This window comes from Cavia porcellus, unplaced genomic scaffold, assembly GCF_034190915.1.
Source record: "Cavia porcellus strain 051 isolate PalLab524CR breed Dunkin Hartley unplaced genomic scaffold, mCavPor4.1 scaffold_27, whole genome shotgun sequence".
Taxonomy (NCBI): Eukaryota; Metazoa; Chordata; class Mammalia; order Rodentia; family Caviidae; genus Cavia; species Cavia porcellus.
Window position 1 is genome coordinate 32747801 of NW_026947510.1, and position 144179 is coordinate 32891979.

The 144179-nt window shown below is 41.3% G+C and overlaps 3 protein-coding genes and 1 long non-coding RNA gene across 18 annotated transcripts; 1 reads left to right on the top strand and 3 right to left on the bottom strand.

Annotated features, from left to right (window-relative positions):
• Positions 1-5152: 5152 nt before the first annotated feature.
• LOC134473539 (uncharacterized) lies at positions 5153-10229 on the bottom strand. 2 transcript variants are annotated; one of them, XR_010043836.1, is made up of 3 exons: positions 10041-10229; positions 9717-9909; positions 5153-8928 (listed from the first exon to the last, which is right to left on the bottom strand). It is a non-coding gene; the product is annotated as an uncharacterized LOC134473539 (long non-coding RNA). The 2 variants fall into 2 exon arrangements; XR_010043835.1 differs by having other exon boundaries at positions 9717-9912.
• A 23140-nt stretch (positions 10230-33369) lies between these two features.
• Klrg1 (killer cell lectin like receptor G1) lies at positions 33370-74335 on the bottom strand. 9 transcript variants are annotated; one of them, XM_063238144.1, is made up of 7 exons: positions 74202-74335; positions 73977-74060; positions 43021-43051; positions 41643-41747; positions 39874-40043; positions 34674-34774; positions 33370-34347 (listed from the first exon to the last, which is right to left on the bottom strand). In XM_063238144.1, exons 5-7 carry the CDS (start codon positions 39991-39993, stop codon positions 34236-34238), a joined length of 333 nt encoding a protein of 110 aa, XP_063094214.1. In that variant the 5' UTR covers positions 39994-40043; positions 41643-41747; positions 43021-43051; positions 73977-74060; positions 74202-74335; the 3' UTR covers positions 33370-34235. The 9 variants fall into 9 exon arrangements, with proteins under 9 accessions (XP_063094214.1, XP_023421046.1, XP_023421047.1 ...); XM_023565278.2 differs by having other exon boundaries at positions 42988-43051; XM_023565279.2 differs by having other exon boundaries at positions 42978-43051.
• Positions 74336-74464: 129 nt separating this feature from the next.
• On the top strand, positions 74465-87843 carry M6pr (mannose-6-phosphate receptor, cation dependent). 2 transcript variants are annotated; one of them, XM_005003803.4, is made up of 7 exons: positions 74465-74893; positions 79070-79252; positions 82132-82298; positions 83438-83547; positions 83791-83921; positions 85499-85625; positions 86335-87843. In XM_005003803.4, exons 2-7 carry the CDS (start codon positions 79074-79076, stop codon positions 86455-86457), a joined length of 837 nt encoding a protein of 278 aa, XP_005003860.1. In that variant the 5' UTR covers positions 74465-74893; positions 79070-79073; the 3' UTR covers positions 86458-87843. The 2 variants fall into 2 exon arrangements, with proteins under 2 accessions (XP_005003860.1, XP_003470534.1); XM_003470486.5 differs by having other exon boundaries at positions 79073-79252.
• Positions 87844-87907: 64 nt separating this feature from the next.
• Phc1 (polyhomeotic homolog 1) lies at positions 87908-110065 on the bottom strand. 5 transcript variants are annotated; one of them, XM_063238140.1, is made up of 15 exons: positions 109948-110065; positions 107024-107187; positions 105618-105728; positions 104765-104845; positions 104122-104271; positions 103248-103403; positions 96134-96623; positions 94066-94874; positions 93454-93601; positions 93009-93220; positions 92357-92471; positions 91282-91390; positions 90930-91080; positions 90313-90544; positions 87908-88944 (listed from the first exon to the last, which is right to left on the bottom strand). In XM_063238140.1, exons 2-15 carry the CDS (start codon positions 107135-107137, stop codon positions 88790-88792), a joined length of 3033 nt encoding a protein of 1010 aa, XP_063094210.1. In that variant the 5' UTR covers positions 107138-107187; positions 109948-110065; the 3' UTR covers positions 87908-88789. The 5 variants fall into 5 exon arrangements, with proteins under 5 accessions (XP_063094210.1, XP_063094208.1, XP_063094211.1 ...); XM_063238138.1 differs by having other exon boundaries at positions 103248-103379; positions 109899-110031; XM_063238141.1 differs by having other exon boundaries at positions 109899-110031.
• Positions 110066-144179: the final 34114 nt, after the last annotated feature.

Below are 144179 nucleotides of genomic sequence, written 5' to 3' on the forward strand. Positions count from 1 at the left end.
ACTCAAGAATTATTCCCTTAACAATAAGTGTGAAATATAATGTCATGTATTTTGTAGAAGTGGTTCTAATATTCTTGGGTGAAACATGTTGAAAACCTTGAGAGAGACACCTTGATGATACTGCGCCATCCAAAGGAAGACACATTACTTGCCGGGGGGGGGGGACATCCTTTGTATGTTTCCCATTGGTGGTCTTTGTAATTCTTTGAAAAGTATTGCATGGAGGGGGATGGGCCACAGGGTACACACTATTGTATGTATTGTAGCTTTTATCACTCATGGTTGTGTGTTATGGATTAAGACCTGGTGGTCAATTTAACACTAGCTGGATTACATTAGCATGGTACTGAGCATAGATGCTCCACCTGAGGAAAGTTACCAGCATAAATAGGTGGAGAAGGAGAAGGAGGTTGTTGAGGCATTGAGGTTATTGCATGGAGCCATTGTGGGTTCTCCTATGAGTTGCTATTTGAGCTGTTGTTTCTCCTGGAGAAGCTCTAGTCCTCACCTCAAGCATTGCTTCCTGGCTCTGGAGGGGAAGATTGTGCTGCTTGGACTCCAGGATGAACTCATCACACTGGGTTCCTGGCATGTACTTGACTGTGCTTGTCGTTGAAGGCACTCAGGGCTCTGTGTCGCTGAGGATGGCTGTGGTGCCTTTCAGGACAGCCTTGGTCTTTATTTTGAGTGTGACTTCTCAGCTCCATTGTAGAACCATCATCCCACTAGCCCAGCTCCTTCATCCTGCTGGCATGGACTTTCTGGCTTCTACCCCTAACCTTTAGGTCTTCCCAGCATGGATCCATAAAGGAGACTGGCATGAATCCTTCTTGTGGGCTCTGGACCTCCAGTTGGACTCGTGGGAGGCATTGTCGTGAGCTCTGGGTTTTCATCTGAACTCATATGGGACATTGCTATGGGATTTAGGCCCTTGACTAAATATTCTATGTCTTTGGTGTTGTGAATAGGTTTCCTGCATTTTCTTGTGTTAATTCCCAGTGACCATTATGAAAATAATATTATAAACTCCATGTCCTGATTCTAATTGTTCTCTGCACAACCCTGACTACAACACTGTGTCAAAATGATTTGGAGGCAACCAAATCACAGAAGCATTGGGCGTACAGTTCACTAATGTGCAGTCACCCTCAGAGGATGAACAATGTAAATTCTTATACCAATAGGTAAACAGATAAGTGTCTTCTGGTTATTTGAAAGGAGTAGCTTCCTGGACAAAATTTCAAAAACCTGAAATCTCTTCATGGTTGTGTGAAAAAACAAGAACACCATGGAATGGGTCAAGATGAAATTTCTTCCATCCAGGTCACCATGCCACTTTGAGTTTGTCATCCAGACTTTCCATATTTGTACTATGTTGTAGTTCATATCATTTATACTATCAGTATCATAATAAATAACCACCACATTGACTGATGATGTATCTGTGGTCAGGATATCATATTTATGCATAGCTGAGAGATATGACACAGCTGCAGTTGACACCATTTTCATAAAGGCTACACAGACTCTGTTCCTGTCCATTTCAGCTCTCATATCTGAGAGAAACTGAAGGCCTTTATGGTATTCTGTGATGAACAGGCCCACCCAGGTCAGGTGGAAATGAAGCATCAAGGATACCATGTCAAGGGTATGGCCTTGCTCCTTCTCTGATGGTGGAGTCACCTTCACCTAGGTGGGAAGCCATGGGTAATTCCACCACCCTGCATTGCAGGACACCATGCTTTTGATGCTGATCTGCATGATGCTGGAGCTCTGCCTGGCTGTGCTCATGGCTGCTCTATGGTGGAAACAGACTCAGGCTGACTTCTGTGGGGTGAGTTTGTGAGTGGAACCACCCTGATCCTCCCTGGTCACCAGGCATGGCAGGTGGAGCCCTTGCCATGGGTCTTGAGAAGGCAGGGTGTGGTGGTTTGGGTGGGGATGGAAGACAGGTGGATGAGGGTGGCAGAAGATGACAGAGGCGCTGAGCACCTGAGCCTCACTGCGGTGGAGAGAGGTCAGCCTGAGTGCAGCTGTTCCCGTCCTCCTGTTCTGGGAAAAAGGGACTTGAGAAGCAAGTAGGCTCACTGGGTGTCTTTGGCTCTGCTGCTCTTCCTTTAATCTTAAAGTTCCTATATTTCTCCAGAAGATACTAAGCAAATGTTAAGTCAAAAAAGCATGGAACGTTATCCTACTCCCCTATGAACTCATTGCTTCACTTATGGAATTATAAAGCTTTGATTTACCTGAAGGTTTAATCATAGGGTGTAGAATGAGTACCAGACTGATGAACAGCAGTTAGTGGGCGAATGTGATAATGCCCTGTTCTTGTCTTGGGAGAGCGAAGGATTCTTTCTCTAGAGGGTGGAAAAGGGCGGGCATCCAGGCACAGGTTCATGGCAGCCTGAGCCAAATCTGAAACCCAATGTATTTTCTTTCTTTTTCAAGTTGTTCTCCCTGAATCAGAGAAAAATAATCCCAGCAGGCCCTCCAAAGCACACTCTAACCTTGTAGGTAGGGAGATACTGAGTTTTTAATAATGAAATTGGAAAATATTCAATATAAAGTCAATTTTGATTTTACAGACAACCTAGCCTTCAAAAGGTAGCAAACTTTCAGTTCCTTTCTCATCAAGGGTTTTGTTGAATGTGTGCTCAGGGCTGCAGTCTTGGTGTTCCTCTTGCCCTTCAGAGAAGTGGTATTATGGAAACATGTTAGCTGCACTGATGGAGGAGCTCAGACCCTCCCAGGAAGAAGCAGAGGGTATTTCAGTGGACCTCAGGGGTGCAAGGATGCAGCTTTGTCCTGTCTCCCGTCGCTGAGCGGGTGTGGACTCAGCTTTCCTGGTGCTCTGACCCCATGGGTGGCTCTAGCTCTCATGCATGCACTGTGTCACTAGTGCGGGGATCCAAGTCCTCACAGCATGGCATCAGGACCTTTCAGAAAAGGAATTAGCTTCATAATAAAGTCTGAAAGTGCATGCAGATTTTATTTGAGAAGTTAGTTTGATTATTTTGATAATTTTCCTTCAAGACAGAGCAAATCAATAATGTTAACTGAAATGTATATTTGATGTCTCATCCAAATTTGGTCTCAACCTCTCAACCAAAATCAGCACACAAAAACTAATCAGGAATATTTACTCTAACACTAACCCTACCACTAAGCTTAGCTACAGCCCCAGCACTAACACATTTTCCATTTTGGAATTAATTTTCCTGTGAACATAGGACTTGCTTGAATCCATTATGTAGGGAAAGCTGGTGCTGTCACATTTTTTGACTTTTATATACCAGAAACGTGAACTTCATTTTGATTTTGGAAGACATTGCTCAGTACTAATGGTAAGCTGATGAATGAACTTAGTTCTATAAACATTTGTCATTTCATCTGTGTCCTAAGTTGTGTTGTTTCTAATAAGAACCCCACTGGAACTTTACTGTGGCACTAAAGATGGATTGCATTAACTTTAAAACTGACAGGCAGCTTAGGAAAGCACACCTCTTGATGTGTCCTTGAAGTATAACACGGAGTGCTATATCAGACACATGGCCCCATCTTCTCAGGAAAAATTAATCTGCTCCACCTCCCAGCTGCCATGAAGTAAGCAGCTTTGCCCTTCTGCCATGATGTATCTGCTTTAGAGCCAGCCAAACATAGACTGAGTTTCCTGAAACTTGTAGGTGCCAGATATGGGTCCAGTGAACAAATACAAAGAACTGGGACTAAAGAAGTGGAGTCCAGTCAGTGACTGCATGAGTCCATGCTGTTCGGCGCATTTGGAACAGTCTTGAGGAAGGGATTTGGGGATGTTAACAGCTGTGTGCTAGAGAAGCCCTGCAATGCCATAAGCTAAGTCTAATAGGTGTTTCTGATGGGAACTCAGATGGCCAGATTGCTGACAAACTGCAGAGAGTGAAGCCAACTCTCAGGATGGGAGACTTCCTGTGCATGCTACATTCTGGTCAGAAAGAACTTGTCTGCATTTGGCAGGTGTCCTGAAACCTTCATGTCTCTCTTACTTTCCATCTCTGAGACAAAATACTTGACACCTGCAGTTTAGAGGAGGAGGGCTTTCTTTGGGCTCACAGTTCTAGTTTCTGGTGGACTGGCTGCAAGGCAGAAACAGGAGGGAAGAGGGACATAGCCAAGGGAAAGGTGCTCAGGCCACGGTGGCCAGCAACACCCTTCCCAGCAGCCTCATACCCTAAGAGCACATCTATTCCCTGAACTCATCAGTGGACAAGTCCTCTGCAGAGTATGCTTCCTTTCCCATCCAACAAACTTCCACACACAAACCTTTCAGGAACATTTCGGGATAAAAGGTACTACACCCCACACCTTGTTCCCAGAGTCTCATGTTTATCTCATGAGAGTAAACTGAGCTCCTCACTTAGAGTCAAATTGACATGGCATAGGAGTTCCAGGGTTACTGAAGTCCCATAGAGCATTCTTATCAAAAAACAAAAACAACCATTCTTACCACCAAGGAGCAGGGCCACAAATTGAACCTCAAGGAAGAGAGGCAGCAGCCAGCAATAGGCCAAGCTAAATAGAAGGAACAGGCCCCATGTGCAGACAGGGCCACAACCAGGGCATGAATTGGAAATGCTGCACTGCAGGGTAGGGCAGGCCCCTGAACCTGTCCCTCCCCAATGTCAGATCAGGCTCCGGTCTGAGGCTCATTAGAACAGGCTGCCCTGAGAGCCTCCACAGCAATCCCCTCACCACACTCTAGCAGGATCCAGGTGACAAGGCAGGTAGATGTCATCGAGCCCTGCTGGACCAGCTCAAACATGGGCTCTGCCACAACCCAACGCGTGCCCTCTGCGGGCAGCATCTGCTCCCTGCCCCTCATCTGATCCTTGCCCTTCCTTGCCAGGAAACTGATAGAATCCAATTATTTCCAGTCAAATGAAAATCAGCATAAATGGGACCATGAGGACCAGGTCACCAGGAACCCATCCTGTCTCTGTCCTTCAGAACCATAAATAAGTTTTAAAATTCAAACTGTGATAGGGAAAAGAAGAAAGAGGAGAAGAAAAATTATACTGAAGATAATTGCACAGCTAGCTTCTATTTGTTCCTTGAAAACAATGTCTTATGCTAATTTTTTTAAATTTTATTTAAGGAGAAAAAAGAAAAAAAACAGAAAAAGGGTACAAGTTATACAGAATTTCAGAAAAAATAAACAGGAAATCACTAGTTAATTACATATTGTCATCTTAGAAATAGTTGTTGAAGTTACAAAATTAAAGCATACAGAGGGGACCTTCAAACAGTGAGACTGCAAACAGTTTTGTTCAATGATCCAACAAAACTCAGCAATATGGTTATCCATCCTACACACCCAAACATACATGCAGTTATATCTCCCAGAGAACTCTTCCCTCCCTTCTTCCGTACAATGACAATTACACATATTGGGTTTCACTGCTCCCACAGTTCTTATTACTTTTTTTTTTGAAGAAAGTAAAACCAAATGTGACATACCAGGACAGAGTCAGTCAAATCAAAAGGATGGACATAATACATAATGTAAAAACAAAATACAAGGTGATCAACAATGGTTACCATAATGCCTCTTGTTATCTCACAAAGAATTGCCTATATCATCAGTTATAATAAAATTGAACAAAACAGTAAAGAATAAGACCAATAAAACCAAAACATTGGAGACATTAGAGGACTTCAAAAGAAGATAATAGTCAACCAGAATGGGCATCACAATGAATCTTATTGTCTTCATAGTTGTTGCCTAGACTTTCAAACTTGGTACTATCAAGCATAACAGAATAGAGGCATATCAGTCAAAACAAGATGGTGAGAGCAATACAGAGTTTCAAATCAAGTTAATAGGAAATCAAAGTGGGTTACTATAATATATCCTGCTATTTTTTATTTATTTTTCCCTTAATTAAAAGGATAAAAATGAAAAAGTACATAATAAAAAGGAGATTGAGATAAAAAAAAAAGAGGGCATAACAACAAAACAGCACATAGCCATTTAAGCAAAATAGTGTTTCACCACAAGATAATCTCGACATAATAGTAGTTGCCATAGTGTCTCTTTCCTTAAAATCTTTGGGTATAACTTCGTATACTGTAGCATCAAACATATCAAGACAATGTAAAACCGTTCAAGAGAATGACAGTATTACAGGGTATTTAGAATCAACTAACAGAAACTAAACAGTGGTTTCTGTGTAATCTCCCTGTCTACAAAAGTTGTTTATATTATCACATATAATAAAATCCGACAAGATACAACACGTTAAAACTGATGGAGACAGAAGAACAAAAGTTTGATGAGACTTCAAAACAAGAGGATATTAAATCAGCACTACCTATTGTGATGTCTTGTTTTCTCCAAAATGGCTGTTCCTACCATCCAACCTTCTCTGCCTCATTTCTGTTGAGCTCTTTTTCTGTCATTAGTTGTCAGTTTGTCCTCTTCATTTTGCTTTCTGCTCCATTCATTGTGGCCTCTCTGTCACTGTTCCTGGAATCTTGGTATTTTTCATTTCTAGAATATCCTGCAATAATCTCTGTAGAGTTGAATTGGTGGTTGCAAATTCCCCTAGTTCCTCTTTATCCTGGAAGCACCTTGTTTTTCCATCAATTTCTAGGGACAGTCGTGCAGGATATATCAATCTTGGCTGGAGGTTATTGTCTTTCAAAGCTTGAATTATTTCCCCCCACGCTCTTCATGATTTCATGGTTTGTGCCAAGAAGTCTGCTGTAATTCTGATGGGTGTTCCCTTGTAAGTGATCTGTTTCTTGTCTCTGATGGCTTTTAATATTCTGTTCTTATATTGGATTTCTGGAATTTTGATTATTATATGCCTGAGTGTAGCTCGGTTTGGGTTGTAGGTGGCTGGGATCCTGTATGCCTCATACATCTGAGTATCTTTACCTTTTGCTAAATTAGGGATATTCTCCTGGATTATTTCTGTGAATAGCTTTTGTAGTTCATTTGTTTGAGTCCCTGCTTCTTCTTTTATGTTCTTAATTCATAAGTTATAGATCCTCTTATCATCTTCTAGTCTTTGTATTATCGCTGTTTGTTTTCTTGTTATTTTGAAGAAGTTTTTCATTTCATGCTCCCACCTTACAAATCTGTCCTCCAGTTCTGATAATCTATCCTTAGTTTCTTTCAAGCTGTTATGCCAGCATTCAATAGAGTTTTTAGTTTCCTGGTAATCTCTTTGAACCTGCTTCACGTATTCTATGTTTTCTCTATTTTCTCCATCAAACAATTCTCCCCTTTTTTTCTGTTCTTCCATTCCACCATCTGTGTTTTCTTGGGCGGTGCTTAGCATTTCTCTAACTATTCTACTTATTTCTTGCTTTATTTCATTAAATACTTCATTTGAACTCATCTATGAGGCTCCGGAGATACCACTTTATGTCTTTAGGTGCCATATCTGATACTGCATGTTTGCTATCTTCATTCTCTTTTGCATTTACCTTTCCTGGATCAGTGTTCTCAGGATTGGGGACTGAGGACCCTTTCTTGTTGCTCCCTTTTCCCATACTTTTTGTTCTTTCCATACAAGTATCTGTAGGAGGCCCAGTTTTGTTTTGTTTTGTTTTCTCTCTCTTTGTCTGTTACAGTTTGTTTGAATCTGCTGGCTAGGTGTTCCCTCCCACTGCAGTGTACTAGGGATACACAGACCTGGGCAGCCTCTTCTGGGCCCACCCCTCCAGGTCAACCTACTGAATGCTTCACTGCTAGGGTGCACCACCAGGTGCAGGGACCTGATTTGGGCTAACCTACTGGATCTTAGTCTGCGGTGTCACCAGGCCAAGTGCTCCCCACCACTCCCACTTGAGAGGGGAATATGCGACTAAAGTCACTACAGGGCCCTGTTCCGGCTAGTCTGCTCATTCCCAGAATGTCCTCTTTTGGAGCCTCCTAGTCTATGAAAGGGTCCCCATTTCTCTCACTCACCACAGGTCAATGCAGGGCTCCCTGCCAGTCCCGCTTTCAATGCCATTTGGTTTGCCGATTCCAGCTCCCAGAGCTTTTGCACGTCTCTCTCCCTGCCATATGGATTGGGATGCAGTATCGGCAGCAGGAAATTCAAATCGCGGCTTCCAATGGTGCGGGATCCAGCTTCCGCACTGAGATTTTATCTGTTCCTGTTATACCATCAGGATTGCATTTCCAGTTGGTTTCTCTCAGCTTAGTTCGTTCCTGGGTCAGCAGGGTACATCTCCCCTCGCGTAGGACTCCTCACACGGCACTGCTCCTGGATTCTAAACTGGTAATCTCAGAGAGCCTCTGTGGCTGCTGTTATTTGTCTGCCATGTTCTCCCAGAAGTCAAGGGGCTACGTCTTGTGCTAATATTGTTTAGATGCAATAACATGCCTACATCCTGCATTCCAAATAATTACCACAAAGACAACAGCATGCAGTATTTCAAGTATTGTCACACTCCTACTAACCTGTTTTGAAACTGTTTCATTATTTATCTTGTTTTACTCTATAAAAAAGATTTTTTAAAATTTAAAACATTAAAAATTTTTATTGAAATATTTTTCTCATTTTTTTCATTTATATTCAAATAAATGCACATTTTTTGATATTTTAAAGAACTGTTGGAGTTCAAATATCTCTAGGAAGAGATAAATTGGTGGGGTTTTTCTTGCTCCTCTAGACATGGCAGGAAAAGAATCAGGAGAGGACGGGTAGGGAAGCAGGGACTGAATGGGGGAAAAGAGGGCACAGAGCATTGGGTTCTATGGTTTCCTACTCCTCAGCGTTGTTCCAAAGCAGAAATCACTGTACTCAGGGATGAAGGCCCAAGCCAGGGCCCTGTGCAGATTCTCATTCTCATGCAGCTGGGGTTCTGGGGGCCACTTGACCACAGCCTCTTCAACTGGAGGCTGTTCGGTGTGTGTGGGGCTCTGCTCTGCAGGATCTTTGGGGAGAGAGCAACAGCCACTGAGTGTGTACCCCTTGCCATGCCTGCCCCTGCCCACCCCTACCAGGCCTGCACTCATCACACTGCTCATCTGAGGCTGCAACATTCTTGGTGTGTGGGGATCCCACAGTGGGCTCCTCACCATGGCTCTGTGCAGTGCCCTGAAACTCGCCCTGATAGGACCTGCAGTCTTCTTGCGGGTGGAGAACCACCTCCTACAACACAAGCAGCTTTACCCTCAGGGAGAGGGGCTTCTTAGGGATGAAGACATCCAGACCTACCTGCTCCTCTCCCTTCACTGAGAATAGCTGTGTGATATGTTCATCCTCCTCCTGTTGTTCTTCCTCCTCCTGCTGCTCCTTATTCTCCTCCTCTTCCACCTCTTGCTCCTCCTCCTCCATTTCCACTTCCTCCTCCCCTTCTAGCTCCTCCTCCTTCTCCTTTTCCTCTCCTTCTTCCTTCTCCTCCACTCCCACTTGTTCAAGCTCCTCCTCCTCCTGGTTCCAGTACTCCTCATCTCCACTCCTTTGTCTTCCTCCTCCACTCATTCATCATCCTCCTTCTCCTGCTTCTTCTGCTCCTCCTCCTCCTCTACTTGTTTGTCCACCCCCTCCTTCTCCTCCTTGTGCTTCTCCTGCTCTTCATCACCCTCCACCTGTTCATCCTCCTCCCTCAGTTGTTTTTTGTCCTCCTCCTCTTCCTTCTCCTGCTCCTTCTCATCCTCCACTCATTTGTGCTCCTCCTTCTCCACTTGTTCATTCCCCTCCTCCTCCACTTCTTCATACCCCTCTTCCTTCTCATGCACATGTTTTTCTTCCTCCTCCACTCCTTCCACGTCCTCCTCCTTCTCTTCCTTCTGCTCCTCCTCCTTTTGCTGCTCCTCCTCCTTCACTTGTTGTTCCTCCTCCTCCTGTTTTGTGTTCTCCTCCACACAATTGTTGAGGTTTGTCCCCTGTTTGGGGCACACAGCATTGTGCTCTGCTGTGCAAAGGAGAACAATAGACAGAGGTCACTTGCAGGCCTCCCCAAATCCCACACCTTACAGCCTCTGCTGCAGGAACCCTGGCCCAGCTCATCAGTGGTACTGGAATCACCAGAGAGCAACATACGTTGACATTCCAGCTCCTCCTCTTGCTCCACTGCCTTCTCCTGTGACACCTGTACAAAAAAGGAAGCAGAGCACCAGAGTCAGGGCTCTGTGGCCACCTGACCTGCCTGCCCTTCCCAGCCTGGTTGGAACAGCCTCCCCTGAGGCTGCACCATGGCCACATGGTCACCACTGCTCGTAGGTGTTGAAGCCACATCCTCAGCTTTGACCTGGGTCAGGAGTGCCACATAGGCCAAACTCTGGCATGGCTGCCTCTGAAGCTTCAGGCAGCTGAGCCCACTGTTTCTGCACAGAGGTTGGGCCCTTGTTGACAAATGCCATCTGTGGAGGCAGGGTGTGATTCTGTGGGGGGAGCTTTCCAGATCACAGGATGCATGGAGCCTCCTTCTGCCACTGACACCTGTTACTCCTAGGGATGGGGCATGACCACTGCTTTCAGAGAAGGTCCAGGGAAATGAAGGCATGGGGAACCCAAAGTATTGGGGTGTCCAAAGGGACCTCAGTGGAAGAGGCAGGGAAGGAGACCCACGGAAGGATCAAAGCAGAGCCCAGCTCACCACAGCCTTTGAGCCTCTCACGTCTTCAGGACTGGTGCTGTTGGGCTGAGGGCTCTCCATTTTTCTTTCCTCCACCTCCCGTTCATTTCATATTGGGAGCAGTCAGGAGGGAGGGAGGCAGAGCAGTCCCACGCTCCCCTCTACCAACTTCACCAGGTCTCCCTGGGCCACCACGCTCTGGGAGAGAATGAGCAGCCCTCTGCCATCTCGTCCTCCTCCACTCATTCTCAGAGTGCTCCTCAGCCCATGCAACACTGACACCTCCATTCACCTTTCCCGGGGAAGTGCCACAACTTCAGGCTAGGATGTCTGCTTCTTCTGCAGCTTGGAAGCTGACAGGACCTCCTGTAGGTAAGGATGGAAAGTGAGACATCAGAGGCAGCCAGATCCTCCCAGACAGGGGCCCAGCCTCAGCACCTCCATCACCTGGGTGGTCTTCAGGTCTTCGTAAAAGCTAACCAGGGCCTTGTTAGGTCTTCCAGGTCTTTCTGATATACATTCATCACTTGTTTAAATGACTGTAGAAGCTGATATTGCAGAACATGTTTTTCAGAGGCCAGGTGTAAACAGGCCTCAGCTCTCTGGCATAGGATGCCCAGCAGCTGGTCTCTCTGCTGCTGCAGCACCTGGGCCTCCTGGCTCTTCAGCACCAGCTGCAGGAGACCGAGAAGTAAGGTCAGGCATACAGAGGGGCTTCAGCAGCCTGAGGTCAGTAGGGGCTCCTCTGAACCACTAGCCTCCTGTTCCCAGTCTCCAGTACTACAGCCTCTGTTCTTGAATGTGGACCTCACCACATCTATGGAGAATCAGATGCAGCCATGCCACATGTGTTAAGTGATCTCTAGGCTTCGGTTTGCACATATTGACTCACTGAATCCAACAACTCTAAGAGGAAAATGCTAACATTCATTGGAGGTGATGGGAACTGAGGCCACGTGATGGGATGTTTGAAACTGTAACCAGTGCAGCTGAGACTCAGGGTGGAACCAAGGAGCCTCCCCCTCCTACCCTGTTTCCTCCTAGCAGTAGGATGACTCAGGCTTCCAGCAGGGAAATGACATCAGGACCTGGGAGGACCCCAGAGCCACACACCTCTAACAGTCAGAGACCAAAAGCAAAAGACACACAACTGCTCTGCCAGACACTGCAGGACTCTGGGGTCACTTGGGGTCCAGCTGTGGGAGATTAGTTCTGGCCCCAGCACCTCCCACCCCCATCGGGAGCACCTCTGTCCTAGCCCAGTCCCATGGGGCAGGAGTTACCTACCACTGCCTTAAGCTGCGTGATCTCCTCTTGCAGCTGGCCCAGCTTCCAAGTCAGCTCCTTGTGTCTGAGCTGCTCTGAGCTCAGGGTGGTCACTATATTGGTGTTCTCTTCTCTCTACAGAGAATGGAAATCAGTGCCACCAGCACAGGCTGACCCGAGACCCCACCTAGGTGTCTTCAGTGCAAGGCAGGATGGATAATCATCCCCTCTCTGCAGGAGAAGCCCCACAGGGTTCTGACTCACAGGACACTTTCACGATTGAGGAGGACTGTGGCCCAATGTGTTGCAGGGGGGAAGGAGCCAGAGGGTTAGTGTGCTGCTCTGCCTGGAAGGTCTTGGTGGTGAGGAGCCTGGTGAGCAGTGAACACGCACCAGCCTCTGGAAGCTGTCCTGCATCTGGGCCGGCTGCTCCTTAAGCACATGGTTCTGTAATCCTAAAGCATCAGTCATCTTCTGCTGCTCCTCCATGTTGTGCATGATGTTCTTGTGCTCTTCCACCTGCACAGAGCACAGCTCTTCCCTGGTGCCAACCTGCAGATGGTGCTCCTCCTGCTCCCTCATTTTGTTCCACAGAGCCAGGTGTTCTTCCTTTAGCTGCCCCAAGGTGCCCTCCAGCTCCTTCTTCACCTTCTGCAGCTCCAACAGGAGCTGCTGATGTTCCAGGCATGACCCTGCTTGGGGCTGCAGGGCTGGGGCACAAGTGACAAAGGAGGTAGTGGTAACGGCCAAGGTCTCTGAGCCCTGAACAAGCTCTCAGTGCTCAGTCCCCACTCCAGGCTCCTTGCTTGGGCCTTGGCTTCCTCATGACTGATTCCTCATACCCACATCATGGCCAGGCCTGAAGCCATGTTCTTGTATGGATCCTGGGTGGGGGTTGGCAGGGGTACAATACCCTCTCTGCAAATGGGGACACTGAGGCTCAGAGATAGGCCTAAATTGCCAGCTCCTGGCACAGATGCCCTTCCCTTTACCACTGTGCCCTTGAGTCCACCCTTGTCTCCTAGGGCACTGTAAGCCCCACCCACAGCCTGGTTACCCCGCTCTCCCCAGATCACCCTTGTCCCCACTCACCCCCATGTTTTTCCAGTTCACTCAGCTGGACAGGAGGCTTCTCCTCCCTCCTATCCCGCTCCTCCTTTACCTCATGCACCTGCCCAAGGCACAGGGGACAGTAGATGAAGGGAGGGACTAGTGACCTCAGACCCTTCTATCACCCTAGTATCTGTCCCTCTTTCCCTTCTCTGGCCCCAAGCTGCAGTGCTCTCTTTGAAACTCTTCCACTAAGCTATAACAGGCCCAGCCCTAAATGCAGAATTCTTAGCACCTGACATTAGTCTCCTCTGCACTCTGACCCTCTACTGCCATTGCAGCCCCATCCTTAGTTGCCTGGCAGCCATGACACAGCTTCATGTGGGTGACACCCTCCACCACTGGCTGTCTTAGGTTTTATGCACTTTAAAAACTTACTCTTTTATCCACCGGAAAGCAATCATGCTTCTTCTGTTTTTTGAATTCTCTTAATTGTGGAAAGAAGAGCAATGACACTCATGAAAACAATAAGCCACTTTGTTCACATCCTCCTATAGAACACTCTTATGCACACCATCTGCTTAATGCTGCCAACAGCCCTACAACACACTGTGATGGTCAGTCAGTCAGTAAACACACAAGTTAACATGGCTGAACAGCAGGAAGAAAGAAATGAAAGAAAAGAGAAAGAGAAACTTGTCACTGTGGTGTAGGCCTGTAATCCCAAATACTGGTGACATTGCAATAGCAGGATGAGAATGAGGGAAACCTGAGGGGATAAAAGTAGTAAAACACTTCTTCAAATAGAAATAATAAACACTAAAAAGGGCTGAGCATGGAACCCTGTGCTCCCTGGACTTAATCCCTAGATGTAATGGGGGAAAACAGTAACAGGCTGGAGTGCCGCAAGTATTAGAGAGCTTTCTGTACTTTTGAAGGCGGTGGGTCTAATCATCATTACCACACACAGGAGAGTCAAAGATAAAGGGGACAATTAGAAAACATTTTGAGTCCCTCTATAGAATGAACTCCTGGGGAAAAAGCTCACACAAATCTGATCTACTCTGGTCACCCAGAGACTGTCAAACTTTTGAGGTCCCTGATGAAAATTTTATGTTGTCAGTGTCTAAGTTAAGGAGCCCAGTGGCCAAAACCTCTATATCCATTCCCATATTCACATGCCCTTCCAGGGAGAAATCTGTGTCTTCACCACAGAAACCAGAAGGGGGCTAAGCTGCTTTAGGGATCCAAGTGGGAAGATTAAGGGCCAGGTGAGGGTTAGTGATGAGGGCATCCAATGGAAAGGGTCTTAAGTGCACTCTACTCCTCCCTCTCTGCCCCAGAATCTGTCTGTGCCCCCACCCTCCTCTGTGTTCAGACAGCAGAAGGGGAAGAGGTTCTCCAATGTACGGCTCAGGGAGGCAAAATGTGTGAGGGTGGGTAGGAGGCAAGAGCCAAGCCCCAGGTGAGGCCTAAAGGAGTGTCCCCCTAGAGGTGGACGCATTTGGGCTGTGAGGAGAGGATCTGTAACAGGCCTTGAAGGGGGCACTGGAGTGCTGAGGGTCCCTCCACATTTGCTCCCAAGGGGGTACAGACTCTGCCAAGAAGTTGCTAGCTGGGGGCTTGCTCTGGGTCCAGAAACTGAGACCCTGTTCAGTTTACTTTTTTTTTTTTTTGGCCACAGCCAATTTCTTTTTGTTTGTTTGTTTGTTGTTGTTGTTTTGTTTTTGTTTTTGTTTTTGGTATTTTTTCTTTTTATCAGTACCGGGGGATTGAACTCACGACTGCCTGCTTGCAAGGCAGGTGCTTATGCTGCTGACCTAAACCCCCAGCCCCCACAGCCAATTTCTGCCTTCGAATTTCTTCCGGAATAGGAAGACCGGGACAGGGAAAGGGGTGGGGCCACTTCATGACAGTCGCTTCCTTCACAGGGACTCTCAAGAGGCCTCCTCCAGTGGGTCGGGGATGGGTGGAGTGGCATTAAAGCTGCAGACTACTGCTGTTCCAGGCCACCCCAGGGAGCTATGACAGGAGGACCTGGGAGGAAGGGAAACTAAGCTAACAGAAATAAAATAGTAAAAGCACAGAGAAAGATGTGAGGGCATCTACTAAGGAAAATCTCACAACACAGCTCCTTTGAAATCACCTAAGTGCCAAGCATGATGGTGTACACATGTAACCCCCAATACTCCAGAGACTGAGGCAGGAGGATCGCCCTGAGTTTGAGGGCAGCCTGGAATCCATAGTAAGTTCAAGAGCCTGAACTGCCTATCAAGACCTTATTGCAAAAATTAAAATAGTCACACAAAACAGACTTTGAGGGAAACAATATTTACTCTCAAAAGGGGCCACACACTTGGTTAAAATATGAACTTCATCAGGCACTTAGGATAAATCTGCATTTCCGACCTGTGTCACTTGATGGATTCTTCTCACCTGCCAAATCTAGAGTGTGCTAGGACTTGGATCCTAGATATTCCCTATGATGATCTCTTACCTCTTAGTTATCACTTTCAGTTCTGTGGCATCAAATGCCAGCTACACAGCAACTCCGAAAGTTGTGTCTTAACCAACAGCCTATTGCAAAATCGAGCTCAGGAAAGCAACAGTCCCTGTGACATTTCCTTTTGCATAGATAATATTATCTCCAGCATTCTAGATCCTGAATTAAGCCTTTAGTGTCACTCCTAGAACATATTCTCCTCACAGGCTTTAGCATCTCAGGTGAAGGTTTCACCTTTCCAGTTCTTAGCCATAAAACCATGGAGGCATCTTGGATGGCCACTTCCTCTCTTAGCACATATCCTAGCAGCCAGTCTAGTAACCTTTCTCTTTCTTTATCATGATGTTGAGGATTAAACATGGGGCTTTTGCACTGAGCTGCCAAGTGCCTGGATCTTTCTTTCTGTGGGTTTGTATCTTGCTTCTTGATATTCTATCTTTGACAGAAAGGCAAAATTTGATTGTCTCCAGCTCTATTGTCCCCACTCTGCTCCACGCTACTCTTACCTGTCCCCTGGGTTGTAGTATTTTCCCTCTCTCCCTGATACCCCTGCTTCTGCCTTGGAGCTCTGTGTTTGCTCAGATTCATATCCTCCAAAAAGCTGATGCTAAATGTGAACAAAAGTACATGTAATTGATTGTAGATACTTTGTTAGAGACAGTGACAAGAGAATTGGAGAGATGGGCATAGCCACCAGACTGTGACGCACGGTCGGATTTCACATGAAGGGGAGAAGGCAGGTTAGGTGAAATGATTATAGGCCTTTATATGCTAAAATGTTGAGCAAGGCTCATGGAGGGAAGTTTTTATGGGATTACAAAGAGGGAGCACAGAGTAGAGTCCTTGGCTGTCTTTGATTGGTTCTTACCATATATATCACAGTGGTCAGCCATTTCTAGGAGACAGGAGCAACCAGAAATGCAACAGTCTCCCTTGTCTTTCAGTTACCTCGTGTCTCTAACACAGCAAGGCCTGGCATTATCCCTATGAGCCTCCCTCATAGCCTACGCCATTTAGCACCAGGAAGAATGTTCCCTTTTCAGTCAGCCCTGCTGTATGCTGAGAATCCTTGCAGACCATGAAGTTCCTGAATCTACTGCTTTGCCTGTTCCCCTTCAGCATGACATTAACATCATGAAGTGAGCACTGCTGGGAGAACATAAATTCTTGCAGAGTTTTCTACTAAAAAAAAAAAGTCTCAACAGGGCAGGCAGCATGAAAGGGGTTTGGAAAATTTAACCCTCGGCTCTGTGCTCATAGTTAGGTACAAAGTACCCTAACCTGTAATCTCTAAAGATCTTCAGCATGCCTGGGCCAAAGGCTCCTAATCAAGTTCTAGGTGCAAATTCACAATCACCATCAGAGATACTAAAATGATTTGCAAATTGCTATGGAAGAAGAAATACTCACGGTACAAATAATGCATCCAGAGCAGTGATCAGTACATGATGTAGACTTATATGGAGTCATTAATATGCTGCCAAAAAAGTAGTTCACAAACTCCAAATCCTGATACAGTAAAAACAAATGCCTTTGTTCCCAGTCTTCCTAGGATCTGAAAAACAGATCAAAAAAATTTTTAAAAAACTCACTCTTTTCCTGTCTTTGAACGAACAGAAAAACACATTCATCTCAGCTGAGCTGAATCTGAAATTTCCAAGAGGAAACTCCCTGCTCTGAAGATGAAGGAGAACACAGGAGGTGGTAGAAAATACGTTTGACCCTCCCAGGCAGGATCACATTTCACATGGAATATCACAGAGCACAAAAAAAGACAGGTATTCCTTCTTAATTGTCAACATAGCACTAAAGTTTTGCCCTGAGTAACCAGAGAAGGTTCCTATATTTTACCCAAGTGACCATACAAACCCTCTTTCACTACAGTCCTTGAAGTATCCACAGTGAGACACTTGCCATTGGTGGTTGTCATTCCAGCAACAATAAATAGATGGTGCTCCAGAGATGAAGAACTGATCAAAGAAAGAATCCACTCAGAGCTGACTTTTGCCTCTGATCCTTATACAATTTGCAAGTCCCTTCACTGTCTTGTCAATACCATCCAACTAAATAGTCCACACTCAGGACCAGAAAAGGACTGACTAGGTGTCATCTCTGGGTGCAGATCCAGATGTTCCCAGACTAAGGGTGGGAAAATAAAGAAAAGAGATGAAAGCAGAGGTCAAGTGGAGCCCTCTCTCCTAATGGGAGGAAAGGAACTCCTCTACCACCATAGTGGCATTTATTGATACATTTAGCAAGATAAAGTCACATGGCACATCCTTGCCTATAAATGCATTGTTTGGATAGCCTTGCACTTTGATGTACTCTGAGCTGGGGCAGCTTGTTTGTCAGGGGCACACATTGACCTCTTACTGCCCCACACAAGTGGTCGGTCTCCAGCTTCAGCTGCTTCCTCCACACAGGTATCCCAAAGAGAGGGATAAAGGTAATTGACAACACCTGACATTTGAGATAGGGGACTCATTACTGATACAAGGAAAGGTGCCCATAGTTAGCAATCAATTCCAATCACAGGGGGAAACCTCACTGTAATGGAAATAAAAGGGACTATCTATTACCATCCCAAGGCACAGTACTGTCAATCCAATGAGAATCAGGGCCACCCAGAAGATAAGAGCTTCCTGTGAGTCCTTTTTTTTTTTTTTTTAAATCGGTACCAGGGATCGAACTCATGACTGCCTGCTTGCTAGGCAGGTGCTCATGCTGCCGAGCTAAATCCCTAGCCCCAATAGAATTGTCTTTTTTTTTTTTAATTGGTACCATGGATTGAACTCATGACCGCCTGCTTGCAAGGCAGGCGTTTATGCCACTGAGCTGAATCCCCAGCTCCTTTCCTGTGAGTTCTTATTGTTTCTCTGAGGAAACAAATTTCCCAACCTCATAATGCATTTTTAACACACTTTCAAAACTTCAAATAGGTCTTCCGGGAGAACATGGCAGACAGATAGCAGCAGCTATGGAGGCTCTCTGAAAGACCCAGCTTAGAATTCAGGAATGGTGCGGAGTAAGGAATCATAAGCAAGTGGAGATATGCCCTGCTGACCCAAGAACGAACTAGGCTGAAAGAAACCAACTGGGAATGCAATCCTGGTGCTATAACAGGAACAGAAAAGCCACAGTGTGGAAGCTGGAGCCCGCGCCATTGGAAGCCACAATTTGGGTTTCCCACCGCCGCCGCTGAGTCTACATCGGCTGGCAGGGAGAGAGATGCACAGATGCTCTGAGAACGGGAATCGGTGAATGGAGTTGAAAGCAGGACGGCGGGGAGCTGTGAATTGACTTGTGGTGAGTGAGAGAAACTGGGACTCTTCCACGGTTTAGGAGACTCCAACAGAGGACATTCTGGGACCGGGCAGACTTGTGGGAACAGGGCGCTGCAGTGACTTCAGCCATGTATCACCCTCTCAAGCGGGATTGGTGAGCAGTGCCTAGCCTATGTGAGCTGCTGGCTGAGACCCAGTAGGCTAGCACAACCCAGATGCCAGCACCTGAAGGTGACCTGGAGGGGCGGGCCCCTGCATAGGCTGCCTGGTCTGCAACTTCCTGGTGCGCTGCAGTGGGTGGGAACACCTAGCCGGTGCTATTCAATCAGACTGTGGCTAAAAGGGAAGGAAGCTGGGCCTCCTATATAGGCTTGCATATATAAGGAACAAAGAATATGGGAAGAGGCAGCAAAAAGAAAGGCTTCTCGGCCCCCAATCCTGAGAAAGAGGCAACAGCAGACACAGGACCAATAGATATCAAGCGCTATCTCCAGAGCCTCATAGACAAGTTCAGGAATGAAGTTATTAATGACCTGAAGCTAGACATAAGCCGAATAGTTAGAGAAATGCTAAGCACCACCCAAGAAAAAACAGATGGTGGAATGGAAGAACAGAAAAAAAAGGGGAGAATTGTTTGATGGAGAAAATAGAGAAAGCATAGAATACATGAAGCAGGTTCGAAGAGATTACCAGGAAACTAAAAACTCTATCAAAAACTGGCATAACAGCTTGAAAGAAACTAAGGACAGATTATCTGAACTGAAGGGCAGATTTGTAATATGGGAGAATGAAATGAAAAACTTCTTAAGAATAACAAAGAAATAAACAGCTATAATAAAAAGACTAGAAGATGATAAGAGGATCCATAACTTAAGAATTAAGAATATAAAAGAAGAAGTAGGGACACAAACAAATGAAATACAAAAGCTACTCACAGAAATAATCCAGGAGAATTTTCCTAATTTAGCAAAAAGTAAAGATACTCAGTTGTATGAAGCATACAGGACCCCAGCCACCTACAACCCAAACAGAACAACACCCAGGCATATAATAATTAAAATTCCAGAAATCCAATATAAGAACAGCATATTAAAAGCCGTCAGAGACAAGAAACAGATCACTTACAAGGGAACACCCATCAGAATTACAGCAGATTTCTCAGCACAAACTATCAAATCACAAAGAGCGTGGGGGGAAAGAATTCAAGCTTTGAAAGATAATAATCTCCAGCCAAGATTGACATATCCTGCACAACTATCTCTGGAAGTTGATGGAAAAACAAGGTGCTTCCAGGATAAAGAGGAACTAGGGGAATATGAACCACCAATTCAACTCTGCAGAGAATACTGCAAGACATTCTAAAAAAGAAAAATACGAAGAATCCAAAAATAGTGGCAGAGAGGCCACAATGAATGGAGCAGAAAACAAAATGAAGAAGACAAACTGACAACTAATGACAGAAAAAGAGCTCAACAGAAATGAGGCAGAGAAGATTGGATGATAGGAACAGCTATTTTGGAGAAAATGATGTCTTAATAGGTAATACTGATTTAGTATCGTCTTGTTTTGAAGTCTCATCAAGCTTTTGTTCTTCTGTCTCCATTGGTCTAAACAGGTTGTATCTTATTGGATTTTATTATGTATGATAGTATAAGCAAAACCTTTTATAGACAAGGAGATTATACAGAAACCATTGTTCATTTTCTGTTAGTTGATTCTAAATACCCTGTAATACTGTCATTCTCTTAAATGGTTTTACATTGTTTTGATATATTTGATGCTACAGTATACGAAGTTATACTCAAAGATTTCAAGGAAAGAGACAATATGGTAACTACTTTTATGTTTGGATTATCTTGTGGTGAAACACTATTTTGCTTAAATGGTTATGTTTTGATCTGCACTGTTTTGCTGTTATGCCCTCTTTTATCTCAATCTCCACTTTATTATTTACTTTTTTATTTTTATCCTTTTAATTAAGGGAAAAATAAATTAAAAATAGCAGGATATATTATAGTAACCCACTTTGACTTTCCATTATCTTGATTTAAAGCCCTGTATTGCTCTCACCATCTTGTTTTGACTGATGTTCCTCTATTCTGTTTTGCTTGATAGTACCAGGTTCGAAAGTTTAGGCAACAGCTGTGAAGATAGTGGGATTCATTATGATGCCCATTCTGGTTGACTATTATCTACTTTTGAAGACCTATAATGTCTCCAATGTTTTGGTTTTGTCGGTTTTGTTCTTTACTGTTTTGTTCAATTTTATTATAACTGATGATATAGGCAATTCTATTAGAGATAGAGGGAGGCATTATGGTAACCATTGTTAATCACCTTGTATTATGCTTTTACATTATCTATTATGTCCACCCTTTTGATTTGACTGACTCTGTTCTGTTATGTCACATTTGGTTCTACTCTCTTCCAAAAAAGTAATAAGAACTGTGGGAGCAACAAAACCCAAAATGTGTAATTGTCATTGTACAAAAGAGAGGAAAAGAAAGTGCTCTAAATGATATAACTGCATGTATATTTAAGTGTATAAGATAGATAATGATATCACTGAGTTTTGTTGGATTATTGAACAGAAGTGTTTGCAGTCTCACTGTTGGAATGTCCACTTTATAAGCTTTAATTTTGTAACTTGAACAATTATTTCTAAGATGACAATATGTAATCCATTAACTAGTGATTTCCTACTGTTTATTTTTTTCTGTAAATCTGTATAACTTGTACCCTTTCTCTGCTTTTTTTCTTTTTCTCCTTAAATAAAATTTAAAAAAAGAAAACTTCAAATAGGGCAGATTCCAAGAATAAGTCTACACATCTAAATGTTCCTTAATCAAAATTCTCTTAACCTAAAACATAAGTCTGTTTCTAGTTTTTAAGGCATGTGTTCTTCTATGCTTTGCTAAATAAAGACAATGCAGCTTCTGCTGATTGTTGATAGCTCCATTCCACTCATCCATTTACTGATGTCCTAAGTTTAATTCAGAACAGAATTGGGAAAATTGGTGACCTGGAGACCCCAGTATACTGGTCACTCTAGTCCTGTGCCCCAAGCCTATGCTAGCACCTTGGCCTCTTCACCCACAGGGCCTGGGGCTGCCCTTTCAAGAAGGGCAACAGAGTCTTCTGCAGCTGTCCTGGGTGCAAGATGTCCTCATTCTCCAGAGAGCTGAAGATGAGTCCTCAGGCTGTGCTGTCCAGTCATTGCTGGAAAGAAGAAGAAAGAGAGCCTTGCTCAGTGTTGGTCCATGTTCAAATGTCCTCCATATTCGGGGTCATCACTTCAACCTAGGGGAGTTGTGGACTATAGGATTGGATCACATTTAACTTCTCCTGGTTTTCTTAGAGCAGGGTGAATTCTTCATTTATTTTCATCCCCACATCTCCCTCAGTGTCACTGCAAATGAAACTCAGATGGTTTCACATTGCCTCACTAAAGTGCATGCATTGTTCCTGATCTTGAAGCAAACAGTCTCCCCTGCATAAGACTGGGCGTGCTCCCCCTAGGGTCCAGAAGAAGAGCACAAGGCTCACATACAGCAAGGTGCCACAAAAGATGTTCTCTATTTTGTGGTTTCCTCCAGCTCATTTTACTTGACCCTCCCCGTAGACCAGGCCCCCACACCCTCCAACTAGTTACCATCCTGGAGACAAAGCAAGGGCTGAGAAGCAGAAGGTTTTTTCCTACCTTTGCATCTTTCCAGGGAGCACGTAGGAGTTAGCATCCTCTTTGATCCATGGACTCTGTTTCCCAGTCTTCTATGTGAGTCACCTTCTCAAATGTCAGTTCTATGACACACACTTTGCCAGAGTCCTTGTTTCCTCTTATTTGTCTCATTCCATTTGCTCAATGAGTATCAGCAAGGCTTAAGCCATGTGCTGTGTCTCTAACATACTAATCTCTCTTCTCTATCATAAGTGGTGGCATAAATTCAGCCTAGGTGTCCACTCAAAAGATCTGTGTAGAGTTATGTAGCCTTGCAGGAGAAATATTTCATTAAATGGAAATCAGATATTTCTTCAGATAGGACTATTTGGTGACAAAGAACTTGAGATGGTCCATGAATGAGAAGAGGATGTGCTGAGCTGTCACAATCACCACTGCAACCATGTGAAGTGCAGAGATAAAGGATTATCTGCGTCGGCACGTTATATACTATGAGCCCATCACACTAACCCATCTGCAAGAAATGCAGGCAGGACAGTGCCATATAGAGTGATACATCCTTCTCTCCTGGAGAAGCACAGTGTCCTGTCATGTGGAGCAAAATGTATGAGCAAGGAGCATGCACTTCCCACTCTCTGGTGTCCCCTTGAGAAGGAGATCCCATGCTGTGCTGGAGGAACTTCTTGGGAAAGGTTCCTGAATGCATTGCAGAGCAGTGATCATTGCTGGAATGAATGTGTATGCAGGTAACTTTGAATGAGGTTTGGGGACAGAGCTGTGTAATGTCTTCTCTAATTTTTTTTTTTTTGTCTTTTTCCTTTTTATTGGTACCGGGGATTGAACTCACGACTGCCTGCTTACAAGGCAGGCACTTATGCAGCTGAGCTAAATCCCCAGCCCCTGTCTTCTCTAATTTTACATTCATGAATTTTCCTCAAATTCTAGGAGGCCACGAGTGGACCATGCCAAAAGCTGAGGCTCATACAATTTGTTCTTGAGTTGTTCCAGTAGAAGAAATTCTATGAGCAGAGTAATCAGCAAGCTGTTGTTTATAGCACTACCTGGATGAGAAGGTAATTACTCTATATGGCATAATGTTTCTCAAAAATTTATCTGGCCTTCTAGTTGTGGGAGCAAGGTTACAAATTCTTGGTGTGATAGAAATCTTACCTGTTCTAGTTGAAAATGATATAAGGCAGCCAGCCCCTGCACAAGCGTATAAAAATTTTCTAACAATCATATTTTGTTTCAAATCTGAAAAAAGAAAAAACTTTTGGAGTGGTCCCAAGGTTAAGAAAGCCAATTCCCTTAGTGTTACTCTATCCAAATTTATTTACATACATTTAGAATATATATTTTATTAAACTTTCTTTGAAATAAATACATATTCACATGTAGTTTTAATAAAAAAATAAAAATTCATTTTCTGTACATTTCTCTAATTTCCTCAATGGCAGCATTTTGCCAAATTATAGCCCAACAATTGCCGAGTTTGGGTTCAAATATGCAATCTTTCCTGCTGAACAACTTTACTTTTGAAAGCCAAAATTAGAAACAATGTAAATGCCCATAAACAAAAATACCCAACACCCTAACTGAAAAAAGAGGTTTATTTTCATTCATGGTATTAGAGGGTTCAACCAACATTTCACTGGTTCTGAGGCAAAAAACACAATGGAAGGGTATGATGGTGAAAACTGTTCAGCTCATGACATCCAGAAAGCAGCAAGACAGAGAAGAAAGGCACAGAGACAAGAGTATAGCATCTTAATGTTTCATTAAGATGTGTTATGGATATGTACCAATTCCTGATGAAAAATGTTATCATTATGTGCTACAAAGATGTACCAATAAAAGTTAAAATTTAACAAATATACCCTTCCAGGTCAGGTCATGACCTTAGTGACCCATCTTTTTTTTTATTTTTTGTCTTTTTCGTTTTTATTGGTACCAGGGATTGAACTCACAACTGCCTGCTTGCAAGGCAGGCGCTTATGCCACTGAGCTAAATCCCCAGCCCCCTAACCAGGTCACACTCCTAACAGCACATTCAGCTATGACTTCACCCATGGATTAATCTACTGATGAATATCACACCCCAATTATAAAATCATCTTTCCAAAACCCCATCTCTAAGCATATGAGATTGTTTGGGGACATTTTAAATCTAAAGCAAAATAGTTCACCCTCAACCCCTAAAAGTCTTATGTCCATCTCATTTTGCAAAACATACTGAGCCCATTTCTAGAAGTCACCAAAGTCTTAACAGTTACATCATTGCTGAAAAGCCCAAGTCCAAAGTTTCCTCTAAGACTCAAGGCAAACTCTTAGCTGAACCTAGGTTCAATCAAAAAGAAAACTAAATACTTTCAGTATGCAATGGTGGGTAAATATCCCCATCACAAAAGAGAAGAATGGGGGCAATCAGCCCAAAAGCAAGAAATCAACCCAAAAGCAAACATTAAATCCTGTAGCTCCATGTCTAACACCTGGGGCAGGTTGAGCTTCAAAGGGCTTGGGCAGGCCTGTATCCATGACCTTGCCTCTTGTGGTCCACACAGCCTCCTCTTAGGCTAATTCCACTCACTGCTTGCAGCTTTTCTCAGCAGAAAACCCATGTTCCTGGCATCTCGGCCCTACTGAGGTCTCCACAGCACTTTCAGTTTCACCCTCACAGATTTACACATCGCTCTCATAGAGGCACACTGCGTGATCTCCTAGATCTTCCTTTGAAATCTGGATCAAAGCCTTCCAGATATTGCAAATCTTGTACTCTGCATACCTATAAAACAAAAGCCATGTAAATGATGCCAAGTTTTACCACAAGCAAAAGCAACAGCCAGGTATCCTAGAACTATGGCTACAGAGGCCTCTGAATGCCTGGTCAGATGAACTTGGGGAAACACTTCTCTACGCATCCCTGAGTGCATGGGCAACCCTGGGGCTACCTTCTCAAAGCAAGGAATTCCTAAGGAATCTATCCTTTTATATACACAATCCTCCTGGAGAGTTCTGGGATTATAAACTTGCACCACCATGCCCAGAGCCTCTTTGGAATGGTGCTAATGTTTTTATCAACCACACTGTCTTTGGCCCAACCTTACATGTCAAACTGCAAAATGTTTAAATCATTATCTCTGCTCTTTGGTCCTTATTCTCACTGTAGATTTAGCCAATAGCAACCAATTATATTTATGCCATACTCCAAACAACCTGTTTCCTTGATATTTCCTATGCCAAATTAATTATCCTCCTACCTTTTAAATTCAGCCTCATTTAATACCTTAGAAAATGGGAAAAATTAAGACAAGTTCTTTGCTGGGATGAAACACATATAGCCTCTCTCTATTTTCCAATAGAGTTCTCATTTCCATCTCAAACCTCATGAGCTTGCCCTTTACTTCTACATTCCTGTCAATATTGTGTTGTTGTTTTGCTTTGTTTTGTTTTGTTTGAGGCTGGATCTCACTATGTAGTTCAGGCTAGTCTTTTGGTTTGTTTTGGTGTAGTTTGGTTTGGTTTGGTTCAGGTTGGTCTTGAACTCACTATTCAGTCCAAGATAGTTTCAAACTCATGATTATCCTCCAGCCTCAGCCTCCTGAGTACTGTGATTACAGGCATGCACCACCATGCCCAGCACATTCTGGTCTTCTGATCACTAAATAAAATTGTCCATCAAGCTCTAGCTACAGTATTTTTGGGATTCTCTAACCCATATCTCCAAAACTTTATACACTTCTCCCATAAACAAGTTCCAAAAGCTTCAGAACCATACAGTCAGGTATAATCTCAATAATGACACTTCTTTTGGCACCAATTTTCCATATTAGTCACATTTCTTTCACTGAGACAAAAGCACTCAACACTCACAATTTAAAGAAGGAGAAGTTTGTTTTGGCTCATAGTTTAAAAGTGTTCAGTCCTTGATTGGCTGGCTCTAAAGCAGAAATAGCAGGCAGAGGAAAACTGCTCAACCTTTGGCAACCATGAACCAGTGATGGGGGGAGAAGGAGCAGCCACAGGCAAAAACACAACCTTCTAGGTCACACCCCACTGATCCTTCTCTTCCAACAAGACACCACCTCCTAATAATGCATTTAGTTGTTAACTTAGTGGATTAACCCATGATGAGTATAGCACCCCCATGACCAGTCATCTTCCAAACCCCACTTCTGAACATATTGGCATTCTTTGGGGATACTTTTTTTTTGTCTTTTTGAGACAGGGTTTCACTATGCAGTTCAAGCTGGACTTGAAGCCACTTTGTAGTCCAGGCTGGCCTAGAACTTGCAGCATTCCTCCTGCCTCACCCTCCTCAGTGCTGAGACTACATTTATACACCACTATATCCAGATGAGGGTGCATTTTAAATCTATACCACTGGGCTAGGGATATAGCTCAGCAGAACAAGCACCTGCCTGGCAGATGTGAGGTTATGAGTACCAATAAATAAGTAAGTAAATAAATAAATAAATCTACACCATAAAAATATTTAAATCTTAAATGTCCCCCAAACCTCAGGCGTTGAAACCTTGGTCCCCATTGATTGAGTGTTGAGAGTAGAGCTTTTAGAAGGTAATTAGATCATAACATTACTAACTTCATCAGTGGACTAATTTGTAATTTGGTGGCATTATTTGGAAGTGATAGAAACTTAGGTGGTAGAACATAGTTGATAGGAGTGGATCATGGTGATGTGTCCACTTTTCCTTCCCAATCTGTCTCTCCATTTCCAATTTTTTTGTTAGAGGGTTACCTAGAACTGAACCCAGGGCCTTGCACTTGCAGGCAGGTGCTGTGTCACTGAGCTACATCCTCAGACCCTGCCTCTCCCCTTTTCTCTCACTTCTGGCCACTATGAGGTGAGGAACTTCACTCCCCCATTCCATCACCATGATGTATGGTCTCATCACAGGCCCAGGAATAATGGAGCCAGCAGAACATGGGCTGAAACCTCTGAAACATGAGCCAAGCTTTTTTTTTCCTTTCAGTTGTTTTTCTTAGGTATTTTTTCAAGAGAAAAAGAAAACTGACACAAGTATGTACTGTACAACCCTGTAAAACTTTATATATTATAACATTTTAGATGGTGGGATCCAATCTATAGTGACAGAAAGTAGATGAGGAATTTCCTATCTTAAAGGAAGTACTTGGAGAGAGAGAAGAAGAAATTACAAAAAGTCATGAGAAACCTTTTGCAGGTAATTGATATATTCACTATCTTGATTATGATGATAGTTTCATAGACATATACACATATCAAAACTTATCAAATTTTACTCTTTAAAGCTGGACATGGCACCACTGAAAGGTCCTTTCCTCTGCGCGCCCAGCATAAGCAGAGAGAGCCAAAAGACCCACCTCTGCCTGATGGGCACCTGCACCAGAAGGCCTTTTCTTCCATTCACCCAGTATGGGCTGAAGGAGACAGATAGATTCACTTCTGCCTGCTGTGCACTGCCACCAAAAGGGCATGTCCTGCAGGTGGCCAGCACGGGCAGAGAGAACCAGCAGATCTCCCTTCACCTTCAGAAAGCTGCCACCAGAAGGCTCCTTCCTGCAGGCAGCAAGCAGGAGTAGGGACACACAGCCAGGTAAGCCCTGTGCATCCATAGGCCACCACTGGAGACCCTTGGTTCCCTCAGGTAGCCATCACCCACTAGCAGAATCAGACAACACACCCCTCTGTGTCTGCCAGCATTGTAGGAGTCCCAGTGTAGACACACAGGCTGAGAGAAGAAGCCCCACCCCCTGATCTTCAGCAAAGCCCCAGTGTAGCTACATAAGCCTGGAGAAGCCCACTCCATGCCCTGCTATCTCCTTGTAACTCTGGAATTAGAGGAACCCAGGTGCTATTCCATCCCCCTAAACTGCCTAGAGGCATCCAATGTGGGAAGTGCTGGGGCCCCACAACCAGCTTGTTGGGAGGAACTCAGGAGAATGTGAAAATGAAGGAGCAAAAGGCAAACTCAGACCTCTAGCCCACACACAATAAATCTGGAGATACAATCATGGAAAAAAAATGAAAGTCACACACCTGAAATCTCTGAGAGGATAGCAACTGAAGTAAGGAAACAACTTCATGAGATTGTAAAAGCAGTCAAATCAGAAATAATGTCTCAGGTAAAAGAAGAAATCACAAACATACTGAAAGAATTGTTCAACAGGTCTAAAGAAGACACTGACCAAAAAAGAGAAGCATAGGAAAATGATGGAAAGCTTGAATGAATGTAGAAAGGAATTACAATGCATGAAACAGATTCAAAGAAAGATCCAGGACATTAAAAATTCAATTGAAAGCTGGTTAAACAATTTGAAAGAGATTGAAGATAGACTCAAACCTTGAAGATAGGCTTGCAGCTAGTGACTGTGAAAGGAAAGATCTCTTTAAAATAACATGGAATCAGGAAATAACTCAATGGCTGAAAGATGGTGCAAAGAAGCATAAATTAAGAGTGACAGGCGTAGGTGAAGAAGCAGGAGTCAACACAAATGAAATTAAATGGATATTCACAGAAGTAATAAAAGAAAATTTCCCAAACATGGGAAATGGATCTGGCATGTAGATAAGTGAGGCATATAGGATTCCAACTAGCCATAACCAAAGTAAATCTACACCCAGACATATAATAAGATCCCAGAAATTCAGAACAAGAACAGACTATAAAAGCTGTTAGAGAAAAGAGACAGGTCACCTAGAGGGAAACCAATCAAAATCACTGCAGACTTATCAACACAAACTATCAAGTCAGGAAGAGTTTGGAGTGAAGTGTTTCAGACCCTGAAAGAAAACAACTTCCAACCCAGATTGATCTACCCAAAAAAACTATCTTTTGAAATTGATGGAAAAATAAGATACTTTCATGATAAAGAACAACTGAAGGAATTTATGAGTACCAAACCAACCCTGCATAGTGCTAAACAATATTCTAGAGAGAGATAAAGATGACCATGATTTCAGGAATAGCAGCAGAGGAGGATCGCCAAACAAGACAGGCAATTGAATGAAGGGAGAAAGGGGAGGAACAACAACAGGAGGACAGCAGGGCAGAGACAAACCAATGTGTACTGGTTGTAACCATTAATGTAGATGGCCTCAGGTCAGCAATAAAAAGAAACACAAGGAGAGTGGATCCATTTAACTGGAAAGAAAACCCATAGACTGAAAATCAAAGGAGAGAAACCAATTGTTCCATGGACAGGAGACCAAAAAAGCAAGAGTAATTTGCCCATCAATCGCAGAATGGATAAGAAAGGTATGGTATTTTCATGCAGTGGAAAGCTACCCAGCTATAAAGTACAGTAATTTCAAGGCTTCTATAGGTCAATGGATGCAACTAGAAATCATTTTTATGGCCAAAAAAAATTCGAACTCATATGTATGAACCCTAGCATAAGAAACAGAAGGAGTTGATGGGATCCAAAAAGCAAAATAGTTAAGAGCAAAGGGGAGGAAACACCTGGAAGGGAAAGGTGGAAACTACTGCCAATTTCTTATTGTCTTATCTTGAACTCTTGCATCGTTTACACAATTTTGTTAGGTTTGGCTTTGTTCTTGGTTTTGTTAGATTTTATGCTGTCAGATGGTGGGGGCAGCTATTTTGAATATAATGGGATATTTTATGGTAATCATGGTTTCATATTATATTGCTTTGAAGTCTTATAATGCTTTCATTCATTGATTTGACTGATTTTATTCTGTTTTGTTTGATTTTATTGTGTGATGGTATGAATAGCTATTTTGAAGAAAACAAGACATTACGGCAGCATTGCTGACTTCCTATCATCTTGTTTTGAGGTCCTACCATGCATTTGTTCTTCAGTTTTGATTGGTTCTATCCTGTTGTTTTTATTTGATTTTATTATGTGATGGTATAGACAAATATTTTGAGGAAAATGAGATATTATAGTAGCCATTGTTCATTTCCTGTTATTTGGTTTTGAAGTCCTGTAATGCTTTCAATCTCTTGAGTGGTTTTATACTATTTTGTTATGTTTGATATTATTGTGTGTGAAGGTATGCTCAACTATTTCAAAGAAAAGAGACATTATGGTAGCTACTGTTGATGTCTGATTGTCTTGTTGTGAAGTGCTATGTTGCCTGCATTGCTCTGATTTGTTTTGTTCTGTTCTCTTTTGTTTTATTCTTTTTAAAATTTAAAAAAAAAAGCTGGAAATGTAGCTCAGTACAGTATATAACTTGTATAAGGCCCTGTGTTCAATACCCAGCACCACAAAACAAGTTACTGTTTAAATATGTTTTATTCATTGTATATCAATTGTACCTCAATAAAACTATTGTCAAAAGTGGGAGTGGTTAAGAAATTGTCACTATAATCCAGGTGAATGATGGTGATTTAAACTAAAGTTAAAAGATGGGCAAAAGTCATGAGAATTAAAATATACTTTGGTAGTACAGACAAAATATTTGCTTATGTATTGAGGAAAAAAACAATCAATAAACTCTTTGGTTTGGAACTTAAACAATAGAATAGATGCTGCAGACATTTCCTGAGGTGGGAAAGACTTAGGAATAGGAACAGGTGGGTAATATTTATCCCAGCATTGTTTGGGACAGACAGGAATTGAGGGCAACCCAGGTGCCCATTATAAGGAGTTTGGATAGATCAAATGAGTATGCAGCAGGTAAAAGGCTGAAACCATGCACGGAGAGCAGCATAGCTAGATCTCAAAAGCATAATGGTAGTGAAAAAAGTAAAACACTAAAATATAATTAAATATGACATAAATAAGAAAACGACATATTTCACAATAATGTAAGAATGCTCAAGGATTCTGGAAGGCTTCAAAGGATATTTCCTTGGAGGACAGGAGACTGGAAGTGAGCATATAAGAAAAAGGTAAGTAGCACCTGAGAGACCCATATATGAGCTAATAAAGATACAGACTACAAACTGAGGAGTTTGATTAATCACTGTACTTAATGCCCAAAGAATTATTTTTTTAAAGTGCATTAAAATAAAAAGTAAAATGTACAATAGCCTTGTATCATTTTTACAGCAATACAAGGATTGTATTATCTTAGTTCCTTTTCCTATTGAGCCCTCAGATGTGTTTTAGTTGTAGCCTCTACAGAGCTTGCCCCCCCCCTTTCTCTCTCTCTCTGTCTCTCTCTGTCTCTCTCTGTCCCTGTCCCTGTCCCTGTCTCTCTGGATTTCCTTCATTTGTTACTGTGTAGTAACTTCAATATATGTATTTTACACTGGTTTTCCTGGTAAGTTTATTGTATAATATTCAGCAAAGGGATCAGTTGTGGAATTTAAGCACTAATAGAAAATGTTTAATTTCCAGCTTTAACAAACTTTATTTCACTAGACAAGGTAAAAGCATTGCATCCTAATCAACCTTAGCCCCTAACCCTAATGAATACATCTAAGGAATCAATGAATGCTTAGGAAATGAATTGCAGTTTCCACTGCAGCATCCTTAAGCAAGACAAAGCTGTGAAGAACCACTCCCAGTACTGGTAATAGGTAAGAAATCCTTCAAGAGGACTCAACTGCACAAAGGAGAGCTGCACACATCCTGCCGGTTCAGATGACAATTCAAAGGCCTTTTGCACGCCTTTGCTTTTCTTAATAATAATGAATTCATGCATCCTAATAAGCAGACAAACCATGATCTAAGTGGAAACACTGATACTATATCCCTAACACAGTGGGTCTCACTACCTTCACATCCAGCTTTGTTGTGTTTTTTTGTCTTTTTTATCGGTAGCGGGGATCGAACTCACAACCACACTTGTAAGGCAGGCGCTTATGCCACTGAGCTAAATCCCCAGCCCCCACATGCAGTTTTTAGGGTTACCTCTGCCCAGAACCAGCCTTTCTAGATTACAGAGGATGTAAGCCTATTTCCACTGCTTCCTGCTATCATGTTGATAGCAGTTAACTGGCCACTGGAGGCCTATGGAGTCCACAATCAATGCTTATACAGGTGACTTAGAATTAGGACACAGGGGCTGGAGATTTAGCTCACTGGCATAAGCACCTGCCTTGCAAAGCAGGCGGTCATGAGTTCGATCCCCAGTACCGATAAAAAAGTTTAAAAAAAAAAAAAAAAAGAATTAGGACACAGTGTTGTTCTTGCCTTTAGCCTCTCTAATTTATGGGCTACAATAAATAATTAGAATAAGTATTTTTAAATCTTTATTTTTTTATTAATCTATATATTTATTTGATATTCACTGAATGTAAGCACTATCTCAAATGTTTAAGATGCAGTGTTAGAAAATACAGTGCACGTTCTTTAAAAAATGTGAAGGATGAAGGCAAACTTGGACAATTCAATGTCACCAACAAGGCAGAATCAGGGCGTACTTCATTATCGTTTCTTGTATCTTTAAATAGCACCTTCTCTAATAGTGTCATACTCTACAAGGTGAAATAATAAATTTTCTCATTTTGAGGCCTCAACCACATAAACTGCTCCTGTAAAATTTCCTCTATGAAAATGCCTCATCAGATTAACTATCATGAAATTAATATGCCAATAACACATTGACTGCATAAAAAAAGATACATTCACACATTGGTTTATTCAACCACATGTATGCATATTCAGAAAAACCAGATTCAGTCAAGTGTAATCTTTCGGTAAGTGTGAAGAGCCAAAAAGCAGAAAGTACCCTGTCCTCACCTACTTTTCACAATGTGTATTCTCCCAGTATATTGTTAAGAGTGAAACTTTGGGGCTAGGGATTTAGCTCAGCGGCATAAGTACCTTCCTTGTAAGTGTGCGGTCGAGAGTTCAATCCCTGGTACCGGAAAAAAAAAAATTTTTTTTTTTAAAAAAAGAGTGAAACTTCATCTACAAAGGGCTACTGTAGATAAATGTGTATGAGTAGGAACACTTAGCCTGTTAATCCATTAACACATAAAATCTCCCTGCATGCATTATATTCATATATGTGTTATACACAATAGTATACCAGCAATAGTACATATTTACATATTTCTTCAGATTAACTCATAATATAACATAGAAAGACATATTTTTACATTTTTATTTGTCTTATTGGTTTTTATTTTTAATTAGTACATAGTAATTGCAGACATTTATGAGGTTCAGTGTGGTATTCAACACTTGCACAAAGTTGTAATGATCAAATAAGGTGATTAGCACTTCCATTTCTTCAAACATAAGGGAGCACTCAAAGTCCTCCTTCCAGCAGTTTTGAAGTCCATAATAAATTATTGTTAACTACAGTCACCCTATTGTGATACAAAATACTAGAAATTACTCCTCAAATCTGTTAAGTAACTTGTATTACCCTCTCCATTTCCTAGCCTCTGGTAACCACTATTCTATTCTCTGCTTATATGAGATCAACTGGTTTTTAGCTTACATACCGGAGTAAGAACATAAAGGGTTTGTCTTGCTATGTCTGGATTAACAGAATGTCCTCTAGCTCATCAATGTTACTACAAATAACAAGATTTCATTCATTTTTATAGCTCAGTAATTTTCTTCTGTGTATATAGACCACATTTTCTTTATCCATTAATCTGCTGATGAAGGAAAAAGTGTAAGTTTGACAGAGACGAAAGTAGCGATAAGGCAGCCAGCACAAGTTGCTAGAGTAAACACCTAAAAGCAAACTTTTATGTATTTCATAAATTTATCTAAATCTGGGATGTAAACTATTCACGTAATGCTGAAATAATCTCAAAGATAATCCATCAGTGAAGCCTCAGTTCCTAGGAAACAGCATTAGTCTTCTATACAATGCCCTATCTTAGTCAGTTTTGCATTCACTAAATACATACTTATGCCTGGCCCAACATATCCCAGTGGCCACTTCCTTCTTTTTAAAGATATATGATAGATCTGAGACTCAGGGCAGAGCGGCATTCCATCAAAGTCTGGCCTTCTTACAGATCCACTGTAAGAGAACTTCGCAGCTAGAGCCGTGGAGACCCTCTTTGCTGATAGCACCACACCTCTGTACGAGGCTGTTAGAAGAAATCCTATAAGAAATCAGAAAAGTCAGTCGCTTCTGGCAATATGAAAGGAAAGGAATTGAAAAGTACAAAGGGATAAAAATTGAACAAATTCTCTCTTTTTATGCAGTCCCTCAGCTCCCAAAACAGAAAAATAAAAATTGTTTCTTAGCCTCTCTTGAAAATATCATTTAATTTTTGCCCTTTCCTTCCTTGCGGCCTTTTCTCCTCTCCTTTTCAACCTTTCATTTCCAGTCTGTCTGCTACCTTTCATCTATTTCCCAAACTCCCCAACTTTTTCTTTCTTTTTTCTTCTTCTTTCTTTTTCTCCCCACTCCTCTGAAGCCCTTTACCTTGAAAAGTTTAGAGGTGATCCATCTTCCCACCTCCAACTAGAATTTTTCCTCAAACCAATCCAGTGAAAGTCCTGATTGATTAAATTTTGGAGCAGGCTCTAAAGGAGAGATTAAAAAGGTTAAAGGGGAGAAATATGCAGGAAACCACAGACTTTTGGTTGCACAATTATTCCTTACACTTTCCCTTATGACCACAGTTGAGGACTGAATATTTTTGATGCCTTAAAATTCATATGTTAAGCCAGGTGTCATGGTGCATGCCTGTAATCCTAGCACTTGGGAGGCTGAGACAGGAGTATTGTTCCAAGTTCGAGGTCAGCCTGGACTACAAAATGAGCTCAAGGCCAGCTTAAATGACATAGCAAGACCCTGTCTCAAAAAGACAAAAACAAAAACATTCGTACGTTAAGCCATACTCTCCAATGTAATTGTGTCTGAAGGTAGCACCTTCGGGAATAATTAAGTTTGCGTGAGGCACTGAGGTGCCAACCCTCACGATGGAATTTGTGTCCCCAAAATAGGAACAGCCCCGAGCTCTCTCCCCAAGTGAGAAAAGAATGAAAGGGTAGCCTTTTGAGCTGGAAAACAACCTTGTTTAGGAACCAAATCTGCTAGTACCTTCAACTTGGATCTCACAGCCTCCAGATCTATGAGAAACATGGCTCTTGACTAGGCCACCCACTGTGTGGTATTTTATTATAGCAGCCTGACCTAGATCAGGCACCCAGTCCAAATAACTAATTCCTCCTTTAATTTCTAATTCTATAGATCTACTGATTGCAAAGAGCAGCTTCCTAGAATTGACCTTTATGTCCATAATTACATTCTTGTAATGTGACAGATAAGATAATGTTACATCTCTGTCTTCCATTGCAGCTTCCTTCTTACTTAGACTGAACATGTGATAGATATTCAAAGAAAAAAGACAAACATTATTCCAAAAGCAGCCATCTTTCTTATCATTACTGAATACACAAATTATGATTATGCCTATAGCAATATACTTCTAGGCTCCCTATGAAACTCTCACTTTTCAAGTTCTCATCAACCTTGCATATGAAAGAAAAAAACAGTTGTTAAGGGAACCAGCCTAAGAAAAAGTTACACTAACAACATCACCTATATGTGCCATGGTACCCAGTAGAACAGAGTTAAAAAGTGCCTTATTTACAATCAAAGGCAGATGCTTATACCCTAAGGGAATTGCTTCTGTAAGAGAAATAAGATAAAATAAATCCAAGAAGATTAATTTTGCTTAAGATCTGGGGTTAGTATAATGAATAATTGCACTTTCAATATTTTCTAATGACAGCTCAATAAACTGAATTTGAATTTAAACAGTTGAGTGACTTATTTAGGCGAAAAATAGTCATTTTTATCCAGAAACCAATAAAGCAATAAAATTTCAACTCTTTATATGCATTTTGATACCATCAGATGTCCCGCCTTGTTGTCATTTTTATTGTATTCCTAAAAGATGATTGTTGAAGAACTAGAATTCATGGGTTCGGCTCTTAACTATCCCCCTTTACCTAACTGAACCTTTTATCAGCAAGAGAGGCCTAAAATATTCTTGCACTCACGGTAAAGATGCTGCAGGAGGTAAACAAGTCTTCTGTGTGATTTTCTATTTTCTCTTTACTGCTTTTCAATTCTAAAACTATAAAATCCACTCTATGCATACAGTGTACTGCATGACCTAGACTTGACAACTATTTGCACCCTAAGTTCCAGCCCCTTGAACCTTCCTCCTGTTCCTTTACTGTGCCAAGTATATTGTTGTTTTAGGGTCCTTGCACAGCTTTCCCCTAATTCCTATCTCCTAGAGTTTCACATGACTGTCATTCAGGCTCATCTCAAATATTTCCTCCCACGTAGGAGCTTCCAGGCTGGGGATTTAGCTCAGTGGTATAAGCGCCAGGCTGGCAAGTGTGAGGTCATGAGTTTGATCCCCGGTACTAAAAAAAAAAAAAAAAAAAAAAAAAGACTAAGGCTATAGATTATCAAGTAGGGCCTTCCTTAGTTGACCCATCTAAAGCAATACCCACATTCACTATCAGTGTGTGGTTTCATTTCCTTTAAAGCATACACCACCATACTTATTTCTTAACTTTTTTGTTATCTGCCTCTTCTGACTAATCAATGTAAGCACTATAATGCTTACAATAATCCAACACCTGAAGTTATGAAACTATGCTCAGTAAATATTCAAAGAACAAAAGGCTACAGAGTCAGGTATTATGTTGCAGGAGACTAAAGCATTCTTTAACACAAATTCTGCCCGTTTTCCCCCCTATGGAGTACTAAATTGTTCATGCTGGGAGCAGGGGGTAGTCTGAAGACAATAAAAGGGCAAGAGAAATGAAACCAACTTGCTTTAAAAATTATTTAAATTGGGGTGAGGTGAATGTTTACTAATTTTTCCATCTGGTTTTTCAGAAGTCCATTTCTTTGTCTTGTCATTTCAAATGAGGAGTGGCAAATTATAAAGCATAGAAGTGAATAAAGATGTGCTCAAAAACTTCAATTAGTATCTGAAGAGCTGGGTTTAAATTACAACCACTTATAAAACTTAATCCCTGTGCTCACCAACTCTTCTGAGACCCACAGAATTCTAAACTACGTCCTCAAATAGAGCATGCATATGGGTGTGGGGCTATGTGTCAGTGAGTGTGAGTGTCTGAAGAAATACAACATAAAAGTATAAAAAAAAGGTGTTAACCCAGATTCTTGTCCCCCAAAGTGGGTGTAAAACACAGCAATTACGTGTTGTGTCACTTTGGGTTTGTAATGTTTGCTTGTGTTTCTAAAAGAAAAATCACAAAAACTAAAAATGACAAATGAGGTAAAAACAGAATCCAAAAAATTAAAACATACACATTTTTCTTTCCTTTTCCTTTTTTTAGTTTTTATAATCCTACACACAATTTTGTACATAGTGTTTTCAAATTGAAATTAAAATATTATTGATATGCAAATATACTCCCTAAACTTTCAAAGCTAACATGCTTTATGAAGTATATTTTTTCAACATGTATCAAGGAAAAGCAATACTACACAAAAATACTACACAAACTAGTTGTTTCTTTGATTAGCCAGCTCAATTTTGGTGAATATATAACACAAATGATCCCAAGAAAAGTAATTCATATGAATAAGCTCATGGCTCATTTTGTTTAAGAATATGAAAACATTTAAGCAGCAATAGGATGATACAAACTATATAAATAATTTCTAAAAGTAAAATAGTTGGAAAATTTTAAATTACCTGGAATAATTTCGTACTAGGGGAAAAAAAGGAATGAAATAATGTTACATGCTAAAAGAAGAACATAAAATACAGAGTGCTGAAAACCCCAGAAAGGCAGAATAAGTATTTTTTTAAGTTTGCCCCATATTTTTAAGTAATATCACTAACGTGTAAGTTAAGCAGCTGCTATATCACGGCTTTCTGTGGCGATGTGCTGCCTGACATCCTGCTTCTCCCTGTTGGTATCTGCAATGCTGAGCCAGTGTCTCTAATCCGTTACTCACTTCTGCTATTGACTTCAGTCAGCTCAGGTCCTTGGTAGCAGTTATATTGGAATGAAACTAGCAGTTGATGCAACAAGGTCCAGAAAGCCAGGCTATTATCAGAGGCTATAAAACACAGGTTTCACATCTACTGCACAGAGCCCAGTGCATTCTGCCACAGAGCAAGGGTGTGCAGAAAGGGTAAGTCACAGAAAGGGACTCACTTGGAGCTTAGATTCTACCTAGAATTTCAGAGGAATAAGTGTTATTTTGACAAAAACAAGAATCTAGATGCTTGAATCTTATCTTAATATAGGAAGTTATGAAATATAAGGTCTTGGGGCTGGGGATTTAGCTCAGCAGCATAAGCACCTGCCTTGCAAGCAGGCGGTCGTGAGTTCGATCCCTGGTACCGATAAAAAAAAGAAAGAAAGAAATATAAGGTCTATATGTTCTTAACTGCTTTAGGGTAACTGCCTCTCTGGATTTCCCCCAAGAGTTAATAGTTAAATTCTTAATAAATAGATCTGTAATCTGCTTTTTCTCAAAAAAAAAAAAAAAGAAAGAAAACCACAAAATCAAGTGTAAAAGTCAGCATGAAATTAGCACTAAAAATCAAACTGAGATTTCTTATTTTCACTGTATATGTCCATTCTAATTGAATCTGATTGATTCTTGTACCAGAATGTCAGTTTCTCGTATTTCCTTGAGATGTGCAAGACCGGGACTGGGGATTTAACTCAGCGGCATAAATGCCTGCCTTGCAAGCACGGGGTCGTGAGTTCAACCCCCAGTACCGATTAAAAAAAAAAAAAAAAAAGACCAACAGAGATGTTCAAGACTAACAGCGACTTCTCAGAAAGAGACTTCTGGGTACACAAGAAGGTTTTGAGAAATCGGTAGGAAGAGAAGACCTACTATCTCTGCCACCTGAGCTCTGCATGTGTTTAAGCACACAATCTCTCCTACCTCTTCTCTCCCCTCCTTCTTTACTTTCCTCCTTTTATCTCAAATTTCTGAACATTGTTCCCAGTCTAGAACTTACTAAATTCCAATGAATGAAAGGCAAACATTAAAAAGAAAGCATTTAATTAGGCAGGCATGGTGACACAAGCCTGTAATCCCAGCAGTCTGGTAGGCGGAGGCAGGAGGATCACCAGTTAGAACCCAGCCTGGACAACTTCACAATTTAGAAAGACTCTAATGTAATATAATATATCTAATAATATAATATAATAATACATAAAAAGATCTAGGGATATAGCTCACTGTGAAGGTCCTGGGTTAAATCCCAGTGCCAAAAAAATGTACATTGCTCTGTGTGTGTGTGTGTGTGTGTGTGTGTGTGTGTGTGTGTGTGTTGTTTGCCTTTAATGTTTGGTACCTGGATTTAACCCAGGGCCTTTACACTGATCTATATCTCCAACCCTTTTTTAAAAATTGTAGGTGCCAGGAGTTTAGCTTAGTGGCACAAGCATCTGCCTGTCAAGTGTGAGGTCACTGAGTTTAATCCCCAGTACCAAAAATAAAGTTACATAACATAAAATTGGAGACAGTGTCTTGTGACTCCAGACTGGGTTCAATCTACTAGTTCTCTGGCCTCAGCCTCCCAGAATCCTGGAATTACTGGTGGGTACCACCATGGCTGGCTAAAAGCCTACATTTTCTAAATGCTTTTATTTACCATTTCCTGATTGTCCATAAGCATAAGGAGTTGTGCGTCACTGGCTGTGCAGAATTCCAAACTAGAATTCCAGTCCTTTTTCTCCACTGAGAAATAATAACAATGGTTCTTATATCTCATCCAGAAGTCTGGGCAGCTAGAACAGCTGGCACAAGCAGAGTCACCGGGGCCTAGAATGGAAGAGGAAGATGATTCAGATCTCCACCTTTCACCTTAAGGTTTGAAGAAATGCATAACAATTCATGGCCTCCAACTCCATAAGCACTAAAGCATACTCCATGAAGCAAAGAGCAAAGACACAGGGGGAAAATGCTGTACAATTTGCCTGAGAGCAGTGAGAAAAGAACATTGTTCATGCTAAAAATTCTTCACGTACATTGCTACATACACACCTCATAGAATAGTGTGCACCTGCCTGACACACCTCCACATGCTGTCTGCACATCTCAGCACAGCCACTGTGGCTGCACGGTGCACACTGCTTTAGTCAGGCAGGGTCATTCCACACACCTCATGTCCATATGACACACCACAATGGTGAGAAAAGGAAAGAAAGCAGAAAGGACAAATGACCAGACTAAAAGGTTTATTATCCCAGATGTAATTACCTGGAGCACTGGAAATTGGACAGCATACTTATACCTCAGCAAAGATTATTTACTTTAGTATTTATTTACAAAATTCTGACAGAAGAATATCAGATGTTAAAGTGAAAAGTGCCAGAATTCTCTTCACTCCAGCCATTTAAACACGTACGATCCCCAGTCTGCTAAAATGATTGCATGGTAGCTCTATCAAAAGGAAAGGGGATGAGATTCTGAGAAAATTCCTAACCAGATTTTCTGAAACACATAATCTCCCCATAAGGCCAATTCTCCAACTGAGCACATGTGTAGAGAGACTGCATGTCTAGTCTCAGTTTGGGGATTTGAAAGTGGGAAGCAGTCCTTTCTCTTATAATGATTAGGTAACTTCTGTGGAAAGACCTGACTAGCTACTTAAGTCAGCACTTTACAAATTTATGTTTTTCTTCCATACAATCGTGACGCTTTCCATCTCCTGCATCAGAAACCCCTAACATCCTTAAGAGTTTCTTTCTGTCAAACGTAGGACTTGAGTATGAGGTAGAGATCCTTAGAATCCTAGGAATTAATTCTATACAAGCTGTACCAGCAATTTCTGTATAAGCAATCACCCCCCATAACATGAGCTAAGTGAGGACTCTAGATTATGAAACAATAATCTGAGAGCTCCTGATCACTACATTTAAGTACCTGGAAGAACTAAACCTAGAAAAGTTAATTTTAGAAGATATGAAAGCTCTTACGTGGCAAAAAAAAAAAAATTCAGAATGCTAAATTAATTATGCAACATCTATTATGTGGAAGGACAGACACCATTAATGTTATAATTTAATTACCTTGATAAATGTCATAGTAGGAAAAGGTTTATGGCACCATATAAAATTTACAAGCAATATACAAAACTATAGGTATATTATGATCAGAATTTTTCTGTCTTGTTTTAAAAAGCAAAATTATGGGAGTGATTTTTAAGAGGACTGATTGTAATTATGTTAAAAAATAAATATGTTAAATAAATATGTTAGTCAAATGGGGAGGTCATGTTAAGAAAATAGTTGTGTACAGGCAGTAACTTATTTTGCTGAAATTATTTTTTCATCTTTCAAATTTTCTGTGGTGTGGTATTGTTTTATAATTTAAAAAGGGTAAAATGAAAGATTAATTTTGGTTTAAATCAGAACTCACCTTTGCACAGAATCCACTGGTACAGCAGCAAACTTATAAGAAGTACATTCAAAAGTCCCAGAACTATTGCCACAATATAGAAAAGAGAACACCTAGAAAAAAATGCTGTAAAAACAGAATCCAAAGTAAAATCTTAAGTCTGAGGAAAGGCCAAAAGAAAAGATAAGAATAGAAGGGTATCTGGGATCCTTCAAGTACCTTGACCTAGAAGGAACTTGAGACAAGAGGTCATAAAGATTCCTCTCCTTGTTGTCAGGGACTTGACCTAAAGACCTAGGTACCCGCCAGCAATATCTCAAGGAAAATGTTATATTCATCATGTTAAAGAAAACTTTTTCCACCGGGTATGGTGGCCCACGTGTGTAATCCCAGCTCTCAAGAGGCTGAGGCTGGAGGATCATTGCAAATTCACAACCAGCTACAAAGTGAGCACATGGCCAGCCTGAACTGCATAACAAGACCCTGTATCAAAAAGACAAAAAAAGAAAGCAGAAAGAAAGAAGGAAAACTCTTTCCACTTAAATTGTGGTGTATATGTTTTCATACTTTTGTGGTAAGAATATAAACTGATGCAACTTCTTCAGAATTCAGGCAACAATTTGACACTATTTACCAAAACTACAAAGGCATTCACACTTTAGCCCAGCAATTTCTCTTTGAGACATTTTCCCTGTTGATACTTACCAATGTGCAAAATGTCTTTACAGCTATTCACCATCAACCAAAGAACAAATTCACTTTGATACAACCATGAAGTAAATATGCTACTTCTAACAAAGAAATGCACTTTTTTTTTTCTTATATGGACTGATTTTCAAAATATATAAGTAAGGATAAGACATGTTCCTCAGAACAGGGTGTAGCAATATCTCTACAAGTATACCTAAGAATCTGTTAATGTTGTTTATCTCTGGGGACAGGAAATGATCAGGGTTTTTTCCTGACAAAGTTTTACTGTTACCTATTAGAAAAATCATTGATGTTTTTCTCATTTCATAGTCAGAAAAATAAAGATGTCTACAATTTAAGTAACTGGTCTGAGTCACTTCTAAACATGGAGATAAAAACCCTCACAACAAAGTTCTTGCTTTATTTCAAGAGCAGTAAAGGATAATGGTACTGCCCTTACCTGGCATTAGATGAGCTTCTAGAAGTTAATGACTGACACAGATTTACCCAAGATCTGAGACCTGAGATCATATCCCATTCCATAACCAAATTTCTATAGTCCAGCGCAGGACTTCAAACTGAACCCAAAGTAATTCTCCCAGTAATCTTCAATTTTTCTGTACCCACTTCCCCAAACTTACTCCATGCTCTTCATTCATCACTGACCTGTACTCACCTGCAGTTCTCACGTTCACTCACGTTAACTCACCATTTTGCTGTGGTCTGTAGTTATCCTGGGCCTGGAATGCAGTGGGGAAATTTAAGGTGAAATAAATGTCACTGGCACTTCGCTCCATCTATTTGTATTCTTTTACACTCTGCGGTAAGAGTTAGGGTACAGACATGTGGCAGTGAGGAGACAACCCAGTCTCTCAACTGGTAGCAGGAAACTTGACAAAAGCAGAAGTAATTTTTCAGGAAATGAATCAAGTTCTGGGGCTGCCTATAGAAACTGATATTCAAATTTGTTTAAAAATTGGTTTGCTCAGCCACAGTTCCTAGATACTCATGAAATATATCTTAAATTGATTGTCAATCTTACTTAATCCTATTAAGCAAGAAGAAACGATGGTTCTCAAATCCCACAATTATGTTGATTAGGATTAAAATGAAAGAGTCTCTAGCATTTATCTCAGATTTTTTTCTCTGCTTTTTTTCCTTCTAAGAAAATAGATGTACAGAAAATGGAACTGATTTCACCATTCTTTTGAGCAGTGATAAATGACAGAGAAATAAACCATTGGCCATGTGTACCTATACTCATAAGAGAGATGGACCACTGTTCAGTTGTATTTTGTAAAAATGACATACTCTCGTCCCTCTCCAAAACATTTTTCCAACTGTACATTAATGTTTACTCTTTTTTTTTTTTTTAATTTTTATTTAAGGAGAAAAGAAAAGAAAGAAAAAAAAAACAGTGAAGGGGTACAAGTTATACAGGTTTACAGAATAAAAAAATGCGCAGTAGGAAATCACTAGTTAATGGATTACATATTGCCATCTTAGAAATAATTGTTCAAGTCACAAAATTAAAGCTTGTAGAGTGGACATTCCAACAATGATACTGCAAACAGTTCTGTTCAATGATCCAATAAAACTCTGTGATATCATTTTCTATCTTATACTTTTAAATATACATGCAGTTATATAGTTTAGAGCACTTTCTTTTCCTCTCTTTTGTACAGTGACTATTACACATTTTGGGTTTCATTGCTCCCACAGTTCTTGTTGCTTTTTTGGAAGAGAGTAAAACCAAATGTGACATAACAGAACAGAATCGGTCAAGTCAAAAGGGTGGACATAATAGATAATATAAAAAACATAATACAAGGTGATCAACAATGGTTACCATAATGCCTCCTGCTATTTCTAATAGAATTGCCTATATCATTAGTTGTAATACAATTGAACAAAACCGTAAAGAATAAAACCGACAAAACCAAAACATTGGAGATATTGTAGGTCTTCGAAAGTAGATAAAAGTCAACGAGAATGGGCGTTATAATGAATCTCATTATCTTCTCAGCTGATGCCTAAACTTTCAAACCTGATACTATCCAGCAAAACAGAATATAGGAACCTCAGTCAAAAACAAGATGGTGAGAGTAATACAGGGCTTCAAATCGAGATAATAGAAAGTCAAAGTGGGTTACTATATTATATCCTGCTATATTTTTCCCTGTAATTAAATGGATAAAAATAAAAAAGTAAATAATGGAGTGGAGATTGAGAAAAAAAGAGGGCATAACAGCGAAACAGGGCAGATCAAAACATAACCATTTAAGCAGAATAGTGTTTCACCACCAGCTAATCCTGACCCAAAAATGGTTACCATATTGACTCCCTCCCTGAAGTCCTTGAGTACAACTTCATATACTGTAGCATTAAGTATATCAAAACAATGTAAATCCATTTAAGAGAATGACAGCATTATAGAGTATTTAGAATCGACTAACAGAAAATGAACAATGGTCTCTGTATAATCTCCTTGTCTTTAAAAGGTTTTTTCTTATACTATCGTACATAACAAAATCCAATAAGATACAACCTGTTTAGACCATTGGAGACAGAAGAACAAAAGCTAGATGAGACTTCAAAACAAGATGGTACTAAATCAGCATTACCTATTAAGATGTCATTTTCTCCAAAAAAAGCTGTTCCTATCATCCAATCTTCTCTGTCTCATTTCTGTTGAGCTCTTTTTCTGTCAGTAGCTGTCAGTTTGTCTTCTTCGTTTTGTTCTCTGCTCTATTCGTTGTGGCCTCCCCGCCCCTATTTCTGGGTTCTTTGTATTTTTCTTTTTTTAGAATATCCTGCAATACTTTCTGTAGGGTTGAATTGGTGGTTGCAAATTCCCCCAGTTCCTCTTTATCTTGGAAGCACCTCGTTTTTCCATCAATTTCCAGGGACAGTTGTGCAGGATATCTCAATCTTGGCTGTAGATTACTATCTTTCAAAGCTTGAATTATTTCTCCCCATGCTCTTCGTGATTTGATGGTTTGTGAAGAGAAATCTGCTGTAATTTTGATGGGTCTTCCCTTGTAAGTGATCTGTTTCTTGTCTCTTACAGCTTTTAATATTCTGTTCTTGTATTGAATTTCTGGAATTTTTATTATTATATGTCTGGGTGTTTCTCTGTTAGGGTTGTAGGTAGCTGGGGTCCTGTATGCCTCATACATTTGAGTATCTTTACCTTTTGCTAAATTAGGAAAATTCTCCTGGATTATTTCTGTGAGTAGCTTTTGTAGTTCACTTGTTTGTGTCCCTACTTCTTCTTTTATGTTCTTAATCCTTAAGTTATGGCTCCTCTTATCATCTTCTTGTCTTTGTATTATTGCTGTGTGTTTCTTTGTTATTTTTAAGAAGTTTTTCATTTCATTCTCCCATGTTTCAAGTCTGCCCTCCAATTCAGATAGTCTGTCCTTAGTTTCTTTCAAGCTGTTATGCCAGTCTTGGGTAGACTTCTTGATTTCTTGATAGTCCCTTTGCACCTGCTTCACATACTCCATGCTTTCTCTGTTTTCTCCATCAAGCAATTCTCCCCTCTTTTTCTGTTCTTCCACTCCACCATCTGCTTTTTCCTGGGTGGTGCTTAGCATTTCTCTAACTATTCTGCATACTTCTAGCTTCAGGTCATTGATAACTTCATTCCTGAATTGGTCTATGAGGCTCTCTAAATGGCGCTTAATGTATATTGGTACAGTGTCCACTATTGCCTGATTCTCAGGATTGGGGGTCGAGGAGCCTTTTTTGTTGCTTCCCTTCCCCATATTTTCTGTTCCTTATGAAATGTAATCTTACACAGGAGGCCCGGCTTCCCTGCCTGTCAGCTACAGCTTGATCGAATTGCGCTGGCTAGTTGTTCCAGCTCACTGCTGCGCCCCAGGGAGTTGCGGAGGAGGCAGCCTACGCGGAAGTCGGTCGCTCCTCCGGGCCACCGTCAGGCTCTGGGATCTGGGCTAGGCCAGCCTAGGGGGTCCGCGAGCAGCGTCCCTCCAGCCAGGCACCTTTCACCAATCCCGTCCGAGAGGGAACCGTGCGGCTGCAGTTGCCGCCGCGCCCTGCTCTTACAGGACTGCCCGCGCCCAGAAAATCCTCCGCTGGAGTCAGACTGCGGTAGGGAGTCAGTTCCTCGCTCACCTCGCCTCCAGTCAGCCTTCCTTCCTGTCCGTCGCGTTTCCGACTCCGTTCCCGAGCTCGGCGGTCGCGTCTCTCCTTGCTGAGCCGCTGTGGAGGTAGCCGGCCGCCGCGCGGCAGGAAATCCAAACCGCGGTTTCCAATGGCGCGGAGTCGAGCCTCCACACCGAGATTTTTCTGTTCCTATTTTAGCGCCAGGACTGTATTCCAAGTTGGATTCTCTCAGCCCAGTTTGTTCCTGAGTCAGCAGAGCATATCTCTACTGGTTCGTATCTCCTTAGTCCGCATCATTCCTGGCCTCTGAGCCGAGCCTTTAGAGAGCGTTCAGTAGTTGCTGTTGTCTGTCCGCCATGTTCTCCAGAGTCTAATGTTTACTCTTAACACTGCCTGAAATTCCATTAATTTTGCTTCATTCTTTCTGCTACTTGCCACAATTATTATTCAAAGAACCAAGAATATATTGCATGAAAATGTTAAGACCTTTTCCTCTTAGTTCAAATAAATACCATGGTAATGGGGGAAATTTTCACTTTACATTTAAAGACATACATACACAGACTGAAGGGAGATGAAGAGATATTCCATGATATACACTATGCTTACATCCAAAGAATGCATTTTAAGTCAAAAACTATCTCTGGGGGGAAAAAAGTCATCTATCATGACAAAAGGGTCAATTCAACAGAAAAACATAACAATTATAAGTACATATGCGCCCAACATATCAGCATATGAACAAATATTAAAAGGTTGGGGATATATTGTTAGAGTCCTTGCCTAGACTTTCCTGGACTCAAACACCAATACTGCAAAATAAAATTAAATAAATGTGGACACAGCAGGAGAGAAACTGACAGCAGTACTATAGTGATAGAAGACTTTAATATTTTTCAGTAATAAAAAGTTCATCCAGACAGAAAATTATTAAGTCAACAACTGACTTGAATACAACACTCCAAATAAACCTAACAGATACATAAAGAGCTTTCCACTCTTTCTCCAGCACAGATCATATTTAGGTCACCAAAAAACCCTTCTTAGAACATTCTAAATTACCAAATGAATCCATGTAACTTTTCTAGCCATGGTGAAATGAAACTAAAAATTAAGAACAGTAACTAAATGAAAGATCCACTTTTTTTTTTTTTTTTTTTTTTTGGTCATTTTGAGACAGGGTCTCGCTATGCAGTTCAGGCTGGCCTTGAGCTCACTTTGTAGTCCAGGCTGGTCTTGAACTCTCAAGGATTCTCCTGCCTCAACCTCCTGAGTTCTGGGATTACAGGCATGAGCCATCACACCCGGCCTGAAAAATCCACATTTAGACAGCACTTTTTTTTCTTTTAGGCAATGTCAGAATATTCTTGAAAACCTCTGGGTCAAAAAAGGAAATCAAAAGGGAATTTCAACAATATTTCCAGGCAAAGGTGGATGTGGTGGTACGTGCCTTCAATCCTAAAAATTACGAGGCTGAGACAGGAAGATGATCAGTTCAGCCCAACCTGACTGCATAGAAAGACTTCATTTTTGATTTGTTTGTTTTGTTTTGTTTGGTGCCAGGGATCAAACTCAAAACCTCGAGTTTGCCAGCAGGCATTCATACTCCTGAGCTAAACCTAGCCTAGTAAGACTCTGTTTCAAAAACAAAATCAAACCAAAAAACTTTGAACAAATGAGAACAATAAAAAAAACTTATGTGATATATCAAAAGCAGTACTGAGAAGGAAATTTGTAGCAGTAAACATGTTTATTTTTAAAAACAAAAGATTTGAAATTGTTATACTAAGATGCTGAAAAATTAAAATAATTGATTAAAAGGTAATTAGCAAGATAGTTAAAAGGATAGTTATTAGCAGTATTGTCATTCTGTACTGAGCTCATTACCCTAGTAACCAAGCACCAACCACATAGTTATAAATAAATTAACTGACCATGTCATTAATGCTGTTCTATACGTGTCATCTCCCCCACCAAGTAATCTGTGTGCTATGTCAACCTTTGTTCCCCCTTGTAAGAGACAAATGATCTTGTGTCAACCATTGTTCCCTTTATGAGAGACAAATGTTCGTGGAATTGGCAGACCAAGGGCTATGAATTGGCTAAGCACCCACTGTGAAATGCCTCTTACCTCAAGAAAAGGGGAAAAAAGTCCCACCTTATTTCTGTTTCTCATTACTATGTACTTAATGATCAGTGAGCTAATCATAAATGAACTATAAAAATCAGTCAAAACTCTAACTCAGTTGCACAGCTTTGCAAATTCCATCTGCAGTGTATCACTGGGGCCAGGTAAAATAAAAGTGCTTCTTTTAAAAAAGATGTCTTGCCCCATTTATCATCGCGGGGATCTTGCCCTGTTTTTCATCATGGGGCCTTGTTTTTGGGGGTGGGTTACAACATTTGGGGGCTCTCCAGGATTACACGGGGATGCCTCTCCACATTTTTTTTCACCAATCGATCGCCTTGAACCATCTGTAAGTATTTGGGTCTTTTGTTCTTTGTAATTTGAGTGCACACATTTGAAGTTGCAGAGGAGCTTAGCTGGCTCCTTCTGCACCAGAGCAGGACACCCTCTGGGAAAGGGCTTGTAACCCATTTGTGATTTGGGATTTTTTATCCATTTGGTTTTGTGTTTGGTATATTTTTACTGTGGAGCCATTTGTTCATTTGAATCTGTTACCTCAGTACTAACATTCAGATTTCTTTTTTTCTCTTAAGCTACTGTTGCAGGTTCCATGTGGCTTACTGGACTTAAGGGTCATAATAAAAATTTATTTCCCTGAAATAAATTATTTTATTTATTTCCCTGAAATAAATAAAATTTATTTCCCTGAACCACAGACAGAAAAACCTTTGTTTGTGTCTTTGATGTTGGTCTTGTCTTTTGTGGCACCTTGTTTAATGTTTTAGTCCTCAACTGATTATGTACAACCTTGGCATGCCTTTAAAAGTATTTTTCTTTCTGGTTAAAATGCATATATATATATATATATGCATATATATATTTACATATATATATGTTTATGGTTTTTAAAATCATATTGACTTTACCAAGTAAAGCCAAGTCATACTGTTATTGAGCCAATTTGAAAAGTTACAGTTTTTAAAGTGTAACATTTTAAGGTGGTAAAAAGACATAAAATGATTTAATATATTTCAGACTACTAAGAAAGTCATTTCAAGGATTTTGTTAAAAGTTTTAATGTAGTCTAAAAAGCTAAAGAAAAGGTAACTGACTGGTAATAAGTAAAAAATAGAAAAACAAGTGTGTTCAGAATTTGACAGAATTGGATCAGTAAACCTTTACTGCAAAATGTTTCCATTAAAATAAGATTGTATTCTAAAAAGGGGGAGAATCAGTCTTCTCCATTCATCACCCCACTTGAGACGACTGCCAGCGGATTTTGCAGGTTTTGTTTACAGTAGAAGGGAAAGAAAACATTCATGCTGCGGGATAAAAAGCAGTGTGCATTCCAAATGGCAAATAAATACATGAAAAAATGCTCATCATCATTGGTCATTAGAGAAATGCAAATTAAAACCACACTGAGATACCATCTCACTCCTGAAAGAATGGCCAGGATCAAGAAAACCGACAACAAATGCTGGAGAGGCTGTGGGGAAAAAGGAACTCTCCTGCACTGCTGGTGGGAGTGTAGACTGGTACAGCCTTTGTGGAGATCTGTCTGGAGATTTCTCAAAAAGTTGGGACTGGAAATCCCATTTATTCCAGCTATTCCACTTCTAGGCATATTCCCAGAAGAACTGAAAGCATCATACCACAGTGATATATGTGCACCTATGTTTATAGCAGCACAATTTGTAATCGCCAGATCTTGGAAACAACCCAAGTGCCCATCAACTGAGGAATGGATAAAAAAGTTGTGGTATTTCTATACAATGGAGTATTATTCAGCTATAAAGAAGGATCACATTGAGATATTTATCAATAAATGGGCACAGCTTGAGACCATACTCATAAGTGAAATAAATCAATCTCGCATGTGTGAATACCGAATAGTTTCCCTAATGTAAGTAATGATTCAAATATATAAAAATATGTGGTAATCATGATTCCCCATTAGGTGGCCTTGAAGCCTTATAAAGTTTTCACTCATTAATTAGAAAGGCTTTATTCTGGGCTTCTTGATATGAAAATATTTGAAGCTAGAGTATATGAAGTTTTATCCAAATATTTCAAGGAAAAAGACACTATGGTAACTACTATTAAGTCGGGTTATATGGTGGTGAAGTACTAGGTTGTTGAAACAGTCATGCTGTGATCTCTATTGTTATATTGTTATGTCCTGTTTTATCTCAATCTCCCCCTTATTGTTTTAAAAAAATTATTTAGTCATTTCTTATGTTTGTCTTAAAGAAAAAATTCAAAAAATTAGGATATATAAAGAGTAACTCTTTTTGATTTCCTATTAACTTGTTTTGAAGTCCTGTAGTACTCCCACGATCTTGTTTTGACTGATTAGACTCTGTTCCATTCTATATGATAGTATCAAGTTTGAAGACATAGGCAACTACTTTGAAGACAATAAGATTCACTAAGATACCCATTCTGGTTTGACTATTGTCTTCTTTGGAAGTCCTGTAATGTTTACAATGCCTAAGTTTTATTGGTCTTGTTCTCTACTGTTTTGTCCAACTTTATAATATCTAATGAGAGAGACAATTCTTTTTAAGGAAACAAGGGACAACGTTGATAACCATTGTTGATAAACTTGTACTCTGTTCTACACCATGTGCTATGTCTATCCTTGGTATTGACTGACAGCTTTGTTTTGCCATATTTGACTGTATTCTCCCCCCCCCCCAAAAAAAGTAATAAGCACTAAGGAGTAATAAAATCCAAAATGTGTAAATTTTGTTGTAAAAAAGAGAGGGAAAAAAAAAAGAAAAAGAGCTCTAACGGATATAACAGCAAGTGTGTTTAGGGGTGTTAAATAGCTGACTATATCAATGTTTTTGGATCATTGAACACAGCTGTTTGCAGTCTCCCTGTTTGAATGTCCACCTTGTATTCTTTGATACTGTGATTTGAGGAACTATTTTCAAGATGATAATATGTAATCTACTAACAGGTGATTTCTTACTGTTATGTGTTTTTTTGTTTTGTTTTTGTTTTGTTTTGTTTTGTTTTGTTTTGTTTTTGTAGTTCTGTATTACGTGTACCCTTACACTGCTTTGGTTTGTTTTGTGTTTTTCTCTTTTTCCTCTTAAATAAAAAAAAAAAGCAGTGTGCATTCCAAATAAAAACCTGTCCTCTGATCCTGAATGCCAGAACCCTGTTTTCCCTTTGTCCTGCCCCAGTTGAACAACCAGGGGTAAGAAGGCTCTCTCTCATTCAGTATCACCAGTTGCTCTCAGAAGCCTTTAAGGGCTGCCAGAAAACCCACCAATTTGTCCAAGGTAGCAGAGCTGAGACAATTGGATGATGTGTCTCCCTCAGGATTTCTGGAGAGATTGTTAGAGGCCTATTACATTTGTACACCTATAGATCTGGTGGCACCTGAAAATGCAAAGGTCATTAATAATACCTTTATAACTGTCGGCCCCTGATATTAAGCGAAAATTGCAAAGGCTTGAAAGATTTGAGGAAATGCCCCTCAGTTAGTTATTAGAGTTTGCTTAGAACTGACTCTTTCCTCCCAGCTGGTGCAAGCCATTCAACAGATTCCAGTTCCTGTGACTAGAAAGCAAATGTGAAAATTTCTAGGAACCACAGGATATTGCCTGCTTTAGATTATAGACTCACAAGGCCAGGCTTTTAAGCAACTAAAATCAGCTTTAACAGAAGCTCCATTTCTGGCTCTGCCAAAGTTGCAAAAAACCTTTTTCCTTCTACGTTGATAAAAAGCAAGGGATAGCAAAAGGAGTACTGACCCAGAGTTTAGGACCATGGCAAAGGCCTGTTGCCTATCTTTCCAAGAGACTTGATAATGTGGCAGCCCGATGGCTGCCTTGCCTGCAGATGATTGCCTCGGTGACCCTCCTGCTGAAAATGGCCCAAAAGGTGACATTTGGACAAAAACTTTTAATTATCTCCTCTCATTCACTGGAGACTCTCATCAAAGCTCCCCCAGACCGATGGCTGCCAAACTCCCGAGTCATGCACTATCAGGCATTACTTCTGGATCCAACTACCATCAGTTTCAAGGAGACAGTGGCTTTAAACCCAGCTACTCTGCTGCCTGATGATGATCCCCTCCTTGCCCTTCTGATCATCTCATGGGGCTTTGACCAGACTTGACAGATGAGCCACTGTCCGGAGTTCCATCATATTTCTCTGATGGAAGCAGTCACATCTATCAAGGTAAGCAGGACATTGGTAAGCAGGTCACCATCAAGGACTCTCAGATTCTATGGGAACAAACCTTGGAGCCAGGAACATCAGCCCAATGGGCTGAACTCATTGCCCTCACTGAGGCCCTCAAGTTGTCACACTGATAGCAGATATGCATTTGCTACTGCCCATGTGCATGGAGCCATTGTCAGGAATGAGGTTTATTGACTTAAGGGGGCCAAAAGATCAAAATGCTCCCCAAGTTTTGGATTTGTTAGCTGCCATTTGGATGCCAAGAAAGATGGCCATTAAATAATCTAACAGATGCTGTTGCCCAAAAAGCAGCCACAAAATCAATGGGGATTGAGACAGCCCTGGCATGCTGCTGATTCTACCTACTCTGTCAGAGCCCTTTTGCACTCAAAAAGACTTGCATTTGGTAGCTCAACTCCAAGCAAAGTCTGATATCACTGGGGGCTGGTACCAACTGCCTGATAATCGAGTCCTCCTCCCCGAGGCCTTGAGATGAAAACTCATCCAACAAGCTCATCAATCCACTCACATGGGAGGATCAATACTCGCTGCTCTTTTTGAGATCGTTTCTTTATCCTTTGGTTATTGAAGCTTACTCAGTCTGTGAGCCTTAGAATGCCCTCAGTGCCAGTTGGTAAACCCTAAGCAACCACAACAAATGGAAACCACTTGTTATCGTGGGACTATTCCTGGAAAACATTGGGAAATGGAGTTAACAAAAATGGGAAAGCCTGGACTTTAAGGGAATGAGTACTTAATAGTAATAGTAGATAGCTTTTCCTACTAAGTCTTGATTCAGCCCTGATAGCAGTTTCCCCAATTTGGCCTCCCTTTATCCATGGGGTCTGACAATGGCCTGGCTTTTATAGCCCAGATAACTTAAAAACTAACGTAAGTTTTGCAGATTGATTGGAAACTTCATTGTGCTTACCGGCTTTAAAGTTCAGGACAAATGAAAAGGATAAACCAAACTTTAGGGGCTGGGGATTTAGCTCAGTGGCACAAGCACTTGCCTTGCAAGCAGGCAGTCATGAGTTCGATCCCCGGTACCGATAAAAAAGAAAAAGACCAAAAAAATGGTAATAACTAAGATGGCATTGGAAACTGGTGAGAACTGGGTGAGTCTCCTTCCTTTTACCCTCTTGGGTGCGCGATGTACCCCCTATGTTACAATTGTTTCCCCTTTAAAGTTCTATATGGGAGACCTCCTCCTCTTATTCCTAAGATTTCTGAGGAAAAATTAGCTGATCTGGTTAATCAAGATCTTGTTAAGTTCCTCCAGGCCCTTCAGCTAGCTCTGACTTACCCACCAGTTATTCCAAGAACAATAACCTCTGCCTGCAGCCCATCCCGAGGACAAATACCCTGCAGTGAAACCTAGGACACTAGTCATCAAGAGACATCACCGTGAGTCTCTCAAACCATAGTAAAAGACCTCTATACTGTGGTCCTCAGCACTCCGACTGCTGTCAAAGTCCCTGAAAAGCCTGCCTGCATTCATCATTGCCATTTCAAGCCAGTTCCAGCCTCTGAGAGCGACCAACCTACAGATAAGTGGACTGTTGTTCCCTCCAAGGATTCTTTAAAACTTAAAATTGCCAAATATATCCAATAATCTTGTTCTTATGTATTCTTCCTTGTGGAGACCCCAAGGAGATGCCTCATAACCCACTGTTTGGAACTTGGAAAATTACTATTTCACTGGTGAATTACTGGTAGCCAATCCTACTGTATATGGGATAATTAAGATAGAGTTATGTGCCCTATTAGATAACATCCCAGCAAAAATTAGACAAAAAAAATGTTGTTGGGTTTGCATGCCATGCTCCCTGATTGGTTGCTAATACAGACGTGCAGGAACCTATGTAGTCAAAAGAAATTACAGTGCACTGGCTGGTATCTTTGCCCCCAAAAGCAACAGCCAGCCTCTGATCACAGGTGTTCACAGTCCATAGAGACAAAATATTTTTGTAGACATTGGGGTTGTGAATCTGTATCTCCTTGACAGGGAATAAAGGGGGTCATTACCTTTTCCTATCAGAACCTTGTTGCTCCCAATGGAGCCTAGTTTGCCTGTACTTCTGGTATAACTCCTTGTTCTATGCATCACCTGTTCATCAAGTGCCCTGAGCTTTGCATATTGGTCCATATCTTTCCCCAAGTGTATTGGTACTCTGGAGATAATGGTAGGAGTCATTTGTTCCCTAACTTTGACTTAAAGAGTCCGGTCTGAATGAAGAGAAATCCTGTACTCTTACCCATATTATTGGGAGTTGGGTTGGCAGGGTCAATAGGTTTAGGAGCGTCCAGCTTAATAATTGGAGACCAAAATTATAGACACTTAAGTACACTCATTAACCAGGATCTAGTAGCCCTCAGTTACTCTGTCTCCAAATTAGATGATTCTTTAAGTTCACTGGCTGAAATGGTTTTACAAAACCAGTGGGGTCTATATCTCCTGTTCCTAAAGGAAGGAAGCCTCTGTCTGGCATTAGGAGAAAATTGTTGTTTGTATGCCAATCATTCTGGGGTTATTAGACAAAGTATGGCCAGCCTCAAAAGGTGACTATGGGAACGAGAACAAGCCAGACAAGTCGAACAGAATTGGTTTGAATGATGGTTTTCTCTGTCTCCCTGGTTGACAACGTTAATCACAGCAGCCTCCAAACCTCTGTTAATCTTACTTACTTGTTTAACAATTAGGCCTTGCATTATAAACAGATTAGTAAATTATGTCAAAGACTGGGTTCAAACAATAAAACTCATGGTTTTAAGGACACAAGCTTATGAACAAATACCACTGCTTGAAAATTCCATGAGTCAATGATTTGGCTCATTGACAAAAATCAGTGGGGAATGTTATACTAAGATGCTGAAAAATTAAAATAATTGATTAAAAGATAATTAGCAAAATAGTTAGTTAAAAGGATAGTTATTAGCAGTATTGTCATTCTGTACTGAGCTCATTACCCTAGTAACCAAGCACCAACCACATAGTTATAAATAAATTAACTGACCACATCATTATGCTGTTCTGTACGCGTCATCCCCCCCACCAAGTAACCTGTGTGCTATGTCAACCTTTGTTCCCCCTTGTAAGAGACAAATGATCTTGTGTCAACCATTGTTCCCTTTATGAGAGACAAATGTTCCTAGAATTGCCAGACCAAGGGCTATGAGTTGGCTAACCACCCACTGTGAAATGCCTCTTACCTCAAGAAAAGGGGAACAAAGGCCCACCTTATTTCTGTTTCTCATCACTATGTACTTAATGATCAGTGAGCTAATCATAAATGAACTATAAAAATCAGTCAAAACTCTAACTCGGTTGTACAGCTTTGCAAATTCCATCTGACTGTGTCACTGGGCCAGGTAAAATAAAAGTGCTTCTTTTAAAAAAGATGTCTTGCCCCATTTATCATCTCGGGGGTCTTGCCCCATTTTTCATCATGGGGCCTTGTTTTTTTTGGGGTGGGTTACAACAGAAATAATCTAATTTCTCACCTCAACAAACCAGAAATGAAAAATTTAAGTTCAATGTCAGCAGAAGGAAGAAAATAAAAGAGCAGAAATAAATCAAATACAAAATAGAGAAAATAAAAAAGAATAAAATACTTAAGAATAAATGTATCCAGAGTGATAAATTTAAATGCTGAAAATTAGAACACATTAACAAAAACACTGTGGAAAATAAATAAAAAGATACCTGTTTTGTGAATTAGAAAAATTACTACTGTTAACATATCCATACTAACTGTAACACCATTTTTACTGCTACAACAAAATAGCTGGGACTAGGAACTCTACAAGAATTAAATGTAAACTTTGTGAGGTGGCACACATCTGTAATCCCAGGACTCAGGAGGCTGAGACAGGAGGATCACTGAGAGTTCAATGATAGCCTGGGCTACAAAGTGAGTTCAAAGCCAGTCTGAACCGTACAGTGAAACCTTGCCTCAAAAAGACCAAAAACAAAAATTTGAAATTTATTTCTCACAGTTTTAAAGCTAAAAGTAAAAAGTCAAAGTACCCACATGCTTGGTTTCTAATGAAATCATCTTGCTGTCAAGATGGGCAATAAGGGGAAGCTGGAAAGATGGCAGATCAATAATTAGCAAAGTAAAAAGCCTCTCTGAGGGGAACAGCTCAGATGCTGGAATATGGTATCCTGGAGAAGACCAGATGGAAGCAGATAGATCTTCTTGACCCAGGAAGACACTAAAGTGGACCAAAAAAAGAAAGGAAGAAAGAAAAACAGGGATGGAAGGCTGTAGCCAGATGCGCTTTCACTGGAGCCAGTCTCACTGTCTACAAAATGCCACTGGAATCCAAAGATGCACAGAGACAGTGAAGTTGGGTGGTGGCAAACCCAAGGGCCCTGGCAGGAGGATGCTGTCATGGAGGTGAGCAGCAGACCAGAGAACTGCACTGGCTGGCAGTGAGTGTGGAGAACTCAGTCCTCCCGCAGGAGTGGGCAATTGCCCAGGCCACATTTTAGAGTTAGACAGGATAAACCCAGAACCAGAACTGCAGCCTGCTTCACTCAGCCACTCCTAGACAGAGATTGGTGAGAATTGCTTGGATTGAGTCCCTCTCCTGTATGCGATCTGAGAGCCAAAACCAAGATTTCCCTGAAGCTAACTCTAACCAGCCCCACCATGCAGTACACACTAACATGGTGAAGACTCCCACTTGATTGACCAGCTCACAAGAGAGGGGCCAGCCTGCCCCAGCCCTGCTTGTACTCCAGCAGTCACCAGCAGACTGGGGAGGGCAGAAATCCCTAGCCAGCACACTTCAGAGACAATATAAACAATACAGGAAGTGCCAGGGACATCCCACTATCCACTTGTCTGGAAGAAACCAGAAATATGACAAGAAAAAGAAACAAGAAAAAGTTTCCAGCCTCCAATCCAAGCAGTACTAGCCAGGAGAGGTAAACACAGAAGAGATCAGAGGTTGCACACCTGCAGTTTCTGAAGAAACATCATTTGTCATAAAGAAATATCTTTATTTCTTCAGTTTAGCTCAGTGGTGTAAGTGCCTGCTTGGCAAAAGCGAGGTCATGAATTCAAATCCCAGGATCAAAAACAAAAGAAATATCTTCATGAAATTATAAAAGAACTTAAAATAGAAATACTAATACAAGTAAAAGAAGATATAAGAAAAATAATAAAAGAAATGCTAAGTACCTCTCAAGAAGACACAGATGGAAGAGTGGAAGAGCATAGAAAAAAGAGAGAAACCTTCGATGAAGAATATTTTAAAAATTTAGAATACATAAAACAGATTCAAAGACATTACCAATCTAGAATACATAAAACAGATTCAAAGAGATTACCACGCCAGGCATGGTGTCGCACTCCTGTAATCCCAGCACTTGGGAGGCTGAGGCAAGTGGATCATTGCAAGTTCCAGACCGGCTTGGACTACAAAGTAAGCCCAGGTGGTTTGCAAACTTGTGATCACAAAAGGAAAGATCTCCTAAAAATAACAAGAAACCAGGAAGTAACAATACAAAGGCTAGAAGATGACAAGAGATCTAGAACTTAAGAATAAAAAATGTGAGTGAAGAAGCAGGGGTAAACACAAATGATATACACAAAGGCTATTTACAGAAGTAATTTTTAAAAAACTTTCCAAGCATAGGAAAAGGAAATTATACTCAGATATATGAGGCATAAACTTTCCAAGCATAGGAAAAGGAAATGATATTCAGATATATGAGGCATCAGATGTATGAGGCATACAGAACTCCAGCCATCTACAACCAAAACAAACATATAGTAATCAAGATTCCAGAAATAGGGGCTGGGGATTTAGCTCAGCAGCATAAGCACCTGCCTTGCAAGCAGGTGGTCATGAGTTCAATCCCCGGTACCGATAAAAATGAAAAAGACCAAAAAAAAAAAAAAAAAAAAGATTCCAGAAATTCAACCCAAGAACAGAATATTAAAAGCTGTCAGAGAAAAGAAACAAATCACCTATAAAGAAAAACCCATCAGAATCATGACAGACTTCTCGACACAAACCATCAAATCAAGAAGAGCTTGGAGTGAAGTATTCCAAGTCCTGAAAGAAAATAACCTCCAACCCAGATTGATGTACCCTGGAAAACTATCTCTCAAAATTAATGGAGAAAAAATAATAAAAATAAAATAAAAAATTAATGGAGAAACAAGATGCTTCCATTACAAAGAGGAAATGGGGGAGTTCATGACTACCAATTCAACCCTACAAAAAGAACTGAAGGACATTCTAAAGAGAGAAAAAAAAAGACCATGGCTTCAGGAACAGTAAGCAGAGGGGGCTCACTGAATGGGGCAGACGTTGGAATGAAAAGAAAAAGTAGACAACCAATAGCAGAAAAATAGCGTGGCAGAGATGAGGCAGAAAAGGCTGGCCATAATCGCTAACATGGATGGCCTCAACACAGTAATAAAAAGAAACACAGGCAGAGTGGATCAGGAGACAGGGTCCATCAAGATACTCTATATAAGAAATATAATTAATATGACTGAAAATTCAAAGATGAGAAAACAATGCTCTATGTGACAGGGAACCAGAAAAATGTGGGGGTAGCTTGCCCTTCAGCTGCAGATTGGTTGGAAAGACATAACACTTTTACACAATGGAGAACTACTCTGCTATAAGGAAGGAAAACCTTGAGGCTCTTATAGGTAAGTGGATACAACTTGAGACCAAGTTCAGGGGTAAAAAGGTTCAGAACCACTTAGGTAAATATTGGGTTGCCTCCCTAATCTAAAAACTAAAGGAGTTAGTGGAATACAAAATGTACAATACGCTCTGTGAAAGTGAAAGGGGAGGAATGGTCTAAAAATGGAAGGCAGAGGTCATTGTTAATTTTGTATCATGATTTGAGACCCATATTGTTTTCATCACTCTGTTTAGTTTGGTTATATTTTGTTCCAGTTTGTCTACTTGTACTAGATCTGATGGCATGGACAGCTATCCCAAAGATAGCAAGATATACTATGGTAACCATTTTTAATTTCCAGTTAACTTAATCTGAAGCCCTATATTGTTTTCACTGATTTTATTTGAATCTGTTTGTTTGATAGTTTCAAGTCTAAGAGTATAGGCAACTACTCTGAAGACAGTAAGATTCACTATGATACCCATTCTGGTTTGACTATTATCTTCTTTTGAAGTCCTATAATGTCTCCAATGTTTTGTTTTTATTGATTCTGTTCTGTTCTGCTATGTTCAATTTTATTGGGCCTGATGATATGGGCAATTCTATTGAAAGTAACAAGAGACATTATGGTAACCATTGTAGATCATCTTGCATTTTGGGTTTAAGTCATGTACTATGTCCATCCCTTGTGTTGACTGACCCCATTTTGTTATTTCTCATTTTGTTTTATTCTCTTCAAAATAAAAATAAAAACAAAAAGATGGGCAATAACACTAGGAACAGTGTTTTCTAGAGCAAACAAATGCTATGTCCTCACATAGCAGAATTCAGAAAGGCAAAGGAGACTAATGAGTTTCTCCACAGCCTTTATAAGGCCACCAATCCCTTTCAAGATGATAAGCTCTCAGGAATCAATCATTTCCTAAAGGCCCTCCTCTTAATACTGTCTCACTGGCAATTAGGTTTCAACACATGCATTCTATGGAACACATTCAGACTATAGCACTACCCAAAGAGATCTACAGATTCAACAGTCTTTACCAAAATCTCAATGACATTTATATAACAATAGGAAAAATAATCTTAGGATTTACGTGGAACAGAATTTTCAGATCTGCTGGCCATGTGTATATCTTTATGAGGTCCTTTCAGGTCCTTTGCCCATTTCCCAAATATGTAATTTCTTTTCTTGCAATGAGCTGAGTTTCTTATCAGATATACGATTTGAAAGTATTTTCTCTTCTTATATAGGTTGTCTCTTTATTTTGTTGTTTGGCTGTGGAGAAATTTGTTTTTGTGGTGGAATTCTATTTGTCTACTTTTGCTTTTATCATAAAGGTATATCCAAAACATCATTGTCTGAACCAGTATCATGAAACTTTTCCTCTATATTTTCTTCTAGTAGTTTCACATTTTAGGGTCTTATACTTAAGCCTTTAATGTATTTTGAGTTTTTCTTTGCTGTGATTTAAAGTAAGAGCTTAGGTGCTCAGTGGCACAAGCACCTGCTTGGTAAGCATGAGACTGTGAGTTTGATCCCTGATACCTAAATAAATAAAGTAAGTAATTAAGGTCTTAATTTCATTATACTACATGTGAATACCCTGTTTTCTTAACACCATTCATGGGAAAAACTCTCCTTTCCCCATTTTGTGACTTGGCACCCTTTTCAGAAATCAAGACCATAAATGTATAGATTTATTTTAGAGTTTTCTATTCTGTTCCACTTGTTACTGTGTTGCTTTTTAGATTACTATTACTTCACAATGTGTTTTTTAAATCAGGGACTATGATGCCTCCAGTTGTGTTTTTTGTTATTTTGTTTTTGTTGTTTCATATTTGCTTTGTTTTGTCCTGCTCAATTGTTTCAGTTGAGGTTTTGTAATTCTGAATTATGGATTGGTTTTTGCCATTTCTGTGAAAAACAGTACTGGCATTTTGACATGAGTTGCATTGAATCTGTAGACCAATTCAGGTAGTATGTATATTTTCACAGTATTAATTTTCCCAATCCATGAAATATGTTTCTATTTATTTGTGTTCCCTTGAATGTCATCAGATTGTTCAGTTTTAATATACAGAGTTTTCAGTTTGTTTTTATAGTATTGGGGATTGAATGTAGGGCCTCATACTTGCCAATAAACTACATTTTCAGCTTTTTTGCTTGCTTGCTTGCTTGCTTGCTTGCTTGCTTGCTTGCTTGCTTGGTTTTTGAGACAAGGCCTTGGTAAATTATCCAAGCCAGCCCCAAACTTGCAATCCTACTGCCTCAGCCTCCCATGTGACTGGGACTGCAAATGTATGCCATCACATCAAGCTAGTATATGTGTCTTTTATCTCCTTGATTTGATTTGTACCTAAGCATTTGATTTTTTATTATTATTGTAAATAAGACTGCTTTCTCAAATTTTGTTCTGGACAGTTGATTATTGGTAAATAGAAACACTATAGTTTTGTAAGAGATTTGTATCTTGAAACTTGAATTTATCAGTTTTAACAGTTCTTTAAAGGTTTTCTATCTATAAAATGATGTCATCAACAAACAATGCTTATTTTACTTCCTCTTTTCCTACCGTGATGCCTTTTATTTCTTTATTTTGCCTCACTGCTCTGGCTAGGACTTCCAGTATTAGGTTGAAAATAAGTGATAAAAATTAACATCTTTATTTTGTCACCTGACCTGAAGAAAAGCTTTCAACTTTCACAACTGAGAATGTTACCAAGAGATTTGTCATATACGGCCTTTTTCTATAACTTCTTGAGTATTTTTATCACAAAACGGTATTAAACTTTGTCCAGTTCTTTTTGTGTATCTCTTTTCTTGGTCACATGATCTTTGTCCTCAGTTTTGTCAAAGCGGTGAATCATATTTACTGATTTGCACATGTTCCACCACCCTACCATCTCAGGGGTAAATCCCACTTGATCATGACGAATGATTCAGTTAGGTGTTCTTAAATTCAATTTGCTAAAATTTTGAACATTTTTGCATCTGTGAATATCAGGGATATCAATCAGCAATTTTCTTTTCTTGTACTATCTTCATCTTGATATATTATCAGGCTAATAATAACCTCATAAAATAAGTATGGAAATGCTTGCTCTACTTCAGTTTTCTGCAGAGTTGGTATTGGTTCTTTAAATGTTTGGTAGAACTCTGCAGTAAGGCCATCCAGACCCAGGCTGGGTGGCATGCTGGCTTCTCGATATCTCTCTCTCTCTCTCTCTCTCTCTCTCTCTCTCTCTCTCTATCTCTCATGTTACTGACTTAATCACCTTACTTATTGTTGTTTTGCTTGCTTTTTTTGTTCATTTTTGCCTTTTTGAGACACAGTCTCCCTATGCAGTTTAGGCTGGCCTTGAACCTACTTTGTAATGTAGGCTTGGATAACAGGCCTGTACCACCACACTGGATGCTGTTCTGTTTTGTTCTGGTTTTTTTATTTGTCCATTTGTTTTTTATTTTGGGGGTTGTTTTTTTTTTTTCTTTGAAGTGCTCATTAAAGTCAGTTTGCACTGAGCTATCTCTGCCCCCTTTCTTCATGACTTTGTGTTGATTGTATGTGTCTAGGAATTTGTATATTTAAATTTGTTGGCTGATACTACAATTTTGTAACTGCTTGTATAAAGGGCCAAGGATTTATCTCAGAGACTCAAGTGCTTGCCTGGTAAACGTGAGGTCATGAGTTCAAACTCCGGCACCAAAAAAGTTAAAAATATAAAAATTTTTTAAAAACTCAACAGTTTATAATTGTATGTATGTTGATGATGTCAGTTCCAATGTCTCCTCGTTCATTGCTTATATATTTAAGTACTTTCTCTTTTGCCAGTTTAGCAAAGGGTTTAGTGATCTTATCTTTTCAAAAACTCTTAGGGATTTTTCCTACTGTTTTTCTAGTCTCTAGTTTTTTACTTTTTTAAAGAGAAAAAAATAAAATTTCAAAACAAAATAACACCAGGACAACAATGGTTAATACATTGCATACTGCTATCTTTTATGCTCTTTATTTTTTTTCTGCTGCTAACATTGCCTTAATCTGATCTCCTTCTAATTCTTTGACATACGAGTTTGAATTGCTTTGTTTTGCGTTGTGTGTTTGTGTGCACACTGGGGATTAAACTCAGGGTTCTATGCACTCTCAGTACATAACTGTCAGTGAGCTACAACCCCAACCCTTCTTTTTTTGATACAAACACGTATCATAATACTACTTTTGACCTTAGCCAAAAGGCCGAGATGTGATCATGTATCACTATAATTCCCCCGTCTTACGTCTTACGACTGCTTTTGCTGCATCCATAGGTTTTGATATATTGTATTTCTTTTCATTTTTTTTTCCTTTGGTACTGGAAATTGAACTCAGGACTTTGCACTTTCAAGTATGTGTGGTGTTGCTGATCTATACCTTTGTCTATATTATGTTTCTCTTTTCATTTGCCTCAAAATAGTTTTATATTTCCTTCTATGACCCACTGGTTCTTTAGGTACACATTGTTTGATTTTTCACAATTTGCATATTTTCTGGGATTTCTTGTTACTGATTTCTAGTTTCACGCCATTCTGATCGAAAAAATATATTTCATATTATTTCAATCTTTCTAAATATGTGAAGATTTGTCTGTAGCCTAATGGAGTCTGTCCTAGAGAATGTTTCATGTGCATTTGAAAAGGTGTATTCTGTTGCAGTTAAGTGGAATGGTCAGTACATGGCTCTAGGTTCAACATTTTGATCTAAAATGTTGTTTTTCTTTCATTTAGCCATTAATCTTTTAGAGATATATTTCAAAACAGAATAAATGTCATAATATATTTATCTTTTCTAATGTCCTTCATTCTCTTATATAAGCTTCAACTTCTACTTGGTATACTTTTCATTCTGGCAGGACTTCGTTTAATATGTCTGTTTTGTTGTTGTTTTGGTTTTATGATGATATTGCAGATTGAATCCTGGGCATCTCAGATGCTAGGCAAGCATTCAACCACTGTGGTATGGTCTCTTATTTATCTTTTAGTGATCTGCTTGCAATAAATTCTCTCAGCTTTTATGAAAAAAAAAAAAACATGCCTTCATCTTTCAAAGATTCTTTTGTGTGCACAGAACTCTTGGTTAACAGGGTTTCCAATATACCTTCCAGGACTTTAAAAATGCCTCATTTCTTCTGGCTTACATAGTTCCTCCTTTGAAATATGCCACTGTAATTTTGCTGGCTATTTTTGTTTGGTTGCTTGCTTGTTGGCTTGTTTTTTGAGACAGAGTCTCACTACATATTTCTGGCTGACCTCAAATTTGCTTTGTTTGCAGATATCCTGCCTCAGCCTCCTGAGTGCTAGGAGTACAGGTATGCACTACCACACCCAGATGTTGCTGTTTTAAAATGTTCTGTTCAGCAGCTTAATAATAATATAGTTTGTGGGCCTTTTCTCACATTTCTTCTGCTTGATATAGATTGACCATCTTTGATCTCTGAATTTATAGTTTATGATTTTTAACGTATGTGGGAAAACTCTAGCCAACATATTTTTTCTTTCTTGAAACCCTAAATATGTATGTGTTAGACTGATTGATTGATCAACGTTGTATCACAAATCACTGAAGCTCTAGTCTTTGTAGGGAGGAAGAATCTTTTTTTCTTTATGCATTTCTTATTGGCGGGGGCAACTGAGACAGGGTCTTGCTATATAGTTTAGACTGGCCTTGAACTCACTACATAGCCCAGACCAGCCTTGAACACACAGATCCCCCTGCCTCAGCCACTTGAGTGGAAAGATTACAGGCATGTACTACTACTCCCAGCTTCTCCACACATTATTTTGGATATTTTTAATCAGATATGGTACATGCTTTTGAGTTAATCTGGATTTTTTATACTGTACATGCTTTTGAGTTAATTAATCTTTCCTTATGTGGCTCTAATCTATTGTTGATCCCCTTCAGTATACTGATTTTATCCCATTGATTTTATCATTGCAGATACTGATTTATTATTTCTCAAAGTGTGCTTGAGTTATGTTTATAGTTCATCCTTTATGTATAGCTAAAACATACCAATAAAAATCATTTTCTTTGAAAAATATATATTCCATTTCTCTCTTCACTGTGTCCAACTTTCCTTTATCTTCTGAAAGTATGAAGCATATGTACATTAGCTGTTTTAATATCCTTTCTAGCAATTCTATCATCATTGTCATTCCAGGGTCCATTTCTATTGACTTTGGTTTTCTTTTTTTTTTTTTACCGGTACTGGGGATCGAACTCACGACCGCCTGCTTGCAAGGCAGGTGCTTATGCCGCTGAGCTAAATCCCCAGCCCCACTGACTTTCGTTTTCTTGTAACTATGGATCATATTTACCTCCTCTGTTGTACACCTGCCAATTTTTTATTGGAAACTAGCATTGTGAATTATATGCTTTTAGATGACAAATTTTGTTGGTTTAAAATTGTTGGCTTTTGTTATGAAACACAAGTTATTCAGTATTGGTTTAATCCTTTTGAGACTTGCTTTTTATCTAGAATTATGAAAACTCAGAGCTTTTACAGTACTTCCATTAACCTGTCAAGCTTTGTGGATATTATCCCAAGACACAAAACTCCTGGGCAAAGGCAAAGAACATTATTATTAGCAAAGTGACAAGTAACATGAGATTCATGTTTGCACCAAGTTTTCCTATCTCCCAAGTCTCACAAGAGCATCATAGACAAGGTCAAATTGATGCCATGCAACTGATAGGTCTGTATCATAGCTGAGTACCTTAAGCTTAAGGCATTTGACTTAGTTACTTTCTTTGTCTCTGCGACACAACACCCGATGCCCACAATTTAAAAGAGAAAAAGTTTATTTTGGCTCATGGTTTGTAGAGGTTTCAATCCATAACTAATTGGCTCCAAGACAGGGCTGCATGGCAAAGGAACATGGCAGAGAAGACACAGCTCACGATGTGGCAGACAGGAAGCAGGGAGTGATCAAGGGAGAAGGGAAGGAGATACATCTTTCTAGGTCACACTCCCAGTTACCCTCCTTCTCCAACCAGGCTTCATCTCCCAAAATCACATTTATCTATAACTCCATCAGTGGATTAATCTTGTGATGACTGTCACATCCCAAAAACCCAGTCATGTGCCAAAAGCCCCACCTATGCTCACATGAGGCTTTGGGTTAATCTAGACATAAACCAAAACGGTATCTGAATCTCTTAAAGTATACTACAAACAATATAGTTTTTATCCCAAAAGGAGACATTATTACATTGGACAACACATCTGCCCGTGGCTCCAGAAGACCCTATTTCTATATACCAAAGTTGTCTACTACAAAATATCCTTGAAAAGAGCCTAAAAACAAATCTCTGTTGGTGCCTCTACTTACAAAACAGGCATCAAGGTGAGAGATCAGTGAAGAACTGTTTCCCATCACTGTGATACTTTGTTAGTGTTTTATATAAACCTCCTGCTAACTTGGACCATCTACTGAGGCAAAAATACCTTTTCAGAACTAAAACCTAAAATCCATAGGCAATCTTTCCATTTTGGCAGGTGAAAACTATTGCCAGACTACATGAGCTCTAGGGTTTTTCTACCTACTCTTTTGGGTTAGCTCACTTGGATACACAACTAAGACTTGAGAAAATTCCTCTATACGTATCTAAGCCTTGCTATATTCATTTCTCTTCTCTCCAGTATTCCGACCAACAAATTCTATCTTTAGTCAAAATTCTCTTTTTTAACATCAGTGAAATAGCCCAGCTCTGTTGGGTTTCTCTCTTACTGCACTATACTCTAGATATTCCCAACAAGCAGTAAGAAGGAGAAATAAATAAATAGGCACTCTATTATTTATTTGCCTTCTCTCAGAAGACACGTCCTGCACTGCCTGCTTTCCAGTTTGAAATACCACTGTTCCGTGTATTTTCCCAGTTTTCTAATTGCTAATTGTGAACAACCCAGGCCCAGTTATACCATCATAACCAGAAATAAAAGTCTGAAAGAAATCAACTACTAGACAACATCATTATTTATCTGTCAAATGCTAACAAATCTATGAAGTATTTTAGGAACAATACAGGATACAATAACAAAGCAAAATCAATTATATTTCTATATACTGCCAGCAAACACTTGTAAAATAAATTTTCACATTTTATTTATATTTGTTTATTTTTATTTCTATTTTGGTACCAGGGATTAAACTCACAACCTTGTGCACACCAGTCAGGCACTTACACTGCTGAGCTAAACCCCTGGCCCACACTTTATTTATAAAGGCATCAAAAATAAAGTACTTACGAACAAACGTAACAAGAAACATGGAAACCCTCTACACATAAAATTATAAATCATTTTTGAGATAAATTAAAACTTAAGAGTTGTGCCTATATTGTTAAAGTATCAATTCACCCCCAAATTCATCTATAGATTTACAGTCCTCCAATTGTAATCCTAGCAGGACTTTTAACTGAAAATTGACAGATTAACTAAAATATACATGAAAATGCAAAGGAGCTAGAATAGTCAAAACAATCTTGAAAAGATAAGAAAGATTATAGTACTGTTCTTTAGTACTTACGCAACTAGAAGAATCAAGACATTGTATTATTAGCATAATATTTAACAAAGATATCAATGAAACTGAATTAAGTCCAAAAATAATACTATATTTTTACAACCAATTGACCAGAGATTGAACTCATGACCTCGCACTTCAAAGGCAGATGCTTATGCCACTGAGCTAAATCCCCAGCCCCAATCAATTAATTTTGATAAAACTTCAAAACAATTAAGGGAGAAAATAAAGTCAATAAATGTAACTGGAAGAACTATATATTCACTGGAAAAGAAAAAAATGAACTAGCTCAATATACATGAAAACTAATTCAAAATACATTGAAGATATAATATACTAGATAAAACTTTAGGACTATTTAGAAGAAAAAACAGATATAACCCAAAGGCCCATCAAAAGCAGAATGTGTAAACACAGTGATGAATATTCATCCAACACAGAACCCAACAAAAAACAAAAAACCTGTGACTGGTATATATACCAGAAAACAGAATATTATAAATGTCATGGTGAATGAAAGAAATCAAATAATGCAAAAAGTTCATAGTAGATGATTCAATTTTCATGAAGTTCTAAAATAAACCAAACTAAACTACAGTGAAAAAAATGAGAATACTTTCCTATAGAACAGGAGCAGTGAATAGAAATGGGCATGAGAAAAATATTGTAAACAGGATAGTAACCGTCATGATACATTTAACAACATTCTTTGATTTAGATACTCACAGTTATGCTTTTAAGATTTACAAAGTTTAACTCAACATTGCTTAACATATAAAAGGTATATTGAAACATTATTATGTATAATGTTTATGCTTTTATGTACCAATTAAACAATAATTTCAAAGTTTAAAAAACGAAGCTGTTCAATCAATCCCCTCAGGATAATTACTGTGTGGCAGATGGTCTAAACTACTGCTATCTGTGTAAATGAGTTTTAACAGCATTCAAGCCACATCACTATTCCCATGGGTTTTTGTGTACAGTAACTACCATGGTGGTTATGTCTGTCTGTTACAGATGTCTGGACTGAATAGAAAAGAGTAAATTCCATATTCTTTCTCACTTACACTTCTTTCTGAATTGTTTTGTCTACACACAAAAGGAAATGTTGCAGAAAAGGCTTTGGAGAATGCATAAGCAGGCTGAATTGGTTGGAAACAATTATTTGATTATATCACTGTTTCTTGAGAGTTTATTCTGTCCCTGATTAGATGAGAAACCCCAGAAAGCATTGTCTACTATTTCTTTGACTGTTATTATTAACTCTGTTACTTTTCTAAACTGACTTAATTTTATTCATAGTGAAATTACAAAAAATTTAATGCTATTAAATTCATTTCCTGTGCTTGCTTTAGCAGCACATACACTAAAGTAAGTTCATTTCCTTATATCTTATTTCAAAAAAATTTTACCTCAGCAACCAAGCATGAGACTTTAAACAAATATGAAACATTAATTAGTAAGCTTGCTTTACACAGTGCTATCACTTATCAGTTATGAAACTACTTACTGTATTTTCTTTTGTGTGAACAAATGTATACAGCACGTATATTAACTATAACAGGAACCTGAGTGGTCACTTGGACATATGATTTGCTAGCTCTGCTGAGAGGAATTAAAGCAATAACACAACGTATAATAAGGTATTGGCTTCTCAATTCAATTTTCCACCAAACTCCTTGGAAAAACGCCTGATTCTAGGGTACAAAATTGTATTTTAATAAATTTTCTGTTGTATACACTTAAGGTATATATGTTTTGATATATATATATATATATATATATATATATATGCTACTTATTACTATAATCAGGCAAATTAACATTGTTATCATCTCAAGTTATAGTCCTCTCTCTTTCTCTCATGGTAAGAGGACCTAAAATCTACTCTCACAATAAATTACCAGTATACAATATAAACTATAAGCCAGTGGGCATTATAACCTAGACTTCTTCATCCTATAGAACTTCAGCTTTGTGCCCTTGACCTACATCCTCTCATTTCCTCTGCCCGTCCTGGGTAACCGCCTTTTCACTGTGTAATTTTTTTTAGCTTGATCTTCAAAATCTCATATACGAATGAGATCGTGCAGTGTTTGTCTGTGTCTGACTTATATCACTTAACATAATGCCCTCCAGCTTCATCCATGTTGAAAAGTACAGAATAAACACAGAACATCTTATGTGTCTGGTGGATACTCAAAAGGATGAAGAATCCAACATAAAGAGGCTGCCAAGGGCCGTTCAGTAGTGGCCCACACCTCCAAAGCAACTTCTGACCTCCTCAGTGGGTTTGCATGTTTTGGTGACAGGAACCACACCCTCTCCTCAGAGGTTTGCTCTGACCTTGTGGTTGGGGTAAAGAGCATTTCCTTTAAGTTTTTAAGGCACTTCCTTAATAATTCTTCAGCCTTAGAGGTAATAACTGCTCTATATTTGCTACCTCTGTATGAATCAATCGTGATCATGTGGCTCTTGAGGTTCTTGGGGTGAAGGACCTCAAGACGATGAGACAATACAGAAGAGACAAAAGCTAGGGTCAGGTGGAGCCCTTACTCTCCTGATGGGAGAGAAGGAACTGCCAACCACTGTAGCATATTTATTTATACACTCCCAAGAAGAATGTCAATTTCAACCCCACTGCTAAGCAACCTGTTTGCCTGGCTGGCCTGGGTCCCATGCCTTTTTAGAGCTGGAACAACTTGTTTTTGTAGCTTATTTGGGGCTCACTATGTTTTTAGGGCTGGCCTTGCTTTAGCCTCACACATGATCAATCTCCAGCTTTAATGACTCCCTACATGAGTGCTATTATCTCTTTTATATTGATTGTCTCTTACTAAACACAATTTTTTTTGTCATACTGGAGATTGAACCAGAACCTTGGTGCCAAGCTGCATCCCCAGTACTTTTTAAAAATTTTTTGAGATAGGGCCTCTTAAAGTCACTAAATTACTCAGAGCTCAGAGCTCAGAGCTCAGAGCTCAGGGATTACAGACATGTGCTGCCATGACCAGCTGAAAACAATTCTTTATGTTAAATTTTTCCTGTGAAAAGGAAACAAAAAACAAATCTAAAAAGTGAGGAAAAATTCTACAAAATAAGTGGCCTGTAGTCTTCAAAATTTCAAGGTCAAGTAAAGATGAACAATAAAGTACATTCTGAAACTCTGACTTGGCTCCTGTGTTTAAGGAAGGGGAAGTTATTATAAAAAGCATTTATTAGAAAAATTGATAAAACTTTGATACTGGACTGTAGACTACGTAATAATAGTGTATCAGTGTTACAGTTCCTAATTTTGATAACTATACAATGCTGATGTAAGAGAATGTCATTGTGGGGCTGGGGATTTAGCTCAGCGGCATAAGCACCTGCCTTGAAAGCAGGCAGTTGTGAGTTCGATCCCTGGTACCGATAAAAATGAAAAAAAGCCAAAAAAAAAAACTTAAAAAAAAAAAAAAGAGAATGTCGTTGTTCTTAGGAATTACAACTTGATGAGAAACTTTTAAATTGCTCAAAATAAACAAATGTGAAAGGAGGCAAAGAGGGAACAAGAGAATAAGCTAAATGGGGTGACATAAACAATCAATGAATCTAGGTAAAGTACACACAAGATATCTTCTCATTATTTTTGCATCTTTCATTAAATAAGTATTAAATTATAGTATAACTGAAAGTTACCAAAAACCAAAAAAAATTTATTCTTGAAATATGTCAAACATAGTCATTTTGAAAGGTATCAATAAAATAATTCCCAATTGAAATCTGGCTCAAGATGGCAAATCAAATACATGCATATCAGGACTGAGAAACTATCAAATAAATTCCAAAAGACTCTTGAGGAGATCCAGAAACTGTAAGCAGGAAGGATGTGTTTTAACAGTGAAACCTGAGTAAACTCTGTTGACACAAAGAAGGGTGTCAGGTCAGTCTCAGATCTCGCCCCCCAAAAAAAAATTAAAAAGAAAGAGGGTGTCAGGAGGTTGAATAAACCCACTCCAACAAGGCTTTCTGCTCACAGTCGACAAGTTTTGCTTAGCTCAAGAACCCTAATCTATGTTTTGAGGTAGAAGTTCAAACATGAAAAGCACCTAAAATGGCTACAGAGGCACTAGACACAGAGAAGTAACCCAGGTTATTTATAACCTTTGGGGAAGGAATCCCATCTCTGCCTCTACTCCAACAGAAGGCCAATTGGTTGGATCTGGTTGTCTTTTTGAGAGAGAGTTTCACTATGAAGTTCAGACTGGTCTCAAACTCGAAGTGATCCTCCTGCCTTGGCCTCCCAAGTGCTGGGATTATAAGGGGTGCACCACCAAACCTGGCCTCAGAAGACAAATTTGGATTCATCTACATTAGAATTTACCCCAAATGAACATCAATTCTAAAATGAAAGTTCACTGTAACAGGGAATTTGTCTCTGTTCTCTATCCTCAGAAAACAATTTTTTTCTCTTTTTATACTAGGGACTAAACTCAGGGCCTTTGCACTGAGATACATCTCCAGTATTTTATTTTGAGACAGGGTCTCACTGAGTTGCCAAGTAACCTACACAGGGCTCACACTTGCAATCCTCCTTGCCTCTGCCTCTCAGAAAGCTGGCACAGGCCACCTTGCCTGACTTACTCTCAAAATTTATAGTGATGTTCGGGGGGCTAGGGATTTAGCTCAGCGGCATAAGCACCTGCCTTGCAAGCAGGCGGTCGTGAGTTTGATCCGTGGTACCGATAAGAAGTTAAAAAAAAATTTATAGTGATGTTTGGCACATAGTAATTGCTTAGTAAATGTTTGTTGAATGAATTGATAAAAGCAGAACAGAAATAATGTAAATGCCTGTAACAGTGGCATTGATTTGGTAGCAATCCTCAAAGCTATGGATCACGAAACTGTTTAAAGGTTTATTGGGGGAGAGGATAATAGTTCGGTTATAGAGTGTCCAGTATGCCCTAGGCTTAGGGTTCAATCCCTGGTGCTAATAACAAAAGAAAAAGCTCATTTGTAAAGTTAATCATATGGAAAAATATTTGACATTATTTTTTAAGTGTTTTGTTTTTTGTGGTTGGTTGGTTTGTTTTCCAGCACTGGCAATTGTTCACAGAGCCTTCATACTGAACTATATCTCCAGAATTTTTTTGAGACAGAGTATGGCTAAATCGTAAGCTGCCCCCGGCTGGGTTCAATTTGAATTTGCCATCTTTCTGCTTCCTAGAATGTTGCACCACCACACATTAAAAAAAAAAAAATCTTTTAAAGGAAATAACATGAAGTAACTCATGAAGAAAGTACATGAGTTTTTGATGAATATGTATATGATTTTTGTTTTGCTGTTGTGTTTTCTATCTAAAATTACTTTTATTAAAAAGAAAATATTGTGATTTTTTCACTCATCCAACCCAGATATAACGTCTACCTAGACCAAACTAAATGTATCAATTAATAAACAAATGTAAATGACACGGTCAGTACGGTCCAGTGCTTCAGAGCCTGGTTTCATCTGCCTAAATTTCCAATACTGTCAATAATATTCAATAGCTGTAGCCTAACTTACATACGTAGCCTGTATCTGCTTTATTCATCTGTATAATTGGATAGCATTCTTCCTCGAAAAGCTGGTGCGAAGATTAAGAAAAGTAATACCAATTTCATAGCACTTCCACACAAGTCAAAGTGCCAGGCATCACTTCTGTTATCATTATGATTAGATTCCAAGCACTGCATTAGCTCTAACGAAGAGAGGGTCAAGAAAATAGTCCCTATTAACGTAAAGACAGAGCGAGTCACACGGATAAGAATAAAAGCCACAGCAAAATAAAAACAAGCTAAAGCCAGGCAAAGAAACAAGAGAGCGGAAAGCGAGTGTTCCGAGGAAGGACTGATTACTTTTACAAAGTGGATCCAGGAAGTTATAGCAGCAGTAGGATTTGAAACGAGGTCAACAGGACTTCAACAGAGGCACAAGACCCAAGAGAATGCCAACGATCTTACCGAAGGAACCGAAGTATTGCTTGTTCCCCCAAAACACCAGAAATGCCGACGGGATGAAGCGAGCCAGGAGTGCAGGAAAAACCTCTGGAAAACAGACGCGTTTGCAAAGCATGTTTAGCAAGCGAAATGCCACAAGACGGGAGGTCACGATAACAGCGACAACACATCCCCACGGCAGCATACTATTAAAAGAAAATAATGAACACGAGTGTCGTTAAGAATTACAGGATTCCATCGACTCCCGTCACTTCATGTCTTTCCAGGTACCCACTTAAGACAAACTGCCACAGACTGACTTAACAGCGTCTCCCACAGGCAGCAAAGGACCTGTGCACACGCGGGTCGCTCATCAGTGAAAACTACAACTCCCAGAGAAGCCGCATTTCCGCTTTCGTCGTCCGCCCCTCCCCCCCGCCCGCCCAACGCCACCCCCAACCTTTCACTCTCCAATCAGAAGCGGAACTGGCGCGTGACCCTGTGGGGCTGAGGCGCGCGAGCCCGGAACCCTGTGGGGCAGGACCGTGGGTTCCATTGGTATGAAAGTGATCAGATGAGAAAGAACTAAACTTGACCATCTCCGTAGTGACTGGAGTTGATGGGCAGAGGCGGAGCGAAACGCATAGGCACCCTGGCCAATCGGTGTCTAAAGTGGTCGGGGAGCCCCGGCAGAGAACGCGGAGCGAGGGCTGCGCGGTCACCTGCCGCGGGGTCTGGTGGGAGGAGCGCTCACCGGCCGGTCGCGCTTCCTGTTTCCGGTTCCCGGAGTCTGGCACAGCCAAGCGCCTGAGAGATCGCCGGCCTGTGACACGAGCTGTGGGACTGGGGTCTGCGGCTGGTCGCTGGTGGTCCAGGCTCCGGCTCTCAGAAGGACATTCGCCTGGGAGTTCTGCCTTTCCTTCTCTGTTTGCCCGCGACACGTGAGTCTGAGGGGCGTGGAGGCGACGGTGGGCAGGGCGCGCTCCGCTGCTCGGTGTCTGTGACAGGAGCCGGTGGGCTGAGGGCGGCAGTCAGATACCTGAAGTGCTGAGGCCAGAGAACCTCCAGAGCCAGAGAGCAGCTGTGCGACAACGAGTAGGCAGGGAACGGAAGGTCCCTGGTGTGGAAGCCCCTTTGGGGTACTGCATAGTTGTTAAAAGACTTGATGCTGCATCGTGAAATGAGATTTAGCGACATCGTTTAGATAAGATGTAACTTCAGGCAGTTAGAAAGTGAAAATTTCCAATATCCTGAAAGAGTTCTGAGGGTAATGTTGGTGTGGAGAAAAGTAACTCACAGGGATTAACTCGTGTTCCTCGTAGGGAGCTTCCGCTTTGGGGTCGCAGAATTAATCTGAGGCTCTTTCTCTTTCTCTTTCAACTTTGGGCATTTTAGCCAAGTGGAGCTGCTCTTTTGAAAGGGCAGGTTTCTGGAGAAAAAGGATAAGGAATCAGAAATGAACAGCGAGAAGAAAGTGGAAATTCCACTAAAAGATGGAAAATGGCCACCAGTCTGGAGGGGTGGGGAAGTGAGTGCTGCAGAGGTCCAGAGATGTAAGCTGCTTCCCAATGCCTCCCTTAGTCACAGACATCTCAATAAGGGAGAACTTTTTTTTTTAAGCATTGCCAAACAAATGTGTCTGGAGAACAAAAAACTCGAGTGAGGCTTTTTCACTATTATAAAATCTCGCAACTTTGTTCCCAAAAGTATATGCCTTGAGAATCTAATTGTAGTGTATTAAAAAGGAATTACCCATCCCTTTGATTTCATTAGTATAATCTTCCTAATTATACTCCTGTGCTTATCAGTTTTTCAGCAGGTATCTTTTGCTATGAATCATTCAAATTGTCGGAATATAACTGCTTACATGTTGTAATTTGTATAACCTAGGGCGAGTAACTTAACGTCTTAAGTAACTATAAGGATCATTATTCTTACCTTTACAGTAGGAAAAGTAATGCCCACTTTCTGGGTTGTGAAGATTAACACACATAATTTAAGTAAAGTGTTTAAAGCACCATCTAACCACTAAGCAAATGAAAGCTAGTTCAACTCAGCTGATGGTGACTACACAGTATTTCCTTCTGTGTCCCCTCCCATTTTTTGACTCTTTGTGCTAATTTAGGAGAGGAAAAAAAATCAACCATTAACAAATACAAAGAGCTAACTTTGAAGCCAAAGAGCATAGCATTCTGTGTGAGCATACCAGAAACTGCTTCTTGGGGAGGAGAGGTCTTGAAAATCCAAAAAATTAACGTTTTAAATTAGGTTCTGAGAACTGGCATGCGAAAATTAGTCCAATAAAAGAAATTTCTTATTCTTTGTAGTGAATCAGCTACTCAAGTTGTTTATTGAATAGCAAGTCAATATAGGGAACATGGAAGTTTCAGCTCTGAGTTCTTTATTCCACCTCCTATTCACTCAACTGTGTGAAGAGTCACTTCCCCTCCTTGCTTTTTCAGAAAAAAGAAAAAAGTGGAGAACTAGGCATAGTGGTGCATGCCTGTAATCCCAGCACTCAGGAAGCTAAGGCAGAAGGACTGCTGCAAGTTTGAGGCCAGCCTGGGCTACATAGTGAGTTGAAGGCCATCCTGAACTACATAGTGAGACCCTATCTCAAAAATCAAACCAAAAAAAAAGTTGGGACACCACAACTTTGGGTACATATTCTCATACTCCAGAAAATAAGATGAAAGAAGATAAGCATGTAATGGTTAAGAATGGACCACAAGCTGTGGAGGCAAAGTGCCAGGCTTACACCCATAGTTGTACCTGTATTCTTAGCCATTAAAAAAAGGTCAATAATTGTATTTACTGCATGAGATTGTTTTGAGGATTAATTAGTTAATATATGTTAAGTGCTTTAAACAGTACCTGACTGAAAGTTGTCACTCTTAAATGTTTCTACTTCTGCGGTTTTGATGCTTGAAGTGCATCATGGGGTCTTTAATTTCTTGGCTAATTGTGATTATTCTTTGGAAATGCTTTATTAGTATAATTGTAGTGAGCTGATGCTTGGGGTACATGAAGTCATAATTTCTCAGGCATTTGTTGCTATAATCAAGTGTAGAAAAATAGGTCTGATAAAAAATAAACTTGTATGCGGGAAAGGCAAAGTATTCAGGGCTCAATGAAAATTTCTGTTTTTCCTGTCTTCAGAAAAAAATTTTGGAAGAATTAAACTTTGCATCAGAAAGATTAGTGATATTGTTATGAAATTAACAAATAGTTGTGGACTGGAGGATTATTAATACCTGAGTGAAAGTTTTTTGCAAGAATAAATCATTATGTTCTGAGTTCTGAAAATGGGATTCAGAAAAGAAAGTAAGTTTGAGAAACAGCCATGACTCTCCACTCCTAGAGTTGTCCAAGGAGTAGGTCAACCCAGAGTTGTCATCAATTTGGAGCATATAAAGACAGTTGTACGTCAAGTTCCCTATGATAAATGTGATATTATGTATATCTAACTTGTACCAATAAGCTTAATTTAAAAAAGTAATTGTACCTACTAGAAACTGAGAAGCCCTTGAGATTTGTGACTTGTAGAAGCTAAGGTGGGTTTTGGAAGCCTTTCTCAAATCACTCATTTTGACCAAGTGAACTTTTTCCTATAACTTAGTTGAATAATTTTTCAGAGATGAAACATCATAGTAGATAAATGTCATGTTTTAGGCACGAGAGTGATTTACCTCTATTCAGCATTCTTGGGGTGAATATAAACAAAGATCATTAGATACTCTTGAATATTGATATGAGAATTAGGGCCAAAAATTCATATTTCTATAGTTTACATCTTTTTTAGTAACTTCCAACTAGATATATTCAACTAGACATATTCAAAAGTCTATTGAAATTATAGTTTGATTGTTTTCTTAGGAAAAGCCACTGAACTAAACTTTGTGAACTGGTGTTAAAATTTGAATAATCATTCTAGCTAAATAGATGCACCTATAGACAATACTCTTAAGTGAATTAAATCAGACACTCATGCAAATACTGCATTGTTTCTCTGGTGTGAAAAACCCAAAGTGTAAATAAGGACCGAAGTGTTTAATAGATACTGGGAAACAGGGAAAAAAAAGTTCAAATGAGAAAGGAAGCTAGGGAGAGGGAAGGGTAAAGGAAAGAAGGGAAAGAAATGGAAACAAAACTTTTGTAAATAAGGGGATGGGACGTGAGGTTGAAGGGAGGGTAAGAGAATGAGGAAAAAAAAATCAAGTTATATCATGTGCAGGTGCAATTCCCCATGATGAATGTGATCATTACATGTACCTCAAATGTGCCAATAAAAATCATTTTCTATGAAAAGAAATTTTTAAAAAATAAGGGAAGAGGGATTGAAGGGAGGGTAAGGAAATGAGGAAACATCAAGTTATGTCATGTACAATTACATATTCCCTATACTGAATGTGATTATTATATATATCTATAATGTACCAATAGGGGCTGGTGGTTTAGCTCAGCGGCATAAGCGCCTGCCTTGCAAGCAGGCAGTCATGAATTCGATCACTGGTACCGATAAAAAAAAAAAAAAGAAAAAGACAAAAAAAAAAATGTATACTATAATGTACCAATAAACTTAATTTTTAAAAAAAAAACTTTGAATAATAAGATTTGGCAACTAACTTTTCACCAGACAGTAAAGAGATAAGTATAGTTGCACACAGGTTATTATATTTAAGTAGTTTTTGTTCTTTCTCCTTTCCTTCTTCTCACTCTCATAGTTTGTTTTGAAGAATTCATCTATAAATCAAACTAAAAGTTGCATATAAGCTGGGTTCACACCTGTAATCCCCCACTCGGGAGGCTGAGGTGGGAGGTGAAAGGATCATTGCAAGTTCGAGACCAGCCTGGGCTACAAAGTGAGCTCAAGGCCAGCCTGAACTGCATAGTGAGACCCCATCTCAAAAAATGCCAAAAAAAAAAAAGCTGCAGATATAGGTTTTCTGCTACAAGTGTTCTTGGCACGGAGATACTAAACTGTACTATATGTTGCACGTGCCAAAAGAATTATATTTTCCAAGTAACAAAATACCATTCATTTATTACACATTCATGTGCTTTCTTTTCTTCTTTCCTACTCCCACCTACCCTTCCCACCACATACTTCCATCCAGAAGGATGTTCACCTTCTATAACTGCTGGAGGACTGAACTATTACTACTACTTCTCCTGGCTGTGGCAGTGAAACAATCCCTGCAGGCCGAAGAAAAATCTTGTGACTTGGTGGGAGAAAAAGATAAAGAATCAAAGAATGAGCAAGCTCTACTGACAAGGCTGAAACCATTATTTAACAAAAGGTAAATGAGAAGAACTTTAAAGGATTTGAGAAACTGATATTTTATTTTATTTTATTTTTTGAGAAACTATCTTCATTGAAGAAAATTTTTCTTCTTTTTATTTACTGCATTTCGGTTTAATATGAAGGGAATACATGTATAGTAACCCTCTCTGGGGATGTGTTCTAATCTCCTAAACAATAGTGGACCTTCAAGTTACAACCAGAATTTTGGGGCTAGCTTACAACCAAAGTCTTGATTTATAACCCAAATCCCTGTAGCTTATTCAGGTATACAACAAAGACTACGATTTCAGAAAAGTATATGTAAGCATACATAAGCATCAGTCTGAGTCAGACACGTGTGTTTGTGAACATTATTTCTGTCAGTGCTTTATGTAATCACTACAATTAATTGCTATCAAAATGGCCCCCAAAAGGGGCTGGAGATTTAGCTCAGCGGCATAAGCGCCTGCCTTGCAAGTGTGCAGTCATGAGTTTGATCCCTGCTACCGATAAAAACGAAAAAGACCAAAAAAAAAAAAAAAAAGCCCCAAAAAAGCTGGAAAAGAAGCTAAGGAAGGGAAGGTAAAGAAACCAATCACAACTGAAACAAGAAGGAAATTGTGGAGAGATAAGAGAGTGGTATTTGTTTGACCAATCATGCTAATATGCACAGTATGTCAAAATCCATCTCAACAGTCTTACAGAGAAAAGATTTGTATAAGGAAACTATTGTTGCTAAAGGTGTTACTCATATTAGTAATGATGATCAATAATGTTAGATAAGGTAGAAAGGCTATTATTGTATTAGTGTGGATAAACAAAAGACAGGTTATAGCCTATCTGAGTCTTAATTTGTGAGGAAGCTAGGGCTACCTGTGAAGATCTCATAACAGAAAATCCACCCTCAAGTGATGAGTGAAGCGTTTCATGCCAATAAGGAGTGGTTTCCCAATTTTAAAGCAAGAACTGGAGTTTATAAAGTAGGCATGGTGAAGCAGCCAGGGTTGATAAAAGGGATGCTAGAAATTACATATACCACTTTGAAATGATGACACAGAGAAATAACTTCTGCTCTTACCATGAAACTGGCCTTTCCTAGAAGAAAATGCTACAAGAACATAATCCAGGAAGAAAAGAAAATGCCAGGCCACAGGCATGAAGGATAGGCTAACGTTATTACTGTGTGCCAATGCAAGTGATGACCTCAAGATAAAGTCTTTTCTAGTTTATCACTCTTAGACCTCTAGAATGTTCAGAAAAAACAAAGTCATAAAGAATATGCTGAAGGTCATGTGGCATTGTAATGCAAAACCATGGGTAACGAGTACTTTTTTTGAGTGGATCAAGGAGGTTTTCTTGTCATACCATTAAGAAATATCTAGAGGACAAAGCTTTACCACTCAAGGGTGTCCTCATCATGGACAGTGCTCCTGGTTATCCACAAGATGTGGAAGAATTGACTGAAGATGCCCATCCCTCTAAAGTTCCTCCCACTTATTACAATGCCATTACTGCAGCCTATGGACCGGCAGGCTATAGCTAACTTTAAGAAGCCATACACCAGGAACCGTTCCTAAAATGCTTCCAAATGGTGTTGAATACAGATTTAACCCTTAAAGAGTTCTGGAAGGTACAACATCCTTTTCTGTGTGGGGTTAATTGAAAAATCCTAGGCTAGTCTCTTAAGGTTGCTGAGCTCTGAAAAAAAACTGTGGCCTAAAATTATACAGGAGAGAAACTTTGAAGGCCGCATAGAGGAGCCTGAGTATTCTGTTGACCCTTTGATTGATGACATTGTCACTATAGTACAGTCCATAGGTTTCAGGTAGATGGTGATGTGGAGGAACACTCAAAGAAATTATCTGCAGAGGAACTTCAGCAACTTCTAGCTGAGCAACAGAGAATGGCAGCTGAAGAGCTCTCTGAAGAGGAGAGAGAGTATCAATAATCAGTGCAGCAAAATTCTGAAATAAAGGAAATCCTGAAAAAATGGACAGAGCTACAAACATTTATGGAGAATACTGACCCATAGGAAAAGCTATTTCTTGCATTTACTTGCGTAAAACAGTGTAAGACATTGACAGTCTGAGACAAGTTGTTAACTCTGAAAAATTTGAGATGTAGTGAACCAGAAGCAAGTCCTACACAGACTCCTACACAAGAAGACAAAAGACACCAGAGCCAGATTACTGATGTTCTTATGGAAGGGGACTCTCCTTCCAAACAAAAACCACCTTCCATTTCATCCTCCCTTTCTGCAACTCAAGGATGTCAACTTAAATGGTGAATTCTGATAAACTAGGTGCATTTGATAACTTTTTGGTGAATACACTAGGAAAATTATTGCTGTTTCTAGTAAATTACACACATACAGCTGTTTTGTATAATGAAAAGGTCAGGTGTTTTTGGAGGTTCAGAATGCATATGAGTATTTGCATCATTTCTTATAGGAAGAATAATCTTGACTTTACAGTCAGCCCTCACAATCACATACAGTTTGTAAGTCAGGGGTCTACTGTATTGTTTATTCGGCAGTGATGCCTTGCTGTCCTCAAAGCTGTAGACAAATTCTCATCCCAGTTTTTAGCAGCAGTGTCTCTTACCTTTCAGAGAAGACTGGACCTCAGTAGAAATTTAAGCTATGCTTGATATTTCCATATCTTAGTGCTTTACAACTGTCAAATCAACATGTTTTGTTTTGGAGAATACATCTTACTCATTATCAACAATTAAGATCATTATGGTCATGAATATCTACATTTAGCCATGACATCAGATAAATAAGTCAAGCATATTTTGTTTTTGTTATCTTCAAAGGAAGAGAGGGAAGCTAGGTTTTCTTGAGGCTGATAACTAGTAACTCTCCTCTTCCTCTCTTTTTGTTTTTCTTGACAGCTTTGAGAGCACTGTGGGCCAAGGCTCTGACACATACATGTACATATTCCGGGTGTGCCGGGAAGCCAGTAACCACAGTGCTGGAGCAGGCCTGGTGCAGATCAACAAGAGCAATGGGAAAGAGACAGTGGTGGGGAGGCTCAATGAGACTCATGTCTTCAACGGAAGTAAGACTGCTCCTGACTAACTCCACATCTGTCCTCTGACAGTTTTGCATGGCTTGGCCTTTCCCAGTGTCTCTAGTGTGTCACATTCCTCAGACACCTAGGTCCACATGTGCTCTGCAGCCACATCTCAGGATACATAAGCATTTGACAACAGTTGACAAATTCACAGGAAATGCAAAATCTAGCCAGAATATATAACCTGGAGTTCTTTTTTTTTTTTTTTTTTTTTTTTTTTTTGTCTTTTTGTTTTTTATCGGTACCGGGGATCGAACTCTCAACTGCCTGCTTGCAAGCAGGCGCTTATGCCGCTGAGCTAAATCCCCAGCCCCAAACCTGGAGTTCTTTATTCACCCAAGTACTTCATGAGTTACACCCAAACACCATACTTCTTTTCACATGAACCACTTTCCAATTAGATGTTAAGAAATGAAACTTTTTTGCAAACCAATCTATCTGTAAGAAGTTCTCATCATTGTGGAGTTGTTTTTCAAAAATGATAAAATCATATTGCTGGAAAGGATTACATGGCATTTACAGTCCAGCTCTCTCCCAAAAGCACATATATTACCCAGTGTAGGTTTTTACTCATGTGGATAATTCACTGAAACACTATTCAGAGTTCAGGGCTGGGGTCAGATGAGTGGGTTCTTACTCTAGCCTATTTCCTAGGCCTGTGACTTTGAAAAATCATTGCATCTTTCAGTTTGACTTTGATATACAAATTCACTTTGTTGATTGGCAAAAGAACTTCAAACATGGTAAATACTAAAGCGTAGTCCTGTCTCAAAATATTACCTACTTTGAATTTATCTGTGGCTAATTTAAAATGATAGGTTTCTCCCTGCTGCCTAGCAATTATATTCAGCCACTTCTTTTGTTGTGACCAGATAGTTGGAAAATGTGAATCAGTATTAAGCTATGGATCATAATTGTATTTATATTATTGTCTACCATTAATGTGAAAAGTTAACATTATTCTTAACCAAAAATGTCTGATTGCACAAAACATTGATAAAGGAGCAGGTTTTAGCTTTGTGTTTCTGGCCTGCAATCTAATTCTTTCATTCCACTCTGCCATACCCAGAGCTGCCTCACTTTCCCCTCCACCCTATACCAGTGTCTTCCTTGTCCTTTCTCAGGTAATTGGATCATGCTGATCTATAAAGGGGGTGATGAATATGACAACCACTGTGGCAAGGAGCAGCGGCGTGCAGTGGTGATGATCTCTTGCAATCGACACACCCTTGCGGTGAGCCCTCTGGGGGTATCTAAGCCATGGAAACAGATTACAGGGGCTGACCTGAAGTGGGAAAGAACATCCAGAAGGGACAGATTACGTGGTGGGAAACTAGCACCATTTTTCCCTGTATCAGATACCCATCTTCCACTGCTGAGCCAAGAGAAATGTTTTTTGGGTTTTTCTTTTATTGTTTTGAAGTTGGAAGAAAATATTTTACCACATAAACATTGTATTCTGCCCTTTCATCCTCAGGACAATTTTAATCCTGTATCTGAGGAGCGAGGTAAAGTCCAGGATTGTTTCTACCTCTTTGAGATGGATAGCAGTTTGGCCTGTTCCCCAGAGGTCTCCCACCTCAGTGTGGGCTCTATCTTACTTGTCATGTGAGTACTCTTCTCTTAAGTACAAGCCCTTCTTTAGCTTTTTAAAATCAGTAACTATTTTGTGGCATATGGACACAGTTGATGCGTGCATGTGTTACATTAAATCAAGAGATTTGACTGAAAATGATTGCAGGTTTCATGAAATTAATGTTGATTTTCTGGGGTTTGTTTTGTTTGTTTTCTTAGGCAGGGTCTGGCTGGTCTTGAACTCACTGGTAGCCCCAGCTGGCCTAAAGTCATGGCAGTCATGGCAATCTCCCAAGTGCTAAGATTATAAGCAAATGCTACCATGCCCTGCAGATGTAATGTTTATTCGACATAAATAATTGCGTTTAGAATTGCCCCCAGGGCAGTTCTGAAGAATATCCCATTCGATTATTAGAATGGTGGAAATGGAATCATACATCTACTGGCTATTATTTGTAGCTGATAAATTCACATTGGTTCACATTTTTTTCTAAACCTTAATTTCTGTCAGCCTAACCACTCTGGAAGTCAGTGTGGCAATTCCTCAAAACACTAGGACTCAACTATTCAGGATATCTTCCCAGAACAATTAAAAACATCATACCACAGCGATGTCTGTGCCCCCATGTTTATAGCAGCACAGTTTATAATAGGAAGGTCTTGGAAACCTCAATGCACATCCACTGAGGAATGGATAAAAAAGGTATTTTTCGTCAGGCATGGTGGCTCACACCTGTAATCCCAGCACTCGGGAGGCTGAGGCAGGAGGATCATTGCGAGTTTGAGACTCACCTAGGCTACAAAGTGAGCTTAAGGCCAGCCTGAACTACACTGTGAGACACTGTCTCAAAAAGACCAAAAAAAAAAAAGATGTATTTTTCTACAGTGGAATACTATTCAGTCATAAAGAAGGATAAACCAGAAACCTTTGTAGGTAAATGGATGCAACTAAAGACCATACTCGTAAGTAAAATAAATCAGACACACTGTAAATGTTTTATTTTCTCACTAGTGTGAGAAACTGAAACTACATGCATATATGTATGCATATCTGTATTTATAAAAAATAGTTAAGATAGTTATTTGTGCTAATATTGTTTGGACAATTGAATGAAGATGTCTTGTGCTCTGGGTGAAATATTTGGGGATGACAATACACAATGTATGTACCATTGTTGCCCCAATTGATATGTTTTGAAATTTTTTTTCTCTGAAATAAAATGGATTTGAAAAAACTAATTGTCATATATATTTTTTTTAATTTTCCTGTCAGCCTGACAAAAATCTTAGCTGGTTTTCTAAGGAAGCTTCCCTGTTTTCCCTTGTTCCTTTTTCATAGTATAATCAGCATTGATTTTAGAGGCTATCATCCGAGTTTCATTGCTTCTCAGTTTTTTTGTTGCTCTTTCGGGTTTGGGTTTGTTTTTCATTTCGTTTTGGTGTAGTTATTTGGTTTGGTTTTTGTTTGAGACAAAGATGTTGCTCTCATGTCCAGACTGGCCTTAAAACTTGTGATCTTTCCGCCCGAGTTCCCAAGTAGCTGAGGCTGCAGGCGTATCCAGCACACCTGGCTTCAGTTTTTAACAATGCTTATCTTTTTCCCTCTCCAGATTTGTATCACTGGTTGCTGTCTACATCATTGGGGGTTTCTTGTATCAGCGACTAGTGGTAGGAGCCAAAGGAATGGAGCAGTTTCCCCACTTAGCCTTCTGGCAGGATCTTGGCAACCTAGTAGCAGTAAGTAACAAGCCGCTGGCTAGGTAACCAGTCATCTGGTTTAGTCAGAGGAGTTTCCTGGGACAAAAGACATGAATACTGATGCCCCAGAAGTCCCAACAAAGCAATACAGTTGGTCACCCTGGTGTATACAGTGTAGCATTTCTGATCTTGCTTAGATGTGGGTGGAAAATTAGTAGTCTATATCGTGTCCCCCAAGCCCAGTTCAGTTGTGGGGGGTGGGGTGGGGAGGTAGGTGAGAAGCTATGGCTGAACACAGTACCCAGCACAGCTTAAACAAAATGAAGGTCTTGGGGTGATTGGGTCCAGTCATCTGACTCCAGGGCAGAAACCTCCTGGTGAAGCATCTGGTGGAACAAAGCTGCATGGTTCCTGGCACCCTGGGAGCAGAGCAGGGCAGCAGTGCGAGGCACAGGACCATCCAAGGCCACACTTCCATGACCCACCTAACCATACCCAAGAGCAGGCTCAGCTCAGCTAGGCATTTCTCAATCCAAGTGACATACCAAGATTAACTGTCATGAGGCCTAATTTGAAAGAACTTTATTTCCTCTAAGTTGAATTGAAACTAATCCTTGTATTTTAAAGGTTTTCTCTTCATTGTCCTTAGAGAAAAAGTTCTTGTCAGATTCTTAGACCGTAAATAAGCTTTGTCCTAACCTAAACTGGAATATCCCCAATTACTGTTTTTTGCTGTTTTCCCCTACAGGATGGTTGTGACTTTGTATGCCGTTCTAAGCCCCGCAGTGTGCCTGCTGCCTACCGAGGTGTGGGAGATGACCAGCTTGGGGAGGAGTCAGAAGAAAGGGATGATCATTTATTACCGATGTGATTGTGCTTTGAATGTCCAGCCTCTTGTCCCCCAGACCAAAGCATACTCAACCAGGTTTCTTACACATCTCCTCCCCTTATCTCACCTGGCCTTTAGTAGCACCTTGCTTTCCAGTTTGCTTTGCATTTGCATCCTCTTCTATCTGCCTTCCCTGTGCTCCTGGTTTTGTTTTCTAGAGGTACAGTTAGAAGATACAGGAAGCAGGGCCTGTGAAAACAGGCTACTGCACTACGGTTACCAGAAGGTACAAGACAAGAAATTTGGGCAAAAGGGTCACCGGCCCTGTGTTTCTTTTTTAACACACTATCATAATTTCTTGAGACACTGGATTTAATTAAAAAAAATCAAAGGAACATTATTTATACAGGCCTGATGGCGTTCATGCTAGAACTCTACAGTAGTCTCCATGAGAATCTGGATGTATGTAACTTCTAGCTGCTTTGCAGTGATTACTTGGTTGGAATCCAAGTACTCCATTTGGTCTGGGCCTGATGTTCTAGACTTGGGGTTACAATAGGAAAAATGTGAAACTTCCCAGTTACAGAACTGTAAGATACCACACTTGTGGGTAATGGGTGACTCTGCAACTGAATTGGGGCTTGGGGTACAGTCTTGTGGTTCATCACTCTGTCTGTAGCCAAAATGCCTAACGCAATAATCCAGTCCTTAGGCAAGAGAGTTCCGACCACTCTCCTGTGCTCCAAAGGTTCCAGGAGTAGGCAGTATGTTTACTTTACGGTGGAATTTCCTTTTTGGTGTTTCTCTCCTGTTTGTAGTAGAAGCTGGCAAAGCTGTTCTTACCCTCTCACTAGTATTTCCAAACACATACTGCACTTTTTCACTGGCATGTGGTTTTGCTTTTTCCTCTCAGCCTTCTGGAAAGGAGATGGAAGCAGGAATGGGACACACAGGCTCTGCAGTCCACTCTTCTGGCTGCAGATGCTGTTGCAGCTCCTGTCCCTGCTGCTGGCTCAGGGAAGTATGTCTTGCCCACATTTCTGTGGGAAAAGTTTTTAATCCTCTGATACTTCTGTCTTTCTGTGTAGGCCATGTACCCAGAATCCCGGGCTGATCTTCCTATAATAGTGAACCCTGGGCCACTAAAGAGTAACATGGCTCCACTGGACACCAGAAGGATGGAACCAATAGGCAGGGGCCTTTTATAAGCCTTTAGAGAAGAAAATGGCATTCTTTCACCTTTGGACTTTTCAGTACTATTAATGGTTTTGTGGGCTTTCTCTTTTCTTTCTGAATAGGAAAACTAATGTTATAAAAGCATCTTTTTTATTTGCATCCTTCTCCCATATCCTGTGTTTTGAAATGAAAAAAGGAATGATATACCACTTTTTGTACAAAAACACTTAATAATTAAAAAACAGTAAAACATGTTGGCCTAATCATTTATATAAAGAGAAAAATGACATACTGGAATGCAGTGAGACAACTGAGACCAATTTTCATCTGTTTACTGAGGAAGAAAAAAATATTTAACATTTTGTTGTATAAGGAATAGTCCCCAGGGCAGGTACTTACAATCCTGGCCTGGGACGGGGGCTCACACTCTCTCTCTCACACACACACACACACACACACACACACACACACCCTGTTTATAAAGCTACAGGAGAGTGAAGTTGAAATTGAAAAAGAGAGGGTAGAGGACAACAGAAAACTGGTAGGAAGCAGGGGGTTGCAGAAAGAATGACAATAGCCACATGTATGCCAGTCAAAACGCTGTTTAGTCCCTGCAGCAAATCAGAAATGCCAACCAAGTCTCCACCAGCTGGTGACCCTGCCATGGATGCAGGAGAAACTCTCAATACTAAGGGAATAGGCAATAACAAAACAGCCACAGCTACCATGGGACAATCCCGAGGTAAGAGGGTAAGTACCAGATCTTGCTATTTATGTCACACAAGCTAGGAAAATCCAACCTCTGCCCTTGGGAAGGCAAACCTACATTCCACTGCCTTGCCTTACCATATGGCACACTCCTCTTCTAGAAAACTGAGATCCTGGCTAGATGCTCCACTACAGGATAAGGCTGGGCTGTCCTGTTCTCTAGACTGCCTCTTTTTATAAAGATTGCATTAGGGCAAGTAGACATGGTGAGAACTGTAAAGATTTTCAAACCCAGAGAAAATGTCAAAGCTGCCACCATGTAGCACCAGCAACCAATTCTTACACTTGTCTTTCCTGCTCAGTAATCCCCCTTCAGAAGGTCACATCATTGGAACAGCTCTCTCTTTCTGGCAAAGTCTGCTCATTCCAGGTTGTGACCAGGACAATAGGGAGTGTCCATCTTCAGCTTGCTTTATCAAAGAGGGCCACCTTAGGTGTCCTTGAGGACATTTATCTTGGCACAGATCTTAAGGGCAGGACCCAATTTGATATTCATGGCACTCATAAGATGTTCTTCTTTAAGTAATAAAAGGGCCTGTCCATCAATCTCCTGGGAACGGAACTCCTCTGCGATCTCTTGGCAGCCTAGAAAGACAAAGGGAGAACATGTATGAGAAACTGCACAGAAGCACCAGAGGTAAGAGGAACTAAAGGTAAAGCAGCAAGCTAAGCAATGATTAACCCAATCATTTGCCCTAAATTCAGTTACACAAAGGGATGAGATGGCAGGCTTTTAGGGAGTTTTGTTGCTGATGATGATGCTGGGGATTGAACATGGGCCCTCTGCACTGAGCTACATCTCCAGACAGGGTCTCACTAAGTGTCTAAATTGCTTAAACTTGTGGTCCTCTTGCCATAGGCTCCCAGATTACTAGGATTTCAGGTATGCACCACCACACCTGCTTGAGATAATGGGTTCTGGCAGCAAATGGAATTAGAGCTACTAGCTACTACTTAAAAAGATCAAGAAAGGAAGAGCTAGCCAGACATGGTGCAGGCCTATAATCCCACACTTTGGCGAAGGCAGGAAGACAGCAAATTGAAGCCCAGCCTAGTATTACTCAGTGACTCAGCAAGACCTTGTCTCAGTTTCAGAGGGTAGGAGATATAGCTCAGAGAAGGCCCTTGATTTAATCCCCATTACCACAAAACTAAGAGGAAGATCTACATTAACCACAAAATCATTCAAGTGGAGAAGACAGCAAAAATGTATATATATTTTCTTTCATAGTGGGAAAAGATTAAAAGAGCCTTTGCAAGAGTCAGGCATGATGCCACAAACCTATAATCACAGCACCTGGGAGGCTGACAGAGAAGGATGGCTGTAAGTCTGAGGCTACCCTGAACTACACGCAGATCTTGTCTCAAAACACCCATGAAGAAGGGTTTTGGGTTTGGTTTGTTTTGTTTTTTGAGGTAGTAGGGATTAGACCCAGGAGTTTTGCACCCCACCCCGCCCCCTTTTTAAGTACACGTACTCACTCTGGGGAGTTAATACATGTACATAACATATTTTGAGATAGTCTCCCTACATTGCCTAGGCTACACCTGAACCTGCAAGCCTGCCTTGCAAGCAGGTGGTTATGAGTTAGATCCCTGGTACTGATGATAAAAAAAAAAAGGATGAGTCAACAGTGGTTCCTTAGTTTCCCTCCTCCTTTGGAGAAAAAGTTCCTGGTAGGGATCACAGTTAATCACACCAAAAAATCCAAAAATCAGTGATGAGGAGAGAAGCACTACAGAATTGCTAACATGGTAAAAAGAAAGTCAACCCAGAAGGCAATTAGAAAGCCAAGCCATGAGCAAGCAACTTGAGTAACTAACAGGAAGAGCCTTTGTCCCATACTCAGATCCCAAATGCTTCCCCTTCTGTTGTGTTCTCACTCAAAAAGGCCCCTGTGGAATGACCTGACAACAGCGACACCTGGGTCCCACAGGAGAGCCCCTCAGTACCTTGGAGAGAAGCTATGAACTCATACACCTCCTCTACACTCCAGCGACTTGGATTACTGGACAAGAACACAGGGTTTATGCCGTGTAATTCCGGTGTGGGTGGCGCTGCAATGGTACTCCCTAGGTCACGTTCTCCATGCCCAGCTCGTACTGACAATGGCCCAGGAGATGTAGGGGACAGTGCTTCATCGTAACTGGAGTTATCTGAACCCCGGCTGGAATCCTCTTGACCCTACAGAGAAAACAGCAAATCAGAGGTCATGAGTTAACAGTTTCATGAGTTCTCTACTCTCCGTTCACCCTAGGTTAAGCAAAGAAGACAAACCACAAATACCACTGGTCAAGTAGTCTGTATTTCATTTGCCCAAACTCTAACCTCAAGTGCCTCTCCAATATGAACTTTCTCATTTCCTTCATTCTACTCTTGTACTATCTCAAGCACAGAAAGTAAGGATTAATGAACACACAAACCAGAAGTCAGGTGATAGGAAACAAAAATAGGCCAGAAATGCAACTGATACAAACCCAAGTTACAGTCTCATGTCATTGTATCTGGGCAAAGGAGTTGCCCCACCAACCCCTTTTTAAAGGAGACCAGCTGTGCAGCAGCAGCTCACCCGGTGGCGCTTGCCCTGGATCTTAGCTCGGGCGATATCAGAGGAGCTACGGCGAGGCCCACGCCTACGAACTCGAGCATAGTTGGCTTCTTGAAACTCCTTCATTTTTTTCCTCTTGAGCCGAAACTGGTGGCTACAGCTCACATTGTACCTGCCAGTCAGGGAATTGACGTGATGTCAGGGTGCTAGAAGAGACCAATCACCACTGTGCCTAAACATGAACCAGTATTTTAGGAGTGGATTTGGGGAAGCAAAGAGGAAAACATGCCGTTTCAGACAGATGGCCCAGGACCAAAGCTGTAACTTCAGTGGAGAAATAAGTGCTGAGGGAGACAGATAGTGCCCATAGTACCTCTTGGCACAAGTCATAGAGCAGAACCTCTTAGAGCCTCGGAACTGCTCTGCAGGGGCGTACTTCCCACAGTACTCGCACTTCAGGAGGTTTGCCTTCTTATCTAAATCTGAAAAGCAAAGGGTTACTGGAGTCACTGGGAGTTACTGCTGTGCCCCAGCTAGATGAGTCTTTGTCAGGGTCTTTTCCTTTCTACCACACAGCCTCGGTGAAAAATAAACCCAGCACCTCGAAGACTTGTAAGTCTTTAAGGTCTTATTAACTGCAACTCAATTTCCCTGATAGGGGCTGGGGATTTAGCTCAGTGGCATAAGCACCTGCAAGCATAAGCACTTGCAAGCAGGTGGTCGTAAGTTCGGTCCCTGGTACCGGAAAAAAAAAAAAGAAAAAAAAAATTTTCCATGCTAGATGTCTTACTAATTTTACCCTTACTTAATTCAGACTTCGGATTATGATTCCACTTTTGAATAGGAAAGAGGGACTAATCACTAATGTCTAGAAAGATTTAAGATCCCATTCTCACAGAGTTCAAAAGCATGAGGGAACTGGAGTGTGGTGGTGCACGCCTATGCTCTCAGCAGTTAGGAGGCTGAAACAGGAGACCTGCCATGAGCTTGAAGCCAATCAAATATATATCAGGACTGTCAAAAATCTCAAAGGGGGCAAAAATGAAATTTTCAAATAGTGATAGAGTTTGTATTTCAAATAGTGATTGGGTTTGTATATATAGATTATATAATCTAGAATAAGGAGAACAGGAAATTAAGAACTTAAATGTCATGTTGTAGGCTCAGGATATAGCACAGTAAAAAAGCATTTGCCTAACAAGCATGAGGTCTTAGGTCCCATCCCCAGTACTGAGAAAGGGAAAAAAAGTATAAATATCCTAAAAGTTATTTTATAGCTTTTAACAGTGCTAAAGATCAAACTCAAGGCCTACTCTGAAGTATAATACAGTTTCTGTGTATAGATAAAGACCTAGCTCCTACTTTAAGTGAACAGTTACTATTTTACACTGGGTCTTCAGACACATCTTTACAGGCTGCTGCCCTCAGATGGGCCTCTAAACACTCACCGGCAGAAGGGCTGTCCCCTCCCAAGGGGCCACTCGACTGACTTTCACTCAGCCCTGTTGGGAGTCCAGTCTGTAGTGGCTTCTCAGACTCCTTTAGTAACTGAGAACAACCCACCTGTCCCAGAAAAAAGTGCACAGGTAAGTCAGCCTAATTCCTCTCTACCTCTCCATGCCTCTCCCCAGCATTTCCCATCACCGTGTCCTTTGCCTGGTCTGAGTTAGCAGCCAAGTCTGGTTCAGAGAATGCCTTTCAACATGGCAATCAGAGGTTCTAACTGGTTTTTTGCAAAGAAGCCATTGGAAAAAAGCTTCCTACCTGCCTCTCTGTCCAATCCTGTCCTCCTTAAGATTTAAGGGCAGCAAAGAGACCCGAATGCCAGTTCTGCTTCTGACTCACACTATAAAAGTGCTTTCACATCTACTGTAACTTTCATTATAAAGCCACCCAGTTTATCTAAGTGAACAGTTTTAAATGTTACTTTTCTTTTCTCATCATTTTCACCTTTCCTTTGTCAGTCTTTCTTTATAACTAAGAGAACAGTACCTCTGAAGCATCTTTTATTAAACAATTCTGTGCCTTTTGTTTGTAGAAGAATCTGGTAACACAATCATGGAATCCCCCACAAAGTCCCCTGCAGTGCACCATACCCACCGGGAAAGGTTCCGCTCCTTCCTGGATAACGAAGCCCTCAATGATGTGAGTGAGAATCTGAGGCTTCACGATGGCCTGTGGAGGTTTCGAGTCTCCCATTTGTCTGGACACCATGGCCAATGAAGGAGGCGGTGCTGCCGGGGCAGGGCCCAAAACTACAAGCTCACTGCTGGGGGGGTTGGTATTCACACTGGCCCCGGAGTCAGCTTTCTCTGCAAGACAAACACATTGAGGACAAACATAGGACAGTGGCTCCACTGAGCCACCTGCAAACTAAGCCATCCTCAGCTTCCGCAAGGGTAAGTGTTCATGTTGGTCATTCACTCTGGATTCATCTATCTACCAAGTTCAGACCCACTGTCCACGACATCAGATTTACCTTCTGGCTTCTTCAGGACTCTAATTCCTCTGCAGCCCAACAGCACTGCAGAAGTCTGAAACTCACCCGCAAGACTGGTCTTTTCCTCCATGACCTTTGGGCTCTCTGCAGCTGGAGATGCCTTGGCAGGGAGCATTGAGCTCAATGCGGAGACCTCATCTCTCTCCTCCTCACACTCAGCTTTGCGCTTCACAGCCAGTGTCTGGGGTTTACCCTATAAAGTGAAACATGGAAAAGAAACCAAGATTTAGGCACAAAGGATAATAAAGAACTACAATTTTTCTCATACTTTCAGAGAAAAGTTCCTTAGTTCCAGGCCCATTCTGTACACTTCCCAGAATACACTAGAATTCTCAGTCAGCCCCAATTTATGTATCTAGATCAGGACAGAAGAAAACAACCATCAGTCCTGATTTAGGCCATAAAACCCTATATTCACTGTAGACCAAGAATTGTTTGCACAGAGACTGACTTAGCTCAGGCCATGTTGGTCTAACTTAAGAGTACCCCAGCAGGATTTCAGTAACACATTTCACAGTATGAAGTTCAGATGATACATGTTAACATCTCACTATTCATGGGAAAAAAAAAAAATGCAGTATCAACCTTAACATTTCTCCTATTAAATTAAGCTCTTTCCACTCTGATGGAACTTCATCACCACTGGAAAATACTCACCGGCAGGTGTACAGACTGCATGTAGAAGGCAGCAGGGACCTGCGCAACCACAGGTGAAGATGTGGTGGACACACCCTTTACCACATGTGCTGTTCCCTGCACAGCAGCAAGGGTCATCCCAGGGGCCAATGTAGGAGGACACTCTTGCAGTGTGCCAGGAGCCTGAGATGAAGGTGGGGAAGAGGCCAAGTGGGCCTGGCCAGGCTGCACTGCACTTGGCATCCCCCGGGAGGCAGGGGCAGCGGCTGCCAGCTGTGCCAAGCCCAGAGCCTGTGCCTGGGCTGTACCTGGCTGCCGGGTACCCACAACTTGCACAGGGATGTGGGGTGGTGGTTGCTGGGGAGCTGACATCTTCGTAGCCCCTAACTGAGGAGGTTTGATAGGCGCTATGGGTGGCTTGGACTGGATAGGGATGGGTGGCTTGGGGGTTGGGTCTGGCGGAAGAGACAGCGGTGAAGACTGAAGCATGGGTTGAACCACAAGGGTCTGGGCTTGCTGTTGGGACTGGGAGGGCGGGACCTGCTGAGTAGGGGGAATCTGTGGTGGCTGGGGGGCAGTGAGGGTTGTAGCTTGCTGTTGCTGCTGCTGCTGCTGCTGCTGCTGCTGCTGCTGCTGCTGCTGCTGCTGCTGTTGCTGCTGCTGGGCCAGCTGGAGATGTGTTGCTGTGTGCAGCAGCTGGGACTGACGGTGCTGGAACTGCTGCTGGTGGTGGATGGCGATCTGCTGCTGGATCACCACCTGCTTCTGCTGGAGGTGGATCTGCTGCTGCTGCTGAATTAGCGAGTGGGGCTGGATCTGTGTATAGGTAGCTATAGGAACAAGCCCAGAACGGAAAAAGGCAGAGAAGCATAATCCTTCTAAATTAGAAATAAAATTATCTTTTCAAAGTCAAACTAGTTTTGGAATCATATGTGAAAGAAAACAGAGTCTGCATAGAACTTGGACAGTACCTCGCCCATACTCTTCCCATTGAGTCAGAGGTGACCAACACCTCCAATGTTTCACACAGAAAGCTGTCTTGCACAATCATGGAACAACCCTTAGTGGTTCTCATGTCTACTTTCTCTTCAATACCTAAACAGCCTATTCTTTGACCCTGAGCTAAGCAGAAAAGAATGAATGGCCCTGGTCCTGCAGCACTGTCACAACCCTTGAACTCAGTTCAATGTTTGTCACACATGAAGCATTTAATAGTTACCAAAAGAATAAATGCTGACTAAGTTAAAGCTACCATCTTCACCTGAATCCTTCAGTTTTTAAAATGCATCAGTCTAGGTCACTATCTGAGAAGCTTTAAGAGTCAGCAGTTATTGGTGTTGACTTTACTCAGTTTCCTGAACTGTTAAGCTGGAGTTGCCAGCCTCCACCCCTGTACTTTACCACACTGTCCAGAAACAAAGCATGCAATGTGGAAAGCACTTTGGAAACAGAAGTATGATAGTATTGAAATACCTACTGTTCGTAATAACAAATTAGCTTTTTGTGAGTAAATTATTCAAACTATATCAACAACTAAAGTGTCAGAAACAAAGGTAGCAAAATATTACACCAAGATACACACATCTAATTCCATCTTATCTATAATCTGAAAACAAGTATAAACTAGGGTTATTAAGGCTATTTGTTCTTTTTTAATCTTTATCACAGACACAGATGACCACAATAAGACTACACCATGGCTCTATTTGCTAGGCTTAAGTACTCTAAGGCGTTTATACTCTCTCTGCCATGAAACGATGCACGAGGACAGAATTCTATCCCTATTCTAAGCTGGAAGGACAGGGAATTTGCTTTTCGAAGACATATCACCAGCACCTTCAAGAACACAGCAGACAGCGTAGTAAGAACTGGGTAAATAGTTGAGTAAACCCAAGAATTGAGGAGCCTAAGCCAGTGGGATGGCCAAGTGTATGCTGAATGCTGCTTGGGGGAGCCTTAGCGGTCCTCCTACTGGGACTAACACATTCAAGGTTGATGCCAAGGCCAGGGGATGGGTGGGGGATGCTGTTTGCTGGAAATTTCTAACAAGTTCTGAGAAACAGCAGCAGTGTGAGAGGTGACAACTCACCTGAGCTAATAAGAGTCTGGCTGGGGGCAGGGGTGGCTGTCCGTGTCAGGTTCATGCCCACGTTCTGACCACTGCCATCTGCATCTGCCTTCTTGGCCGCCGCACTTTCCGCCTCTGTCTGGCTGCCCTGGCTCACAGTCACTGTCTGGGCTGCCGGCAGGGGTGGGACTACTCCTGTGCCCTTCCTGGGACAGCCTGCCCCACCCATCCCTGAAGAAGGCAACTGACCCAAGCCCCCAGGTGCCTGGCCACCTCCACCTGGACCCAGGGACCCTGTGAGGCTACTCCCGCTGCTTCCGCCAGCCTGACTGAGATTGAGGGACTGGCCTGAGGCCCCGGAAGAAGCCTGTGCCACAGCAAGTGCCTGGTTCGAGGCCTGAGAGATGCCTGAGACTGGAGAGGCTCCAGGAGGAATGGCCTTCTGAGAGGAGCCTGGCATCGGGGCCCCTTGAGCAGAGGCCTGCTGGTTCCTCACTGCCAAGTTCTGCACCTGAAAGATATTTACAGAAAACAAAATAGATTTTTGTAACAAATTAAAAAGCAACAAGCTAGCAGGTGTCATACTAATAACCCCTACCTCTATGACACTACATGAAAAGTTCTCCAGGCTCACAGAGAGGAGCTTTGTGAACACTGGATTTTTCAGTTTCTTTCACTCACTATCAAGTCTATTCATCATTTATTCCTTCAAGATGTCTGTGTCTCCCTTTCCTCTCCATGCATTCCTTCAACATCTACCAAATATCTAATGTTTGGTAGATGTTGAAGGAATGCATGAAGATCAAAATGCATTCCTTCAACTCAGAAATGCAGGGATCAAAGACACAACCCCTGCTCCTAATGAATACATTCTGTTAAGAAAATCAGCAGCAATGATATGATAATAATCACAAATATAACCAAAGTTCTGTGGCAGCAGAAAGGAAGAAAATTAAGTCAGACTAGGGAGATCAAGGAAGTCTTCCCAAAAGTGGTGGTATCTGATCTGACAGCAGTGAACAGGTAGTTCTGAAAACAGCTAATAGGTGCTGGGGATTTAGCTCAGTGGCATTAGTGCCTGCTTGGCAAACGCAGGTCATGAGTTCAATCCCCGGTACCAAAAAAAAAAAAAAAACAAACCAAAAAAAACCCAGAAAACACAGCTAATAGCATTTACAAGGCCTTAGAACTAAGAAAAAACATGCTACTTTTAGAAATTAAAAATATTTCATTCTGTTTGGAGTTGCAGAGAGTGGAAAGGAATGAAGGGGAAAAAGGTATGTTGAAGCAAGAAGTAGAAAAGTACTACTTTGGTGTGTTAAAATTAGGTTCTCTGGTGGGTACTGTCACACGTGCCTGTAATCCCAGCTGTCAGGAGGCTGAGCCAGGAGGACTGATATAAGTTTGAGGCCAGCCTGGGCTATACTGATTTCTAGGACAGCCTTAACTATATAGCAAAACTCTCTCTCCAAAAAAAAACAAAACAAAAACAGACCAAAATGAAAAACCTGAATTTTAGAAATACCAAGTTTGTCTGTCTTATTCATTGTTTTAGTTCCACAACCTAACATGTAGTCTCACAAAGTAGTTCAAAATATGAAGAGAGGGAAGAAATTAGGACTGCCTGATTTTAGGAGCCACTGAAAAGCATTAATGGAAATAAGCACAATCAAATCTATAGTTAAAACCATTCTTTTATAACTGCTTTGGATAAAATTTGCCATCATACCCCAAAGTTGAACATTCACACTCACACCCCCACAAAACTAGAATTTCACAAGACACTGCCGCCTACCACAGAGGGCAGGCACAGGGTAACAAAAGCCTGGAAATGATCCAAAGGGCCCTCTCTAGGAGACCAGGAAAAGCCATAGCACATTGATAAAAGTACAATATTAAGTAAAAATTAAAATCAATAAACAATGACTATAAAAATTCATGGATCTTAACATTATTTTTTTTTTTTTTTTTGAGTGTCTCACTGTGTAGCTGTGGCTGGCCAGAAACTCATTACAATCCTTCTGCCTCAGGCTCCGGAGAGTTGGAATTACAGGCTTGTAAAAGACTTGCCTGAAAAAGACTTGCAGGCAACATGGTGGCCTGCACTGTAGTCCCAGGTAGAGGCAGGAGGGTGGCTTGAGCCAAGGAGTTGAAGGCAGCTTGGACAACACAGTGACTGTGTAGCAGGTGTTTGGGATCTGTTTCTGACTCCCCCATAGGCAGTGCAGAATGGTCCAAAAAAGAAACATCCACGTAGATAACTGCCGGAGAAAAATGTAGTACACTGGGATTCTTATTTTTTTTTTTTCTCATGTGTTTATGTTTGGAATTTTTCATGACAAAAAATACTGTTTTGAAAGACATAAAGGCAGTAAAATCATCTAAAACCCAAGGGAAGGATAACTCAAAATCAAAATGATAAAGAAAATCAAAATGATTATTAGCATGGTTAGGGACAGACAACAGATGGAGGTAGGATTTTCCTTTTATGGTACTAGGATATTACAATTTATATCTGGATATTTCCCCAAAGTCTCAAATACTCCTCGGTGGAGCTTTTGGGAGGTGACTGACTCTTGAAGGTGTGATACTGTCAATGAATGAGTCTGCTGAGGACTCTGCAACTAACTATGATTTAGGAGGAAAGCCTGGTGGAGGATGTGGTACTGGGTGGGGCATAGCCTGGAAGGGTCCATCTCCTTTCTCCCTCCTTGATCCTGCTCTGCTTCCTGATGCTAGGCCATGAACTATTTCTATGCGATGCTGCCCTCCCTGGGAGTCAGCTGACTATGGGCTAAATCCAGTACAAACTATTAGCCAAAATAAACTTTTGTTTTAAATTATGAGTTTCAGGTATTGTGTCTCAGCATTGAGAAAGAAACTAAGACACTGGGATAGAACCCAAGGGCCTTGAGTGCTCTACCACTGACAAGTGCTCTACCACTGAGCTAAATTAAAAATTAAGTTAAAAATTACTGAATAATGGGCCGGGGATTTAGCTAAGCAGTAAAAGCACCTGTCTGGCAAATTCAAGGTCCTGAGTTCAATCCACAGTACCAAAAAAAAATTACTGAATAATGCCAAGCCTGGTAGTACACACCTGTAGCCCCAGCAGTTGGAAGGCAGTTGGAAGGCTGAGGCAGGGGATTGCCACAAGCTCAAGACAAGTCACCCTGAACTACAAAGTGAGATCCTGTCTTAAAAAAGAAAAAAAAAAAGCAACCAGAAATTAGTGAATAAATAAAACTAGGTCATACATCGTCCAATGATGACAGTATCATGAGCCAACAACTATGAATTATAATACTCTATGTACTAAAAGTTCAATTTAAAATTATTAACAAGATGGGCCCAGCGGTGCACATCTGTAATCTCAGCACTCGATAAGCCAAGGTAGAACCACTGTTGAGTTCGAGGCCACCCTGGGCTACATGAGTTCAAAGGCAGCCTGAATTATAAGCAAGACCTTGTCTCAAAAGCAAAACAAAACAAAAATTAGTTCTCTTACTTAAAAAAATAATGTGTTTCATTTAAAAAAATCTAAATCCTGACAGCAATTTGGAAGAGGATTACAAGCAGATTAAGAGTAAAGTCAAGATCATTTAGAGACCTAGCATGGTAAGGGAGATTAAAGAACCTGAATTCAGGCAATGAAAGTAAAGAGGACAGTGTGGCTTTGGCAAAAAAGATTTACAACGGTCATCAGGACTGGGTGCTAGGAACAAAATAAAATGCCATCTAAGCTGCTCATGGTACCGCACTGAACACTGAAACAGGAAAATCACCATGAATTCAATCTTGTCTCAAAGAACCAATAAACAAAAACAAAAATTTTCTAAAATGTCTGGGGCTGGGGATTTAGCGCAGCGGCATAGGCACCTGCCTTGCAAGCAGGCGGTCCTGAGTTCGATCCCCGGTACCGATATAAAGAAAAAAAAATTTTTTTAGAAAAAAAAAATTTTTCTAAAATGTCACCTGATAACCACAGGTTTTCCTACTTAGTTTCTTTTCTATGATGGCTATTTCCAACTTTCTCTCCATCTCTACAGAGAAAATCAAATCAATTACCTCAGCCTCCTTCAGCCACTGCACACATCCCTACATTTATTACACCACGTGCCCCTCTCTTCTCCTTTCTCTCACGTGCTTCTGTCATAAGGCAGCCCTTCTCCAGGAACTGGGTCCCTCTCAGCCTGTCCTCCCATGAAGCCAATCAGACCTGCAACCTCTCCACTATTTGACCCCATCAGCAGATCTGAACCGCAGTCCCCTCCCCAGCTTCGCCCTCCTTTGCATGTTCACTGTACCTATTCCCACCAGCCACTCACTCATTCCTCAGACTAATGTGGATTCAATCCATTCAACCCCAGGGAAGCAGCTCTCCCTACATAATAATAAATCCACCCTTCTTTCTCTTTCTACTATATTCAGAAAGATGGGTACCTTTTCTCTCTCCCTCACCTCCCGAAACATTGTTTTCCTGCCTTCATGAACACAACACAGTCCAGATTTTCCAAGGTCTCTTGCTCTTTTCCACTTCCCTCTATTAACTCATCACTCTGGGTCCAGCCTGCAACTTCCTTTCTAGAGGCTCATCCTAATCTTCAGGCTCTGCATTAAATGTCTGTCTCCCTAGGTCACTTTAAACATTCCTCAGACCCCAATGTCACGCTCATGTAAGTATCCTGGCCTGGACCTTTCTGAGCTCAGAAACTCTATCTCCTCGTGTGTGGCTCTCCAGCACCCTGAGTTTGCATGGCCATAACTGAATGTCACCGTCATCGTACTACTCTCCAGGTTCACTTCGGACACAGGACCAGCAGCACCCGCTGCCATGTTGGCTCTCAGTGCTGCCATCTTCCTCATTCTGCCGGTCAGTTCACAAGTCTCAAAGCTTTGAGTTGCTGTCCCTCTTCTCTGCTAACTACCTAGACCACTATAGCACTGAGACTCCCATTCACGTTCACATCATTCCCACTTAGTTTCCACGTAAGAACTAGCACGGTCTTTACAACAATCTGTGTCCCCTGCATGTTTAAAACTCTTCCTAAACTGCCCATTACCCTTCACATAAAACCTCAAATCTCAAAACATAGCCTCCAAGGCCCTGCGAAATGAGGTTCCTTCCTCTTGAGAGGTTCCCTTGCCAAACTCCAAGAAAACAAATCTTCTTTTAATCCCTCCAGCAAGTCACAGTCCTGTCTCCCCAGAACCATGTTTTGTTGGCCCTGGACATGTTCCCACATCCACAGCCAGCAAACTACTACAGGCTCCAATTCCAGTTTCACCTCCTCACTTCCTATCCCTCATCCCAAAGCTAAATTAGGTCACTTTTTAAACCATCAGAGCATCCTGTATTTCCAGTGAAATAATTACCATGTCATTCAAATGAACATTTTTTTAATGGCTAGTGCTTCAGTGGTCCATGGTCCGCATAAATGTAGTTATCATCACTTTCTTGGGCAACCAGGCTAAGGAATGTCTGATACACTAGTAAAAAACAGTTTAACACTCTTTTGAGCATGTATATACAAGGCTAGGGGTTAACTAGGAACTGAACTAGGGCTCTCAGATTGAGTTATATCCCTAACCCTAACTCCACTCCAGCCCACACCTTTTGGAGACAGTAGGAAAATGTTAGCTTATTTGCTCAAGGACTTACAGTAAGCAGTGCAGCCAGACTCTAAACAAAGCATCAAATGTGCATTTTTTACCACCTCCATCTGTCTTTCCACATATTGATACTCAAATATTTGATCAGTGGCTGGATACATGAAAAACTGCATATGGAAGGAGGATCAACCTCATCTCTGGCTCCCACTGCTATAATCAGAATCCAAAGCAACGGTCATACTTTACACCTACATGAACCCAAGCATATTTCTGCAGATTCTGTAATGTCCCTTCTCCTGAAAAATGTACTTTCCTCAGTCTGTTATTCTCTTGTTTGATAGCCAGTACCTGTCCCTGCTATCTATGGAGTTAATGCAACCTCATTTTCTTGCCTTTTAGGCTGTTTCCTACAATGATCTCTTCTATCAGGATTGTTATTTCCAATTCATCCTCATCCCCAACACCACTACGCACATTCACATTACATGTATGAACTCTCCCCTTACACTTGGTCTTGCTATTATCTTCTACTCAGTCCAAATCAAATCCTATCCATCCTTTAAGACAGCTCAAAATCCTACAAAGTAATACAGTTAACTCCTCCCTCTGAAGTCACATGTCACTCAAATTTAATACCAGTTAGTCCAGCACCTTTATTCTTTCAAACTCCCTAAAGATTTCAGTCATGTTTATTTTTAATCTTCCAAAACCAATACATTTCTGAGATCAATAAAAAGAGCTAAACATTTACCTGCTGACAGACTGAAAGAATGAAGTAAATATAAGATCCTAGCTTGTGTCCCATCAATAGCTAAAACTTAAAATACACGAATTTTAGGAATAAGTCATAAACTATAATGGTGAGGAAAACTTTAAGGAGGAAACAACTGAACAGGAGTCTGAAAGTTGAACCCCACAGTAAGTAACTCATGACCAGAAAGAATCAAATGTTCTTCCCGCAACTGAATCAAGTCCTCTTCACAGCTAATAATAAAACTCCCCCAAATATCCCTTAAATTCAGGAGACATTAATTAAGACTGCCTGAAATCAACTGAACTCCACAGGACTACAAGAACGAGGAGGAAATTTATCCTGTATTGAAAGTAAGACTTCCCAGATTCACAGGCCTCTTTTTCAGTAATTTCCTTAACTAACTCAAACCAACTCAAAAATTGTAAGGTACTCCAGCTCTATAGGGGTTAAGGAAAAGGAAAGCAAAATGCACAAAAATAGCTGGACATGTGATCCCCCTGTTCAGGGGGCAGAGGCAAGGAGGAGGAGTGGGAGTTTCAAACCAGGGATACACAGCAAATTCAAGGCTGGCCCCGGACTATAGTAAAAACCTGTATTGCAAAAAAATAAAAAATAAAAAAAATCACAACCCAAAAACAACAATAAAAAAACAAAAACAAAAAAGCACAAAAACTCAAGACTCTGACAAGCAGCAGTGGGGCAGAAGGCAAGCCCTGGTCCAGTCACACCCTTCGCGCTCCCAGCGCTGCCTCCGTGCTCACCACTGACCTGATCCGCATCCGCGTGAACTCCGGGGGACTGAGCCGAGGGCACCTCCTGCTGGACCGCAGCCACTGCCCCGTTGGGCATCAGGATCAGCTGGGAAGCCAGAGGCACATTTCGGCCCAGGGTCCGGTTCACCTGCAATAGGTTTCCCAGCTGTGGCTGGCAAGGAGAGGGGGACAAGAGTAAAGAGGACAAGAGGAAAAGAAGAGACAGAAGAAATGGAAGAGAAGGACCACAAGACAAAGTAAACAGCAGATATTCAACAGCTGAGCCCTGCCCCTTTCCACACCAACCCAGGAGCCTCTCAGCTGCCTCGGGCAGGGGATCATCCAGAAGAAAACCAGACTGTAAAAGACTATGGATGATAACAAGAGTCCGACACCAAAGAAGCTGAGACAAAGCCAGATGAGCAGAGATAATACTCAGAGCTTGTGTACTTGAGGTACTGGTTTAAACTCAGACTACGTCTAACACTCATCTAGTCATGAGTTAGCATAGAACCTATGTGCTCTGCAGGCTACCTGACAACACCAAGTATCATCCCTGAGACAAATATAGCATGGGAAGTAGATCAGCTTGTCTCACAACATCTCAAGAGGACTGGGTACTTAGTTCAGTGACATAAGTACCTGCCTGGCAAGCACAAGGTCGTGAGTTTGATACCCAGTACCACCAAAAACAAACAAACATCTGGGGAACCAAAATAAAAAAACAGTTTTGGGGCAGGGGTGTCACACAGTCCTAGGAGGATTGCACACAGGAAGCTCTAGGTTTGATCTCCAGCAACGCAAAGAAATAATAGCTTTCACTCCCATCCTTACCAACAGCACAATTATGAACGTGCCCAGGGATGATGGTGCCTGTGTCTGTGACTTACCCGCAGATACATCTGGGCCTGGGACTGGTTGAGGGGTGGAGAGGTGGTGTTCCCGAGTAACACAGACTGGGTCAAGGTGGTGGCACTGGGGGAGCTCACACTCTGGGATCGACTGATTAGCTGGGCAGCTGAGGTGGTGGCCAGGTTGATCTGTGTGGTACAGAAAAGAACCAGGACTAAGGGCGTAGGACAGCGACAACAGTTAACAACAGTATTATCTCACTCTCATAGGGTCAGGGAAATAAACCTCTTATCCAAGCAGTTATCCTGGCTATTCTGCAAAACTATAAAAGTTAAGGAAGAAAAAAAGTTGATGGAGAAAGCAAAACAATGAAATGAAATAGATCTTATTTCTTTCTGAAGAGGAGTGGCTGGGCCGGCCTGAACTACTCCGTGAGACCCAGTCTCAAACAGGAAAAAAAAAAAGAGGAGTCATTTTCCTTTGTTATCTCTTCTTCCCCAGGATTTTCTTCTTCCTTCCTTGGGTTTTCTATACAGTTCCACATTGACTGCCCTCTTTTTACTACTATTCTCTCTATAAATTCAGTAAATATCAAATACAGCTCAATCAGCACTCTCACGATCAACTGTGCAAAACAAAGAGCCAGGGAGGGCACCTGGTCAAAGGCAGAGCCATACTCACTGAGGCCTGGGTGGTGGTCGCCTGCTGCTGCGTGGTGCTGGTGTTCGGAGAGCTGGCCTGCCGACTGGCAGCAATCGTGGCCTATGTGGAAGAGGAAAAGGAAACAAGAAAAGAAAAGAGACAATAAAGGAAAAATCTCTTAGTTGTCCAATTAAAAAAAAAACCACAACCACAAAACATGTGAAGTTTCAGGTAAGAGCAGAGACACTACTACAGAACAAGGAAAAGTATGTCTGCTATTCCAATAACCCTCACCCTACCACATGTGCTAAATCAGTAACCCCATGTAACTCTGGTGGGGCAGACAAGCAACTTGGCCTCGTACTCCTCTGCTTTAGATACAAGAACCACCTTTCAGCAGGTCTCATCATGAATACTGATAAATGTGCAGCGGAACTATCCAACACAAATATAACACAAGCTACCATGCATAGCAGTAAGAAAAAGAAACAGGAGGTATTAACTCTGATCATTTATTTTATCTAACTCAATACATCTAAAACATTATTTCAACACATAATTAGTATTTTTAAATCACTGAACTATTTTACATACTTTTGCCATTCTGAGTCTTCAAATGCTAAAATCTTAGTGCTATGTCAAATTGGACTGGCCATGTCTCAAGTGGCTACCACACTGGACAGTCCAGGTGTGGGACCCAACATCTGCCCCTGCAAAAGGTGATCCTCCCATGACCCTTACTGCAAACTCAGAAGAGAAGGGCCACCTGTGCCCCTGTAGGAGGACAGGAGGCAAAGGCAATTCTGTCCCCAGCCTGATTGGGAGTCTCCCCCTCACTCACACATGTAGGGCCTGTTCCCTCCCTCAGGGCAGCTGGCTGCTGACCTCTCACCTGCTGGACTGCAGCCAGGCTATGTAGCTGGGCATTGCTGAGTTGCTGCTGAAGCATGAACTGGTGGAAATACTGAGCCGCATTGGGCTGCCGCTGTAGAGCCTGCAGAGCCTAGGGAAGAAAGCAGGATGAGACATTAGTCAATGACTCCTAATGCCCATACTGTGCAAACTGCTGTCATGTGTAAAGGATCTACAGGAAGGGGAGAAACCAAAGAAGATAGAAGACATACAACTTATCCATTTTTATATTAGAATAGCTGAGTCTATTTCACCCTCTACAAATTGGAGGACCAATTAATTCTGTGGTCTGTCCTCACAAGAAAGAAAAACAGTGCTGCTGAGCATGGTGGCAGAAGCTTGTAATCCAGCACTCAGCAGTCTGAGGCAGGAGGATCACTGAAAGTTGGAGGCCAGCCTGGGTTACACAATAAATTAGAAGCCAGCCTGGGGCCTGGACATATAGCTCAGTGGTACAAGTGCCTGCCTGGCAAGCACAAGGTCGTTAGTTCAATCCCCAGTACCAAAAAAAGGAAAACAGAAAAAAGAAAAACAAAGCCAGCCTGAACTACATAGTGAGACTCTGTCTAAAAGAAATATCTAAATAAATAATAAAGTATAACAGTACAATTCACATGAACTCTTTTTTCCCAAAGTGAGACCTGCAAATATACAAATATAGCAATGATTGCACAGGCTGAAAATAAATAGGCTTTCAGTTAAAAGACAAGAGGGCTGGGGATTTAGCTCAGCAGCATAAGCGCCTGTCTTGCAAGTGCACGGTCCTGAGTTCGATCCCCGGTATCAAAAAAAAAATTTAAGACAGGAAGAAATTGAAAGACTATATTCTATACACTAAGGAATACAGAGCCCTAAGAGGTTACAAATACCTGTAATGGAAAAATAAGTGGTTTTTTCTGAAAGATTCTACACCAGGTAAAACTGTCAACCAGATGTCATTTTTAAATAGATATAGTAAAATATAAGTGGATATTTATGAAAACTATACTGGTAGCTCAGTTTTACTGTTAACTGATTTTACTATGTTTTTGTTTTTCTAAGACAAGGTCTCACTATGTAGTTCAGGCTGGCCTTCAACTCACTGTGTAGCCCAGCCTGAACCAAAACTTGCAGTTTCTCCTGCCTCAGCCTCCCGAGTACTGCTGGGATTATAGGTTTGCCTATAATCTATATCCAGGTTAAGGGTATAACAGAAAGATGAAATTTCAGTCTCTATTTGCTTGCCCAAACTTTTGTAAACTCCTACGATTCTGAGAGTTGGATGCGACCCTAAATCATCACCAACTCCCTTTCTCCTCAAGTGCTGCAGAAGAAACTGGAGATAGTCATCTTCCCACACTGTGCCCACCCCAAGCCAACACTTGCCCCTGGGGAGCTGGGCCTCACCTGAACCGCCTGCCGCTCATACAGGGACATCTGCGCTATCTGGGGCCGAGAGCTGCCCCCAGAGCTGGAGTTCCCATTGGTGGAACCAGTGTTCTGCTCGCTCTCAGTCTCCATGTCAGCCGTCCAGGCTTCCCACAGCTGGTGCTGGTGTTCTGACTCAAGACCTAGGTAGAAGCAGCACCAGGTTAGAATTATACCTCAGTCCTGAGCTTTTATTTCATGTGATTATTCAGGAGTACAGTAAATCCTTAGGTTTCCTAAGACTCTTCCCGTCTTAAAACACCTTAGAACACCCAAACTATAAGTCACAACCGTATCTCCCCACCTGCCATCTTTGAATCTATTCAGTGTCTCAAAAGAAATAATCCTTCTATATTGACCATTAAATAAAATGGCCAGAACACTAACATGGCATTCTACAATGCCGAATCCACTAGAAATCCCCATAGCACTTTTAACAGTTTAAAACTTCATTTCAGTCTTGCTGTTAACTTACTTTGATCTCTCTCTATACCCTTATTATCTGGTGACAATGATCACCATTCACTGGGACGCCTCCGTTGCCTATGCTAACTGGGAAAGGAGCTTCAGTTATACAGTATTTCTCTCTCCCGGTACAGTACAGTAAATAGTATGGATCCCATTCTATAATTCTTTAACCATTTCTTCTAAGTATCAAGTACAAGTTTCTTGGGGCTGGGGATTTAGCTCAGCGGCCTAAGTGCCTGCCTTGCAAGCAGGCAGTCGTGAGTTCGATCCCTGGTACCGATAAAAATGAAAAAGACAAAAAAGAAAATGAAAAAGAAAAAAAAAAGTACACATTTCTTTTTCAAATCTAAAAACGCCCATGTTTAAAGAAGTGTCCCTCAGTATAAGGACTCTGTCCTATTTCCATAGGGCCTTCCATATAGATATGGTAAATAGCCAATGGGAGAGTACAGACCTCAAGGGCACAAGAGCTAACCTCCAGCCCACACAGCCCAGAGCTGCCTGGCTCCAGCCAGGGCTGCTGAAGAAAGACAGCACCTCAGGTACATCATTTTCCTAATTCTAGTCAGTTTCCCTATTTGCAAAGAAAGTTTCACACCAAATGCAACAGACCACTTTCCCAAATGATCCGCAGGTATGAAACACACTATCATTTTAACAAATGACTCTCAGGTATGAAATATATTAAATATGTTAACAATGGAAAGCTTCAAAATAATTTAACTTTTCCATCTACTAAAATGTCAGAATTTTACTATACTAAAATTTACAAAATGACACATGAAAACATTGCTAAGAACCAAGCAAAGAGACAGGAGATGAGAATACTCTTCCAAAGTAGCACTAAAGGACAGGGAAGTTTTGGGCTCATTCTTCTGTGTTATTTGTTACATTATATATTATAACTATATTGGCCACCTCAGAGGCACTAAGCCACTAGAAACACTAGGTTACCAAAACTCTATTTGGTTTAGGAACATAAATATCAAGCCAGAACTTCTGCTAAGGGTTCTCAATGGTTTTATTGGGGTGAAGAGACATTTTGAAAATTGCATCCAAAACAATAAGCAAAATAAATAAAAATCAAACCGGTTGGCCTTGGCAATAAAGTTAAGTATCTCCTACTCCATTCCCAGCAGCATTTAATCACATCACTGCCTCTCAAGATTCTATTCATCTCTTCCATTTCATTTAGGAATAACAAACATGACTGTAAATATGGATATAACCCAAAAGTACACTGGACAAATCGTATCAGCTTCAACTCCAGTCTATCTTCTCCCCACCTCTTTTGCCAAAATATCAAAACACTAAACAGATACAGACCCATGAATCCTCAATATCAGCATGTGAAGAAAAAAAGTGGGTATTAGAGGCAGCACGGCACAGTTGTATAGATAACTGGACTCAAGACATGAGACTCCATTACTAGCTACAGAAGGAACAATTCCTACATGCACGTGTAAAACATTCTCATCAACTCGATGACCCCTCTCATCTCCCCAAAAATGGAAGTCTTTTTTTTTTTTTTTCCACATTGTGAAGACAACATAGAAACGGAAAGGGAGCATCTTTATATGAGAGAAAAGTGTCATCCAAACCGGGATTCCTAGAACCCAAGTGCATCAATCTACTCATGAGTGGTCAATGTTGTGACTGCAAGATTAAATACAGAAAGTGAAGACGACAGTTTGGGTGGCTCAATAAACTGCAAATTTCAGAATTAAACTGGAAGAGAAGTGAGACGCTGGGGTCCCTGAAGAGCTAAGCCTGGTCGTCCTGCGAGATGATTGGCGGCACTTGGGTGAGCACCGGCTGGGTCCGGCGGGAGCGCAGCCCTATGAAGGGAGCTGAAAAGGGGTGCGCTGAGGTCAAGAGATTGAGGTTGAGGAAAGCAACATCCCTAAGCATAAAACTCTGACTTCGAGAAAGAAAGGGGCATGTGAATGGGGGGTGGGGAGAGTGGTGGTTCAGGAAAGACTGTGCCAAAGAAATGAAGTGACCCGGAGAGCAGGACAGCGCCCGCCCGGGGCTTGTTCCACATAGGACCTGGCTGAAAACGCCGACCCAACGAGGGATTGCACGCACGGGGAGGGGTGCGGGCGCGGACCGGCCGACGAGCGGGGAAAGGTGCACTGATCGCGGGGCCACAGCACGGACACGGACACAAGTCACGGACGGGGACAGGGAGGAGCCGCGGCGCGGACAGCGGACAGCGGGCAACGAGCGGGCAGCACGCGCGGTGGAAGCAGCGCGTCAGCGCGGGGCAATGAATGAGCGGGGCGGCGGGGCGGCCGGGAAAGCCGGGCCGGGCGGGCCGCGCCGAGGTGGGCAGGGCAGGGCAGGGCAGGGCAGGGCAGGGCAGGGCAGGAGCGGCGGGACGCACCTGGGGCGCGCACAGCGCCGGCGACACCTCCCGCTCGCGGGCCGGTTACCTTCGCGCGCGGCTCGGCGCACACGTCCTCGCGGGGGGCGTCCGCCTCACGTGCCGGTCCGGGCGCCGGCGGGGCGGGGGGCTGCGCGGCCTCCGCGGCGGGCGCCCCGAAAGCGCCTCCTCCCCTTCCTGGAGGGGCGGGGGCGCCGAGGGCGGGGCGGGGGGTGCCGGGCGCGGCCGCCGCTCCCCGCCCCTCCCGCCCTCCGGCCCTCCGGCCCGCGGCTCGACCAGGCCACGGGGGCTCGCTCCGGGCCTGTCACTTCCTGCCCGGCCGCGGCGGGGGCGCGGGCCGGGGGCTGCGGGCCGGGCTGCGGAGGGGCCGGCGGGGAGGTGCTTCCGGGGCAGCCGACCCCTCCCCCGGCCCTCCCCCCGCGCGCCGCCCCCTCCCTCCGCGGCCTCGCTTCCTGCCGGCGCCCGTTGCCATGGCGACGCCGCTCGCGGGCCTCCGCGCACCGGGCCCCAGGGTTTTCCTCGCGCTCTCGCGCTCGCTCTTTCTCCTTGTTCCCCTCCCCTTCTTTCTCCGAATTCCGCTCGCAGGCGGGGAGGACGGAGCTGAGACAGTGCTGGCCTCTAGCGGAGAGCTCGGCTCTCGGCGAGCTGAGGGGCCAGCAGCAGGGGAAGTGACGTGCGAGAGGACGGGGGTTTTCTGGAGCCTGTGGCGCTGAGGGATGGGAAGAAAAGATGAAAGGGACCGGCAGGGACAGCCGCCGGGAAACGGGGACGGGAAGGAAAAAGAGAGGACGGGACAGAAAGGGAGAGAAGAATTTGGGACTCGAGGGAGAGGAGCGGGGCTGGCGGTTGTTTGGTTTTCGCTCCAATGCGGGAAGGCGGGAAAGGGCGCCGCACCGCGACTGCCCACCGCCACCGCCACCGCGGGTCTTTGGGTCCATGCACCCAAGAGCGGCGACCCAGTGGCACTTGGTAACGCCGAAGTCTGCGATGCTAGGGATTTTTGTGTTCTTTAGTTAAAAGACGGATGCAAGAAAATTAGGACAGCAAAAACAATGGAGAGGGCAGGGTGCAGAGACATACAGAACAATAGGGCTGCGTTTGGGAACGTGAACATTTGATGGGAAGCTTTTGTCATTTTATTCACGATGCCAGTTGAGCAGTTTTTCATCTCAGTTTTTGAACATGTAGCAATATTGATAGAGCACCTACTACGTGCTGGCCACTGTTTTTGGAAGAACTTGGACTGGCTGGGTACAAAACAAAAAGATAACTACTGTCATCAACGTTTTCAGAAAGGGTGGGAAGGCTTTGTTAATTAATAACGGGGAGTGGTGCTTTTTCCGTTGCCATTGTCGATCCTTGCTAGTTAATTTCTCTACCTCTACCTGTCCTCTCTTCGTTCTTAGCTTTCAAAGCCCAAGCATGATTTGTTTTTAGAGAAACAGTGAAGCAAGCATTCTCTTTGTTTGTAAGTTACATCCACTGACACTGTAATGATAAGTGTTTGGACTCCCGGCTCCTAAATTGTGGTAGCCAGATGTTCTGCAGGCACTATCTCCGCCAGGTTTCTAGGAACCAGTCAGACAGGTATATGAGGGAAGAAACCAGAGGGCAGCCAAAGGAGTGAAAAAGCAAAATCGCAACGGATAGAAGGTGAAAAGGTGGGCTGCCAGGCCATGAGTGCCAAGCATTGGCTGAGGATGAATTAAAAAGGTTTTGGCAAGAAGAACTAGAGATGAAAAACTTGGTGATTGCTCAACTCAAAGGCAGATTTTTGGCATGACAAAGAGTTCAAAGCCTTCTTGCAAAAGGTTACAAATGAATATATTGAGCCTAAATTGAATTTAGCACCAACAAAAAAGTATCCATAGGTAATTTTCAAGTTATATAACTTTTTAAATTGTATTTAAGGAGAAAAAAAGCGGAGAAAGGGTACAAGGTATACAGATTTACAAAAAAAAATAAACAGTAGGAAATCACTAATGGATTACATATTGTCATCTTAGAAATAATTGTTCAAGTCACAAAATTAAAGCTTGTAAAGTGGACATTCCAACAGTGAGACTGCAAACAGTTCTGTTCAATGATCCAATAAAACTCAGTGATATCACAAGTTATATAACTTTCAAGCCAAGAAACATTACTTGGCTTTCAGAGAGCATTGTCACTGTTAAGCACCTAAACAACTGGAATGTATTGCAAGGATAAGGAATCCATATGCTAGAGAATATGCATGTATTTTTCCAGTAACCCATGGAACTTGTATACCTGGAAGATATGACCATTTCAGCCTCCTACAAGGGGAGCAGAGTTGCTCTGGTCACATAGTTACATCCTACCTCTAAACACTTTTTTTGTACTTCCTAAATCACGGGATTCTAAAGCTAATAGATGATATAAAGGGATAAGATAGTGGTGGATAATTTTGTTCATGGAAGATCTATTGATTATAGGCCAGTATTTCATTTGTGATATGTAAAGATGCGTACCCTCTAATTCCCACAGTGCTTAAATTCCTTTGTCTCCTAGGCTGATCAGTCTTCGAAAGTCACAATTTTAATCGTTTCCACCAAAAAGTTAGCATAAAAAGCCATATCCACAACCAACTGAATTTACAAGAATCCCTCCATCCTGAAGAAAATCACTTTCGTAGGCTAAATTAGCTGATTAGCTAAAATCACTTTCGTAGGCTAAATTAGGCAGGCACTGAGGAGTTTGGCTTAGTCTAAACAAAGGAAAATAATTTACATTCCCTGGAGAGTCTGCCACTGACTTTTTTTTCTAAACTTTCCCATTTTCATTTAATGATTCTGGTGGAATTAGTCTTTTCTTTTTCAAGCCAAGTAGTTCTTCTGAATAGAGGTGGATAATTTCTTTACTCTGCATAACACTGAAGATCATTAGCCTAAACAGGTGGAAAGGAAATGCATTCAACCTGTTTTGTTGCTCACCAAGCCCTTCTGAAAACTTACCTAAACAGGGAAAGTTCCAGTTGTGAAAGGAAAACAGCTACTTGGCAGCTAAAACAAAAACAAGTAGAGTGGAACATAAGCTACTATGCTTTTTATACATCAACTGAATGTGGAATAACATTCTTTAAAAACTCAGCATTGTGTAATAAACTGGAGAGAATTGGTTCTCACCCTAGACACGTTAGTATTATTAGAATGTGCCTGTCTACAACTAAAGAAGTCATATGTGACCTCATTTTTATTTGTTTTGTTTTGTTTTGTTTTGTGTGCAAATATTGGTAGGATGAAAAAATGTTGAGGAAAAAAAGACAGCACTTGATTCTGGGTACAAATTGCCATGCACTCCCACCCCCACCTTGTCACAATTCACTGTACCATTTTAAGATCATGCATTTAAAGCAAAAGAAGACTTAGAATTACCTGTCTCTCAGTTTTACTTACAAGCCTAAAAGGTGTAGAGAGGGACCTTATAGAGCTGGGGTGTAACTCAAGTAGGGCGATTGCCTGGCATCTGGAAAGCCCTGGATTTAATCCCTAGCACTTCAAAAATGACAGAAAGGGGGCTAGGGATTTAGCTCAGCGGCATAAGCACCTGCCTTGCAAGCAGGCAGTCCTGAGTTTGATCCCTGGTACCGATAAAAAGACAAAAAACAATAAAAAAAAATGACAGGATATTTCTTAATCTCTGGCAAATAGAGTCTAATAAATATTTATTAACTAAGATAATTTCCAAGGTTCTCACTGTTCTCTCAAATGCAAAGAATGTGGAATTGAAAGATACAAGCTCACCTCTTTATCCCTCACCACTAATAGTCTCTGTCTTCAAAGCGTAAGGTTAAAATGAATAGATTGATTGGTTCAACCCCATAGTGCACCCATTTTGACTTTTGTTTTTGTTTTTTTCTTTTTTATCGGTAGCAGGGATCAAACTCTTGACTGCACACTTGCAAGGCAGGCGCTTATGCCGCTGAGCTAAATCCCCAGCCCCTCATTTTGACTTTTAAGATACAGACACACCCCTGCATTCTTAGGTGTGTGTGTGTGTGTGTCCAAAGACTGGGATTGAACCAAGGGCCTTTATATGCTAAGCAAGCAGGTCCTCTGCCACTGAGCCACATCCCCAACCCCCTACTCTGACATCTTTATATCACCTGAGTCTGATGGTAGCTAAGGCTTCATGTCTTTAGACAGCTACTGATTGAATGAAAGTAAATCACACATCTCTAGCTGTAGCTTTCCACCAGCAAAATATGGATGATGGCTGATAAAAATAAATGGTGTCTTAGTTACTTTTCTCTCATTGCTGAGATAAAATACACAGCACCTGGGGGCTGGGGATTTAGCTCAGCGGCATAAGCACCTGCCTTGCAAGTGTGCAGTCATGAGTTGGATCCCTGGTACCGATAAAAAGTTAAAAAAAAAAAAAAAATACGCAGCACCCAAAGTTAAAGCAGGAAAAGCTTATTTAGCTCACAGTTTGTAAAAAAAGGTTTCAATCTATAACCAGCTGGCTCCAAGGCAGAATGACATGGCAGAGGGGTAACAATCCATGGCAATGAAAGATAGTAAAAGCAACAGCAAAGAGATAAAACAGTCCTCTTCCTGCCCCTCTAGACTGCTGGGATTAGGGTGATGCCAATCCAATCAAGGGGGTGATCCAACAATCATCCAGCTTTAATCCCAGCCTTGCACTAAGAATCAGTCACAAACTCTAGATTTGGCTGTCTGCCACTGTGACTGCATGTAGGCTTTGAGGTGACAGCTACCATACCAAACATACCACAAACCATAACAAAAAGGATGTTTATAAAGTACTTCAGACAGCAACTGACACACAGCACCAGCAATGATTGTTGCCAGTCTGGGGCAAAAGCCCAGCTCTAGGCTTCCCAAAAGCCAGGTTTGACCACCCATCCGATAATGCCAGTCAAGGTCTAGAAAGTCAATTTAATCAGCATGGCTATGCTGGAAGTGAAAGGGTTTTGGCCCAGACCGGACACTGTAGCAGAAAAAGCCTCAGCAAATTGGCAGGGCATGGTAGCACAGGCCTATAATCCCAGCACTCAGGAGGCTGAGGCACGAGGATTTCCATGAATTTGAAACCAGCCTGGGCTGCATAGTTTAAGGTCAGGTTGAACTACATAGTGAAACATGTCTCAAAAAAAAAAAAAATCCATCTTCAAGGTAATGACAGAAATTTGGGGGTTTTATAGAAAAAAAGATCAAAAGCAAGGGTTGGGTGTTTATGGAGGGGGGTTGCATAGTTGGCTGGGTAGGTGATCCTGCTCAGAACTGGTTGTGGGAGGTCTGGGACAGCCACCATAGCTGGAGGGGGCAGTTTGGTTTCCATGATAAGGTAACAGCTCAGGCTTTGGAAGGCAGCCTCAGTTCCGCCTTGAGTAATTGTTCCCTAAGGGAAGGTGACCTTTTCTTGGGACGGTCTGCAAGACTCTCCTCCTGGGTTCTGAGGTGACTGCAGACTTGGGACAACTTGAAACTTGCAAGTATCACTCCAGGAGGTCTGGAAGTGAAGCCATAAAAACTGACAATTAGATGTCCCAGCAAATCCTGAAAATTGCTTCAGTTATTCTTATCTTTGGTGTCCTGAGTCTTAAAGGCAGATAAGATAAGGTTGGTAAATTTAGGGCTAATAAACCTTGTAAAACAGACACTAATTGATTAGCATCCCTGTGGTGTGCTGAGCTGAGCAGGAATGACCTAAAGTTTCTAAGTAATAAGGGAGACACAGAAAATGCAACAGAAATGACAAGCTTTATCTTGCTTCTAGTTATCACTGAGCCTCTGTAAACACCGCCTGTAAATCTCTGTTACATGTTACATTATTATCTTTTAGTAAGTATATTTCAACTTCCCAAATGCTGGGATTATGGACGTGTGCCACCATACCCAGTTTGCTGTTGTGTTTATTTATTTTATCATTACTGAGGCTTGAACCAAGCCCATTCACCCTGAGCAACGTCCTGAGTCCTTTTCAATTGTTTTCTTTTTATTTAGAAACAGGATGTGACTAAATTCCTAAATTGCCCAGGTTAGGTTCTAAATTGGGATCCTGCTGTCTTAGCCTCCCACAGAGCTAGATTATAGGCATCACTACACACCAACCTTTTTGTTTTTCTCAAGACCAGGGCACACTACATTACCCAGTCTGGTCTCGAATTTGTTTTTTTGTTTTGTTTTTGTTTTTGGGGAGGTTTTTTGCCTCAAATTTGGCAATCCTCCTGCCTCAGCTCCACAAGATTACTGGCACACACCACTGTGCCCAGCTCCTAATATATTTTTGCCATCATCAAACTTATCAGAAGTACTCATTATGTTTTACTCAGTTTATATCACAACTTTATTAACTCACACTTTAGCTAATCTGTTTGTGGTTTAATCTAGTTAGTGAATTTTATATGAAAATAACACTCTCCCCCTGTACACTGAATTTATAGTTGGGTTTCGAGCCTACAAGCCTACTACATTAGGATTTAGGGTGTAAATTCCTATTGAGATCGAGCCTTAGATTTATACCCTCTGAGGTTCTGGCCTCTAGAGCAAAAAAAACCCTCAAGGTTCGGGGAAGAAGTCTAAAGGGAAAAACATATCATAATATACTTAGAGCCTCTGCTTATGGTGTTAGGCACATTGTTAAATGGGACTCTCTCAATAATCCTTTCTCTTAGTTATTATTAATCTTTAATTTGTAGATGAGCAAAGTAAAGTTTAGAAAGCTTAGATAAACTGCTCAGGTTTCATAGGGATGATAAGTACGAGACTCAATTTAAATATACATCTGCCTAACTCCAAAGCCCATAACTATATCACAACCTCCACAGTGAGAAAACAGAATAGTGCAAAAGATCGGGTTAAGATGCTTAGCACACACAAAAATATTTGCACAAAAAAACTTGGCATTTGCCACTACGGATGCCTGTGACGGGGTAACTCCGCCTTTGTTAACTGGGGAAACAGTGCGGTTATGCTGCCACAAAGATACTGGGAAACGTCTCAGCAAACAATAAGGAGAAATTTATGATTTCCCTAAATTCTCTGTTTTCCTTCTGGTCTACTTATAAATCATAGTAAGCAAAGTAATAGACCTTCCATAGTACACTATACTGCAAAGTGAAACTGAAGGTACTGTTGAAATTGTTGTTAATCAACTGGTCTTTTAATAAAAGAGATTATCATGGATTATTGGGCAAATCTGATGCAATTGCAAGTGTCTTTAGAAACCGAAGTGTGAGGCAGAAGAGATGACCCAGTAACAGGGAAAGAGCGGCACCCACCTGTCATTGCTAGCTTTGAGAAGAGGAGGGGACACAGAGCCAGCTCTGTGTGGGAAAACTCTAGAAGCTAGAAAAGCAGACAGGGTCCTCCCCAGCAAAGAACCCAGGCCTGCTGCCACCTGCTTGTCACCCAGTGAGATACGTGTCAGATTTGTGAGATACAGTAATACCACTGCTCACAAAACCTTCGGTTCTTGAACAATTTGGTACACAAACGGATGCATTTGACAAAATTTGTCTTCCCAACATGAACTCCACATGAAGTGACAAAGACAATCTTGGCCATTTTCTCCAGAATCGCACAATGAGTTAAGTTCATGAACTGAGGTACCACCACCCACCACCATAATGCATTTATGTTGCTGTAAGCCCCTGATTTGGTGGCAAAGTATTAACATCAGTAATGGAAAACTACCATATAAACTAATGGAAGGGAGGAAAACATCTTTATTCACTTATGTTCTTGGGCCAGTTTAAAACTTCTTTTTTTTTTTTTTTTATCAGTGCCAGGACCAAACTCACAACCACGCCCAGCACCGCTGATCTAAATCCCCAATCCTACTTAAACTGACATAAAGCAGATGAAAAGGAGGAAAATGTACCAATGTAGGAAATATTTTTACCTGTTCATGGATGTTTTTAGAAGGAAAATGAATACCCAAAGATGTAATTGGGTCCCAAGGCTTCTCTATTTCTTATACAAATAAGGATAAATTATGGGACTGGGACAGTAAACTGTAGGACAGTGACAAGGAAATACACCAGGAAAACTTACTAGAAGATAAGTGTGTCTCCCTAAGTCTGTCCTTATGTGTCTACCCGGTTTCTGGGAATAAGCCTGCTCTTCTTCTCTGGGTATGGTTGTCCTCCTTAAGGCACGGCTTTGCTGTCTGTTGCTTCAGTTACCCATAGAGAACGATGGTCCAAAAATGCTACATGACAAATTCCAGGCATAAACAATTCCTGGACTTGAAATTGCGTGCCATCCTGGTTAGCATGATGACATTTTGCACCATTCCTTGGTATTTCTGCTTCACCCCACCCTGGACATGAATCATTTCTTTGTCCCATGTTCTCTTGCTTAGTTGACTTCTGAGTTTATCAGCTCAGCCACAGGCTGTGGTTGCTTGTGTTTAAGGAGCAGTTATGTAGCATCCTAATATGACGTTACCACACACATAACATGCAACCATCTTACATCACTGCCAAAGAAGAAAGATGATTACAGTAAATAGCTTGGGACAATCATAGTAATTTTATTACTGCATAGTTTTGTTATAATTGATCCACTTTAATCATAGCTATTGTTATTAATCTCAATAGTGCCAAATATATAAATTAAACTTTAGCATCAAGATATATATAAGGTATGATCAAAAATATGCTGAATGTTTACATTTTAAAAATTTTATTATAGTAAAAAACACATTACTGGCCCTCTTAGTAAGTACCTGCAGCAAGGGCCAGGAGGAAAACCACAACTACTGGGATTCGGCCATGGTGGGACTCAAGCAGCTTATTCACCCGCCCTCTTGGTAAGCGCCTATGGTGTGGGCCAGGAGGAGAACCATTACCTGTGAGCCTACAGCCACGCGGGCTGAAAATCAAGCACCCTTCCTCCCCCCCCCCCCCCGCCATAGCTACTGGGAGTAGATGTCTCAGCATCTCTTGGGAGGATGACCATATGCAGTATAGCAAATATGGGGGATTTCCTTCTATCTTCTGTTTGAAGGCAAAGGTTGTTTTCACTGTTTTGTTTTGTTATGTTTCTTTTGCTCTCTTCAGTATTCTCAATTGATTTTATAATGTTCTATTTTTGGTTTGATTTTGCTATACCTAATTGGACAACTATTGTGAAGTTATAGAGATACACCATAGTACCTATTACTACTATCCCAGTATCCTACTGTGAAATCCTGTACCAATTTCACTGCATTGTCTCGATTGGCTTTGTTCTGTCTTGTGCTGTTGCATTTTTACTACTTTCAAAATAAAATTAAAAAAAATACATTACTATTCATATCCCTCAAGATATTCCCCCTTGGGGGCTGGAGATTTAGCTCAGTGGCATAAGCGCCTGCCTTGCAAGCAGGCAGTCGTGAGTTTGATTCCCGGTACCGATAAAAAGGAAAAAGACAAGATATTCCCCCTTGCTTAGGACACACTGATCCATTCTCTTCCTTTTGATGAGTGTCTAATTGTGCTGCTGAAGCTGCCCCATTGTCCTCAGTTTAGCTTTCACAGTCACTTTGACTTTGGGGAAGAGCCAGAAGTCCAGTGTCGCCAGATCCAGTCAATGAGGTGAACAAGGGCACAGCGTGGTGTTTCTGGGAGCTCGCCTTTCCAATGTGCAGACTCAACAGCACTATTCACCATGTGTTTATTCATACCCTGTGAAAATTCTCTTGAAAGAGGACTTCCAGAGGTGCTTCAGAAAGTGACAAGTGTGTTTGAAGTATGGGGGAGGTATTTGAGGGAGGGATTAATGGCAATGTGTCTTGTACTATAATACAATTTTTTAATTCAATCATTATATATACATACATACATACATATATACATATATATTCTTTTCTAGTACCAGGAATCAAACTCACGACCTTGCCCTTGCCAGGCGGGCACTTACACAACTAAGCTAAATCCCCAATTCATTGTATATTTTGATCCTTTCCTATAGAGGAAAAATTATCATATCTACAGAGTTAGGTACTGCCTGTGGTTTCAGCGATTGGTGGAATTTCTTAGACCACAGTCTGCACAGGTAAGAGGGGTCTACTACATTCAAATATCAGCTAACATTACTGCCTAAAGCCCAGCAGTTGGCAACTGCATTACTCCTAACAATGGCAAGACCTTATCTTGAAATTTAAAAACATGTTTAAAAGAAATGAATCAAAATGGCTGGGGACATAGCTCAGTACAGAGGTCCTGCATTCAATCTGTAGTGCCACCAAAATAAAACAATTTTTTTTTAAAGTATAATTCAAAAAGGTAAAACCACAACTCTCCTGCAGACATAAAATGAACATGTCAGTGATTCCATTGCCATCTGATTAACTGGTGATGGATAGAACTAGTATATTCAGATCAGCTCAAAGAGCATTTAAGAAGTTTGGGTGTTTGGGGGCAATTTAATAGAGGGCGTCAGAGTAAAGATGGCCCAGAAATTGGGTAATATTTTATAGGAGCATGAGCCGTAACCATTAGGACTACCATTGTCATCACCAGACAGGAATCTGAAGAATCATTTGTACTGGGAAGATAATAGCTGCCTCTTCATTGTTGTGAAGTAATGTGAAAGCCCAGAACTGAACTGAAAGTAACTTCCCCCTTCTATTTCCAACCCTTAAGTAATATAAATCTGACTGAAGAAACTATTAGAGCTGCTAGAGCCAGAGAGAACAGATCTCCTGAATTGAACCTTCTGCCCAAATTCTCTTTATCTCCACTCTGGAGCGGCAGGTAATTCACACCTTCTGCAAACCTGTCCTTCCTCAGGTCTACACGTCTTAGAAAAAGACAATCCTAGTTGCATGCGCAAACACCTTGGAGTCATCTTTGTCTCCTCTCTTTCACTCTCTCTCTATATAGAATCCATCCATGTATTCAGTGTTCAACAAAAATAGGTTGCCGCCATTCTAGAGGAGCCTCACCCTTTTCTGTCGAGAACAGATAAAACAGGGGCTGGGGATTTAGCTCAGCGGCATAAGCGCCTGCCTTGCAAGCAGGCAGTCGTGAGTTTGATCCCTGGTACCAATAAAAAGGAAAAAGACAAAAAAAAAAAAAAAAAGGAAAGAAAAAAAAAAAGAAGAGATAAAACACAAAAATTCCTACCCTTGGGGTGCTTGCATTGCATGGAGAGAGGACAGCAAAGATATGTAAAATCTAAATTTCTGGAATGTACCTGATGACAGTTACATTTTTTTTTTTTTTTGACAGTTACATTTCTAAAAAAAAATTTAAATGAAAAGCTGTTGGGAGAATTGAGGGCTAGGAGTCAGAGTAAAGTAGGGAGACCAGAGAAGACCTCTCCTAGAAAGTGGCCTTTAGGAAGAAAGTGGAGCCAGCAGTGGTGGTGCACATCTGTAATCCCAACAATCCCGGGAGGGTAGCAAGAGGATCTTGAGTGTGAGGCCAGCCCCGTCTACCTTGTGGGTTCACAGGCAGCCTGAACCACATAGCAACACCTATCTCCCAACAAAACAAAAAATAAGAATAAAGGCGATCTGAAGAGAACAGGAGGAAGCCACAAGGCGCTGCAGGCAGAGGGAGCTGTGAGCTTCAGGCTAGAAGAGCAGAAAGCAAAGCAAGGGCATCAGAGGAGGGTGAGGGATTGATCATGGGAGTGCAAATGCCAAAGAGAGAAGAGTCCATGAGGGAGAGGCAAAGACAGTTGTGAAAACTGATATGGGCTCTTACTCTGCCTGAGAGATTGGAATAACAGAGTGGCTGCATGCTGACAAGGTCTCTGTGACTGTACCATGACTGCACCTAAAAGGTATGCCTTGGACCAGGGAGCTGTGTGGCTGTGACTATAGACCAAAATGGAACTGATGTAGAATTTGTGAATCTACTGTAGGACTACAGCCAAGGATTTACAGACATAATAGATTAGCAGATTGTACACCTTTCGATGGTTTGTTTGGAGTAATAAATTTGTGCTTTTTGTTTTTCTTGAACCAACATCATATTTTTACAAGCTGCTGGTTGTGGTTATGAGTAAACAGAGTATTTGACTGTGAATTACTTGTCTAAATGTCAATCTGTGTGTAAACTAAAATTACTGAATGAAGAAGCAGCCACAAGCTGAGTCAGTGGTACATACCTGTGATCCCCATAGTCTGAGAGACTGAGGAAGGAGGATCTAAATTTCCAAACCAACCTGGATGTGTAGCAATTTAGGGAGACACCATCTCAAAATAAATAAATAACAAGGGCTGAAAATGTAGCTTATCAGGAAAGGCCTGGGTTCAATCCCCAGTACTCCCAACCCACCCAAAGAAGTAGCCATGGGTGTTGGACATATAGCTCAATAATAGATGGCTTGCCTAGTATATGTGAAAGACCATGGGTTCAATATCCAGCACCCACTCCCCCCCCAAAATAGCCCAAAGCTGGGCATGGTGAGACATACCTGTAATGCAAGTACTCTGAGAGGCTAAGGCAGGGGCATTATTGCAAATCAGAGGCCAGCCGGGGGTATGTAGAGTTCTAGTCCAGCCTGAACTCCACAGTGAGATCCTGTCTCAAAAAAAACCAAAACTGAAACAAAACAGGGAGACAGAAAGAGAGAGAGAGAGAGAGAAAGCCCAAATGCATTCCAGCTGCCAGAGTATTTGAGGGAAATGCAGTGTTGTCAATATTGTCCCCCAAATATGTAGATAAATACAGCTTTAGTATATCTAGCTTTATGTAGTTTTCCCGAGTAAGTTCAGACTTGACACATAAATGAAAAGAAGTTCACATTTTTGAAGCCACAAGCTGAAGATCAAATGAATGGTCGCTGTGTCTTCCAGGTTTGTACTGAGTTATTTTAATGATGATTCAAATCATCGAAAACAACACCAATGATCCTGTGCAGCCTAGGGCTTTGCCACCCAATCCACAGTTTGTCACCTGGCTCAGGATGGCATCTTCCAGTCCAGAGGTATACAGGGAGCCTCAATTCGCAACTTTGTATGCCTCATTCCCAAGAGCTAAGCTCACATCTGTAGAGTTCTTTGCATACACATGACGTCTCACAGAAACTCAATAAATATTTCTCATGAATTATTTACTTGGTTTACTGTATTGTGTTTGGCATCACAGACATAACAAGATAAATATTCCTTCCCCTAAAAGAATGTAATAGAATTAGCAAACAAAGGTATAGGTGTTATTTGAGGCCGCTGCCCTGGTTTATAGAGCGTGAACCTGGGCTGGGATTCTGACTGCCAAGGGCAGGTAACAACCTCTGCGAGTTTAGCTTTCTTTACCTGGAAAAGCAAAACAGTAGTACCTACTTTCCAGCATCTCATGAGAATTAAGTGAAAACTGTCTAGTGAGCACATTGATTTTTCTTAGTTAGCACTCAATAAATATTTATTGTTATCATTAATAAACAATGAGCAGGGGCTGGGGATTTAGCTCAGCGGCATAAGCGCCTGCCTTGCAAATGTGCGGTCCTGAGTTTGATCCCTGGTACCGATAAAAAAAAAATGAAAATAAATAAACAATGAGCATTTGTCAGATGGTGATGGGATTTTTAAGAAGGGCTATGGTGGTATCCACGATTGGTTTCCAAAAGGGCCACTTCTTTTTTTTTTTTTTTTTTTTTTTTTTTTTTTGTCTTTTTCGTTTTTATCGGTACGGGGGATTGAACTCACAACTGCCTGCTTGCAAGGCAGGCACTTATGCCACTGAGCTAAATCCCCAGCCCCAAGGTCCACTTCTTGCAAGAGTTGCAGCTCCGAGGTAGAGCACGTGCTTAGCCTGTGCACAGCTGAAAGAAAAAAGAAATTTGCCTTCTTTCAAGAACGAAAAATTAGACTGAGAATGTAGCTGAGTGGTAGAGCATTTGCCTAACATATTCCAGGCCAGGGTTTGATCCTTTACCACTGGGAGAAAACAAAATCAAAGAAGGAAGAGATGTGAGACAGAAGTGTTTGGAGTAGGATTTGGTCAGAGTATGAAGAAATCAGAATCTTATCTCTCTTTTATTGTTCATATTGTATTTGTTTTCTTGGGGATCAAACCTAGAACCTTGCATATATTGGCAAGTTCTTCATCACTGAGTTACCCCACAGCCCAGGACCTCATCTCTTAATACCAAACTGACCAAATAATAACTTGTGTAGTCATTTACATTAATTGACTATGCTAAATGATTACTTTTATTTTTTATGTACTGGGGATTAAGTCCAGGACTTTTCTATGAGTTACATTCCCATTTCATTTATTTATTTATTTATTTATTTATTTATTTATTTATTTGTCTTTTTCGTCTTTATCGGTATCAGGGATCGAACTCACGACTGTATACTTGCAAGGCAGACGCTTATGCCGCTGAGCTAAATCCCCAGCCCCTTTTATTTTTTATTTTGACAGGGTGTCAGTTATTAAAGTGCCTGAGCTGGGCTCAAACTTGAGATCCTTCTGCCTCAGCCTCCCAGAGTGCTGGGATCACAAGCATGCACCACCATGCCAGTATTTTTTTTTTTTTTATCGGTACTGGGGATTGAACTCACAAGCACATGCTTGCAAAGCAGGTGTCCACAACCCCCACCATGCCAATATTGATTTCTACTTTTTATCTATTTCTTTTTCACACTGGTACTAACACATTATCATTAATGCTTCAAACTTGTGATCCTCCTGCCCCAGTCTTCCAAGTTGGTGGGATTATAGGCAAGTGCACATATTTTTAGCACGTGTTTTTCACACTGTATTAAGCAGTGTGAGAGATACTGAATCCTGTAAAACATTTTCTCTATTCTTACAAAAGCTTGTAGTACAGTACAGTAGTTGAAAAATAGTAATTAAATTGTAGCAGCTGACTAACATGAATAAATTCCTTTTTACTGAAAATATTGAAACCACGATATAATATCACTGGGTAGTAAATAAAAGAAAAGCAAAAAACTAGCATTGCGCTGTAGGACTTTGTGAGGTTTTATTTAATTTTCTTAAGCATTCATTGAACATTCTTTATTCTAAGAGATGAGATACTGAGACAAAATGCTAAATGAGTTGCTCCTTATAACATAAATACTAGAACAGGAATGAAATTTCCATCATCACACCCTCAATCGCTTACTATTTCACCGTACTACACTGGTCTCTAAGACCTGTCTGTGCTTCCAGAGGCCATGGGAGTACTGTATTTTCTCCTGTCTGAAGTTATTTTGGTGGTGTGTCTGCCCTGGCTAATGAGGTATGTGCTGGGACAGACTCTGCTTCTAGGCAGAAGCCTCCAGAGCTTCACTCATCTCTGGCTTTCTCTTTCTCCTGCGTCACATCCAGCAGTATTCCATGAAGCGACTGACTGTTCAGTCCCTTCAGTGATGAAGACAATGCGGACCATGGCCACTACTCGATCTCCAGTGAGACTTTAGCATGAGAACTGAAATCGTTTACTTTAAGCCCAGCACAGTATGGGTTGGATCTTCAATGTCCTACAAAGCCTCCTACGATGAAAAGCTCGCTTACCAGCCTGTGGCACCACTGGGATGGTGGAGCCTCCAAAAGGTGAGATCTCAGGGAGTAGTTAAGTCACTGTGGCCAGTGCTTTGAGGGACTTTATGACCCCAGCCTCCCTCCTTCCCTTTCCTTTTCAGTTGCTGTGAGGTGAGCAGTTTTGTTAACCTCAGACACCCTCAGGAAGCTGTTCGACCTCTTCACGTCAGGAAGGAACGAGGGAGCGAATGTGTGGAGACACAGGTAACCAAGAAGGGTTAGCAGGAGCAACCTTACAGCCAGCCCTCATCTATGCTAGTGTTTTCCGCTGTTCACCACTCATCCCAGCATGGGCCCCACACCCCCTTCCTTTATTTTACTACTTTTCTGCAAGTTTTGCTGCCCTTTGTCCAAAGGGTACAAAAGCTGTCAGGCCTAGATGATCCTTTAGGATTTTTTTTGTCTTCACCATGGACCACTCCCACCCCTTCTCTGCCCATGCCACATTCAATGCTTTACATCAAATAAAATCTGTAAGCTTCTGTTCTGTAGATCTGGAGTTTTTGTTGTTGTTATTGTTGTTTGGTTGGTTGGTTGCTTTGGTTTGGCTTGGTTTTGTCAGTCTAGTTTGGAGGTCCCTAGCTGAAGAACCTAAGAAAGTAGAGAAAATGGGCTTCTTTCCTCCTTTACAGTCCTCTTTAGATACAGCCAAAAAAGCTCTCCCAGAGATGGAGCCGTGGTCCCAGTGAATGTGAACAGCTGGCCCCGAGGCACATGCCTGTAATGGATGCATGCTGGCCCTGGGCAATTTCCTGATGTAGTAAGACTGTCTCAAAAACTAAAACATTTAAAAAGGGATGGGGACAAAGCTGGGTTCTATCCCCTATCCTGGAGGGCAGGGTGGGGCACGTGACAGAGAAAAGGAACTGTGAGCCCCTCCTGGGGAGCAAACTGGGATCCAGGTAGGATTTTCCTCATCTCCGGGCTGATAATTTGTCTAGAATTTCTTCCGAGTACTTTGTGTTTGATTTTCCTGTCCTTCCTCTGCCATTGTAAGTTGGTGGGGCAGAAGGAGCAGATAAGGTGTCCTTTCAACTCTTAAATCTTCAGATCAAAAGAAGTCACACTGGGACCTGATGTTGCACTATCAAGGGCCACTGCCTAAGATAGGGTTATCATAACTCCAGGGGACTCTGGACTTTGGTTCCATTCTGTCTTTGGATAGGAGTTCGAGATCTTCTCTCTCTGGAGGGAGTCTATTCTCCATCCGGGAAAGAGAAAGACATTAATGTTTATAGTGATAAATGGATACAAGGATGAAACAGAGTTCAGATAGGGTTTCCGGGTTGCTCTTTGTGCCAAGGATTGAACACAGTGCGCTGCTAAGTATAAGTAGCTGCTTTATACCTCTGAGCTTCAACTCTAGCCCAGATACATTTTTATCTTATCAAATAAGTAAAAATGATTTTAAAAAAAATTAAAAAATAGATTTTTGGTTCTTCTTAGGACAGTTCATAAACCCTGTATCATTTCTCCTGCTCACCTGGTAAATCTTCCCCACTCATGTGAGTTAAAGAGGTAGCTGTTTGACTCACTTTGGTGGATGGAATGTGCTACTTCTGAGCGGAGGTTTTACTGTTTGTGTGTTTGCTGACTTACTTTTTGGTTCTAGGCATCAAGCCCAGGCCCTCCGCACAGAGCAGGCAAGCTTCCCCCACTGAGCTGTGCCTCAGCTCCATTCTGGCAGCTGTGAGATTCGTCACGCGTGTTTTCTTCCAACGTGGCTGCAGCTGTTCCATTGCCTGGTTCAAGGATTGCAGAGCACGCAAACAGAGCCTCCTGGGAGGACATGCAGCAGGAGTGAGGAGCAACCCTTTAATTCAAGCAAGAAATAAGCCTCTTCATCTCTAAACCAAGACATGTTTGAAGAAGGGGAGCAAAGAGAAACTTCCTGCTTGGATAGGTCTCAGAAGTTAAGTCAATGCTGTGGTTATGATGGCTATGGTATATGTACAAGGAAAGAAAAACTACAGAGAGAGAGAGAGAGAGAGAGAGGTCAGAAACAGTGCTGAGAATATAACCCAGTGTTACAGCAAGTGCTTGCCTAATGGCACAAGGCCCTGCGGGGTCAATCCCTAGTAATGAACAAAGAAAAAACAAAAAATAAAATCTGAGTGTCATGGACTTTATCTGTAATTCTAGCTACTTGGGAGGCTGAGACAGGAAAATTACAAGTTTGAGGGCAACCTGGGAAATATGATGAGACCCTGTCTTAAAAAAAAATTTTTTTTTTTTTTGGTCTTTTTCCTTTTTATCGGTACCGGGGATCAAACTCATGACTGCCTGCTTGCAAGGCAGGTGCTTATGCTGCTGAGCTAAATCCCCTGCCCCTCTGTTTTAAAATTTAAATAAGAGCTGGGGACATCACTCAGTGGTCCTTGGATTCTGTCTCCCTACTGAGAAAGAACCAGGCATATGGACGAAGAAACACACTTGACTTACAATCATGTCCCTGTAAGACAGTGAAGAAAGTGCATGAGTGTGTAGGCAACTAGATATTCAGTTCAATGTGTGCTGCAAAACTTTTAAAGTGGCCTATTTTCATGAGTAAGGAAAGAGTTCTTTTTTTGTGGTACCGGAAATCAAACTCATTACCTCATCTTACCAGGCAGGTGCTTATGCTGCTGAGCTAACTCCCCAGCCCAGGAAAGAGTTCTTAAATCGTAGTTAAATGTACTAACAAAGAAAAAGATTGGATGCTAAACAGAATAACTGTTGACCTTGGACATTAAAACAAAGATAATTTGTTTACTAAAACAGCCTTAAACAGCATGCCACAAGATCACATCAAAACCACAGTAAAGTCTAGGTGTGATGATGCACACTTGTAATCCCCACAAAGAAAAAGATTGGATGCTAAACAGAATAACTGTTGACCTTGGACATTAAAACAAAGATAATTTGTTTACTAAAACAGCCTTAAACAGCATGCCACAAGATCACATCAAAACCACAGTAAAGTCTAGGTGTGATGATGCACACTTGTAATCCCCACACTTGGGAGGCTGAGATAAGTGAATCAACTCGAGTTCAAAGCCAGCCTGAACTACATAATGAGACCTTGTCTCACCACCACAAAATATTTTTTTAAAAAGAGACCACAGTGAGTTATCACTTGATACTTATTTAGGATGACTACAGTCAGAAAGACCTAAGAGTTGGTGAGGACATGGAAAAATCAGAATACGAAACTAAGGATGGTAGGAAAGTGATAATGTCACTATGGAAAATGTTTTGAGTTCCTCAAAAAATTAGCTATTGTATAACTCAGCAATTACACTTCCAGTAGATTCCCAAGGGAAATGAAAACATATGCCCACCCAAAAATGTGTTCCAAGTGTTCAGAATAGCATTGCTTATATGGCTAAAAAGTTGAAGAAAACAAATGTTCATCAACTGATATTGGATAAGCAAAATGTGGGACATCTATATGGTAGAGTATCATTCCGCTGTCACAAGAAACAAAGTAGGGACACATGCTGAAATATGGCTCCCACTGGAGACTCTGAGAGGACAAAGCCACAGGCAGAGTTGCATACTGTGGTTTCACTAACAGGATGTACCCACCTAGGTAAATCCAAAGGAAGCAAAATAGAGTCACAGCCAGAGGAGATGCCAGGGAGAGAGTGCTAAGTGCTATCAATTTCTCAGAGGGCTTGGATATGTTCCAGCATTGGATCCTGTGATGGTGCAAAGTTTGTCAATATGCTAAAATCCACTGGAGGGCTGAGGACATAGCTCCGTGGCAAAGCACATGAAGTTGTGAGTTCAATTCCCAGTGCCAAAAGTAAAATCCACTCAATTATGCACTTACAAATTCTTTTTTTTTTTTCCTTTTTATCGGTACCAGGGATCGAACTCACGACTGCCTGCTTGCAAGGCAGGCGCTTATGCCGCTGAGCTAAATCCCCAGCCCCCCACTTACAAATTCTTAAAAATAATTTTTAGAAAACAAATCAGAGGGGCTGGGGATTTAGCTCAGCGGCATAAGCGCCTGCCTTGCATGCCGTGTGGTCGTGAGTTCGATCCCTGGTACCAATAAAATAAATAAATAAAAAGAAAAATCAGAAAGTGGGACAAGATACTTACATATGTACATATAACATAAAGGTGCTCATATCCAGAAGCTATAAAAGACTCCTAGAAAAAAAAAAAAAAAAGAAAAATAGCAGAGAATGCAAAAGAAATGTGAGCAAAGGAGTCAAATAGACGCAGAATAAAACAAGACACTCGAGTAACCAAAAACAGAAAACAATTCCTTGACCTCATCAGTGACAAAGTTAGAAATGAACATAAAAACTTAATTGAGCACTGGATCTGATGTACAGTACCACAGAAATAAAATAAAATAACAGAAAAAAAAGTCCAGTAAGCCAATTAATGAAATACTTTACACTCTTCCAAATTAGCTAAAATTTTTAAATCTGGTAGTGCCAAGTTTTAGCATGTAATAGAATACCATTCTCTTCATCTTTTACTGAGAGAGACATTGTCTTGAAAAATTAAAGATTCAGTGTTTATGGAATAAGACACATCAAAATGAAAATCAGATGGTGGGACTCAGGCAGCTTATTCACCCGCCCTCTTGGTAAGCGCCTGTCGCGTGGGCCTGGAGGAGAACCATTACCTGTGAGCCTACTGCCAGGCGGGCTGAAAATCAAGTGCCCTTCTCCTGCCCACCCCATAGCTACTGGGGCATCTCTTGGGAGGATGACCATATACAGTATAGCAATATGGGGGATTTCCTTCTATCTTCTGTTTGAAGGCAAAGGTTGTTTTCACTGTTTTGTTTTGTTATGTTTCTTTTGCTCTATTCAGTATTCTCAATTGGTTTTATAATGTTCTATTTTTGGTTTGATTTTGCTATACCTGATTGACTGGACAACTATTGTGAAGTTAAAAAGATATACCATAGTACCTATTACTACTATCCCAGTATCCTACTGTGAAATCCTGTACCAATTTCACTGCATTGTCTTGATTGGCTTTGTTCTGTCTTGTGCTGTTGCATTTTTACTACCTTCAAAATAAAATTAAAAAAAAATCAATCAAGTATAAATTCAACAATATGGATGAATGTTAAAAACCTAATTTTTATCTTTTATTTTATGAGGGTTTTAAAAATTTTTAAATTTTTTTTCACAGTGTTTCACTATATAGTTCAGACTGAACTCACTATGTTCCCCAGGCTGGCCTCAAATTCATTATGATCTTTCTGTCTCAGCCTCATGAGCCCTGAGATTACAGGTGCCCACTACTGTGCCTGGCTAAAATCTTACTGTTAAAAGAAACTCGTACCAAGGAATACATGGCAGGAGGTGTGGGTCAGCGATGAGCTTTAGAATGTGTGAGGTCCTGAGTTTAATTCCTTATTGCACACACATGGAGAAAAAAGAGATAGACAGAGACGGAGACAGGAAGGGAGGCACAGAGGGAAGAAGGGAAAGAGGCAGGGAGAGTCATACTGTCTGAAGCTGGGTAAGGCAGCCCTCACCTGTAATCCCAGCACTCAGGAGAAGATCACAGTGTTTGGAAATCCTTATGTGGGTGTGATGGCGTAAAACAGGAGTAAAACAGGAAATGCTCCGTGGCAGGGTCAGGGGAAGGGACTGGATGGAGAAGAGGCATGGTGGGGTGGGGGCTCTCCCGTGCTGGCAGTCTGTTTCCAGATCTAAGCAGGGTTTCCTCAGATGCTCTCTTCACGTTAACCTAAGCTAATGTTTAGGCATCTTTCTTTTCCTTCCTTCTCCTTCTTCCTTCCTTTCCTCCCTTCTCTCTTTCTCTTCTTTTCTTTTCCCGGGTACCGGGGGTTGTACCTAGGCCTTACACACACTTTTACTAAGCCCCTTTTTACTCAAACCTAACTCAGGGGAAGCCAGGGTTAGAGACTTGTGACTCCTAGAGCTGCACACAGGCACTGGCTCTGAAGCTCAAGGCCACTGTGTCTGTTGACATTTTTGCAGTCACAATCAGAAGGGAAAGAGGGCACTAAGTATTTAGCTGTTTCTACAGCACCTCTGCTTTAAGATGAAGTCCTGTGGTCTGTAATGTATTCTCCTAAGGAAAATATAGCATGAAAATTCAGCAAATCACCTATACAAATTGACTTCCATAAAATTAATTGTATCATCTTAAAGTAAAATGTCATCAGGGGCTGGGGATTTAGCTCAGCAGCATAAGCACCTGCCTTGCAAGCAGGCGGCTGTGAGTTCGATCCCTGGTATCAATAAAAAAACAAAAAGTTTCAAATAGTAAAGTAAAATGTCATCAACAGATAAACTCGTGTATGTGTCACTTACATATTTTTAAATTGACATCTAAAATATGTCATTAAATTTAATTGGTTACCAAACATGTAAATTTTTGGTATATAATAAAAAATGACATTTTAGGGATGAGGATTTAGCTCAGTGTAATAAGCACCTTCCTGGTAAGTGCTGAGTGAGTTGTGAGTTCAATCCCGTTACCAAACAGAGAAAAAAAAAAAGCCACTTTTGGGCCAGGAATTTGGCTCAGTGATGTACACACCTGCCTGGCAAACATGAGGTCATGAGTTCAGTCCCAGTACTATAAAAACAACAACAACAACAGGCATTTTAAATTAAACAAATGTGTTTCAACAGAATACCTTTGAAGCCAACACCTAATGAAAAAACACATGCAAAGGTCTTTATTTTAATGAAAACAAGTTCTTTTGTTGTTCTAGGATTTCACCATTGAGTTATACCCCGGGGGGCCTAATGAAAATGTGTTCAATGTTGAAATGTTTCATCATCTCTCCTCCTCGGTCTGCTAGTTATCATCCATTTCCTTTAAATATGTTTCATCTTAGTATATTTTATTCTTATTAATTATCTTCTCCTGGAGAGCACCCAGTGGGTTTCACTCTTACTAACAACTCAGCCTGGGAAAACCCATTTCAGACTTCTGAGCTCCACACCTGGAACTGGAACTAAAAATCTGCACCTAAAATCTCTTAAAAAAAAAAAATCAATTGTCACATAAAGTGTGACAGTCTTGAAAATGACTCTAAATGTCTTGAAAGAACATTCCAAATCAAGTTATCATTGCAATTATTATTAGTAGATGATAGATTAAAGTAATAATGAGACTTTTGGTAAATTAAATAAGAAGGAAATGAATCTCTCTCTCTCTCTCTCTCTCTCTCTTTCTCTCTCTCTGCCCTCTCCTTCTCCCTCTCTCAGAATAGGGCCCAACCAAGGCCTTGGGCATACTAGACCAGTGCACAGCCACTGAGCTTGATCTCAGTCCCTCCATCTTTTTATTAAATGAGTGAAGCTGTCTTTTTGTTTTCTCTTTATAATTAGTTCATATATCCAAGAGAAATAGTAATTTTTGCTAGAATGATGCTAGTTTCCAGAAATTATATTCCATTTTTTCATTTGATAGATATAAGTGGCTCACATAAACATGCAGAGAGAAACAGTATTTTGTTTTGTTTTGGAGAGGAAGGTTTGGACCAGGGCCTTCACACAGAGACACAGCTTCAACCCTTTTTTATAATTTTTTTTTAGTCAGGGTCTTGCTAAATTGTTAAATTGCCCAGATTATCCTTGAATTCATGATTTTCCTGCCTCAATCTTCCAAATGGCTGAGATTACAGCCATGACCACCACATCCAGTTAGAAATGGAGGCTTGTTATAGTAACGTCACTGAATTTTGTTGTTGTTTTAATGGTAATAACTTTTTAATTAAAGTTAGGAAAAGAAACAATCTCTGCAGAGGAAAAGTAGGAAAAGAAGGGCATCCACCATGCAAGAAAACACAGTGACAAAAACTCAGCGTGCGAGTTTTCTGATCATCTGTTCTTCAGGGTGATATCAAGTCTAACCATCCTATGCAAAACTGGCTTAACATGCCAGGTTTTTGAAACCACTCTGAGCTTGGATCCTGGGATTTAGTAATTAACAGGTCATACTTATTTCCCCAGCCATCGAGGGCCCTAATCTCCTATCTCATCCCCTACACCAGACACAAGTCCCTGTAATTCTTTATGGGGTGCCCAGCGAGTGGAGAGCTCTGTGTTCTATAACACTTCCGGCTGGAAAGGGCTGTGGAGCCCGCCTACTGCGGATTATGTGTCACTGAGTTTTTGAAAACTCTTTCATTATTAGAGGTCAGAAGGCACACAGTTGTTCTATCACTAAAAAATACTTGAAATGTTGGGCCAGGGATTTAGCTCAGCACACTTAAGTGCCTGCCTGGCAAGTGTGAGGTCTTGAGTTCGATCCCCAGTACCCCCCCCAAAGAAAAACTTGAAACATTCAATCAGCTAGTAACAGTTAGGTCCTATTTTAATAAAGCAAAGAACCAAAACCACATGATTTATGGATGGTTTTATTGTCCAGTCATTAAATTCACATAGCTTTTTATACTAACACCAGTACTTTAAATTCCTTGTTTTTTGGTTGTTTTGCTTTGGGGGTGGTGTCTACACTCTGGCTGCCACACAGAGGATGATGGCCAGGGAACCTTTCCTCTACAAAGTTTGAGGAGGTGAAAAGGGAGTAGCGCCCACTGATTCCCTCCCCTTCCCACCTGCAGTGTTCAGATATTGCATCTGAAAGCTGAAGGTTTCTGCAACACCGAAAGGGTAAAAGCATCACACTCTTTGTTTGCTTTTTCAGTGTTGAGGATGGAGCCCAGGCCTGGGGCATGCTGTACAAGTGCCCTATCATTGAGCCACATTCCCAGCCACCCTTCCCCCGTCTTTTTTTAGAGGCTCTTTAAATGGCCCTGGCTGGCCTTGAACTCACAATTCTCCTGCCTCAGCCTCCCCAATGGTGTGATTACAAGAGCTTGTGATCTGGACTGGGCCACAGAACCCATTTTAATAACGGCTCAGTTTTTCAATGGTTTTCAAATGGTTTCTTACTCTCCTAAGACTTTCTGAAATATACAATCTTCAATCATGATCCTACCCAAGTCTAAGCCCTTCTGATTTCAGTCAAACCCCAAAACTTCATAAAGTCTTCATTCTAGCCATTTAGGTGGCGAGCATCTGTCACCCCAGCTACTCAGGAGGCTTCAGGAGGGGACTCCCTAGCTTAAGGTCGGGCTGGGCGACTTAACCAGATCCTGTCTCAAAAATTCAAGGGGAGTAAGAATGGGGAAAGCTGGGCATGTAACTCAGTGGGAGAGCAGATCACACAGGAACACATACCCAGGCACGCATGGTATCCACGTGGCCCTGTCCCCTCTCCGAGGCACTTCAGAGCCTCTGTCAAGGCAGTGGGCACCTTTACCGCAGTAGGAACAAATCCAGCTTTGCCTGATCACTGGGATGTGCGGCAGCCTTTTCAGGTAGCTAGCGTTCAACAAAAAAACTGTAGCGATGGCTATCGAGGAAGGAATTAATAGATGTGAAAGGCGTCCTTTCTGTACACTTTAATTTTTATGTAAGAATGTCGTCTATTGCAAAATAAATGCTGAAACAACCAAAAAAACTTAAAAGACAGAAAGCAACGCTGTACTTCTCTTTGTGTCCAGCAGGTGTCGCTGCCTCAGTAGTCAAGGGAGCCCTCACCCTCTCTGGGGTTGGAAGGAGTTTACAGAGAAGGGGAGGATTCCCACATGTCACAGTGGGGGCCCTAGCGGGACAGGAGAGGGTTTTAACTTCTCTAGAGAAGGGTCCCAGATTGCTTCTCACGGTGGACGCTTATGTTTTGAACGCCTACTGAGATTGTGGCTGTGTCTCTGTGTGTAGTGGGAGCACAGAACCCAGGCCCTGGTGCAAGTGCTATGTCGCATTACTACTCCCCCCCTCCTCGGCCCCTAAACAGCCTTTTGTTTTGTTTTGATCTGTTTTGTTTGAGACAGGGTTCCCCTATGTAGTTCAGGCAGGCCTTGGACTCACTTTGTAGCCCAGGCTGGCCTTGAACTCGCAGCGATCCTCCTGCCTCAGCCACCAGAGTGCTCGGATTACAGGCCTGTGCCCCCACACCTGGCTAACCAGCTTTGTTAGAGTAAAATCAGTGCACAATTAATCACATAGATTAAAGAATATTATTGAAGAATTCCAACAGATGTGTCATCCCTTGCCCTGGCCCGGTGTGAGGGCTGAAGGACTTTGAGTGGCCGAGCTGCTGCCCGAGGCTGGGGGAGGGGAGAGGCATGCCAGCTCTCACTGACAGGACAAACTGACCCTCTACCCTAGTTTTGCACAAAACATTTCTGAGTGATCAACACGGGCAGAGCTGGGTAAAATCTGACTTGAAGGTTAACATAGCAAGGGATAGACACAATATGAAGCCCCAGGCGCCAAGCCTTCTCCCCAGTAACTGCAGGCCCAAGGGAGGAGGTTGTATTCCCCAGGACACTGGGGCGGGTTATCAGAACTCGCAGGGCAGAGGCGCTGTTTAGAGCCCCGCTGGGGAAACTGAAGTGTGGCTTCCAAAAACTGACCAAGAGCAAGGGAAGCCAGAGGGTTTATTTAGAGTTTTCTTGGGACCAGTCTTCCACTTCACACAAACATTTACTTCTGCTGTTTCATCAGGGCCTCGAGGCAGGACTGTTGAAAACTGTAACAGTTTACTGTGTCCTAAGGTTAATACTGTCTTCTCTGCCTTCTGTCCCACTGCTGTTCTGCCATGGCTGTCCTGCAAATCAGAACGAATTTTTCATTTGGATGGGAAAGTAATGCTGGGGATGGTGAAAGGAAGAGTTTTTCCCCAAATTAAGAATCCAGGTTAAGGGGGCTGGGGATTTAGCTCAGCGGCATAAGCGCCTGCCTTGCAAGCAGGCAGTTGTGAGTTTGATCCCCGGTACCAATAAAAAGGAAAAAGACAAAAAAAAAAAAAAAAAAAAAAAGAATCCAGCTTAGGAACACAGACTGGTGCTTTCATACAGATTGGTGCTTGGCTAGTATGTGAAATGAACGTTTTTTCAAGTGATGATTTCTAAAATGTAGGTGAGCACATTGGCAATCTTTCATGTGTTTCCCTTATTTCTTTCATACAAACATCACAAGTCATGTTTATTTATTTTATCATTGCTTTGGCTTTAGGGTGAAAGAATACTTATGTATACACTGGAGGAGTTTTTTGTTTGTTTGTTTGTTTGATCTTCGTTTTTGCAGTTCAGGCTGGCCTTGACCTCACTTTGTAGCTCAGGCTGGTCTTGAACTTGCAAAGGTTCTCCTGCCTCAGCCTCCCAAATGCAGGTGTTACAGGCATGCACCATCACGCCTGGTTTACACTGGAGTTAAAAGTCATATGGGGACTATTGTCCTCATAGACTCCATTAAAGATTTTTTTCTCTGTACCTTCCCTGATATGAATCTCTCATCAGAGGAGCTCAGGACCTTGTTGCTGAGAATGGCAGCGTTCACTTTGAAGTCCTTACTTTGGGTCACTCTGGTCCTTACTTTGAGCATCACTTCCTGGCTCCAGGGGGGGAAGATGTGTGCTGTTCAGTCTCCTGTAGAAGCTTGTTGTGCTGGCTTCCTAATATGAACTCAGGTGTTCTCATCATCGAGGAGCTCAGTACCTTGCGGTGGTTTCTGAGGATGGCTGTGTACTTTTCGGGGGAGCCCTGGTCCTTATTCTGAGCATCACTTCCTGGCTCCAGTACAGAACCTTCAACCTACTGGCACAGATCCTTCACCTTGCTGGCACAGACTTTCTAGTTTCCACCCCTGACCTTTGGGCCTTTCCAGAGCAAATCCTTGCAACAGACTTGCATGAGTCATTGTCATGAGCTCCAGGCTTCTAGTTGGATGCATGGGAAGCACTGTCACAGGCTCTAGGTTTTCAGCTGAACTCATTCAGATTATTGTTATAGGATTTAGGCCCTCAGTTGGATATTCTAGGTCTTTATGTTTGGACAGATTCCCTGCACTTTCTTTGTATTTGACTCTTCAGGTGACTATCATAAAATAATACTACAAATTATGTGTCCGGTATTGTCTTGTTCTCCTTGTAACCCCTCACTACAACAATTATAATTCATTTTTAAAAAGTCATAGTGTATTTCAAAAGATGAGATAGTGTCATCCACTACCTTTCAGAGATACCAGAATCACCACAATCAGATGTTCCTCTAAGCACAACACTTATTCTCTGTAGAAGTGTAATTGTTTCCCATTTACAAAATGTGACGAGATTTATTTTATGGCTGATGAAGTAAAAAAAAAAAAAAATGACAAGATTCTTGCTCCTCCCACCAAAAGCACCATAAGCATTATTTGCAGTATATTCAAATGAATAACTGGGTGTTGCAGCCCATGCCTATAATTCTATCTACTCATCAGACTGATGCAAGAGAATTACAAATTCTAGGCCAGCCAGGGTAATTTAATGAGACATTGTCTAAAAATAATAATGGCTCAGTGGTGGAGTGCTTGCCTTAGCATGCATGAGGCCCTGAGTTCAAACCTCAATACATGCCCTCTTCAAAGAAAAAAGGAGGGCCAGGGATTTAGCTCAGCAGCCCAAGCACTTGCCTGGCAAGTGTGAGGTCATGAGTTCAATCTCTGATATAAAAAAAAAAAAAGAAGAAGAAAGAAAAACAATAGCAACAACAAAAATCTGACCTTCTGTTTACCAAAGACACCAATTAGAGTGGGAGTTTATTTCTGAATTGTTTTGTTTTGGTGTTGAGTTTCTCTGCCTTTGCAACAATGTCACACATGCACTCACACACATACACAATAAAAACTATAGTTTTACTGCAGTTCTTTTTTTGGTGGTGGAGACTGTGGTGCTGGGATTGAATCTAAATTCCTACCTGTGCCATGCAAGTACTCTCCGACACCTCATTACAGTTCTTGACATTCGGCAGGATAGTCATTTAATTTTGTGATTCTTCTTCAAGATTGATTTGGCTTACATTTCCATATGAATTTTTAAAATTTTATTTAAAAGGAAAAAAGAAAGAAAAAACAAGACAAAACAGTGTAAGGGTACAAGTAATACATAACTACAAAAAAACAAAAGTAAGAAATCACCAGTTAATAGATTATACATTGTCATCTTAGAAATAGTTGCTCAAGTCACAGGATCAAAGCATACGAAGTGGACATTCAAACAGTGAAACTGCAAACAGTTGTGTTCAATGATCCAACAAAAACTCAGCAATATGGTCATTTATCCTAACACACCTAAACACACTTGCAGTTGTATCCTTTAGAGCACTTTTTTTTCCTCTTTTTTTTCCAACAAAATTTACACATTTTGGGTTTTATTACTCCCATAGTTCTTATTACCTTTTTTTTGGAAGAAAATAAAACCAAATATGACAAAACAAAGCTGTCAGTCAAAACCAAGGATAGACATAGTACATGATGTAAAAACAGAGTACAAGGTTATCAACAATGGTTACCATAATGCCTCTTGCTTCCTTAAAAAGAATTGCCTATATCATTAGGTATAATAAAATTGAACAAAACAGTACAGAACAAGACCAATAAAACCTAAACATTGTAAACTTTACAGGACCTCAAAAGAATCCATATGGGGGCTGGGGATTTAGCTCAGCGGCATAAGTGCCTGCCTTGCAAGCAGCGGGTCGTGAGTTCGATCCCCGGTACCGATAAAAAAGAAAAAGACAAAAAAAAAAAAAAAAAAAAAGAATCCATATGAATTTGAATCAGTTTGTTAATTTCTTCAAAACACCTGCTGGGAATTTGGGAGGATTACATTGACAATGACTGTTATCTTTATAATACTAAGTCCACCTGAGGGAGGAACAAGCTCTGTCCCACGCTTATTTATTTATTTATTTTTTTGGTCGTTTTCCTTTTTATCGGTACCAGGGATGGAACTCACGACTGCCTGCTTGCAAGGCAGGCGCTTATGCCACTGAGCTAAATCTCAAGCCCTGTCCCATGCTTATTAAGCCATCTTCAATTCTGCTCAGTCATTTTGTAATTTTCAATGCTGGGGCGTTTATTCCTTGGTGTTTGTTCATTTTGATGATTGTGAGTGGTACTAGTACTTACATTTCATTTTATTTTTATTTTGTAGTTGGACCTTGAATCCATCTTGTTATGGGGAGGAGGAAGTGCAAGAGTTGTCATGAGAGACAAGCCACAGAAAGCTGTGGAGGTGGCTTTCAACACCACCTCTCTAAACCAGAAGGATGGCGTGAGATTCAAGCAAAGACTCTTGGGCGCTCCTGTCAAAGACTGGTCCTTCATGCCCCTCTTCTCCCATGTCAGCTGGCTTAGTGACCTGCTCCTAGTGAACATAACAAGGCAGAAGTGTAGATCAGGAAACAACAGACATCGGATTGTTTCTGCCATCTTATGAGAACACTCCAGCAACCTCGGGGAGAGGCCCTAGGTAAAAAATAGGTCCTTTCACCATCCTTACAAGCAAGCTTGGAAGGACATTCCACCTTGATAGCGATCTCATGAGAAAACTTCCCCTTAGAGCCACCAGCTGACTGCTCACAAAGTCCCAGCGCACAGCAACTGTGAGGTGATGGATGCATGTTTCTGCAGTCTTGTGCTGTGCAGCACTAGTACGAGGAGGCTCCAACTCCCGTAGAATCCATGTCTGCAGTAAGGAAGCTTTCTGTATATTACTAAGGCTACACACCTGGAAACGGGGATTATCCTGTATTACCTGAGTTCACCCGGTCTGGCTACATGAACCATCCTCCCCTGCCTCTACCCACCCCCCTTTGCAGTATTGAGGATTGAACACAGGACCATCACACAGGCCTACATCCCCAGTCCTTTTAATTTTTTATTATTGAGATAGAGTCTCACTAAAGCTATTATTAAATTGTCCACGCTGGGCGAGAGCTTGCAGTCCTCCTGCCTCCGCCTCCAGAGTGCTGGGGTCGATCACAGGTGTGTGCCACATGCTGGGCCTTCATGAGCCCCAAAAGCAGAGAACATTCCTCAGCTGGAGGCAGAAGAGAGGAAGCCCGAGAATTCACTGTGAGCAGCATTTCACAGACTGCTGCTGGCTTGAAGGAATACAGGCAGCAAGAAAATAGGAAGCTCAAACTGGAGCTGCAAGGTATCTAATTTAGGATGTTTCCAGAACGAGTCAGGGTGCAGATGTCCCCGCAACTCCAGAGAGGGGCAGGCTGCCCACACCTTGACCTCGGCCTTGAGGGACCTGGAACGGAAGAGCTGGCTGAGCCCACCCGGACTTCTGACCTGTGGAAGATGAGAAAACAAGTGGGTATTATGTTACTCTGTGAACATTTATCAGAGTAGCAATAGAAAACCAGGGTGCATCTAGATTGTAAATACTTTGAGGACAGAGATTGTGACCATGCTGTCACTTTATTCCCAGTACCTGCCACACTGACAAACTAGATGTTTTATGACATGTTCAAATAAACACGAGAAAATCAGGGGCAACTGACAATAGGCTCGCACCCTCTATTCTGTTTACAAATTCCATCTTATGTTTTCTTTTTTCCTAAGACCTAACTGGGTGCCACCTCCTCCTCAAGACCGCCTTTGCCCTTCCATGCTGGAAGTATTGCTCCCAGAGATGTCTGGATTCTGTTGGCACCCTCACTGCACCTATGTTCCCTGCATGTCTCTTCTATGTTGTATTTGTAGTGCTTCCCACCCTTGAGGGCAGGAAAAAGGTGAAATTTGTTCTTTTTAAAATCCTCATCTGTTGTCTGTACCACATACTATATGCTCAAGCGCGTCTGATTAATGAAACATGTGTTCCTTACAAGGACAGATATAAGCTATAACAGCCCGAATCCCTATGTCTTAGGAGATACACACAAACTTGACAGTGACTGTGATACAAATGATGAAAAATGACCAGTAGACACCAACCTAATCTCTGGCCTTTCTCTGCTCCTCTCTTCACACTTAAATCGCAGATAGTATTTGAGGCATCTGTTCAGATAGTCATCAATGAAGAAAGCTTCCCATTAAAGGGCCTCTTCCCATCAGCGTATTCACTAATAGGGAAAATAACCTGAGGCTGGAGGAAATGAGAAAATAAGGGAGGAAACGAAGCCCCTGGATAAGAAACCACAGCATTAGTTTAGTGTGTATTCAGGCAAGATGTGATTTAGACAATAGAATCTTAGGCAAATGCTAATAAATGCTGAGTAATAAACCATTCAATCTAAGCATATAAAAGTGCTGTCCCTACCAAGAAAAAACCCATTAGAAAAGCAGACAAGGGCCTGGGATTTAGCTCAGCAGCACAAGCACTTGCCTAGCAAGTGCAAGATTGTGAGTTCCATCCCTGATACAAAAAAAAAAAAAAAAAAAAGAAAGAAAGAAAGAAAGAAAAAGAAAAACAGACAAAAGCTTTACGTAATTCATGAAAGGATATTCAGCAAAATGTGATATAGCCATACAAGTGAATATTGTCCAACCATAAAAAGTAACAAAATGCCTATGCCACAACTTTGATGAATCTTGAAAGCCACAAGGTAAGTAAAAGAAGTCAGTCACAAAAGTACCTATTACATGGGTATTCATAGAAAGTTCAGGATATTGAGGCCAGGCATGGAGGTGCACATCTGTCATATGAGCACTCTAGGAGGTTGAAGCAGGAGGACCACAAATTCAAGCTCAAACTGGGCAATTTGGTGACTTACTGTGATAGTTAACTGATTGTGTCAACTTGAATAAGAAATGTCCAAGTAAATTGGATCAGCATAGTTCTGACTGTGGCTGAAGACAAAAGACCCATCCTGGGTACTTGTCACCTGCATGGTGTAAAAGGGGAACAGAGAAGAAAGGCTCATTTCTGTTCCTTCAGATGAGCTCTGGTCTTCACCTTTACCTTGGACATTGTCTCCTGGCTTCCAGCACAGCGCAAACCCTTTGGCATCCTAATATGCGCTCGTATAGGATATTACACTGAGTTCCAGGCTTTGATTGGATCCTTCAGATCTCCAGCACACAAACAGCCCTTTTGTACTGTTCCACACCTAACCCTGTTAGTGGCCATTGTAAGCCAGTTTGTAAATTCCTATATATTTGCTTATCTTGTAAGAAATCTGTTACTCTAGTAAACACAGACTGATACACTTGGCAAAGTCCTATGTAAAAAAAAATTTTTTTTAGAGGACTAGCAATGTAGTTCAGTGTGAAGGGCCTCGGGTCAATCCCTAGTACCACAAAAAAGAAAGAACGAAGTAGACACAGGAGGAGCTATTTACTCTCCTGTCAATTTTATGCCTAAAAGCAGAGCAGAATTTTCCCTTTGAAAAGGAAAATATCCCCTCCCCAATACCAGGAGAACAATCTTTATTACAAGAGACAGAAGGCATCAACTTGGTTTGTCTTATCACCTCACAATTTATTGCTCTTTGTTAAAGTGGTATATAACCTCTCTAGAGTTTCTTTGGATTTTCATTTCTTTTATACAAAGCTCCCACATGCAAGCACAATAAATCATTTTTCCTGTTCATCTGTCTTCTGTCAGTTATATTCATAGGCCTCAATCACTAAGCTTAACAGGATAGAGAAAAGGTTTATTCTCTATGTGGTACATAGTCTAGAATCCTGGTGGTCTTCCAGACTCTTCCCAACTCTGTTTTGTTGCATTCAGTTAGGCACTGACAGTGGTGAACTACCCTGGCTTTGTGTTTCTGAAAATGAAACAATTTAGATATCCTCCATTCTGTTCTTCCTAAGGCCCTAACTTTTTATGTTCTAGAAAAAAATACTATATAGGACAATGTTGCTCTTACATGTTCCCTAAAATGATTTATTTCCGTCCTCCTCATGACATCTTTGTTTTCCTTCCTCTATAAAACTTCAGATTCCCTTCCCTGTCTGTGAGCTATTATTTATTAATGAATGTATCTGATGTTCATTAAATGTCCACCTCCCTAAATGTCCAGTGCATGCTGTCTTTAAGGCTTCCTGATCCTACTTTGTTTAGTCAGCTTTTCACTGCTGTAGCAAAACACCTGCAGTAAATCAACCTTAAGGCAGATTTGTTTTGGCTCGCAGTTTCTGTCCATGACAGGCTCGCTCCATTGCTTTTCTGCCTGTGGTAAAGCAGAGATCATGGTGGTAAGCACATGATAGAGCATGTGGCCAGAAAACAAAGATAGATCAAGAGAAAGAGGCTGGGGGAAAATATATTCTTCAAGGGCATGATCCTAGTGACTGATCCCAGTGACCATCTTCCTCCAAGTAGGCCCACCTCCTACAGTTCCACCACCTCCTCCTGATAGCCCATGAAGGAGAGAATCCAGTAAGTTGAAAAAGTCAGAAGCATCCAGGTATCACCTTGCAAAGGCTTTGCCTCTGAACACTGATGTACTGGGGAACCAGTCTTCCATGTTTGCTTTTGGGGGAATTTCAAGTTCAAACCATAATATTCCTGCTCTGCTGACTGGCTGTGGGGCATGGCTCCTCCTTTCCACTACACTGCCAGTCCACTAGCATTGGCAGCAGTTTCCCAAGTGGTTTTGCTCCACATACTGTGGCAAGACGGTGATCATACTGAAAGGAAATCATGATTTTACCTCACTCTATGTCTCCGGTCTAACTTCTAGGGTTCACGCAACACATACACACAGTCCGTGAGCACACAAAACTCTTTGGGTGAAATACTGTGCTTTCTCTCCCCTTTTCCAGTCACAGGCAGCTCAATGAAACAAACAGTTGTCCATATTTGAGAAGGTGATTGCTGTCTTTTTTCTTCTTTCTTTGCTTCATTCAGCATAGGCATCAAACGGAAGTGCTTTTCCCAATCTCCTTCCCCACCTCTGTCTGGGAAGGTGCCTCTGCCCTGTTCTCTATTGCTCTTTATTCTTTTTCCTGTTATGTTGGGAGCCGCGGCCAAGCCCGGTCGCCTTACTTGGCGGACGTGAGGCCTGTAGA

What these genes read in the sequence shown, in the direction of transcription:
- Phc1 (XM_003470494.5), bottom strand. An exon ending in TGCAGTCTGTACACCTGCCG is followed by an intron (nt 93,602 to 94,065) that starts GTGAGTATTTTC and finishes TTCACTTTATAG; the next exon opens with GGTAAACCCCAGACACTGGC. An exon ending in GGAAAAGACCAGTCTTGCGG is followed by an intron (nt 93,221 to 93,453) that starts GTGAGTTTCAGA and finishes TTTGTCTTGCAG; the next exon opens with AGAAAGCTGACTCCGGGGCC.
- M6pr (XM_005003803.4), top strand. Translation starts at nt 79,074, where the DNA reads ATGTTCACCTTCTATAACTGCTGGAGGACTGAACTATTACTACTACTT. An exon ending in GACTCATGTCTTCAACGGAA is followed by an intron (nt 82,299 to 83,437) that starts GTAAGACTGCTC and finishes GTCCTTTCTCAG; the next exon opens with GTAATTGGATCATGCTGATC. An exon ending in GCAATCGACACACCCTTGCG is followed by an intron (nt 83,548 to 83,790) that starts GTGAGCCCTCTG and finishes TTTCATCCTCAG; the next exon opens with GACAATTTTAATCCTGTATC.
- Klrg1 (XM_063238142.1), bottom strand. Translation starts at nt 74,157, where the DNA reads ATGCTGCCGTGGGGATGTGTTGTCGCTGTTATCGTGACCTCCCGTCTT. An exon ending in TTATGGACAATCAGGAAATG is followed by an intron (nt 34,775 to 39,873) that starts GTAAATAAAAGC and finishes TCTCTCCTTTAG; the next exon opens with AGCCTGCTCCAAAATTTAAT. An exon ending in TCACCTCTAAACTTTTCAAG is followed by an intron (nt 34,348 to 34,673) that starts GTAAAGGGCTTC and finishes GATTTCTTATAG; the next exon opens with GATTTCTTCTAACAGCCTCG.